Genomic DNA, 136,891 nt, shown 5'->3' with positions numbered 1-136,891 from the left:
CTCTCCTCGCGCCCCTCGGCCCCCGGCCCCTCGCCACGCGCCCCTCACTATATGGTCCCTCACCTCGCGCCCCTCACCAGACGGCCCCTCTCCTCGCGCCCCTCGGCCCCCCGCCACGCGCCCCTCACCACACGGTCCCTCACCACGCGCCCCTCGCCCCACGGCCCTCCCCACGCGCCCCTCTCCTCGTTCCCCTCACCACGCGCCCCACCCCACCCGGCCCCATTCCACGCGCCCCTCTCCATACGTCCCTCCCCGCACGGCCCCTCGCCACGCGGCCCTCACCACACGGTCCCTCGCCACGCGGCCCTCTCCTCGCTCCCCTCACCACGCGCCCCTCTCCTCGCTCCCCTCACCACGCGCCCCTCCCCTCGCTCCCCTCACCACGCGCCCCTCGCCACACGGTCCCTCACCACGCGCCCCTCTCCTCGCTCCCCTCACCACGCGCCCCTCGCCACACGGCCCTCCCCACACGGTCCCTCGCCACGCGCCCCTCCCCTCGTTCCCCTCACCACGCACCCCACCCCACCCGGCCCCATTCCACGCGCCCCTCTCCATACGTCCCTCCCCACACGGCCCCTCGCCACGCGGCCCTCACCACACGGTCCCTCGCCACGCGGCCCTCTCCTCGCTCCCCTCACCATGAGCCCCTCTCCTCGCGCCCCTCCCCACACGGCCCCATTCCCTGCGCCCCTCCCCACACGGCCCCTCTCCTCGCGCCCCCCTCCACGCGCCCCTCGCCACGCGCCCCTCTCCTCGCGCCCCCGTCCACGCGCCCCTCTCCTCGCGCCCCCCTCGCCACGCGGCCCTCTCCTCGAGCCCCCCCCCCACCTGCCCCTCACCACATGGTCCCTCGCCACGTGCCCCTCTCTTCGCGCCCCCGTCCACGCGCCCCTCGGCACACGGTCCCTCGCCACGCGCCCCCCAGCACACGGCCCCTCGGCACACGGTCCCTCGCCACGCGCCCCTCGGCACCCGGCCCCTCGCCACGCGCCCCTCTCTTCGCGCCCCCGTCCACGCGCCCCCGTCCACGCGCCCCTCGCCACGCGCCCCCCTCCTCGCGCCCCCGTCCACGCGCCCCTCGGCACACGGCCCCTCTCCTCGCGCCCCCCTCCATGCGCCCCCCGTCCACGCGCCCCTCCCCACACGGCCCCTCGCCAGGCGCCCCTCTCCTCGCGCCCCTCACCACAAGGTCCCTCGCCACGCGGCCCTCTCCTCGCGCCCCCCTCCACGCGCCCCTCGACATACGTCGCCTCGCCACGCGCCCCTCTCTTCGCGCCCCCGTCCACGCGCCCCTCGCCACGCGCCCCTCTCCTCGTGCCCCCCCTCCACGCGCCCCTCGGCACACGGCCCCTCTCCTCGCGCCCCCGTCCACGCGCCCCTCGCCACACGGTCCCTCGCCACGCGCCCCTCTCCACGCGCCCCCCTCCACGCGCCCCTCGGCACGCGCCCCTCTCCACGCGCCCCCCTCCACGCGCCCCTCGGCACGCGCCCCTCTCCACGCGCCCCCCTCCACGCGCCCCTCGGCACGCGCCCCTCTCCACGCGCCCCTCTCCTCGCGCCCCCCTCCACGCCCCTCACCACACGGCCCTTCGCCACGCGCCCCCGTCCGCGCGCCCCTCGGCACACGGCCCCTCTCCTCGCGCCCCCCGGCACGCGCCCCTCGGCACACGGCCCCTCTCCTCACGCCCCTCTCCTCGCGCCCTTCCCCACGCGCCCCCCTCGAACGGGGACCGGCTGAGGACGAGTGGGGGCCTGAGGAAGACGCCCCCCCTCCAGAGCACCCTTCAGTTGGCCGCGGCCACAGGTGGGCATCCTCCACCACCACCACCCCCGCCCCGAGATCCGGGGTCCCCCCCCCCCGGCCCTTTCTCCATAATAATAATAATAATAATGATGGCATTTGTTAAGCGCTTACTATGTGTTCTAAGCGCTGAGGAGGATGCAGGGTAATCAGGTTGCCCCCCCCCCCCCCCCCCCCCCCGTGGGGCTCACAGTCTTCATCCCCATTTTACAGATGAGGGAAAACTGAGGCCCAGAGAAGTGAAGTGACTTGCCCAAAGTCACACAGCTGAGCGCTTCCTGTGTGCACAGCACTGTACTAAGCGCTTGGGAAGTCCAAGTCGGTCCCCACCCAACGACGGGCTCACCGCCTAGAAGGGGGAGACGGACAACAAAGCAAAACAAGTAGACGGGCCTCAATACCATCAGAATAAACGCAATTATAGCTGTATTCATTCATTCATTTAATCGTATTTATCGAGCGCTTCCTGGGTGCGGAGCACTGTACGAAGCGCTTGGGAAGTACAAGTCGGCAACATGTAGAGACGGTCCCTACCCAACAACGGGCTCCCAGCCTAGAAGGGGGAGACGGACAACTAAACAAAACAAAACAAGTAGACGGGCCTCAGTACCATCAGAATAATTATATGAATTATAGCTATATTCATTCATTCATTCATTCAATCGTATTTTTTGAGCGCTTCCTGGGTGTGGAGCACTGTACTAAGCGCTTGGGAAGTACAGGTTGGCAACATATAGAGACAGTCCCTACCCAACAACTGGCTCACAGCCTAGAAGGGGGAGACGGACAACAAAACAAAACAAGTAGACGGGCCTCAATACCATCAGAATAAATAGAATTATAGCTATATTAATTCATTCATTCAATCGTATTTATCGAGCGCTTCCTGGGTGCGGAGCACTGTACTAAGCGCTTGGAAAATACAAGTCGGCAACATGTAGAGACGGCCCCTACCCAACAACGGGCGCATGGTCTAGAAGGGGGAGACGGACAACAAAACAAAACAAGTAGACGGGCCTCAATACCATCAGAATAAATAGAATTATAGCTATATGCATCATTAATAAAATAGAGTAGTAAGTATGTACAAGTAAATAGAGTAATAAATATGTACAGATATATACAAGTGCTGTGGGGAGGGGAAGGAAGTAGGTTGGGGGGGCGAAGGGGAGAAGAGGAAAAAGGGGGCTCAGTCTGGGAAGACCTCCTGGAGGAGGTGAGCCCTCAGTAGCGCTTTGAAGGGAGGAAGAGAGCCAGTTTGGCGGATTTGCGGAGGGATGTGTGTCTCTTCCCTGAGGAGATCAATCGCTCCGATCCATCGATCGCACCGATCAAAAATTAGTCCCTGGTTTGAAGCTTCCCCACCCCCTGCCTGTGACACAATGTCACATTTCCCCCACCTGTGACACAGTGCCACGTTTTCCTCCCCCAGATGAGCCATCCGGTCCTTTAAAAGAACATTTAAGCTTCACTTGGAAATCATAATAATAATTTTCGGTATTTGTTAAGCGCTTTACTATGTGCCAAGCACTATTCGAAGCACTGGAGCACTTCTAGACTGTGAGCCCGTTGTTGGGTAGGGACCGACTCTTTATGTTGCCAACTTGTACTTCCCAAGCGCTTAGTACAGTGCTCTGCACACAGTAAGCATTCAATATGGTTGAATGAATGAATGGAGAAGATACAAGGTAATCAGGTTGTCCCACATGGGGCTCACAGTCTTAATCCCCATTTTCCAGGTGAGGTAACTGAGGCACAGAGAAATTAAATGACTTGCCCAAAGTCACACAGCTCATAAGTGGCAGAGCAGGGATTAGAACCCATGACCTCTGATTCCCAAACCCACACTCTTTCCACTGAGCCACACTGCTTCTCTGTCTCCCCGGCCCTCCTGAGGTGACAGAGAAAAACAGGTTAAATAAACGATTCACTTTTAGGTGGATTTAGAAATAGGACAGATTGCAATCACTCTCTTTTTCTTTTTTAAATGGCATATTCCACTCCAAGTCGAGTTTTAGGCGGATTAAAATTCAAATGATTTCGGGTCAATATGCATCTCCTTTGGAGGCTAATAGAAACGGGCCCCTCCGAGAGATGTTCCCAGGAGATAAAGTTATTTTTTAACCGAAGAATGAGATTCTATGATAATTTTACTTTATTTTTGGAAATACTTGTTGATAGAGGTTCAGTATTGCTGATAATGGGCTTTGTGGAATTTCTGAAATGCCGGGTACCGGGTTGCTGCTGGTTATTGCTGATCTGGAGAGTTTGATGTTGATTCTTATATTTCACAATTGCCATTAACAATTTAACCTGAATTTTTGTTCAGTTCTCTACCCCAGAAACATTTTGTGGGGATATGTTATTTATGAAGATGGGTGAATCTTTCGAAATACTCGGCTGCTGCTAAACTGCTATTGAAGCGTCACCACTTTGAGAAGTGAAGTGCCCCTACGTTGAAAAAATTCAGTTCAGTGGTATCTAGTAAGCACCTGCTGTGTGCAGAACACTGTAGTAAGTGCTTGGGAGAGGACAGTGCAACAGAGTTGGTAGACATGGTCCCTACCCAGAGGAATTTACAGTTTAGTAGGCGTTTACAGTCTAGCAGGAGCTTGCAGTCTAGTAAATTCATAAAATTTATAATGATTTATTTAATGGTATTTATTAAGTACTTAATATGTTCCAGGCCTTGTACCACACGCTGGGGTAGATATGAGATACTCAGGTTGGATGCAGTCCATGCCCCACCTGGGCCTCACAGTCTTAATCCCCATTTTAGGGATGAGGTAACTGAGGCACAAACAAGTTATAACTTGCCCAAAGTGGTGGAGAAAAAGTGGTGGAGTTGGGATTTGAACCCAGGACCTCTGGCCCCCAGGCTAGTGTTTTTCCCACTAGGGCATACTGCCTTTCAGTACTCTTCAGCACTTTTATTGTTAGTTAAATTCTAGTAGAGATTTCAAGGATCATTTCTCACACCGTAACTTCAGAGGAAGGGAATGGAAGAAATGTTTTTAACTGTAGAGGGAAAAACTAAAAAATAAGAAGGCACAGTAGAGGAACATGAGCATGAGTAAACTTAAATATCAATATATTAAGCAATGTACCCTGTCCAAGTCTGTTCTAAAGTCTAGGTATTTGTGTAGGGAGGAGGAAAGTATGAAAGCACTTTAAGCAATTTGAAAATCAGAACTGTGTTCTAGTCTCAACTCTATCTGTAGCTGGCTTACGTGGGGGAAGTCGGCACATGCATCTTGCAATGTGCCTCATCACTGACTGCCTACCTAATAATAATGATAATGATAGCATTTATTAAGCGCTTACTATGTGCAAAGCACTGTTCTAAGCGCTATGGCGGTTACAAGGTGATCAGATTGTCCCTCGGGGGGCTCACAGTCTTCATCCCCATTTTACAGATGAGGTAACTGAGGCCCAGAGAAGTGAAGTGACTTGCCCAAAGTCACACAGCTGACAAGTGGTGGAGCCGGGATTTGAACCCATGACCTCTGACTCCAAAGCCCGAGCTCTTTCCACTGAGCCACGCTGCTTCTCCCTACCCAGTCATTGTTCTTTGTGTCCCAGTGGGAACAGTGCTTGGCACATTCATTCATTCATTCAGTCGTATTTATTGAGCGCTTACTGTGTGCAGAGCACTGTACTAAGCGCTTGGGAAGTACAAGTTGGCAGCATATAGAGAGGGTCCCTACCCAACAACGGGCTCACAGAAGGGGGGACAGACAACAAAACAAAACATGTGGTCAGGGGTCAAGTCATCAGAATAAATAGAGGTAAAGCTAGATGCACATCATTAACAAAATAATTAGAATAGTAAATATGTACAAGTAAAATAAATAGAGTAATAAATCTGGACAAGCATATATACAGGTGCTGTGGGGAGGAGGTAGGGCTGGGGGAATGGGGAGGAGGAGAGGAAAAAGGGGGCTCAGTCTGGGAAGGCCTCCTGGAGGAGGTGAGCTCTCAGTAGGGCTCTGAAGGGAGGAAGAGAGCTAGCTTGGCGGATATGCAGAGGGAGGGCATTCCAGGCCAGGTGGAGGACGTGGGCCGGGGGTCGATGGCGGGACAGGTGAGAATGAGGTGCAGTAAGGAGGTTAGCAGCAGAGGAGCGGAGGGTGCGGGCTGGGCTGGAGAAGGAGAGAAGGGAGGTGAGGTAGGAGGGGGCGAGGGGATGGACAGCCTTGAAGCCCAGGGGGAGGAGTTTTTGCTTGATGCGTAGGTTGACTGGTAGCCCCTGGAGATTTTTGAGGAGGGGAGTAACATGCCCAGAGCGTTTCTGCACAAAGATGATCCGGGCAGCAGCGTGAAGTATAGACTGAAGTAGGGAGAGACAGGAGGATGGGAGATTGGAGAGGAGGCTGATGCAGTAATCCGGTCGGGATAGGATGAGAGCGCATAGTAAGCGCTTAACAAATACCATCATTATTATTGTTATTATTATGGCTAGCAGGGGCTAGAGAGTGTTAGTGGCAGTGCACTATCAATAAAATCAACTTCTCCTCAAGAGGAGGAGACTCATCATTACCCCATCTGTTCTTACACAGACATAATGGCAAATGTATAAAGCTTAGAGATGTTCAGCACAAAACAATATTCAGAATTTACACCCACAAAACTTCTGGTGTGTTACTGGAACTAGGAGTTGTAGAACCTGGTTCTCGTCTTTATTTTGCCTCACTTGACTCTCCTTTCACCCGTTCCCTTCTCATTTTCAATCGTATTTTAGTCAATCGTATTTATTGAGTGCTTACTGTGTTCAGAGCACTGTACTAAGTGCTTGGGAGAGTGCAGTACAACAGTGCTGTTACATTCCCTGCCCACAACGAGCTCAGTCTAGAGTTTCACCATCTTCCTCCCTCATCCTGCTCTCCTTTCCCCCCTTTCCTCTTCCTCTTTCTCTCTCTCTCTCTTCGCTCTACCTGCCCCTCTGGTTCCTCTCCTTTTGACCCCACCTTTTTCCTCCAACCTCTTACCTCCTTAGGTGACCAGAAATCCATATCATGTGTCCAACACCAAACCCATGGCAAAGCCAATGCTTCCTTCCACTGCCAATTTTTCTCAGTCTCCCCATTACCTTACTGCTAGCACAAGATATCCTACCCTCCTTCCTCCTCCCCCACCCAACTAACCACAAATACTGCCCCTGAGGCAGTGATAAGGCAGCATTAATAGCCTGCAAACTTCTTGAGAACGGGGAAGAGAGACCTCGTTTCTGTTGTATTTTCCTCAGTGGCACATTACAGTTCTTAAGGCTCAGTAGGCACTGTATCAATACCACAGATTGACTGAATTCCCCTTTCCTTCTCCCCTTCTCCATAGCTAGGCCAAACTCAGCTCAAGACTTCTGGAGAGGAATTGAGGAATTCTTCTGCCGAGTATCATCCCAAAGCAGTGCCTTGGTTCACCCTTCAGGAGAGCAGAGTTCATGTGCTCTGTTCATCACAGAAGAGAAAAGCTCCCTTCAGTCTCCGGAAGGTGATGAATGGAAACGACTTTCAAAGCCGAGTAATTTATTTAAGGTATGTTTTATAGACATATTTTAAGATATAGCCTCAAGTGTTTGATCTTTAAAATAGTCTAAGCGTTTGGGGGGGTTACCTCTCTCTCCCACATGCGGTGACTGTTTTGAAATTAGGATTCAATGATCTTGAAAGAACCACCAAATTTACACTGGATCAGAAAGACTTGCTTAAGTAACAGCTGGCCCTTTCACATATCTCATAGTGACCTTTTCTATTTAAATACAATATTTTGTAAACGGAAGCAAAACCAGACCGGTCAGACTGATGTTTGGATGCCTTTTTCCTCTAGTTCTTCTGTTTCATCCTGTGGGTACCACACCTCATCTGGCAGAAAGGAGAACTCAGCAATTAAAAATAGTGTGTTTAGGAAGTCAGTTTGGTTTATGTATCTGAGTACACCTCAGAGTTCCTTTCAGGGATGTGACCGATGTAATAGTGTATCCCAGAAAGTATGTCAGTCAGTTGTCTTTATTGAGCTCTTACAGTGTGGAGAGCACTGTACTAAGCGCTTTGAAGAGTACAGTATAACAATAAACAGACACATTCCCTGCCCATAACGAGTTTTTTAGAGTTTGTCCCCTCAGACTCACTCCGGCTCCTACTGAAGACAAATTGAGCCAATTATTCTTGCTGCAGTCAGCCAAGAGAACAAGTAACCACTATCAAAATCCATATTTCTAAGTAATGACGTCTTAGATGCTCATTTCCAGGGTGTGTAGGGGCCGGGGGCCGGGGGGGGGGGGGGGGGCGGCGAGGGAGGCAACAGCTTGTGCTAATATGACTTCTTTTTATCGAAAGGTGACACTCAGATTCAGAAGAAATGACTGTGTTTAAATTATAACAGTTCAGTTGCAGCAAAATGCTATCGAGTTAAGCTCCTGCATCAGTCCTTAAATCAGGGATATCTTACTGTAGCTGAGATAATGAGACCAATATGGTACTTTTGGTTCTTATCATTTAAAAACTCTGCCAATAAGCTTTTCATTATATTTGATAGTCCTGCTTTTTAGCAGATGACACCGTTTGAAATTAAAGTCAAGTTTGTGAAACACTCTTGACAACTAAAGCAATTTTTTGTCAGACCCCGACAAACGGAGTGCCCTGTAAATGGCTCCCTTGATGTTAACATTGGTCATCTCATCGGACCTCCCGTTTCTGTGACTTTTGGCCAGTCAGTCAAACAATAATAATAATAATTGAGCATCTACTGTGTGCAGAGCCCTCAGCATTTGGGAGAAGGCAAGAGAAGACACAGTCTCTTTCTACAAGGTGAATCTAGCCCTTGGTCTAGATCTAGACTAGCCCCATTTTACATACTGGAAAACCAATGAGGCTCCCCTCCCACCACCACCGCTCCTATACCTGTAAACTCATCACTGTGGGCAGGGAATGAGTTTGCTCATTCCCATGTATTGTACTTTCCCATGCACTTAGAACAGTGCTCTGCACATAGTAAGTGCTCAATAAATACCAATGATTGATTGATGGATTAACCCCCATATCCCCAGATACACTTGTAGCTGAGAAAGAAAAGACTTTTGTAAGTACTTAAAAGAAACATAGAAAATATTCACTCTGGGTCTTTGCTAGAGACTATAAACTCCTTGAAGGCAGGGCAGAGATCAGGTCTGACAATCTGATGAGACACTCCCAAGCCCTTAGTCCAGTTCTCTGCTCACAGTGGGCACTCAATAAATGCTGCTGATTGATTGGATTAGGGAAGACAGCACAGAATGGCTCTTGTTGAGCAGTCTGTGATCCTCTTTCCTGCCTCCCTTTCCTTCAGTGTGCACACACTGAAGATGCACATGTTATATCATTATATCATACTCACCCAAGCACTTAATACAGTGCGCTGCACAGAGTAAGTGCTCAATAAATACTATTGATTGATGCAGAGGTAAGTTTCTTGTGGGCAGTGAACATTTCCACCCAATGTGTTGTATTATGCTTTCCTAAGCGCTTAGTACAGTGCTCTACACACAGTAAACACTCAGTAAATATGATCAATTGATCGGGTCAGATGCACTGAGTTCAGACGTGAAGGTTAAGGGGACTTTGATAAGCACCCAGAGAGAGAGTAAATCCCCACTGGGAAGCAAATGGACTCGGAGTGAATGAACGCAATGAGAAAAATGGCTTTACTACTGATGAAAGAAATGCAGAGGGCCAGCCCAAGAGTTGGAATCAGTGAAAGGTTGCTTAATGTGTTTATTACAGACCTGGGCTCTAGGGTTAACCGTAGGGTGGAAGAACCTGCCAAGGACAAAAGCGATTTAGGTTCGTTAAGACCGAAATACATGATGAGCAGTTCCTGAGGGACCTTAGCCAAATTGAGTTATTGGGCTTCATGATGTCCAAGAAAATTCAGCACAGATCTAAGCAAGGTAAGGGACATTAAAAGGAATAATTTAAATTACTCATGCACACTAATGGGTTTTGAATTAATTGTAACCTCAGGGGGAGAAGATGTAAGAGTCATCCTATGCAGTTTAAATGAAGACATCTGCTGACAGTGCAAGGGGGTTCAGAAATTTAATAAGTTTATCAGGCTACATTAAAAGGAGGCTACAGAGTATGGATACTGAAAAAAATTGAAACAACAATATATGAATTAATAAATGACTCATTCCCGCCCTGGAACACTATGTTCAGGTCTGGTCACTCTGTCTCAAAAATGATAGTCCAGAAATGGGGATGGTCCAAAAAAAATAAAGATTGGAGAAAGCAATAAATACACTGTAATACTAATAATGTACATATTAAGCACTTACTGTGTGCCAAACATTGTTCTAAGTACTGGGGTTAATGCAAGTTAATTAGGTCAGATACAGTCCCTATCTTACATGGGCATCACAGTCTGGTAATACAGTCATCATAATAATTTGTTTTACCGTATATTGTGCACGCGCGCACACACACACGCACGCACACACACACACACACTTTCAGGTCAGTTTTTTTTTTATTTTAGAATATGGGTATTCTATGTAATTAGGTTTCCTAGAGCCCAAACTGGGCATTCTTGCAGAATTCCCTCATTCAAGAAAACTTGCACTGTGGTACTCACCGTGTTCAATGCATGCATGTCAGTCATTTCTTCTGACACCGTTACTAGTATCCAAATAGGTTCAAGCTGTTGGATGATCCTTCCCTGATGACTTAGCAGCATTCTAGCCAAACGCATCGGCAAATCACACAGTCTGACAGTACAGGGTAAGGGTGGTAGTGGTGGTAGTTGCAGTAGCAGCAACAGTTATCGAGGTGGTAGAATTTATTGAGCAAACCCTGGGTGCAGTGCCCTTGGGAAGCACAAAACAAGTGCCGTAGTCCTGCTAACAAGGAGCTTATTCTCTAATGAGACAGATAGAAAAGTATTTACAAAGTAATCAAAATAAATACTTGGAGGTATAGTTGATTAACTGTATGTAGGCAATAATAATTGTGGTATTTGTTAAGCGCTATGTGCCAGGCACTGTACTAAGTAAATGATGAGGATGAGTCTAAGTAGGTATGTAAGTGCTAGCGATGACCGTTGGGTTTATGTGGCTTGAGATGCTGGGACCTAATCTAAACCGTAGGCACCCCTCTAGACTGTAATAATAATAATAATAATGGCATTTATTAAGCGCTTACTATGTGCAAAGCACTGTTCTAAGCGCTGGGGTAGATACAAGGTAATCAAGTTGCCCCACGTGGGGCTCACAGACTTAATGCCCGTTTTCCAGATGAGGTAACTGAGGCACAGAGAAGTTAAGTGACTAGCCCAAAGTCACACAGCTGACAAGTGCAGAGCTGGGATTTGAACCCATGACCTCTGACTCCAAAACCCGGGCTCTTTCCACTGAGCCATGCTGCTGTAAGCTCCTTGTGGGCAGGGAACATGCCTTCTCACTCTGTTATATTGTTATTGGAACTCTCTCAAGTACTTAGTGTAGTGGTCTGTATGCAGTATGTGCTCAATAAATATGATTGATCGAGGGAAGGTATGTTGGAGAGGTGGGCTATCAGGAGAGCTTTGATATGGAGGTGGCTGAGATTTGATGGATTTGCAGACAATGAAGGGGTTCAAACCTGAAAGAACAGTCTGAGCCAAGAAGATGAAGAAGGAGAGTCGAGATTAAGGTACAATTAGAAGGTTGATTTGGGAGAGATGAAGCAAGCAGGTTGGGTGGCAGCACGCGTAAAGAGCAGATGAGTAAGGTGGGATGTGTCAGTATAAAGCCTTGATGCCAATTGTCTTGCTTGTATGCTAGGCTGGCATGTTGGCTTCCCAGGGTTTCACGGCTATTTTGCGCTTTTTAATTTATGTTTCTGTCCGATGGAGCATCTTGACTGTGTCTGTATTACTTACTTTATATTTATCCCAGAGCAGAGCACAGTGCCTAGCACAAAGTAAGCACTTAATAATATTGGAGGACCTGGATTCTAATCAAAGAATGTGCTCTGGCATTCTCTAAGCAGGTTCTAGAATAAAGGGTGCAAATCCAGGTGCAAACACCGTGCCAAACACTGGGAAAAAATGGGTGAGAATTAGACATAGTCCCGACCCCCAAGGGGCCGACAGTCTAAGAATATAAGGAGAGAAAGGGTTGGTGACAGGCACAAAGGGAAAAATAAAACCATAAAGACACTAAACATAAAAGACAGTGAGACATACTATGATAAATAAAATAAGAGTAGTTGGGTGCTGTAGCTAAAGGATACCTTGGATATTCTACTGAAGCCATGGAATCTGGGCCTTCCACCAGAATGAAAGCCCAAAGGGCTGGCTTTAGAACTTCCACAGGACTATTATAATTTGCACTGCAACAATGACGACAACCAATTTATCAGCCTTTAGTGCCCAAACTTGGTATCCTGATTCCTAAATAAACCATCCTTATAGGGGAGAAGCTTTTTCTTATGAAGGGAATGTAAATTATGTCTATGCTTTACTAAGCCTATTTTGTATTTATTACTCTAGCTTCTGAATAATGTTCTTTAGGCTTTAAAAGCCTCCGGTGCCATAAGAAGAAATATATTTTTAAAATGTAATCTCATTTTCTGGGCAGTCAATGTATTCTCTTCTAAGAGCACAGTAAATACGTATCTGAGCTTTCATTCAAAATTAAATATTTAATTTTGTTTTCCTCTATTTTTATAAAACATAAATTTTTCAGTTCTGTTCACAAGGACATCACCAATATTATCTCTCTCTCTCTCTCCAAAATGATATTTGATGAGTATAAAGTATTTTTAGTCTCCTAGGCAATCAATAAAAACAAAGCCAAATGTTTTTAGGGAAAATAGGTTTTAAATCTTACCTCTTGATATCCCAAAATAATTGTTATTTTTAAAAAATGTTTTGAGGGCAATTACAACAGGCCTTTCCTGAGCATTCTGAATAGTGTATTTTTAGTTCCTGGTCTTCAAATCAAATGTATTTGAGATATGCCATCTTGAAATGCAGTTGCAGGTGCCCCCATATTGCACAGCAGGTTGATGGGAGGCCAAAATTGGCTGTGAAGCTGAATCACAATAGTTTCCACCTGAACAGAGCCTCCTTAAGCCCCCTAATATCATTAGAATAGGAACATAAATGAGAAAAGCTCAGGCCTATAACCTTGACATTTATGTGGCTCATGCTGAGATTTGAGTTACAGCACCATAAAGAAAATGGTCCCTTTATACAAAGAATGAAAAAGAGTGCAGAGCCATCTCTGGATAGAGTGAACGGATGCCACATATTCATTTGGTTGCTCATGTTTTTTTGAATTCCGTCCCACCACCCAAAAACCCTAAAGTGGACCCATTATAGGAGCTTCCTTTTTACCTGGAATGGGCAAAGAGAACTCTTCTGCTGCAAGGGAGATGACTGTGGTTTAGTGGATTAGAATCAACATGGCTTAGTGGGCTGGGAGTCAGAGGACCTGGGTTCTAATCCCAGTTCTGTCACTTGTCTGCTGTGTGACTTTGGGCAACTCACTTAACTTCTCTCTGCCTCAATTCCTTAATCTGGAAAGTGGGGATTAAGACTGTGACCAACCCAATTAGTTTGTATTCACCCCAGAGCCTAGTACAGTTCCTGGCACATTAGTAAGCACTTTAAAAATACCACCCCTATTATTATTATTTTTATTGTGGTAGTGGCACGGCAGAAGAGAGGAACAGGAAGAGAAGGTGGTCCAGTTTCCTCTTTCATCTCTTCCTCCTTCTCCTCTTTTCTCTCTTCCTCCTCCTGTTCTTCAGCAACAGCAAATATATCTGCCAGCACCATCACCACCACAGCCAAACTGGCTCTTGTAGGCCACTGAAAGTCATTTGTCTTACCACTGGAAACACAGCCTTTAGCTGTCCCAGAAGCTCCCATCCATAGTCCAGAAAGGCCAGTTCAGATCGAGCTGGGTGATCGTGGTTCGCCGAAGACAGAACTGTGGAGGGCAAGACAGAGAGCTTCATCATACTCAGTTTTGATTGTTTTCTTGCTTATAATCAGCTGGGGCTAAGACAGTAAACACGATGGATTTGGAATTCTTTGCAGGACATTTTCTATCCAGAGCGTATGTCTACAATTACTAAATCAGAGAGATCAATCTCATGATTTTAATAGTAACGACAAAAATAACAATAATTGTGTATCTGTTAAGCACTAACGATGTGCCACGCACCATACTAAGTGCCAGGGTACTTTTTATTGATGAAGAAACTGAGGCACAGAGAAGATAACTGACTTGCTCAAGGTCACACCTTAGACAAGTGGTAGGGCTGGGGTTAGAACCCAAGTCCTCTGACTCCCAGGACCGTGCTTTTTCCACTAAGCAATGCTGCTTCCCCCCTTTTTTAAAAAAATGATATTTGTTCAGCACTTACAATGTGCTAGGCACTATACTAAGCGCTGGGGTAGAGGCAGGACAGTCAGGCTCGACACAGTCCATGTCCCATTGGGCTCACAGTCTTAATCCCTATTTTACAGATGAGGTAACTGAAGCACAGATAAGTTAATTGAGTTGTCAAAGGTCACATAGCAGACAAGTGGCAGAACTCGGATTAGAACCCAGGTCCTTCTAATTCCCAGGACCATGCATTATTCACTAGGCCACGCTATTTTTTCCTTAAGAATTTGACATGATAATGTAATGTAAATTATCTAGGTTTTCTGAATTCTGTAAACTTTTCCTCATTATCTGGAGACTGTGATCACTAAAGAGTCTCTGAAGTCTGAGTCATTTGCTTTCCCATTTACTTGAAAGACTTACTTGATCTATTGTTTCTTCCATGCTCTTCTCCAGACTTTATTTTAGCTATTAAGAACTACACTGCCTTGCAAGTTTTTAAAAAATATATAAGATTGTGAAGAGGCTAATTTCTGATTCCAAATGCACAAAGCTGATTTGTTTCAACAGTTCTCTCTCCCTCTTCAAGGCCATCACATATTACTGTTCCCTTCACAAACCCATTATTTGTAATTGAAAAGAGGAATTTCTCAGAACAGCCAAACTGGGCTTTCAGTTCTTTTCTAAGTGTTTTTTCTGTACTTTTCCTCTTACAAACTCGATTATGAAGGGGACCTAGGTGGGAAACCCAAGTAATGTGCTGCTAACAGAATTATAGTTTGTGGGTAACTCCGTTGTAATACAATTAGTATGTTTTATCAGTGGCTTCGTAAACTTCACCCATCTGTTTTTGAATCATATATTCCTTCATGCAAGAAGAAGTATTAATTGTAAGAGTTAGAGTTAATAATAATAATAATAATAATTATAATAATAATTGTGGTATTTGTTAAGCGCTTACTATGTGCCAAGCACCATTCTAAATGCTGCTGTAGAATCAAGGTAATCAGATTTTCCCATGTGGGGCTCACAGTCTTAATTCCCATTTTGCAGATGAGGTAACTGAGGCAGAGAAGTTAAGCAGCTTGCCCAAGCTCACTCAGCAGACAAGTGGTGGAGCAGGAATTAGAACCCATGACCTCTGACTCCAAAGCCCATGCTCTTTTCATTAAGCCACAGTTAGTTATGCCATTGAGCACTTACAAAGAGCCTAGTGCATTGCGAAGTGATGGAGTAGATACAAGAAAATGGGATTGGACACTGACGCTGTGGATAGAGAATGTGTCTGTTGTTATATTGTACTCTCCCAAACGCTTAATACATTGCTCTGCACACAGTAAGTGTTCTATAAATATATTTGGCTGACTAACTATAAACAGCCCACAGTCTAAGAGGCAGTACAAAGCAGACCATTAATGAGGAGAATAATATGCCAAATGGAGGAAACATGTTGGCAAAGTATAAGAAATAAAAGAAAGTCCAACTAAATTTTAATGTGAAAGATGTTTAGGTAACCATTGTATCTTCCCCTTCTTCAGCTAGGAGGGCCAGGCCCACTTTCCTAGGAATCTCTCTTCACAAAAGGCTTGAGCTGTTCCCTCCAAGCCCTTAGGATCTTTTCGTCTGTCAAGCCCCCCTGAAAACACAGAGATAAAAGCTAGGTTATTAGAGCTTCCTTGGTTCAGTCTTTGGGGTGCAAATCTCAATTTTCCAGACAATAACCCCACTAGATTTTAAGCTCCATGAGGATAGGGATTGCATCTAATCAATTCCTTTGCATTGTACTCTCCCAGGCACTTAGGACAGTTTTCCTCATGCAGTGGGTGTTCAATTAATACCATTGATTGATTGATAGCTAAGAAGAGAGGGAGGTCCCGAAGATTGGTCAGGTGGGGAATCGGGTCATAATAATAATAATAATGGCATGTATTAAGCACTTACTATGTGCAAAGCACTGTTCTAAGCGCTGGGGAGGTTACAAGGTGATCAGGTTGCCCCACGGGGGGTTCACAGTCTTAATTCCCAGTTTACAGATGAGGTAACTGAGGCACAGAGAAGTGAAGTGACTTGCCCAAAGTCACACAGCTGACAAGTGGCGGAGTCAGGATTTGAACCCATGACCTCTGAGTCCAAAGCCCGTGCTCTTTCCACCGAGCCACGCTGCTTCCCGAGCTCCGTAGTCATAGAACTACGAGCGTCACCTCACCACCAGACCAGAAGCCTGCAGCCCACTGGAGAAGCTGCCCAGCCAGCCCCCATCCCATCAGGACTTCTGGTCAGCCCCGCAACTCCAGCCGGGGAAGGGTGAGGAAAAAGGGGCAGCCTGAGTACTTCTCAATTTTGAAAACTCTTAGAAGAAAATCCGACTCCGGGCCCAGATCTTTCTGGGGCCTCTTTGGGCTCTGTCTGCTCAGCTCTAACTTTCCAGCCCTGAGATGGCCTTCTCTTGCTGCTTGTTTGAATTTAAAATCAGTACCACACTCAGGCAGGGATTATGATTGCGAACTCAGTACCAATATGTATGCCAGCTCTAGAGACCTGGGCAAGGACTTGGTGCAGTAAGTAGCAGTCACGCCCGCAGGCATGCGACTGCATTTTCCACGTAATCATGTACTTAATAGAACACCGAGTCTTAATTTTCTTGCACGGGGGAATAAATATCCGTTATTTAAACATCTATTTATATTAACACTTCTCTCTCCATTGCCTAAAAACCTAACAACTCTGGAATTTTAAATGGGGAGGCAGTCTCCAGCCAAAAATCAATAAATGCTCCTGATTGATTGGTAGCCAGGACAAGACATTTCGTCTCAGGGAAACATCCAAACCTTGGCTCTGTTTGAAGACTCCCGTGGTCTCTCCCAACCTCCTTCTCTTGGGTGAAATTGTCCCGATTTCTTGAGACTCCTTCCACCAGAGCAGCATCTTTATGGCACAGAATTGGATATTTCTGTTGAGCTTCTAGATTCGCTTCCAGAAGGAACATCAGGATCCCAGAAAGCACTAGACCTCAACAGACCACATACTCCATGTGCTCAGGCTAGTGACTAGTTCATCTGAGCTGGGCTATAGCCAGCTGATCACTAGGTAGGTCGGGTTTTCCATCAGCCTCAGGCTGATGCTCCACAATCTCTGGTGTCTTTTTCTTGATTTTTTTTGAACATATATTTTATTAAGCACTTACTTGAGGCCAAACAATGTGTTAGGTACAAAGTAATCAGATGGTTCACCATCCCTATCCCACAAGGAGCTCAAAATTTAAGAGGGAAGGACAGACAAGTCACTTGCCTTCCATATTCCAGGTGGGGAAACTAAGGCCCAGGGAGGTTTAATGAAGTCACCAAGGTCACTCACCAGTGGCAGGGCCAGGATTAGAATTTGGGTCTCTTGCTTGATTTCTCTAGAGTTGTATTTCACCAGAGGAAAAGTCAGCCTGTTAACAGAAAGGAAAGAACAATGAAAGTTCCTACATTTCTTGTGACTCCAGGTCCTCTGGAGGAATTCCCCAGTCAATTTCTAATCTCCCAATCTCATATCCCCCTACTGCAACAACAGTAATTCTGTGCTACCGAAGCACTTAAATATTCACAACCTCCCTCCCCACACAGCACTTATCTAGCCATCTTTATATTCTGTTACTTCTTCCTACCTTTAATTTATTTTGACTGTCTTCCCCACGAGATTTTAAGCTCCTTGAGGACAGGAATTGTGACTAATAAATTTATTGCACTTTTTCAGGGACTTAGAACAGTGCTCTACTCAAGAGTAAGCTCTCAGTGAATTTTATCAATCGATCCTCCCTAGAGATGAAGAAGAGCCTAATCCTCAACTTCTTCCTCTCAGGTCGACCTAGGGACTCTGGAGCCAGAGACCCAAAACTAGGAAGGTTATTGATGCACTAATAATAATAATAATAATAATAATAATAATAATAATAATGGCATTTATTAAGCGCTCACTAGGTGCAAAGCACTGTTCTAAGCACTGGGGAGGTTACAAGGCGAATCAGGTTGTCCCACGTGGGGCTCACAGTCTTGATCCCCATTTTACAGATGAGGTAACTGAGGCACAGAGAAGTTAAGTGACTTGCCCAAAGTCACACAGCTGACAATTGGCAGAGCCGGGATTCAAACCCATGACCTCTGACTCCAAAGCCCGGGCTCTTTCCACTGAACCATGCTGCTTCTCTAATGAATTCTGGACACCATTTCATTATTATTATTATTGTTATTATTATGGCATTTGTTAAGTGCTTATTATGTGGCAGGCACTGTAGTAAGCACTGGGTTGGAAATAAGCAAATCAGATTGGACACAGTTCCTGTCCCTGATGGGGAACCCTGTCTCAATCCTCACTTTACAGCTGAGGGAACTGAGGCACAGAGAAGCTAAGTGACTTGTCCAAGGTCACACAGCAGACAAGTGGCGGAGCTGGGATTAGAATCCATGACCTTCTGACTCCCGGGCCTTTGCTCTCTACTACACCATGCTGCTTTGGGTGTCCTATCCATCCTGGGGACAGATCAGCTAAAAACTGGGTAAGTGGCCATCATCCCCAGATCTCCTTTCCTTTGAGTCATTCTCGACATTTTGTTTTCATCTCCGTAGCATTTCACTTTGACATTTCTTAGTGCACAAGACCCTTGAGTCACATTTCTATCTTCTCTGAAGTTCAAGACACCTTCCACACCATTGTAAGTCCCAAATTTAATTACGTTCTATTAGTGTCTGCCCCCTTCTCCTAGATTATCAATGAGGCCATTAAATAAAATTCAATATGGACCCCCTGAAGCAGCCCACTAGATGTTACGATTTATTCTTGTGCATTGCCCTTGGGACTGTTGGCAATGCTTTGTGGTCATGCACAAGCCCATTTGGATGAACTTCAAATCTAGTTTCATGAAACAGTGCGTGAAATGTGTTAGAAAGAATTAGGCCTACAGCATGAACCTGCCTCTAGTTCTACCCCCCTGCAAGCAGCCAGCGCGTTTACTGGGTTCTGCCCTAAGTTTTTTTGCCTGTCTCCTCCATCTGATTGAAAGCTCCAAGAGGGTAAGGATGGTATCTTTTATCTTTCCCAAATACTTTGTACAGCACACAGTAATAGCTCATTAAACTAGATTGATTGATTTCCCGAAGTGACGCTCCTACCCGTGAAGGTGTTAAAATGATTCTTCGTCCCCTTTCCATATAACCTGTCTAATATTACATTTCACTGCCTAATAGTATGTGTCCTTGGTTGAAAATGTCTTCACCCTCCACAGAGTTAATCTGTCACTGTGAAATCTTAACAATTCGGTTGTCAGTAGGAATCCCTAGCACAGGGTGAAGATGCCTAAAGGAATGGAAGAGACAATTATTTCAGTTTCCCGGGGCAGTCAACCCGCATTCTGTAGAGCAGACCGTATTGTTAGCTGTGGCTCAGAATCCCATAGTGCCTGGAGGAGAAGAGGCATGCTCCAGGGGGAGGAAGTTTGAAGATTTGAGCAACGAATACCTAGAATAAAAGGGAGTGAGACCTACTCCTCATCAGGGGTGCTCACATATGTCTGAAATCTCTGCAGGTCTCCTAAGACCTAGCGGAAAACACCCAAAGGATGCAGCTGACAGATTGCATCTGGTTGCCTAGCACTGGCTTGCGTGACCTCATGGATTGCTAGGCAACATGGCATCATGCACTCGGTAACTCAGCAAACACAGACCAGATGCTTTCCCTTTTCTTCCCCGCTACCCCGCCCAGTTTTCTCATCTGTAAGAACTGCAGCCGACGGCTGCACTTGTTTGCGGGAACTGTTCCATTGGTTTGAGTTCCCCAGATGGGAGCGAGTGCTGGGAACAATAGAGAGCTGAGAAATCCAGCCACTGAAAGTTTGACTATTAAAAAAGCTTATGGAAAATGAAAGTGCATTAAATCATAAAGTCTACTTAAACTATATTTTATCATTTTCAGAGTAATTATTATTATTTTTTGGTGAGAGCAAAGTTTTCTTATTAATGGTGGCATCTCCTTTCGGGAGTAATGAATGAGCCTCAGTTCTTTCATCGAGATATTGCACAAATAACAATAATAATAATGATGGCATTTATTAAGTGCTTACTATGTGCAAAGCACTGCTCTAAGCACTGAGGGGATACAAGGTGATCAGGTTGTCCCACGTGGGGCTCACAGTCTTAATCCCCATTTTACAGATGAGGTAACTGAGGCACAGAGAAGTTAAGTGACTTGCCCAAAGTCACAACAGCTGACAGTTGGCAGAGCCAGGATTTGAATCCATGACCTCTGACTCCAAAGCCCATGCTAATTCCACTTAGCCACACTGCTTCTCAAATCTTAACTAAGATGCCAGACTAAAGAAGACAAGGACCATTCAAACAGGTCTAGAACATTTCGTTTAGTGCTTTAAAAATGTAATTAATTTTACAGTCTGCAAGTGAGGGGGTATTAATGTTCAGGTATATTCTGGGTGTCTCAGTCAGCTTGAACTCCATGAATGGATTTTTCATACCTTAATTTCACTACTGTGGCTTAATAAAACTACAGCCATGGAAAATGGCAGTTTAGGGCTGGTCAGGGATATTCCTAGGAATTCCAAACCCTGTGGAAATACTGTACTTCTTGCTGCCCTCCACTTGCTCCACCCCTAGTCTATCTCTGTCACCACCACACTATCATCATCATCATCATCATTAGTATTTATCAAGCACCTACTGTGTGTAAAGCACTGTTCTGAGAGCTTGGGAGAATACAACAAAAATTAGCATACATCATCATCCTTGCCATCAAGGAGCTTCAGTCTGGAGGGAGAGACAGGCACTTAAAAAATTACAGATTGGAGGGAGTAATAAAATAGAGGCATATTAAGTACCCATCATGACTACTAAAATGCTTAGGTAGTGCAGAAGAACCTGAGTGGCATTAGGGGATCTAAGAGGAGTAGGAGTAATAATAAGAGCTGTATTTAATGAGCAACCACTTGGCCTAGTGCACTCCACTAGGCATTTGGGAAGTTCTGAATAATGAAGTGAAAAATTCCTGCCCACAAGAATCTTACACCTGAGAGTAAATAGAATATCATACATATTTAAAACACTATCAAAAATAAATTGAGAGGATGGATATATATATGTATCTGTCTACTCAATAAATGCATAGAAGTATATATGTAAGTAAATATATATGTGGGGGGATGTATATAAATATGTGCTAAAGAGGTTGTAAATAAGTTCATAAAGTGCTAAGGGTTTTCAGAGCCAGACCAAAGTCCCGAGGCGAAGGCTGCTGACTCCACAACACTGGAGAGCCAGTGGAGCAAGAGGATGGGTCCAAAACTCCAATCCAGCAAAAAACAAAACCACCACAAGGAATTTCGTGCTGATAGAATATGCTCAGCACCTGCCCAGGCCTAGTCCTGGCAGAGCCCACTCACTGCTAGGCTGCCAGGCCAGGCCAGACCGGACCAGATAGTTCTCACAATTGGTGATGTATTCTGAGCGCGGAGCTCAGGCCGCAAGGCTAGATTAGACCATCCCTGAGCTGATCGCAGTCCCCACAGCACATCTTCCAAAAAGCCTGTCTCTGAAACCCTGTCCAGCACCCCGACACCCCAAGGGGTGCTACACCCCTCTCAGAATCTCTAGATTGCCAGCTTGACTGCCCATGGGAAACCCACCCAACTCCCTCCAGAAGGTTCAGAGTACCTGTACGTTTACCTCCATTTCCCACCTATCCTGTTTCTCTACAAAGGCAGGAGCTAAATTTCAATTTCAGTGTAAGGGTTTCAAGTCATGCATTTCTGAAGTGGATTTGGAGGGATGATTAATGAAAAAACATAACTGAACCAAAATTTGAAGAAATAATAATAATGATGATATCAGTGATAATAATAATAATAATGGTTAATAATAGCATTAAGGTAATAGGCACAAGGTAATCAGGTCAGACACGGGCCTTTTCCCAGATGGGGCTTTCAGTCTCAGTAGGAGGGGAGAACAGGAATAATAATAAAATGAATATTTGTTAAGCGTTTACTCTGTGTCAAGTACTGTTCTGAGTGCTGGGGTAGATACAGATTAATAAGATCAGACAAAATCCCTGACCCACATAGGGCTCACAGTCTTACATAGGAAGGAGAACAGGTATTAAATCACTACTTTACAGTTGAGGAAACCAAAACACCTAGAAGCTGTGACTTATCCAAGGTCAAACAGCCAGCAAGTGGTGGAGCAGGGATTAGATTCTCCCCCTTTTAGACTGTGAGCCCACTGTTGGGTAGGGACTGTCTCTATATGTTGCCAACTTGTACTTCCCAAGCGCTTAGTACAGTGCTGTGCACACAGTAAGCGCTCAATAAATACGATTGATGATGATTAGAACTCAGGTCCTCTGACTCACAGCCCCGTGCTCCTTCCACTAGGCCACACTGCTTCTAAATTTCCTTTTCCCCATTTTCTAGTTGAGGGATCTGAACACCATAACCCAAGCAGGCATTGCCTCGATGGCTGCTGAGATCATTGCCGCTTCCATTAGCCATTTGTTTCAAGATTTTTGCTAGGTGGGTCTTTGGTCAGAAACTTATATTATTTCAGCTGGCATTCCCTTACTTGCAGAGCCAGAACTAGAATCCAGTTCCTCCATTCTTAGAATTGTACCCTTTACATAGAACCAAAAGCAGGGCTGCATAAATGCATAATTGCTAAAGGGGCTGCTTCTTGGCTTGGCTGACCTGTGCTGGTGGGAATTAATCAAGAAAGGATTCCTGGAGGGAGTGGACTTTCAAGGAGGGCTTTGAAGATGGGGTGAGTTGTGGTCTGGTGGATTTGAAGGAGAAGGCCTTTCCGGTAGAAGGAAGTTGGGAGCAAATGTGTCAAACCCCAGGATGAAACGCACATGTTTGATCAAGTATAGGGTCCTTGAGGGCAGGAATCATTTCTACCCTCTCAATTTTACTCTCTCAAATGCTTAGTATAGTGCTCTCCACACAATAAACTAAGTTTAGGTGAGGGCAAGGATTATGTTAACTCTATTGTACTCTCCCAAGTGCTTAGCTCTGCACATAATAAGTACTCAATAAGCACCACTGATTGACTGATTGATAAGTTCCCACAGGAGAGGCTTCAAAGGGCCTAAGCTCTAGCCATTCTGGTCAATCAGTAGTATTTACTGAGCTTCCACTAGTGCTGAATACTGAACTAAGTGCTTGGGAGGGTAAAAGTTAATAACATGATCTCTTCCCTCAACTTACTATTTTGTTGGGGAGACAGAAGGAATAATGAAAAGGGGATATGCATATATATATATATATATATATATATATATATATATATATATACAACTCATATATATCTATGAGTTAGTACCTAAGAGGCTATGTAATATTTGTGCAGAAGTGCTACATGTAGTTGTGAGTAGACAAGTGTGTAGTTGGCACAGAGGTACTGAAGTGTTAGGGGATATATAATCCAGGAATGATAGTAATAACAATAATAATCATCATAGCACTTGTTAAGTGCTTCCAAGCACTGCATTAAGCATTGGCACAGACACAAGTTAATCAGGCTGCCCATGGTGCTTACAGAAAAAGTAGGAGGGAAAAAGGTTTTGAATCCCCATTTTGCAGATGAGGAAACTGAGGCACAGAGAAGTGAAGTGACTTGCCCAAGGTCCCACAGCAGGCAAGTGGAGGGGCTGGGATTAGACGGTGAGCCCGTTGTTGGGTAGGAACCATCTCTTTATGTTGCCGATTTGCACTTCCCAAGTGCTTAGTGCAGTGCTCTGCACACAGTAAGCGCTCAATAAATGCTATTGAATGAATGAATATGGGCTATTATTTTTCACCTTGTCAGTGTAAAAAGAATGTGTGCTCTTAATCCTCCATTAACTTGCTTTCTGAATTCTTCAGCCTGCATAATGTCTGTCTCAGAGAAGAAAAATAATGCGAGTATCGAGAAATGTCGCTGAATTCCCGGCAGGGGAATTAGTCTCCCACTGTGTCCAAATGGCTGGTTGACTTCAGCAGAGTGACAGTATCAAGTGGAAACAAAACGGGACATTCAGCAGTGCTTGGTGTGTCACTCCCTCGCTTCCCTGGGCCCACCTGGACCCCAAGGACCCAGGAAACCAGAGGGAATCAGTGCTTTAGGGAGCTGGAATTCAAGAATGGAATACTAGTAGAAAAAAAGGAACTGATGAAGCTTCCCCAGAACCAGGCATCTATTTAGGAAAACCTGTCCCTGTGCCACTGCGCTTTAGGTATTAATTCCAGATGACTTTTTTAATGGAATTTGTTAAGTGCTTACTATGTGTCAGGCACTATACTAAGCGCTGGGGTAGATACAAAGTGATCAGATTGGACACAGTCCCTGTCCCACATTGGGCTCACAGTCTTAATCCCCATTTTACAGATGAGGCACAGAGAAGTCAAGTAAGTTGCCCAAGGTCACGCAGCAGACAAGTGGTGGAGCTGAGATTCGAACCCAGGTCCTTCTGACTCCCAAGCCCATGCTCTATCCATTACGTCATGCTGCTTTTCGATAGTGGTGGTGGGGGTGATGATAATGATATTACTACTACTATTCTATTTATTTTGTTAATGATGTGCATCTAGCTTTATTTCTATTTATTCTAATGACTTGACACCTGTCCACATGTATTTTTTTGTTGTCTGTCTCCCCTTTCTAGACTGTGAGCCCGTTGTTGGATAGGGACCGTCTCTGTATGTGGCCAACTTGTACTTCCCAAGTGCTTAGTACAGTGCTGTGCACACAGTAAGCACTCAATAAATGTGATTGAATGAATGAATGAATGAAGTCTTCTAATGAGATCCAGATGAGCCTTGGTCCAGAGACTTCAGAACTGAGAATCTGTCAGGGGAATTGATTCTAGCGCTGGTGGTTTGCTCTATGCTTGCTCACTCTCTCTCATCCCTGCCCAGCATGTTCCTGCTGGGGCCCGGAGTGCAACGGACAAGAAGGCAAGCAGAGGGCAATACACTATGAACTACCCACAAAAGGTTGGTTTTTGGGGGGGTTAATGTCTTAATAAATACCATTATTAATATTATTATTATTAATAATAATAACAAGGACAGCCAAACAGCCCCTAGCCCTCTGCTCAGAAACATTTCTCCCAGAACACACTGGCCTGCATTCATATTGCCCCTGCTAGACTATAAGCTCTTTGAGGGCAGAAGTTTTGTCTGCTAACTCTACTGGACTCTCGTAAGCATTTAGTACAATGCTCAGTCAATTACACGGATTGACTGAAAGAGTCTTCAGGCCAAGTACTGCAGTAGCAGAGTTGCCCTTCAGTTTGAAGACGAAGCTACTGACAGTGAGAATGTATCCATGAGTAAGTTTGCTGAAGAGTGTCCCTCACACTTGCCACTGTATCCATGATGTTACATCTGGTTGGGTTGCTTACTTCGCTGCCGTGAGCGGAGGGTTCTGGGTATTTATTTTCTTAACATCATTTGGGAAAAATATAGCCAGGAACAGAACCTCTCAGCTTTTTAGAGGTTTCCCCCCTTTCTGTGTTGGTGGTTCATGCTCATTGGTCCTGCCTCCTCAAAGTTGGCAACTGCCTTGCTTTCCCCATTGAGGTCCCAAGCAGCAGAGGGATGGATACCCAGTAAGTGCTCAATAAATATGATTGATTGATTGATCGATTGAAAGTAAATAGGTCATAGGTGTGAAGTTCCCAGGGGTGATGGGGACAAACAACCCCACAGCTGTGCAAGCTGGATTCCCAGCCTCACTCATCCCAACTCTATCATGAGACCTGAGCATTTCCAATCTTCAGGAGGAAGAGCACCAAAATGGCAGTGGTCTGGCCTGTCCCCTGCCACTCCTTGATCCACTAAAATCTCTGTCCTCTCCCTGCCAGATTCACCACAAAAAGTTGTCCCTTGGGAAACGGGAGGAGCAGTCTTCAGCCATCGTCACCCAACCCTGGAAATGGCAATTGGATTCACAACCTCAGATCATAACCAAAATACCAGTAAGTGGAACTCTAGTCCCTATTACAACCCGAGTAAATAACACAGGGCATAAAGCCAAATAGAACCAAGAAACAAAAGCCATGCTTCAGAAGTAAATACTACTTACACATTTATAAACTCCCTAATAAGTTGGAGGAGGTGCTGATTTGGGACTGCCTGAGAACAGTAATAATTTATGCACTCACCTTTTTACTAACGTATTTAAATGCACTACGTGTGTGAATCAGAGCAGTACAATGCTGATTTTTTTGGAATCTTTGCTTTTATTTATGAGTTTTTGTTAATATGGTCTAGCTTCTTAAGTAGAGGAGTTTCAAGACAATCCCCACTGGCTAACTTCAGCCTTTGTTTTATGGATAGATGCAACTGTGGTTCAGAAATTTGGGATTCATTAAGCATCTTTGTTGACTCATAATGCTGGAATACATAGCACCTAATCTCAAAACACATAGCATTTTAATTGTTTAGTATTAGTTTATTCATAAGCGCAACCCTCCAAGGTAAGCATTATTCATGTTTTCAAATGAAGAAACATCCTCAGAGGTAATGACTGTGGAAGAAAGGGCTCCAAAATTGCATTTTATTAACTGCCAAAATGTTTCCACCCTTATTTTGCATTAAATCTAAAGGATATGGCTATTATAGTGGGGGGCTTCTTCAGTGACACAGGGGTTGTGTTCTTAAAGACCCGCATATGATAGGAAATTGTAAAAATCTTCGGTTCATTGGTAATGACTGGGGGAGATGGTAGATAATTCAAAGATCTCACCATGACTGAACTGTTTTTGAAACCAAGTTGCATATTACTATTATGTCCACCGTTAGCAGAATGCTTTACAGTCTCTTCGCTCAATTTTTCAATCAACGGTATTCATCGAACAGCTACCTGTGCAGAGCACTGTACTAAGCAGTTGGGAGAGTACAATGAAAAGAGTAGACATGACCCCTCTCTTCAAAGAATATCCATTGCTATTTTACAAGGTTTAATACTGTATTATCGCAGACACATAAAAAAACACAAACGGACTGTAGGATGTATTATATATATTTATTTATATTAATGTCCGCCTCCCCCTTCTAGACTGTAAGCTCGTTATGGACAGGTATCATGTCTGCTTCTTCAGTTGTATTGTACTCTCCCAAATGCTTAGTACAGTGCACTTTACAAGAAAGCATTCAATAAATACAATTGATTGATTGATACAGTGGTCTTTCAGTTCAAAGGCAACCATTTTGAAGGCAAAACTGTCTCTAAATGTTTAAGGGAGGAAAGGTACATGACTACTAGCACAACGTGGGTTAGAGCTGATTTTGCAATAGTGGTGATGGTTTGCCCTGAGCCATCCTTCGTCTTTCTCCCAGCCTCCGCTGTGCCCGGCAGCAAGCATGACAGGGCACCTGGTAGGGAGAATGGGTCATGGAACAGAAGGTCTCAGACCTCAGCAACGGAACTCAAATTGGCTTAGTTAATCAATCAGTGGCATGCATCAACCCTGTACTGTGTGCAGAGCACTGTACTAAGCGCTTGGGAGAGTACGATATAACAGAGATGATACACACATCCCCTGACCACGTTGTCGGGTAGGGATTGTCTCTGTTGCAAAATTGTACTTTCCAAGTGTTTAGTACAGTGCTCTGCACACAGTAAGCGCTTAATAAATAGGACTGAATGAATGAACGAGCTTATGGTCTAGTGAAAGCTTGAGGGATGACTGTCCCATTACTAAGGAAAGGGTGGTGAGAGTTTGGGGATTCAAGGTGAATCTTTCCCTTTAGTTGTGAAATCTGCAGTCCTTCGCACAACCACATAAAATGGTCCAAAAATTTAATATTCTGGAAAATCTTATTAAAAAGCTTCGCCTCTGCAGCTGGCCTAGAAAGGACCTTGAGCAACAAGAGCCAGGAAAGCAGCAAGATTTATCTGAACAATAACGTGAATTTTTTTCCCATTCCTTTGGGTTTCTGGTGCCCTCAAGAGCAGATCGGAGGGGTGAAAGAGAAGGAACGAACTGAAATACCGTAAGAAAAGCCACAAGAAAACTAACCATAAAAATGGTGCAAAAAGTCCAGGGCTGCCTGCTAAGAAAATGAAAATGGATGGGAGAAAGATTTCTACGAAACCAACCAGTGGAAAATGTGTGGGACAATAAAACCTTTTATTAAAGGTAGCATTTCCCAGGCCATTGCTGGTAGCTGGAATCTTCCCACCATGCCCTGGGGTACAGGATGTGAACCAGTTTCACAACCACCTTCATATACGTCTGACCACGAGACTAAAAATATTCATGCTTAATATGTGAGCAAAGATCCTGTAGTTATGAATCATTTGTGTCCCTAAGCCATACTGGAGTTTTGTTGTATTCTCCAAGAGGGTAGTTCAAGTGCTGTGCATACAGTAGGTGGTTGGTGGTTGAATTGGAGTGGCAGAATTGAAAATTACCTGGAGCTGCCTCTCACAAGCAGTTTTTGCTGCGTGGAAGAATTTGTTGGGAGTGTGCGTGGATCTGAGCAGCACTCACCCCTGTGAAGGGTGATATTGATTAAGCACTATCTATGTACCAAGCATTCCTAGATAGTCAAATCAGAACCAGTCCCTGCCCCACCAAAAAAGGGAAAACAGGTCTCTCATTCCATTTAACAGATCAATCCATCAACTGTATTTATTGAGCGCTTACTGCATGCAGAGCACTATACTACACTCTTGGGAAAACTGGCCCAAAGAGGTTGAGTGACGTGTTCCAGTCACACAGCAGGCCAGGGACAGAGCTGGAATTATAGCCCAGCTCTCCCAGATGGCTTTGAGGGCTGTTAATTTTTAGATTTAACCTTGGACTTTCAGCGAAGGGTCATTACCAGCAGGATCTTATAAGGGTACCTACACAAATGAGAGTGTTTTGAATCTCTGTTTCAGGACATCTGGTCCTAAGTACAGAAGCTATCTTCCCTACATGTCACATGCAAGAAAAAACATAAAAGAGGCAGTGTGGTCTAGTGGAAAGAGAAGAAGACCCAGACCTTAATCTCAGTTCTGCCACTGGCGTGCTGGGTGCCCTTAGGCTAGTCACTTCACCTCTCTGGCCCTAATAATATCTGTTTCTTCCTGCCTCAAGGTGATGTTGGGAGGACAGATGAGATCAGTAATTTGTGAGTTACACCTGCTGCCATTGCTTCTGAAGGACGGTGAGCTGTAGAGTGGAGAATCTGCTTCACCATTTTCTGGGCCTTTGGGGGGGCTTCAGAACCCAGAAAACTTACAGGAAAACCTGGGGACTGAGGGCTTGGGAGCACTGGAGGGGAAGGGTGAGGGAGAGGCTTGAGGAGAGGATGCTCTCTATGTCCAAATTTCAAGCTCCTTACAGTCCAGCAAGCTGTCCAAGGGAGACAGTACCCTGCCTCTCATCCCCCTGATGGTCCCATTCCTCTCCCACTGAATCAATCAACAGTATTCACTGAGCACCTGCTCGGTGCAAAGCACTGTTCTAAGCACTTGGGAGAGTACAGTGAAAGCATAAGATCTACATCCACAATTGGAGAGAACAGTATATTGAGGCTTAGGGAATAATAATTATCACATTTATTAAGCCTTTACTTTGTGTTAAATTCATTCATTCAGTCAGTCAATCATATTTATTGAGCACTTACTGTGTGCGAAGCACTGTACTAAGCACTTGGGAAGTACAAATTGGCAACATATAGAGACAGCCCCTACCCAACAACGGGCTCAAATGCTGGGGTCAGCATAAGTTTTTGAGGTCAGACCCAGTCCCTATCCCAAAAGGGGCACACAGATGTGTTTTATCCCCATTTTACTGATGAGAAAACTGAGGACCAGAGACATTAAGTGACTTTGCTTAAGGTCACATGGTAAGGCAGTGGTGAAGCTGGGATTTGAACCTCAGTCTTCTGACCCCTTGCTCATTTCACTAGGCTGTGCGGAATGAATTCAATAATGTTTTCAATACATTCAGTTCTGAATTTTGAGCTATGAAGGCAAAATGACCAGTGGAGAAGATGACACTCCAGCAGATTTTTATGGGAGAAGAATACAGGTATGGGGAAAGGCTGGATAGCTCTTAATATGAACGATTCACAGCCTCTTTATGCTCCTTAGGCTTTTGTTCTTTAAACTCCTGAAGAAGTTCTTTATGAATTGCCGTCATAAAGGATGTAGTGATAGAAAACTAATTTAACAATAGATCCATGAGCTTTTCTGCTCAAAGACGAAGAGCGCGACTGAAAATAAACTCTAAGAAGCCGAAGCTTTAAAGAGACCACGCAAAAGGAATTAAAAAGTTATCAAATATCACTCTTGTTAAAAAATAACGTTCTTTGTTAGTGCACAGGATGTTTAATAAATAACCGTATTGGCTGTGGCATTCACGTCCAGGGCAAATATGTGGATTTAAGCCAAGGCTATGATGGCGTTGTCCACTTCAGCTAAACACATAGTTAAAAATTGCTTAGTTCTGAGAAGAGTTTGAGGGAGACCCCTCTCTCCTTCAGTCCTGCCTGGGCAGCGATTTTGAGTGGGATTACTGTTCCCTGGAATAAATTAACAGCCTACAAAACTGCTAGCTAGGTGCTGTATATATTGCACATTGACAGGACATGCATACTGCTGCTCTTAGGACGCTTAGGTCCTCAGGTCCTTTGCACACACTGCAAGGACTGACTGTAAGGACACTGCCTAGATTCTAAACATTCATGGGCAAATTAGGGTATGGATTTTTCTTTTGTTTCTTCCTCTGTTTTTCCCTCTGGGAGAGGGCAAAACATGGCTGGGGGACTAGTTGCCTGGCAGAGGTGTTTACAGGACCTCTGTATTTATTTATTCACATATCCATCTTTTGATGGTCTTTTTCCTCCTACCTGTAATAATTTTGATTGCAAACCCCTCCAGGGCGGGGATTGTGACTTTTGCCTCAGTCGGTACCCTGCCAAGTGCCGAGTTCAGAACAATCAATGGTATTTATTCCGCCAAGCTAGCTCTCTTCCTCCCTTCAAGGCCCTGCTGAGAGCTCACCTCCTCCAGGAGGCCTTCCCAGACTGAGCCCCTTCCTTCCTCTCCCCCTCGTCCCCCTCTCCACCCCCCCCATCTTACCTCCTTCCTTTCCCCACAGCACGTGTATATATGTTTGTACATATTTATTACCCTATTTATTTACTTATGTATCTTACTTGTACATATCTATTCTATTTATTTTATTTTGTTAGTATGTTTGGTTTTGTTCTCTGTCTCCCCCTTTTAGACTGTGAGCCCACTGTTGGGTAGGGACTGTCTCTATATGTTGCCAATTTGTACTTCCCAAGAGCTTAGTACAGTGCTCTGCACATAGTAAGCGCTCAATAAATACGATTGATGATGATGATGATTTATTGAGCGATTACTGTGTGCAGAGCACTGTACTGATCGCTTGGGAGAGTACACTATAACAGAGTTGGTGGATAGGTTCCCTGCCCACAACAAGCTTACAGTCTAGAGGGCACTGCACACAAAGTGGGCACTCAGTAAATACCACGGATGGATTAAGACTCCAGGGGATGGTTTATTTGAGCACAAACACAGGGTGAAGGAAGAAGTGGGGCTACCAGGAACGGCAGGCATGAATGGACAGCCCAGATGGACCAGATCACAGTGCAGGCTGCAGAGTTGAGGAGGGTGAGGAAGGGACAAGAGGTAGCTCTACAGGCTCCAACAAATCCGGCAAGTGACCGGCAGAGTTTCCTCAATGTGTCCGAAGGGGCCATTTTGGCCACTTGGAGGACAGACAGAACCACCTCGTTGATTTCTGCCAGCCCCATTAGAGTGAAAGCTCCTTGTGGGCGGAGGACATGTCACTTCTTCATTTTGTACTTTCCCGAACACTTAAGTACAATGTATTGCATGTAGCGGGTGCTCAACAAATGCCCTTACTAATAAGAGTGGATCAAATTTCCCAGGGAAACGCAGAAAAAGGTAACTTAGCAACCATCACCTAGCCAAGCTTTTAAATACTAAAAAGAGGAAAAGAAAAAAAGCACTTTTCTCATATTCAGGAAAATCTGTGCGGTGGAGAGAGTCAGAAAATTATTATAATCAATAACCTAATGGCAGCAGCAATAATTTGAGTGTATTATTTGTACATTTTGTGGTTTCAAAGCATTTTGCAATCCCTGGTGAGTAAATCCCCCTATTATCTGGCAGAGCAGGTAAACACCTCAGAAGTCCCCTGCAATCTAGCACAGTCTTTGGTGTGTGGGAGCCTGGGGCAGGAGATGGCGAGCCAGCCGGTAGCCCCACCATATGGAGGTGGGAGAGTCCAGGAATGGAGTCCCAGGCTAGGTCAGTCACAGCCATCATTCCGGTCAGCTCAGTCATCTGGCCATCCTGACTCAACCGCCTGCCTCTTAGGGTCTCCGATCGGCGTTTCTGCTTCCAGTCTGTCTGGATCAATGCCCACCTGAGCCCAGCTGTGGGTCCGGTGGAAAGAGCTTGGTTCTGGGAATCAGGACACTTGGGTCCCAGTCCTAGCTCTGCACATAGGAGAATATCCACCAAAGGCAAAACTTCTGAACGAAGAATCGCCTGGGGCATTCCATAGGGTTGAAAGGCCCAGCAAGAATCCTGAAAATAGGGAGCTCACGTGGGCGACAAAGATTGCAACAACTACTGAGATGCCCGCTTGCCAGTAATGGGTCACCTTCTTCCTGTTCTTGTGGTCACCTTGGCCAACAATGGGCTTTGCTGTCAATCAATCAATCCTATTTATTGAGCACTTACCATGTGCAGAGCACATAACTAAGTGCTTTGGAGAGTACAGTATATCAGAGTTGGTAGAAGTGTTCCCTGCCCACAACAACCTTATACAGGGTAAGGCAGACATTATTATAAATAAATTGCAGATAAGTACATAAGTGCTGAAGGGCTGAGGGAGGGGTGAATAAAGGGTGCAAGTCCAAGTGCAAGGGTGAAGCAGGAGTTGGAGAAGAAGAAATGAGAGCTTTAGTTGGGGAAGGGCTCTTGAAGGAGATGTGTTTTTAACAAGGTTTTGAAGGGGGTGGGGGGAGTGATTGTCAGATGGGAAGAGGGAGGTCATTCCAGGCCAGAGGCAGGATGTGGGCAAGGGTTTGGCAGCGAGATAAACGAGATCAAGGTACAGTGAGGAGGTTGGCATTAGAAGAGGCTTGCTATGAAATCCAATTTTTTTAATACCAGTAATACCAGGACTATGTATTCCTGTCCACATCATCATCATCATCACCATTGTTATCAAACAATAGTGCTTACTCTGGTCCGGAGCCTAAATAAGGTGACTCCTAAGCAGTCAGCTAAACCTATGGCGGGACCTTTTCAGGGAGAAACCTAAAAGAGCACTTCCGCACTTAAGCCTCTCGGTCAGGTTTAAACTTGGTACAATTAACGCAGCTTTATGGGACCAACAGAAAGCCAACGTGCCTCTCCTGTTTGCTGATCCCACCTCAAAGAGGGGTTGCTCCACCGCGATTAACAGGGAGGCCAAGAACACTCGCTCCTAGCAAAGGTTCCTCCAGCAGCATGTCAGCTCTCCCACCCAGGTCATCTCTAAAGTAGCCGTTGCTTCACTCAGCCGCTGGTCATCAGCCACCCCTTTCCAAAGAAATCCTGCCCCAAGTTATTATCATGGGAAGAAGGGACCTGCTGCAGAGCTTGCCATTTGTCTCTAATAGTTTCTGACCCTTCCAGGTGGTGTTGACCACACATAATAACCCCAAGGACAGGAGCAGGGAGGGTCATTCTGTGTTTGGATTCTGTTCTGAGAAACGATGCCCAGATCCTGCAATTAGAGCAATGAGAGCAAGGGGAAGCAAACTCTTAGTAGCTCCTATATGTTACCTATCCCTCTCTTCCTAGCAGGTACTCTGCATACACATAAACCAGAGTACAATTCCGAAGTAAGCGCTTAATGCCATCGTTATTATTTGGATAATTCCAGTGATAGTCTCTGCTCCTCCTTGAAACTCAGCTATGTTGCACTTTGTGAGTCGCAGAAGGGACAGGCTGGTAGTTGATTATATAATTTAATCTCCCAATGTTTATATGCTGGCACAGAATAGAGCTTGTGGCACCTCAAGTGAGAACCTCATGCTAATAAGTCTTTTCCTCTCATTTCTTTTATGTAACATAGCATCCTGCTGTCAGAAAGGTGAGGTAAAGTAAATATTTCTGTTGTGTGCTCTTTATGGAGGAAGCTGATATATTTATTACCCATTTCAGCGGCCTGAGCTTGTGGAAGGAGCATGGGATCAGGAGCCCGGGAACCTGGATTCTAGTCCCAGCTCTGCCACTGGCCTGCTTGGGACCTTGGGCAAGTCGCTGTGCTGCAGTTTCCTCAACTGTAAAATGGGGATAAAGGGCCCTGCTCCCCCTCCCGCTTAGATTGGGGGCCCCATTTGGGACAGGAACTATGTCTGATCTAATTATCCTGTGCTTGGCACAGAGTAAGCACTTTCAATTTGACAGTCTGCAGTTTCATATCTCCTCCTGCCTTCAGAACATCTCTATTTGGATGTCCACACCTCAAACTTAACATGTCCAAAATAGAACTCCTCATCTTGCCACCTGCTCCCTATCTTCTCTATGACTTGCCCATTATTCTAGACAGCACCACTGTCCTCCTTGTCTCGCAAGCACGGAACCTTGGCAATATCCTCGACTCATCTCTCTCATCCCACACATTCGGTCTATCACCAAATCCTGTCACTTCAACCTTCATGACATTGCTAAAATCCACCCTTTCCTCTCCATCCAAGCCGCTACCACATTAACCCAAGCACTTATCCTATCCTTCCTTGATTACTGTCATCAGTCTTCTTGCTGATCTCCCGGCCTCCTGTGTCTTCCCACTCCATTCATACTTCACTCTGCTACCCGGATCATTTTTCTACAAAACCATTCCCTCCAGGTTTCCCCACTCCTCAAGAACCTCCAGTAGTCGCCCATCCATCTCCACATCTAACAGAAATGCCTTACCACTCAATCATCTCCTCTGTTTTGCCACCAACCCCTTAACCAAGTCCTGCCTCTGGCCTGGAACACCCACCCTATTCACATCCAACAGATCATCACTTTCCCCACCTTCAAAGCCTTATTAAAAAGCACATCTCCTCCATGAGACCTTCCCCAGCTAAGCCCTCCTTTCCTCTTCTCCCACTCCCTTCTGCATCACTCTTGCACTTGGATTTTCACCCTTTATTCACTCCTCCTGCAGCCCCACAGCAATTATGTACATATCCTTATTTTTATTTATATTAATCTGTCTCCCCCCTCTAGACTGTAAGTTGGTTGTGAGAAGGGCTTGTTTCTACCAACCCTGTTATATTGTGCTCTCCCAAGTACAGTGCTCTGCACTCAGTAAGTGCTCAATAAATATGATTGATTGATTGGCTAATAAACCAACCTCTTGTTGTTGCTGCTTCTCACAGCTCTGGCAGCAAATGCAATATTCTTCACCTGTCAAGCCATCCAAGTCAAGTCATTGTTTAATTAGCATCTCCTCCTGCTTTGTCCAAATGGCAGGCAAAATGAGATCAAAAGGGGCCCGATCATAATCTGCTTTTGTGACTGCATCATCCGAATGTCCTTCGATATAATTCTTAGGATAATTCATTTTAAAATCCACCATTTTGTTCCTGCTTCCAGGAATAGCTATTGGCTAATTTCTAAAGCAAATCATTTTCCTTGGGGTTCGGAAAAACAGTGTTGTGTGATTAAGAGGCAATTCAGACCCTAAAAATAGTCTTTGCAGCTGATATAAACAAGTCGGGCTTTCCTGCATCTAGGTAAAATCTGTCAGGTTGACCTGTGGTGCCCAACTTGACCTTCACCACTAATTTGAAGGTGGTTGCTGTAACCAACACAGTCAGCATTTCCTAGGAAAACAGGACACTTGTTTACAAGCAGAAAGGAAGTACCCAAATGGGGAAAACAGAACAAGAAAGCAAGAGGCCTGTAACAAGCGCATGAAAATAGACAGCCTCCATTTGAGTTCTCAGGAGGCATCATGACTTAGTGGAAAGAGCATGGGCTTGGGAGTTAGGAGACCTGGATTCCACTACTTGCCTTCTGTGTGACCTTGGGTAAATCACTTATTATTATTGTTATGGTATTTGTTAAGCACTTACTATAGGCACTGTATTAAGTGCTGGGGTAGATACAAGATAATCAGGCTGGATAAAGTCCCTGTACCACATGGGGCTTATGGTCTAAGAAGAAGGGAGAGCAGGGATCCTATCCATAAGCCAATCAATTGTTTATTTATTAAGTGCTTATTGTGTGCAGAGCACTTTACTAAGTGTTTGGGAGAGTTCAATATAACAGAGTGGGTAGATGTGTTCCCTGCCCACAATGAGCTTACAGCGTAGAGGGGGAGACAAACATTAATGTAAATAAATTCCGGATCTGTACATAACTGCTGTGGGGCTGGGGGTTGGGTTGGGGGTGAATAAAGGGAGCAAATGAGGAGTAACTTAGGGGCAAATTAATGACTCTGAGCTTCAGTTAGACTAGAACCCAGGGCCTTCTGACTCCTAGGCTCATGCTCTATCCACTAAGCCATGCTGCTTAATACAGTGCCTGGCACATAGTAAGTGCTTAGCAAATATCATTTAAAAAAAGTCATATGTGTTGTGCCAGCACGCAGTAGAGGGTGATGATATGTTGCAGAAGCATGTGGATTTCACATGATCCTAGACCTCTGAACCCTCTAGTTCCTCTAGTGGAGCCTTGGCGCTTCTCCTCTAGGTCAGCATTTCCCATGTCTGAGTCTCCAAAGTCGACAGCAGGAGCCCTGGTGGAACAAGTCTCAGTACTTAAAGTTTTAAAAAAAGGACACGAAAGCATTTGGTCCCCCAGACATGGGACAGCTCAGCTGAAAACTTAGACCATCTGGTATAAAACCTGCTGACTGGCCTCCCTTCTTGTATTGCATCCTTGGTGACTGATCTCGGCAGGCCCTGACCACAGACAGTTCCCCAAGTGAGGAAACTGCTCATACCCCAGGCTCCCATGCAGAGGGCAAGCTATTTTACTTACAGGAGGTGTCAATCACTAACCTGATGATATCGGGTGATATGATGGTGATGAACTGTAAAATGGGGATTCAATACCTGCTCTACCTCCTGCTTGGACTGTGAACCCCATGTGGGGTAGGGGCTTGTGTCCGTCCTGATTAACTTCTATTTACCCTGGCGCTTAGAACAGCGTTCAGCACATAGTAAGCCTTCCCTGACTAAGCCCTCCTTTCCTCTTCTCCCACTCCCTTCTGCGCCACTCTTACTTGGTCTTTCATTCATCCTTCCTCCCACCCCCACAGAACATATGTATATATCTGTATAGATCTGTTATTTATTTATATTTATGTCTGGCTCCCCCGCTAGACTGTGAGTTTGTTGTGGGCAGGAATGTGTCTTTTTATTGTTCTATTGTACTCTCCCAAGCGCTTAGTGCGGTGCTTTGCACACAGTAAGCACTCAATAAATATGATGAATGAATGAATGAACAATAATAATGATTCCCACTTAGGAAGCTACTTTAACCTAATGAAATCGGGATTAGGAACGGAAGGAAAATAAAATCTTACAAATGCTACGTGAGCACAGATAGTTCAGTAAAGAACTCAGATAATAATAATAATAATAATAATGGCATTTATTAAGCGCTTACTATGTGCAAAACACTGTTCTAAGATCACATGGTAGTGCAGCTGGGTAAAGGTCTTAGGAACAAAACGGGCTCAGGCTGATAGAAAACCTACCACCACACCTCCTCCCGGGGGCTGAACCAGCAATCTAGGACATTGTGAATGCCTAAAACCAATTGTAACATCTGAAATATGGTTCCAAGCTACAGGATTATTTAGTGACACAGCCCAAGTGCCCTCTGAGAAAGGTGAAGGAGAATGTTTCTCCCCCACAAGACCGAGGCAGCTTTGATGATTTACTTCTCTGTCCTGCTTTTCAAGAGGGCCTTTCCCAAGATCACCTCGGGACTCAAGTAATCAAATGAAGCCATTACTCAAATAGAGGTCCCAGCAGCAGCGCGGGCCCTGCCTAGAGTTAGACCAGAGCCTGAGATGGCATCTGACTTTCCCCGGGATTTCAAGATCCGTGCAGTCACAGATCACTCCCGGCCATCACAGACACCCTCCTCAAGCAGCAGCAGGTCGTGGGTCACACCAGAGATGGCGAGGTCCCTCCTCCCCCCACCATAGAGAGATGCTGCTTTTGGCTTAGGAACGGGGACTCACGGGGGTGAAATAATAATAATTATTCCACTTGTTAAGCGCTTACTATGTGCCGAACACTGTTCTAAGCGCTGGGGTAGATACAAGTTGGCTGGACACAGTCAGCGTCCCACAAGAGGGTTCACAATCTTAATCCCCGTTTTACAGATGAGGTAACTGAGGTCCAGAGAAGTGGCCTGACTTGCCCAAGTTCACGCAGCAGACGTGACGGAGTCAGGATTAGAACCCAGGTTCTTCTGACCCACAGGCCCATGGCTCTATCCACTTAGCCACGCTGCTTCTCGTGAAACCGAGATGGGAGGAAAATGAAGTCGGACGTTAGGGGAGATTTCCTCAAGGCCTGCTTCATCTGCTCAGGGAGACAGCTCGATCCTGAGATTCCCAAATTGGGCTCAGAGCAGAGCGTGTCAAGACTAGGCCTTGTCCAGGAAGAGATGGGTGGGTGAGAACCCTTTCCATCAGCCCCGCCACGTGCCCCAGGTGCCAACAGTGGCGATGAGGGCTGACATGATTCCAAACCACAGTATTATCTAGTGACCCAATCCAAGTACCCTCTGAAAAAGGTGAAGGAAAAATTTCTTCCCCGACAGGACCCATGCAGCTGTTTAGGTGACTTAGTCCTCTGTTCTGTCTTTCAAGTGGCCCTTTCCACTCGGCATTCAGTTCTGCCTTCCCTCCGTGCTGTGAGGGGCTGTTTGGCTGATGGCATGAGGCTTTCTGGATATGGTGGCCACTTGCTGGGGGAAGGAGAGAAAGGCTGTGAGCAAGGCCATGGCTGTGGATACGGGGAGTTTTACAGCACAGAAGTTCTGTGAGAACCTCCCACCAGCACCCCGTTTCAGGAGGGCTGGATAGGTCTACTAACTGCTCTGTGAATTGTATTTAGTGGCAATATTTATTGTCCTATCAATTAAGGCAGGCCACCAAGCTGAACATTTTAATGAGCTATTTCCCATTATGCCAAGAGTGGCGCCATGCAAGGATGCAGAGCCGAAGGTTTAACAGAAATGGGCAAGGCTCGGCATCTCTCACCTCATTAATAATTTCCCTGGGTTCTGAAGGCATCCGTTTAACTCCAGAGAGACCAAGGCCAAGCAAAGACCATCCCTGAGCTCGTGAGAGTCCCACTCAAATTACTTCCCTTCTTCCCAGTTCTGTCACAACTGAGTCTCTGAGGATTTTAGTGACTGTTTGCAGCTGTCTCCATTTAAAGACAAGGGAAGCGGCATGGCCTGATGGAAAGAGCACAGGCTCGGAGTCAGAGGATCTGGATTCTAATCCTAATCTGATCTGTACCTTGATGTCAACCGTCTCTCCGCCAACCGCACGGAATACCCTCGCGCTTCATATCCAACAGAAAATTACTCTCCTCACCTTCAAAGCCTTATTGAAGGCACTTCTCCAAGACGCCCTCCCTGACCAATCCTATTTCCTCTTCTCCCACTCCCTTCTGCACCATCCTGATTTGCTCCCTTTCTTCACCCCTCCTTCAGCTCCACAGCACTTATGTACATATCTATAATTTCTTTATATTAATGCCTGTCTCCCACCCTAGACGGTAAGCTCATTTTAGGCAGGGAATGTGTCTATTGTTATATTGTACTCTCCCAAGTGCTTAGTACAGTGTTCTGCACACAGTAAGCGCTCAATAAATATGATTGACTAAACTCACTGTGGGCAAAGGAATGTGTCTACTAAGTCTTATGTTGTACTCTTCCAAGCACTTAGTACAGTGCTCTGCACAGAGCTCTCAATCAATAAATATGATTGATTGATGTGCCGCATTCCTTCTTGCCTCCTCACTCACTGTACCTTATGCCCCAGGGGGAACAAGATAGGCAGACCCACTAGCAATAGCACCAATTCTAGCCTGCTACCTCAATGGGAAGCTCTATACTCCACCATTAACACCAACAAAGTACTTGGGAGTTCAACTGAATAAGAGACATCGGTCCCTACACAGCATGGCATAGTGGAGAGAGTATGGGCTGGGAGTCAGAAGGTCATGGGTTCTAATCCTGACACCACCACTTGTCTGGTGTGTGACCCCAGGCAAGTCACTTCACTTCTCTGGACCTCAGCTCCCTCATCTGTAAAATAGGGATTGAGCCTGTGAGCCCCAAATGGGACAGGACTGCATCCAGCCCGATTTGCGTGTATCCACCCCAGGGCTTAGTATAGTGTCTGGCACATAGTAAGTGCTTAACAAATACCATCTTTATTCTTATCTTCCACAAAATTGAGTCTTCTAGGAAAGAAGATTTAAGTCCCACGTAAATATAAAAACATAGGAAGACTGGAAAAGCCTTTAGTCACCTAGTCACCCAGTCCTGGAAGCAAAAGAAACTCAATCCGTGGAATTTGAGCACCTCCTTAGCATGTGACAGATGAGGCAGAAGCCTCTACTCATAATACTTACTGACAGTGTGCAGAGACAACAGCTCTAATCTAGTCAGAGCTTGGATGGATTCATCCATTCTTCTAAGAGCAAGGCATCTTAGACACGCACCTACATCTTAAGTCAGATATAACTTTATTAAACTTTAGCCACAGGAAAAGTAATAAAGCCAGGAAGCCTAGCTTGGCAGGAGGCAATAGCTGGGCCAGCATTTATGTGACTGTTCAGTAGACGGGGATAAATTGTCCGTTTGCTCCGGGTGACGGGTTATAATCCAAGCTGCAGAAGGCCATTGCACTATCACCTTGCCCAATCAGAGAATATAAGCGACTGACAAAAGAAACAAGACACAGCCTCAACAACCCCTGCTTCTGGTTTCTCCAAAGGAGCTGAAGTTTAAACTTGGTTGTCATTTCACCTACAGGTATCCTCGCTTTGGTCCAGAGAGAGATAAGTCATCAGCAGTTCTTCCAGGAGGAAGACTTCCAGGAGGCTTGGGGCCTAAAATTAATCAAATCAACGAAAAGGTACTAACATAAATACTTACGGTATTTATTAAGCACTTAGGATGCATGTGTCAAACACTGCATTGAGGGTTGGGGTAGATTCAAATATTATAGATCAGATAGTCCCTGTGCCAGGTTGACTTTACTGAGTGCCTCCTTTATGCAGAGAACTGTTCTAAGTTAGGGAGGGAACACTTGAGAAGCAACACGGCCTAGCAGAAGCAGCGTGGCTCAGTGGAAAGAGCACAGGCTTAGGAGTCAGAGGTCATGGGTTCAAATCACCACTCCGCCACTTGTCAGCTGTGTGACTTTGGGCAAGTCACTTCACTTCTCTGGGCCTCAGTTACCTCATCTGTAAAGTGGGGATTAAGACTTTGAGCCCCCCACGGGACAACCTGATTACCTTGTAACCTCCCCCGTGCTTAGAACAGTGCTTTGCACATAGTAAGCACTTAATAAATGCCATTATTATTATTATAACATCGGTCTAGGAGTCAGCAGGACCTGGGTTCTAATGCCGCTCCATCACTTGTCTGCTGTGTGACCTTAAGCAAGCCACTTCACTTCTCTGTGCTTCAGTTACCCTCATCTGTAAAATGGGGATTAAGATTGTGAGCCTCATATGGGACAAGGACTATGTCCAACCTGATTAGCTTGTATCTATCCCAGTGCTTAGTACAATGCTTGGCATGTAGTAAATGTTTAACAAGTACCAGTTAAAACCAAAAACAACAATCCCTACCATCGAAGAGCTGAATACCTAGGAGGGGATGTAGATGTAAAATAATTACAGGCAAAGGGAAGAGGAGAATAGAAAGGTGGATATGTCTACGAATATGTGCTTGAGTAGTTAAGTAAATCTAAGTACAGAAGTGCTGTGGTTATTTATGAAGGCAAAAACATGGAAGTGGTACAGAACTGCTGAGCTGGTCGTTAGGAAGATGATAATCAGGTAACGGTATTTGTTGACCACTTAGTCTGTAAAGAGCTCTGTGCTAAGCCCTTGGGAGAGTACAACACAACAGTCAGTAGACATGTTCCCTGCCCACAAAAGCCACATTCTCTCCCTGCTTGTCTCCGGGCATAACACCTCCTTGGACAGGAAGCAGCACCCAGAGACCAGCAGAACAGGCTAGCAGGAGGGGGAGAGTATGGATTGAACTAGGAAAATGGACCAGTGGAAGAAAGGGAGTAGGTGAGCCAAGGAAAGGAGCAATAGGGGGTGGAGAGTTGAGAACTGGTGGGGCTGTAGATGGGAGACTCGGAGAGTAAGAAGCGGAGCTTGGTGAACCCAGCTTGGTGAAGGTGGCTGAATGGAAAGAGGATATGGGTGGATAAAGTGTTAATAGCCCTGAAGCATCCCATTATAGTTCAGGTGCCATTTTCCCTGTCTGAGATGAAGGGCTGTGTGAATAATCCATAACACCAAAGATTTAAGCTCCCTGTGATCACCCCAACCCCGTTTCCATAACATTGTTCTAAATTTCACAACCACTCATTCATTGTGGTTTCTGTCTACTCTGAAGGCCTGCCCAGCCCTCTCTATCTCCCTCAATGCCCAGTGTGACCTTGTCTCTTGAAAATCACTCCAGCTAGGTACCCAGCTCAAAGGTCAGAAGTGATGTTCTGGGCACAGTCTGGACAGCTCCTACCACATCAACCACAAGCCTGGTTGCCTTCTGGGAAACCCAGTGCTCCCAGGAAATTTGTTCAGGTGGAATTGGGAATGACCCCTTAGACCTACTGCAACAAAGGCCCCCGGGTCCTCGCTGAACTCCCCACACATGGCTGAGGGAAACGAGATTCACGCTTGAGGATACACTGCGTATCCATCCCCCCGATGGACACAAATACGCACACAGCTGGCAAATCACGACAATGATTCAGTGTTGCTATTACCTAGGGGAGAGTAAACTCTCCTTTTGTTTGGCCAAAGTTTCCTGCAGAAATGAATTGAGAATGATGGAAAGTTAGACCCCACTAGGATACATATTTGTGCAATAATAAAGTTTTTATTGCTCTCAACAATTTCACTCTCCCTGTTCACAGGGTGAATCACTGAAAGCCAGTTTCAAAGCCATTCCCTAAGACACTTCTCGTGACTCACCCCTTTATACACACACAAATTAGGGTACCTAATCCTTTGCAAAGCCCCATGAAAGACGGGTAGAAAATAATGACAAGCCCAAACAAAAGGCATAAAGGAAAGAGTGGAGCTGAAAGAATAAAGTTCTATCAAAACATTTTAAGCAAAGCTTTATCAAACCTTTCACAACCAAGGACGTGCTTGTTGTAGCCGGCCGACTTTTGGGGTTCACTCAGCCCCGCGGCCTTGAACATCTGAATTACCCCAGTATCGAGAGGGCTTGGGTGGGGGGGCACTGTATTTGGTCTTAGCCTCTTGAAGACGTTAGAGGACACTTGTTATGTTGTCTACAAGTAGTCCATCAATCAATCAATTATTGAGCACTTTGTGTAGAACGCCGTACTAAGCAGTTGAGAGACTACAGTGGGGTTAGTAGACATGATTCCTGTCCTTATGGAGTTTACAGTCTAGTGGGGGAAATAAATCCAGAATAATTTTGAGACTTTCTGTCCCATCAGGGAAACCAAAGGAAGCAGCAGTCATCCAGCCAATCCATCAGTAATGTTCTATCACTCCTCTTCCGAGGATATGAGTTTGTGCCTTGGGTAGCGCTGGGGTGGACACAAGCGAACTGGGTTGGACACAGTCCCCGTCCCACACGGGGCTCACAGTCTCAATCCCCACTTTACAGATGAGGTAACTGAGGCAGAGAAGTGAAGTGACTTGTCCGAGGTCACACAGCAGAGAAGTGGTGGAGCCGGGATTAGAAGCCAGGTCCTTCTGACTCCCAAGCCTGTGCTCTATCCATTAGGCCACACTGCTTTATTTTGTCTTTTTCACAGTGTCTGCAGGGACCAGGAAGACAGTGGGCCTGAATGAGAGCACTGAAACTGGATTCTGTCCTTGTCCCAGAGCATAAGGAGGCCAGTGTAAAACAGTCCTCCTTCCTATCTGCGCGGGCTCTACTTCCTCATGGGAACCTGGCAATGCAGCAGCCCCTGGGAAGCGAGCAGGAGGCAGAGTAATGTAGACACAGCACTTATTGAATACCTCCTGGGCAGTGTCTCTCTCTTTCCCGAGTCCCCTTCGCTGTCATCATCCTCATCATCAATGGTATTTGGGGGTGCGGAGCACTGTACTAAGTGCTTGGAAGAGTACAGTGCAGAGTTGGGAGACCTGTCCACTCACTGGGCATGCCTTGTTCCCTCTCCTGCCCCCGTCATCGAGTTCCGACTCTCATTCCACGTCAGTACTCGTAACTGATAGAAGCCCACCTCCTCCAGGAAGCAGCCTTTAACTAGGTTCCTCCTTCCCAGATCACACCTGATCTGGGAGAAGCGAGAAGCAGCGTGGCTCAGTGGAAAGAGCACAGGCTTTGGAGTCAGGGGTCAGGGGTTTGAATCCCGGCTCCGCCACGTCTGCTGTGTGACCTTGGGCAAGTCACTTAACTTCTCTGAGCCTCCGTTACCTCATCTGGAAAATGGGGATTAAGAGTGTGAGCCCCATGTGGGACAACCTGATCACTTTGTATCCCCCCAAGCGCTTAGAACAGTGCTTTGCACATAGTAAGCGCTTAACAAATGCCAACATTATTATTATTATTACATCTATCCAAAAGCCAACCAAGCACATGGTTTTGCACCTGCTTAATGACTATACACCTACCCTTAGCACTTAGGCTTGTGACCTAGAATGTTCACTCTTTTTTCTCTTGGTATTGTCATGTGCCAAATATCCTTCTAGCGCTGGGGTAGATACAGGATAATCAGATCGGACACAGTGCTTGTCCCACAGCCTAATGGGGAGGGAGAACGGGCATTTCATCCCCATTTTACCGATGAGAAAACTGAGGCCCAGAAAAATTAAACATCTTGCCGAAGGATACTCAGCAGGCAAGTGACGGAGCCGGGATTATAGAGTCCAGGTCCCCTCACTCCCAACCAGTCTCCGTGCTCTCTCCTCCCACAGACTGAGCAAAAAAAAAACAAAAAACCAGTTGAACGGCTGAAGCAGAGAGGAAAGAGAGGGAAGGTAGCTGAACGAAGATGAGAAAACGGAAAGAGACACACAGAGGGGAAATTCTTTATCTTTGCCTGGAGGCTTGGCAGTTAGAAGGATGGTAATATATTCTGGTCAAGGCAGAACATTTTGAGGGGCAGAAGGGATTGTTGAGGAATGAAGATGTGACTGACTTTAAGGGTCTGTTAGGTGACAGGGGTGTGTGTGGTCAGACTAGAAGAATTCTATAGTGTGATTCAGGAATTTACCCAAAGCCATCACCCTGTTATATTTTATATTCATTCAATCATTTATTGAGCGCTTTGCGCAGAGCACTGTACTAAGTGCTTGGAAAGTACAATTCAACAACAGAGACAATCCCTGCCCACACCAGGCGTACAATCTAGATGATATGTGTATCATCTAGATTATATATATATATAAATAGGGAGAGATATAGACATACTTTGTGTGTGTAAATATCATGAATACACACACACACACACACACACACAGTATTATTCCTCAAGGCTTTGATATTTGGGGGACATGATTTGTGTCTGTCAAGATACCAGGTGACAATTTGGACCTGTTGGAAATAAAAATCCCAAATCACTGGGATTATCATCATGGTCATCTACATACCATTTTACAATTAAGCACTTCTAAATCAGCATTCTGTGGATTCAGATGGAAGCACTGCATTGTTTCCCCCTGGTTTAACTCAACATCAAAATCCAAAGTACCCTGAACAGCTGATCCATGTCCTACTTATAAACTGTTTGTGTGATTACCTGTGATTCACTGTGGAAAGGGACTCAGACTTCAGGGGAGACATGCCTAGATCAAACTAGCTGATAGGCAGGCTGTTTCAATTTCTTTAATATATGCTGCCGTGAAAATATGCCTAAGAATTTCCCCCGAATGCCCTGATGGAGGAAAGGGAGAGACCTCTTAAAAACACAGCTGACAAGATGGAAGAATATATAGAAAGTAGTTTCACCTTTAATACCTAGAACAAGTCTTACAGCCATTTTGGTAATTTACATATACAGTGGAGATCACTGAAAACGTTTCCTGTTGCACTGCAGCAAGAAAATGCACGTTCGTATTAGCTGGATTTGCTACAGGGTGTGCAGCATGTATTCACTGTAGTACATGAATTTCATACTGGAACCTGGTACAGTGAGCTCATTTCATTTTAATGGAATACAGTACATATTTTCAAACTGAACATTATCACTGCAGAAAAAATATGCTAACCAAGGTTAGCAGTGAATGTTTTTATACATACTTATTTTACTCTAGCTATTGTATGCAGATCTCAAAATGTTAGTACATGAAATACTAATTTTACTGAAATGAGACAAGGAAGACAATCCTTGAAGATGAAGGCTTAGAACATCAGGAGAACTCCATATAATCTGCGACACCCATCATTTTCCCAAGGAATAATGAGTATTACACAATATAACCCAAAACGTGAACACTGAAGTTTTGAAACGACAGACAAAACTGCATTATAGAGACAAAAATTTGCATTAAACTTTTTTTTCTATGAAAAGTGATGTAAATCATCAATCCTCCATGAAAGTTAGCTAACTGGGTTCATGCAAATAAATCCTAATAAGTCAGCAAGCAGTTCAAGATCTGGTTTTCTTTCTTTTTTCTTTTTTTTTTTTTATAAAACGGTCTCAAAGATATATTTTTCCATAAACATTTTCAGTGCAATTCAGTCAATGAAGAAAATATAAAGCTAACTTTTATTCTTTATCTAATAGGTTAAAAACTTGCATTTGCACTGCTGAAAGGTAAGTAGCCGACCTATTTGGGAGAGTTGGGCTAACGGAGATGCCACAATTCTTGTTCCTCAACCCAACACAAACCGCCTCTCTGTGCAGTTGTGTCCTCCAAAGCCGGCTGATGGGTGTCAATGCAGAATAACGAGACATTGAGAAAGCTCGTTAAATCCATTTTCTAGCTCCTTTGCTAAATAAGATGGACCGTTTCGTCAGCAAAGAGCAATTTTTTTTTGTAAGAAAACCAACTTTCCTGTGCTATATACATTGGAAAAATGGATAGAAAAAAAGCCATTTTCCAACCAAGTATCCTCTTTATTACAACCTCATCCACTGTAGTATATCCTGGAAGTATAATTTAAGAATATGGGTGGGTTGCATGAAGAGGCTCAAGAAATTCAGTGAGATAAAACTGAATGTTCGAAATTAATTTCTTCCCCTCCTCGTGTCACCTGCAAGAAAACAAAAGGGCAGCACCCGAAATAATGAAATGAGCTTAGTTAAGCATAAAGAAGTAACATATACATTTTGGTTCAAAGACAGTTGGCAAAACTGTATACAGGTACTGCCTTAAGCGATTTGTTTCTGTTTCTTGCAGAACTCATCGAACAACCGAAAAAAAAAAAGCCACTCTAAGTGTAGCCTCTGCAAAAGTGGAATTTTCATTCAAACCTTGTAAGACTGCAAAAATCTATAGCTGAGTCAATAAAAATGTAGCTTGATATACCAAAAAAAGAGGGAAGTTGGCTCACAAAAACTAAGTACAATAAATTCTTGGTGGAAAATTCTCTGTTGAGGCAATCTCTAATATTCTACTGCCAGCTATGAATTTCCAGAAAAGATTACATCCCGTTTTCAGCACAGTTTTTCATAAACATGCAACTCACTATAAAATACAAAACACTTGGCTCTCAAGAACAGCTTTATAAAGACACACTGCATCAATAAAATTTTTCTGATTAACTTTACACTGTATCAAGAACTGTAATTTCACTACTGTTTATATATCGGATTTCATATATCGTAGTAATAATTTGCATTTTTGAACGTAATGTTCAGGAGGGAATATCTACACACATTAACATACTAAGACTATTAAAACCTCATTCAGTTACAGGATTTTATTGATACAGTAGATTAATAAAAACTGAAAGGGGACGATAAATGGGGAAAGGTGTTCAGTACATTATTTAATAGCACACAATTTTAAAATTAAAATATTTTCAACCTTTTGTCCTCTAATTTTCAATGCCACTAGAAAGCCAGAAAATTCTGGCACCAATACTGAGGTGTACAAGTTGAGGACGATTTCACAAGGTGCACCTGCGATAATCGCCCCATCAAATATCTCTGAGCTGTTGAAGCAGAGCAGTCCAGCACCTCTAAAGACAATTGGTGCCCAGGAGTAAATGCTAGATTAGCTACGTAATGAAGAAACCCAGCTTGACTTTCCAACGAATTGTGGCAACAGGAAATGCCACCATTTGCCTGGTTATTTCTTTCACAGTAAAACGCCGAGAAGGGTACAAATACAAACGCTGACAGATCCTGCTAGAGAGATCTATTCTACCACGCTTTTCCAAATCGATAGATCAGTTAACAGTTGGACCCTGTCAGTCTGAAGCCGCAGATAAAAGCTATACAAGCACGTCAGGGGTCGGAAACGTTTTTAAAAAAAAGGGATTATTTACAAGTTTCTTCTTGATTCAGGTCTCTGCAGGCAGCACCTACTATACCTCACAAACCCCCCGGTCATGATACCAAGGTCATTGGCCAAAGCTTGTGCCTGCGGGGCTGGGTAAGGAAGGAAAGGACATCCATCTTGGGATTGGCAACCCCCCTGTTGTGCACAAAAAACCTTCGTTCTGCCTTGCACTTTACACACCAAATCCTTCTTCGCTGCTTTCACCTGGAAGGCTGCTAATTTACACGTTGGCTCACCGCCGTTCCCTTTTAGAGGTCCTTCGACGTACCTGTTCAAAAGAAGAGCTAGATCAGCAGCTGGTTTAACCAAAAGGGAACGCTTGACCACGTAGACAGCTGGATTGAAAACAGGCTCCACTCCTTCCACAAGTCTAAAGCTGTAACCCATCGTCTCCTATTTTTAAAGAAGTCAACCTTTGGCACGTACTTTGTATTTTGAAATTTTACAGCTTCGTTCCCCCCCACACCCCACCACCCTCTTATTGATGCTATTAGCACTTGTAATTGGTTGGGGGAAAACGGACCGTTAAACAAAAGAGTGCAAAATCAACTATAGCTTCCCGCAGGAAATAATGCAAAGTATTTCAGTGAGTTCTCATGGTCCCCCAAATTGACTAAAGCAACGTAAACATACTAAAAACGTTATGAAATGCGCAACACGGCTAGATGATCAAATAATGGTGTAAGCCATTATCAAGAATAAAAGAGCTTTTATTCAATTTCTTGTGGGCCTATTTGCTACTTCTCAAAGGCTTACCTTTTCCATGTTACTAAGCCAAAAATACACTGACAGGTTAGCAAAGGTGATAGCTCTGCGGACCTAAGTCTAAAAATCTGGTTACCCTGAAATGGGCTAATTTAATCCCCATCTTCAGATCAGTCGACATACTTCAGACATCACAGTGGAGAGGACCTAATACCAGTATATTCTCAGGGAAACTCGTTTTTACACTTTTTTTTAGCCTTTCCTCCAAAAGGGGAGATAGGATTATGAGCATGCCCTGAGTCAAGATGGCTCACTATCTTCCCAAAAGAAGGTGCTCAGACTCTCCTGGAAATTCATCCAATCGCTCTCTAAGGCCTATTTAGTTAGCCACTGGGGATCGTCAATTGGGAATAAAATCCTATTCTACCAACCGAGGAAATGTTTACCCCGGAGACAGAAGGAAGTGTAAAACTTGCTTAACTGAAATCTTTTAAAAAATTATTATTTTTAACATATTTGTTAAGGGCTTACTATGCATCAAGCACTGTTCTAAGTGCTGGGGTAGAGACAAGTTCATCAGGTTGGACACAGTCCCTTCTCTCACAGTTCACAGTCTAAGCGGGAGGGAAAAAAGGTATTAAATCTCCAGTTTCCAGATGATGAACTTGAGGCACAGAGAAGTTAAGTGATTTGCCCAAGGCCATACAGACAGACAAGTGGCAGGACCTCTGAATCCCAAGCCCGGGTTCTTTCCACTAGGCTGCTCTGCCTCCATAAATTCCGGCCAAATTGCTTAATCCCTTTAACGCAGTCCTCCAGGAGGTACTTCAACACCTACATTGATTGTAGAAACCTCTTCTTCCTCCATCACTTCTTCCTGGGGAATGTCGTCGTGGATGGGAGAGCTGCTCTGGAACACGTCCATCTCTTCACTGGACTCATTTTCCTTACTCGCTGTTTGTTTGGAGCGCCCGGCCCGCCTTAAATCAAGCACACACAAGCGAAATCAGTGTATTTACTAAGTGCTTACTCTGTGCGGAGCACTGTCCTGAGGGCGTGGGAGAGTACCATACAGCCGAGTTGGTACACCTGTTCCCTGCCCTCCAGGAGCAAACAGTATAGAGGGGGACCCTGACATTAAAGTAACTTACAGATTGGGAGGAAATGGGACGAAGAGGGAGTAAGTATATGAGTTAATGCTTTAATAATCCGGTTTGTGAGAGCTACACGAAGTGCGATGGGTGGGTGCGAATGCTGAATTGGCTGGAAGTGGGGCAGGCTAGAACTCTCATTTTATGGTATCCGAGCATTAAACGAATGACATGGATTTGATGTGTGGTTTGCCCCTCCACACCCCCTAGTTATTACCAAATAGCTAAAGGGCCTCTTCGAAGGATGGTGGGCAACCGTGCTGCTTTCCAAGCATGACGGCAACAGGAGGGGCAGACCCAGAGGCCACAGCTAGGAAAGCTGGGCTAAGGAAAGAGCTCTGCGGCTGACTCTCTCCCTAGCCCTCCAGGAACTGGAAGCTCACTGGCCAGAAACTCCTGTTGGGAAGCAATTTCGTACAATCCACGGTATCTGCAGAGTGCTTACAGTGTGCAGAGCGCCGTACTAAGAGCTTGAGAGGGTACAATATAACAGAGTTGGTAGGTGCGGTCCCTGTTCGCAGGGCGTTTACCGTTTACAAGCAACAACTGAGGGCCTTACTGTGCTTCCATAGACAATACAGCGGGTAATATCCCGTCATTTGTGCCTCGGGTTTTAAAAACATATCTTCTTCATCACGCCCGGCTGCTGAAACAATGACCAAAAAGCCTGGCAGCTCCACTCATCCCAGCAGGGCCCTTGGGGATAAGAGGCCTCCTTAATTGAAGCGGGCACTTGATCTGGGCATTGGAGTAAAAGGGTCTGCCCACACGATAGCACTAGCTTATGTTCTTAAAGGAGGAGTAACTTTGGGGAGTCCATCAATGGCATTTATTGAGCGCTTATTGCGTGCAGAGCGTTAAATTAAGCAACAACGGAATAACGGTACTAATGGGACCCTGAAAGACTGATAGATGTTACTCATTTGATCTCGTAAACAATTCAACTCCTATCCTATCAATACCACCTCTGTTACATTGCCCTCTCCCAAGCCGCTTAATACAGTGGTCTACCCACGGTAAGTGCTTAATATGACTGATGGTTTGATGTGAAATCACTCATCAATTCTTTTCCTACTCAAAACTGTAAGGCTTCCAATGGAAAAAAAAAGCTTTGGAATATGAAAAGACAGAGGAAAAGAACAGCTCCCATTTCTTTGGGGAGTCCATCAATGGCATTTATTGAGCGCTTATTGTGTGCAGAGCGTTAAATTAAGCAACAACAGAATAACGGTACTAATGGGACCCTGAGAGACTGACAGATGTTATTCATTTGACCTCGCAAACAATTCAACTCTTATTCTATCAATACCACCTCTGTTACATTGCCCTCTCCCAAGCCGCTTAATACAGTGGTCTACCCACGGTAAGTGCTTAATATGACTGATGGTTTGATGTGAAATCACTCATCAATTCTTTTCCTACTCAAACCTGTAAGGCTTCCAATGGGGAAAAAAAAAAGCTTTGGAATACGAAAAGACAGAGTAGAAGAACAGCTCCCATTTCTACGTCTTTGCGGCAGCAAAGATCCCCAGCAAAAAAACGGTATTTGAAACCACACGGAAAAGACATATTAAAAGCTGAGTCAGGAACATGAAAACACGTTTGGATTTATATATTCAGAAGCTGAGGAAACAGAAACAAGCTCAGTCATGTGAGAAAGCCTGGGATGAGAGGATTTAACAGTTTTACTATGGTATCCTATAAATAGAATGTTGTTGCGTTTTCAGGATGACAGAACTGGGAATGAAACAGATGATTAAAAGGCCATCTGACTGTCTTCCAGGTCCCTTTGCTTCCCAGATACCTTACTAATCCCTTGAGCCCCATCAGCTCCATGAGAAATTTCACTAAAAGCTTGTGTGCATTGAAAAAGAACAGAGTAGCCTTGCCAGAGGCCCCACATGGGTAATCTAGTAGTGGTAGTAAAAACACCACCACTGCTAATAATGATAATTGTGGTATTTGTTAAGCGTTGACTATGCGCCAATCATACTACTAGGTATGCAATGGGGTAGAATCAAGATAGCAGCAGGGCTCAGTGGAAAGAGCCCGGGCTTTGGAGTCAGAGGTCATGGGTTCCAATTCCGGCTCCACCACTTGTCAGCTGTGTGACTTTGGGCAAGTCACTTCACTTCTCTGTGCCTCAGTTCCCTCGTCTGTAAAATGGGGATTAAGACTGTGAGCCCCCCGTGGGACAACCTGATCACCCTGTAACCTCTCCAGTGCTTAGAACAGTGCTTTGCACATAGTAAGCGCTTAATAAATGCCATTATTATTGTTATTATTATAATCAGGTTGAACACAGTCACATACTCACATAAGGCTGGCAGTCCAAGTAATAATTATTATTATTATTATGGTATTTGTTAAGCACTTACTATGTGCCAAGCTCTGGGGTAGGAGGTAATCAGGTTGGACACAGTCCCTATTTCACATAGGGCTCACAGTCAAACCCCTTGCCCCCCTTTTTAGAGATGAGGAAGCTGAGGCACAGAAAAGTTAAGTGACTTGCCTAAGGCCGCACAGCAGGCAGGTGGCCGAACTGGGATTAGAACCCACATCCTCTGACTTCCACCCCCAAGCTCTCTCCACTAGTTCCCGCTGCTTCTCCACCTGAGAGTATCCATTACCCACTCGTTTAACACCACGTCCACATTTTATTTCAGATAGGATAATGGCACTGATCTCCTAAGCCTGGGATCGAGGAAGTATCCGATTCACTGTGAAGAGAGTTTACACAGTTTCACGTATTCTGACATTCACGACTTACGCTTTTTTCTGTTGCGAGGGTGGTGGCGGTTTCGGTGGTCTGCCACGTCTTTTCTGCGGCGTGGACTGTGCGGATTCAACGGCACTGGATTCGGATGATTCTGTTCTGCTGGTGAGAAGACCCAGATTGGGATGGCATCAAATTTTATTCTAAAATTTATTCTAAATTCTAAAACGCTGGGCAATTAACAGTAAAGGATGCTTGCCTTTGTTGCGTTCTTCTTGGTGTCCTGTACTGCCTGCCTTTTGGCTTCTGTTCCACATTTTCACTTTGCCTTTCTTCTTCATCCTCCTCCTCTGTTGCCACTGCTGCTGCCGCGGGGGGTCCGGATCTTTTCCGATTTCCTCTTTTGGAGGCTTTTACCGCTGGCTCTTCCTTAGGGGGGACCCCACCAACGGCTTTCGGCGGCCGGCCTCTTCGACCCTTCTTTGGCGGGCTGTTCTGCTCATCCTCGTTCTCCAGCAGATCTTCTTTGAGCCTTTTTTCTTCCGGCCACTGGGACTCGTCGGATTCTGACACGGTGGTAGCCCTCTTCCTCCCCCGCTGCACCCCTTTGGGTTTCTGTTCCTGTACCAGCTTCGTCAAGTCGTCCATACCCAGTTTCTCTTCTGAGTCGGTGGTGGATGCTTTCTTCCGGCTTCTGGGCTTCTCTAACTCAGACTGGAAAACAAATTTGGATGACGGATTTAATGAATGATTACTTATGTTCGTGTGTGGGAAAATTTGTAAAGCAAACAGCGGTTCTTGTTAATATGTCTAGAGCCAAAATGAAACGAAAATAAAATATTTAAAGGATACTACAGACTCGATCCTGCATTTACTAAATATAAATCTTACACATTTGTGTATTACCTATCAGGAAATTACCCCATTTTTTCCAGTTTTGAGTCGCTGATCTAATGATGGATGTATCCTAAAACAACATTTTCATCATGACATGTTCCATTTTTGGCTTCTGTTTCTACGTTTCCCAATGATAGATTTTGTAAACGGTGTCTAGATATCATTTAAGCGGGAAATATTAGGATATGAACTTGAGTATTAGTATTCTTCAACACTGCCCGGAGCAGGGCTCTAAACACAGGGCTGTTCAATAAATGGCGACTGATTCGTTCGTTTTATTTCACAATTAACGTAACTCAGCAATTTGCAATGGCTTTTGGTATTTCTGCCAACTAAAATAATTACAGTAAAAGTCAAGGAGGCCAAATGAAATACTTCATAAATAGGATGAAAGAAACCAAGCCTCAGGGTATAAACCAAAATAGAATCAGGGTATTACTTCCAACTCACCTAAGAGAAGTTTCTCTTTTTCCCCCTCAGTTCAGATTAATCATAATACTGTACTCTGAACACCCACAGAGCAATCAGGAGAATTTAGGGACCTTGCCAGCAGATGGAAACACAGAATCTGCCTAAGAATCTGGATGGGGAATTGTGCTCCTTTCAGGATTTTGCACAAATAAACATTTAGCTGGACAGATTTTTAAACTTCCAAAATGAGTACTTTAAAAAAGGTCATCTCTGCTCCTCCTAGGAGTAGAATGTAAACAAATCCCTTTCCATCTGGGAACACTGCTAATCTCCTGAAGTTTATGTTCTGGGTTATCTGGGCCCTCTTCCTCTTCACCTTGAAATGCCGAGAAAAATCTTATATGGAGTTTTTACTGTTTCAAAGGTTTTTACTTTTTCTCACCGTGTTCTCACCACACTCAAATACAATAGGGAGAGACTGGCATTCTCACCCCTATTTTTTGGGTGAGGAGACAGGCCCATAGTGGTTAATAATAAGACACTTGCTCAAGCTCATCCAGTGGGCCGATGGCAAAGCTGGGGCTAGAGCCCAGCTTCCTTGAGTTTCAGGCTGGTGCTCTTTTCACAATAGGTCCGTCTCGGTCGGAGGGTGGGAAGCAACAACTGCACACGGGGATGAATCTGAATCATGAAGACAACTCTAAAAGTGGGTGGACTGCTTAGCAGAAATGACTATAAAGAGAATAATGCTTATACTTCACAAACAGGAGGTTAACTACTTCTTTTAATATTCTTATCAAAGACGTAGCATGACCTCGTGGCCTCTACTGCCCAGTTTCGGGCACTAAAGCCTTATTAAGAGCATGTCTCCTCCAAGAGGCCTTCTCCATCTAAGCCCTCTGCACTAGGATTTCCATCCTTTATACACCCCTCCCTCAGCCCCATAGCACACAGGTTCAACTCCATAATTTCATTCATTTATTTACGGTAATGTCTGTCTCCCCCTCTAGACTGTAAACTTGCTCTGGGCAAAGAATGTGACCACCAACTCTGTTATATAGTTCTCTCTCAAGCACTTAGTACAGTGCTCTGCAAACAGTAAGCACTCAAAAAATAAGATCGATTCACTGATTGGAAAGAGCGTGGGCTTGGGAGTCGAGGCCTTGGGTTCTAATTCCAGTTCTGTCACTTGCCTGCTGTGAGACCTTGGGCAAGTCACTTAACTTTGACCATTTACACATGAGGAAACTGAAGCACAGAGAAGTTGCCCATAGTTATGAAACAGGCACGTGGCAGAGCCAGGATTAGAACCCAGGTCCGCTGATTCCCAGGCCTGCACGCGGCTTCTCTATCAACAGCATCTTTGCAATGGCCTACAACTTCCTGTGTGGTTACTCCCTGACCTGCCTGTTATAAAAAATGATTTGGGTGTGAGAACCTTCCCAACACTTTCCTGGATAACATCCGAGCTAGAGAATTCCTTGAGCTTCTCGAGCCCCAGGGGCACCTACCTCCTACAATCATCAAATGGCCCCGCCAAATCTCTGGACACGTGCATTCCTGCTTCTGGAATGCTGGAAGAGCCTTTCACTGGTTTGGGGATTGCCCACCAAGTGGCTCCTTAAAACTCCATTTTAGCCCCCTACTTTGCATTTGGCACCTGATCTGTCGGTCTCCACGGGGGAGAGAAGCTTTCATTTTTAAAGATGATTTTTTTTTTTATCCCCACCCTCTGATGAATCCCTCAGTCTATCCTTCTCTGAAGAATCTCAAAAGGAGCCTCCAAAATTAAAATGCTTCCCCAAGGCTCATGTCCGGGATTATGCCAGAAGGTGGTCTGCACTGGGGACACTGATGCCCCTTCTAAATAATAATAATGATAATAATAGTATTTGTTAAGCGCTTACTAGGCACTGTACTACCTACTGGGGTGGATACAAGCAAGTTGGGTTGGTCACAGTCCCTGTCCCACATGGGGCTCACTGTCTTAATCCCTATTTTACAGATGAGGGAACTGAAGCGACTTGCCCAAGGTCACAGAGCAGACAAGTGGTAGAGCTGAAATAAGAACCCATGACCTCCTGGCTTCCAGGACTGTGCTCTATCCACTAAACCATGATGTTTCCCTGCTTCTGGGTTGGCAGCAGGACTTCTGGGTCTGTCTGCTGTGTCTACTCCAGTTGGGAATGGGGTTTGTCAGAGAGTCGTTACGCTGACGTGGACACCCTTCGCTACTCCGATCTGCCCGTCTCACCTCCACAAAGGGGCACGGGAATCCTCAGGTGACTCTGCCAACCTGTGATCCTAGCTCCCTTCCTGGAGAGGGGTCGGGGTGTGTGGCCCCTGCAGAGACTCTCTGAGACCCTTCCCAAAAAGCATGCAGAGATATGACATTTTCCTGCTGATTCAGTTGCAGGTCGGCACCTGGTTAAAATCAGAATGCAACCACCCGCTAATCAACAATTCCTTTTTAGATCACCACCTTTCTGATCAAAACTCTGCTAGGGAAAATCCCCTCAAATCAATCTGAGGGTTTTGTTTGTGAAAGCTACAAACCACATGAGTTTAAATTTTACAAAAAAGTAGCCAATGACAAAGTTAGGTTATTACAAAGGCATTCACTCAGGGATTCCAACATCATGACATGCAAACAGTAGTTTCAGTTAGACTTTAAGACACAAAAATAAGCAATGCCACCAAAAAGGTCATCCTTACAACGTCAGAGTCATCTCGCTTATCACTTTTCTTTCCTGGCAAAGGTGAAGACATTGTGAAATCTTCATTTTCACTGTGATCCATTTCACTGCTGTCAAGCCTTTCAAAACAAACATGTAGCATTATTTACCACTTGTGACGCAACAACTTTTTTGACCCACGCACAGCTTCCTTGGGGCGGCCTCGCAGAAACCTCAATCCAAGAGCTCTCTCCCACTTGCCACCCAATTAATCACCCGGCAGAGCAGCCTCCTTCGAACAGAGACCGACTCGAAGAGCTGAAAGGCAAAACTGTAGTTCGTTTTCTAAACCTTATACCCTAAGGTTATTCTTGTAATATTAACACAGTCACAAAGGATTTCTTTATGGAATGTGGGAGGGAAAATGGGAGCGCGGTACAGGTCCACGACCCGCCCCGGTCTACGTCAACTTGGGGTGGGGAAGAAGCCGGGCTGCCTCTCTGGCGTTCTCAATTCCCCAACCACACGAGAGGTTCCTGAGAGCAGGTGGACTGCAGAGAGGGCAAAGGGCTTTGATTTTGGCTCAGGCCCACCTCAGAAACTTGTGGAGCCGCAGGGAGTCAAGGAGCCATTTTGGTACCACCCACCAGCATAGCACAAATAGGCAAACCTCAGACCCTTAGCTGGATCCCGGCTGCCATTCAATCTATGACTACCTGCTTCTGAGCCTACCGTGGCCCGCCAGTCCACACCACAGAACTTGCATGCCACACTGCGCTCAGAACTGGGGCACGCTGGAGTTCACTGGCTGTGCCTGATGCTGGGTTGGAGCCAGGTAGGAGCTGCCATGGGAGGAGGAAGTGGCTCATAGCCACAATTTCAATTCCCTCTCCCCTTCCATGAAAGACAGAGGACTTGGCCCACCGGGCTCTTTTCTGAGCCACCAAGTTGCGTGCCCAGCACTGTTGCCAATAACACCGCCCATCCCGCCTTCCGGCTGTTTTATCAGTCAATGAGGTTCCGGGTGTTGAAGAAGGACAAGGTTTGGGATATTGGATGAGCGAGTTGTCCTCTTGGCGATGCCTCTCTAGCTGCTTTAGGGTTGGTCAGAGGCCAAGTTGGTGACATCTGAGGCCAGGGAAAATATGCCGATGTGGTTCTTCTTGGGCAATGCCAGGACGGCACATTCCCAAGCATCAATTTGAACAAGTCAAAGCCTTGGGGAGTTTACTTCTGTGCAACTTTCTGCTTCTAGCCATTACATGTCTATCATGTGAATCTTTGGGAATTTATAAGATGTCTAGTTATGAGGAATTCATTTTTTCAACAGCTCAGGTTTTTGGTGACAAAGTGTTCAAAGGAAAGTGAAAAGAGTAGTTGAAGAAGACTGAACGATTAACGTGCTACCGACCCAGGACAATAAGATCAATTATCTGACATTAACAAGGAGGCTCAGTTTCTATCCTCTCTTGGAGTGGGTGCAACCTGGGTTTCTTTGGAACTCAGTGACTTTGTATGCAGATGTTAGAGGAGAAGGCCAAATATATATTTAAAAACGTGAAGCATGATGAATTCTAAAGCTTTACGTGAAGTTTATTTTTACTCTTTATTTAGTCTTTTCCCTACCATTAGAAGAAGCCATCAGGGAGCCCAACATTTGAAGCTTCATTAGGAAACTAAAAAATGGTGGCCTTCCACTTACCTCCCTTTGATTCTTCCTGGAGAACTTGGATTTGAACTACTGCTGGCATTGCTTACAGTTTCCATTCGTGAAGATTTGGATTGAGACTGCTTGCCTGCTGATGAAAGAGGCTTATTAACAGCTCCCAGAACATTGGCTGTTTTGGGCTGAAATCAGAAATACATCGCTATTAATTTTAATTTTCTATTCCATTAAAAACATAAGCAAAATCAGAAATACATCACTATTAATTTTAATTTTCTGTTCAATTAAAAACTTAAGCATGTTAAAAAACTATAAGGAACTTGGAGTGAGCTAAGGTCAAAACATCTGCATGCGTATTTATAAAATACATCCCTGCCTGGTATTTTTTTATTAGACTACAAGCCAAATCTTAGACATGACAGATTAAATGCCATATCTGGAAGTAGAATGATCCTTTCCATTAATAAAAAAGAAGTCTTGAAAGTAAAGCCAAAAGGTTTCACTAATGATGGCCAGACTCCAGAATGAGAATAGATGCACTCCTGCTCTAGAATGACCTGAAAGAACTTTATTCTTCACACTGTTATTTCAGAACTATTTCAAAAGAGAAGAATCATACAGTTCCTTTCCCTGTTGGGATGCTTGCTGAAAAATTTTTGCCTTGAAAAGTTGTGGCTGTTAAACATAAATAAATACATGTTCTGCTCTACTGTAAGAGAAGACTATGAAAGCTAAGCTTGGCCAGTAGGACCAGAGTCCCCCAGCCTGAGATGGGCCGGCCCAAAGCCAAACCTGATCCGACAGGCCTGGGCCAGTACTGGGCTACGGACCACCGCACCACTGTTCTGACAGGGTCCATTTATATAAAAATAAATAAATATATATTTATTTATATTTATTTATATATATTTATTTATATATATCAGGGCCATCTTGAACATGCCAGCAGACCCTCAGCCCAGGTTAGAGGCCGCTTTCAGATTGGTCTGGCTGTTGTACAGTTTAGGGCTGTACCAGTCATGCTGCGGTCAACCCTGGAATGGCCCAGAGCTGCCTGGGAGGAGCTGGGACCCAAATGGATTAGGTATTGGGGGCCCTAGATTCCTGATCCATACAAGGCCCTTCAAAACAAGACGGAGTGGAAAGTATTCCCACACAATAACGGGGAATTCTGCTTCTGTTCCCCTCTCCTACTACTGAGCAAACTGGTGATTTCCCTTGTAGTTCTAACAATAACTCTCCTGAACTGGAAATGTCACCTCTCGGACGATGCATTCCCCAGATCACAAACCAGAGAGAGCAGCCAGGAATGAAAGGTCTCTGAGCCCTCACTCCTCTGCTGTACACTAGAACATGATGAGCACCCTCTGAGACGCTCAGAGGGCTTCCTTTTTATCAGCTGATGGTGCTCAAAGAACCTACTAGAGAATTACCCGTTTTTATTTTCTCATACAATTTGACAGCTAAAAAATTCCTGAAGAATTTCTAAAAATCCTTGTAAAAAGCCTCTATCCTCCGAAAAGAATCAGAGATGATCCAAAGTCCTTTTTAATATAAAATCTCCAGCTTCCTTCCCCATCAACACATTCTTGTAAAAGATCCCTTAATGATCTGAGTTACTCCTCTTACTTCTTCTGTTCAGGTGGAGGGTCTTATAAGCAATGAGCTAGCAAAAGGGTGACAGCTAGATGGAGAAAGTAGAAAAGTTAATGAGAATGAATATTCCACACACTTGAATAATCAGCACTGAATAATCAAGACCAATTTTGGAATATCACCTTCTCATTTCATTGGACATAGCACAGGGAGCAAATACATCTAACTCTGAATTACGTCCTTACAGTCAAAAATTGAGAATTTCTATTTTATAAAATTCATTGAAATTACAGGCCCATTATTCAAAAAAAACTAAACAGCAAAACCTTACCTTTCCGGGAGTAAAGAAGGACTTCATTTCTGGAGGCAGGTAATTTTTGGTGTTACTGAAGTTCTATTGCCAAGGAAAAAGCAAGTCAGTGAAAACATTTACGAAGAGATATAACCAACCAGTTAGACACCATTTTCTCTGATTTGAGGTATTATTATTAAACCTAAAAATGAATCCCCTTATAAACTCTTAGGGACACAACATAGGATTCTGATATTTAAACTGCGGAAAGTAATAAATCCAAAACCACAAACCTTGTCAGGCTGGGTAAAGAACCGAGCAGGAAGCACCGGATCTTTGGGGGATTCCAAACTGTATGTCGTACTCTTAGACATAATGATGTTCATTGCCACATCACACACTGTGTACAGTTTCTGCAATGTTGCAAAACAAATATGTAAGTTAGAAACCTAAACTTGGCATTTAAAGAAAAACAAGATTTCCTGACTTGAAAGTATTGTTGTCTGTTGTGTTTGAGTCTATGCAAAGGCATTAGAATTAGCATATTACAAATGAGGAAAATCATCGACTCAAAGAAAAATCTGGAAAGAATTATAATTAGCATGCATATAGGACTATGAAAAAAATGAAGCATACAGTTTGGGGTTTCTTTCTCGGGGAGCAAGAGGGGACAGGCGATGTCCTTAGTCCATCCCCAAAACTAACAGTCTGGGCAGGGTAAAGTTTAACAGTCACTTACTTCATTCATTTTAGCATCATCTGGTCCTTGAGCATCTTTCGTTTGTTTAATGTTTTCCACCATCCTTCTAATAAAGGCATGACTGTTATTTTCATTTTTAGCCATTAAGATTTCCAGGATGAACCAAAGGCATCTAGGGGGAAAAAATAGTTCTTTCATTAGGTAAATGTGCAGTTTGGCAATTCAAAACAATTTTTTAAAATGCAGCATCTTTTTTAAAAAAGAATTGAAGAAATCTTAACACATAGCACTCCCACAAACACGAAGCAGGGGTGGATCTTCTGATTCCAACTCCACTGAGGCATGAATTGGCTTTCTGGATCTACACCTGGGGGTGTGTGTGACCCGATCTCAGATCTTTCTCTTCCTCTGAGCCTAAATGTCTACATAAGCAGGATGCTAAGTGACTTGCCCAAGACAATACAGCAGACAAGTGGCAGAGCTAGGATCAGAACCCAGGTCCTCGGCCTATGCTCTTTTCACTAGGCCTCACTGCTTCACTACATTGCACTGGTGTGCTCCTCCAAACAAAGAGTAAAAAGTTACTTTCTGAAATTATCCTCTTGAGAATTCTCCCGTGAAACTACAAGATCCTTGAAAGCAATGATTGTGCCAACAAAATGTATTGGAGAAGCAGCATGGCCTAGTGGATAGAGCATGGGATTTGCCACTTGCCGGCTGTGTGACCTTGGACAAGTCACTTCACTTGTCAGTTACTTCATCTGTCAAATGGGGATTAAGATGGTGAGCCCCATGTGGGAGACAGGTACTCTGTCCAATGCTATTTGCTTGTCTCGATCTCAGAGCTTAATACAGTGCCTGACACACATACCTAAGTGCTTAACAAATAGAAGCAGCGTGGCTTAGTAGAAGCAGTATGGCTTAGTGGAAAGAGCAAGGGCTTGGGAGTCAGAGGACGTGGGTCCTAATCCTGGCTCCGCCACGTATCTGCTGTGTGACCTTGGGCAAGCCAGTTCACTTCTCTGTGCCTCAGTTACCTCATCTGTTAAATGGGGACTAAGACTGTGGCGCCACAAGTGGGACAACCTGATTACCTTGTATCTACCCTAGTGCTTAGAACAGTGCTTGGCACATAGCACTTAACAAATACCATAAGTATTATTATTAAATGCCACCATTATTATTATTATTATTCTACTCTCCCAAGCACTATGTTCAGTGCTCTGCACACAGTAAACACTCAATAAATGTCACTGATGGTTTGACTGGGAATATAGATTTATGTACAATGTCCAAATGCCCTGCAGTTTAGCCACATCTAAAATTAATTATTTGCACTGCTTCCTGATTAGCTTCCAGTACCCCTTCAGCCATTCTTTCCCACTTTGATCCAGTGGAAAAAGCGAAAGGGCTGCAGTTGGGAGACATAAAAAGTTCAGTCTAGCCTCCACCAATTGTCTGAACCTGGGCAATTCATAGCCCAAGTTCTCATCACTAAAGGAGGGAAATGAATGCACTAATCTGATCAACACTTCAGACCCCTTTATAAAAATAACTGCTACAAATTCTAGATCCTAGGACACAATGCTACATAATGTAATTGGACAACATCAAGCACTGGAAGGCAAGGACGTCAACATTTTAGCCTCTTGGTCCTATATTGACTTTTCGGCCATACCCACACATTGGGTAAATCACATCACCACTGGTATTATCTCCAAATGGGAAGGACAAATACACATAATGCTGTGGTTGCAAACTGAAACTCTAAGTTTCTGGGACATAAAACTTGAAGCGAATGTTGGAACAATCTAGGCAGGAAAAAAAAAATCTTACTCTTTAACATCTTTAAGTTGTTCAATATCCTGGACTTTGACATAATCTGGGTCATGTGCAAGAAGATGGATGGTATAAGGAACAACATATTCTGGCAGAAGTGACAATAATTTTTCTGAAAAGCAAAAGAAAGAACAGAAGTTTTGGATTAGGAAAAAAATGATTTTCCAATTAACATTCCTTGCTTTGCATGGGAATCAAAGTAGCAGCAAGTAGGAGGCCAGTTCAGATGAACACACTGGAAAATCATAAGCATGCAAACATCTTGAATTTTATTTTCCTCGCTCACCCTCACCGTCATGAACAGCCCATGTAAAATATACCAATTTTACATGAACCATTATGTTTGTCAGAACAAGTCCTAATTCAAGATTTGGATAAAAACAGTTTTATTTCTTACTTTATCATCCTAACAGAAACCTCAGACAATTCAAAACCTCTCTCACTACTGAGCTGAACCAAAAGCAAAATGAATATTTGAGCTTTTAGACGTTATTCTTGCTTGCACTTTTACATGGCAAAACATGCATATAGCCAGCCCGCTTTGGCAGTTACAGCTACAGACTAATGGGTAGGAAAGAGCAAAAAGAATGGAATTGTTTGCAAACATAGAAGTGTGAAATTTATATAAAATACAGCTCCACAATCACGATTTCTCAAACACTTGGACTTAGTTAAGTTTCACAGACAAATGCCACCTAAAAAATTTAACGTGAAATATTTGAACAACCAAAAATGCATTAATAAACAAACTCATAGGTGCCCATCAGAACATTTTGAAGCCTTTTGGAACCCAGATCATTTTGAAATTACTTTCTTTGAAGACCAATACACCTCTTATTCTTTGGGTTAGAAAGATGATATTCCTTTCGCTCATGGTTCCTCTTCTTTGTTCAACAATATTGGGCACTACAGGAGGTGCTAGGGGAAGAACAGTCAAAGAACATCTTTCCTGTCCTCAATGAACTAGCAATCTATTCTCCACACATTAAATTCTTTCTGGAGTTCTCAACAAAGAACTTTGTTGCTCTTTGGGTGGGGGTGGTGGGAGAGGATTTAAGAAGGATATGGTTTTCCTTTTCTCCCTTCTTCCAAGCCTACTTATTCCTCTGCCTCTTTGAATTTATGGAACTGGTTTTGTCCAGGGGGAAGTGGAGGGAATAGAGTGGAAAGCGGATAGAAGCCATACACAGCACACGCATCCTACCCGACAGACAAATCCCCTCCACAGAAATTCATTCATTCATTCAATCGTATTTATTGAGTGCTTACTGTGTGCAGAGCACTGTACTAAGCGCTTGGGAAGTCCAAGTTGGCAACATAGAGAGACGGTCCCTACCCAACAGCGGGCTCACAGTCTAGAAGGGGGAGACAGACAACAAAACATATTAACAAAATAAAATAAATAGAATAGTAAATATGTACAAGTAAAATAGAGTAATAAATATGTACAAACATATATACAGGTACTGTGGGGAGGGGAAGGAGCTAAGGCAGGGGCGGATAGGGAGGGGGAGGAGGAGGAGAGGAAGGAGGGGGCTCAGTCTGGGAAGGCTTAATGCCATTAACTGTCTATGTAGGACGTCTGGTATTCCGTAAAATTTTAGTCCATCTCAGCTCTGGTCTAGAGATCTGTCAGAAGTGCTGTATATGGCTCAAGTGGAATTATTTCCCCCTCCCCTCCCCGTTTATGCCATATGTCTGCACATTTTTGCATGCAAAGTTTGTACTAGTAATATTCATTAAGTCCTTACTTTGGACAGAGGACTGTACTAAGCATTGGGAAAGAATGCACAAATGGGAATGAGAAATGGTCCCTGTCTCTTGGAGGGCTCACAATCTAAAAATAAAAAAGGGGAGAGGGGAGTGCTGACAGTTGCCATTTGCACACTGGATACATTTCTAGTCTTTACATGAGTGGCCAAGTTGAAAAGTCCTCCAAGTGTCAACTTGGTCTTCCATATTCAAAATACAGTGGGAAAAGGGAACCTCAAGTTTGAGACCTTTGATGCTAAGATTGTTTTGCAAGAGTGATGCTGATAATCATCCCATTCATTCATTCATTTATTCATTCAATCGTATTTATTGAGCGCTTAATGTGTGCAGAGCAATGTACTAAGCGCTTGGGAAGTACAAGTTGGCAACATCCCAGCAGCAGCAATGCCACTTTCTCTTTGATCTTGGTCTTTCTGAATTCCCTTTATTGAGGATCAAAACAATCCTTTTATTCTGTATTTTTCACAAGTTTTCAAACCAAAGTTTACTCTAGGCCAAGGTGATGGATATAGAAAAAAAAAAGCCTCCGAATCATCTTAGTATAAATTCCCTGTAATCTTAGTAAAACTGGCTCATCAAAATACAAAGACTCTTTTAAACATTTTTTTGTAATTCTTCCCCACCACCCCAGCAACAACAGTTCTCAGTCCTCTATTTCCCTACTTGAGCAGTTCAACTCTGCCCAGGTGGATATAAGCCCAGTATAAAATTCATCAGCCTTTTAGCTGACTTCTTAGCTCACAAAATTGAGCGTTAAATACGCGTTTATTTTTTCTTAAATAAAGGTCACTTCACAGATATCCCTGAGTCGTAAACCTAATCATTTCTAACAAGCCGACTTTCTGTTTCTCGTAGTCTTACCACTAACTGCTGCGTGCTGCTTCAGATATTCCCGTCGCACGTTGATATTTTTCACCAGGCACTGCCTGGCATGTGCTCTTCTTTCTTTGACAGGATCCTTTGCACACAATGCGCATATTGCCATGTATTCCAGTGGGAGCCGTAACCTGGAAAGGCCTTTATGAAGTTTCTGAGCAAACACTTGCCTTACTTGATAACACTCATCCTGTGAAAACAAAATAATCAGGGGCATTTAGCTAGGATTCGACAGCCATGAAAATAATCACTCACCATTCTCTTAGAGAGAAATTATCTGGGCCAACCAAATAAGGGCATTATGCTGTTTCGCAAAGGGTCGGGGGAGGTTTTGTGTGATCTCCCGGGACCCCGTAATATGTAAAGACAGACAGGTGGGCTCCAGCAGAGATCCACAGTTTAGATGAGCCTCTGTTCCTGCCTGGAAATTTCCAAGTCAAACTGATGGCCCCTTGAGCAGCAGGGAAGTTATTATTTCTCACTTTTGTAACCAGAAACCACTCGGTCCTCAGAATGAAAGCAGGCCTATCTTTGAAGCTTAAATCATTTACATTCATTATTATTCACCACGTGTCCCCTTAGATAATGACTAAAGAGCACATGTAATCATCCCCATTATCAGACAGCAACACCAAGCTTTCAAATGAGGGCAAATACGATTCCTTTGTTGCAATTCTAAAACTCTATTCTCTGGGTCTCGCAAATATCATCAGCATCATTGTGGCGGTTGTTAAGCGCTTACTGTGTGTCAAATACTGTTCTAAACACTGGAGTAGACACAAGTTCATCACGTTGGAAACAGTCCTTGTCCCAGTCTAAACTGGAGGGAGAACAGGTATTTAATCCCCATTTCACAGTTGAGGAAACTGGGGCACAGAGAAGCTTCTTAGAGGAAGTTATTTTAGCTACACAGGGACGGGACTAGAAAGAACTGATTTAAAATTATTACTAGCTGATAGGAGCACAACTAGCATATTTAGAAGCACCTAGTACAGTGCTCTGCACATAGTAAGCGCTCAATAAATACGATTGAATGAATATTTAGAAAGCTTTATTCCCTGAGCCGGAATGAACAGTAGCTATTTTATAATAGGGGTCAAACTGTAATGATATTTCACACACTGAATAAAAATAGCATTTTGAAACACCAAAACAAAGTGCATTTTGAATATAACAATAGAATTGTTGGAGGGAAGGGTAATAAGGATAGAAATTGTTATCTGTGGGTCAGTCTCTTGGGCTAGCTCTAGGGACCTTTGGCCAACCTTTGGCCAATGGGCCGGGAAGGAATCAGCTCCAGACACACCAGATTAGGGGGTGCAGAAATGAAGTCTGATTAAGGGAATTACCTGGATAAAAGGAAGAAACCCACACAGAGATGACTGACACTTATTAACAAGTCAAACCTATTTTTCCCATATAGTGGTATTTGAAAAATACGGAAATGAGACAAGTACCTCTGTTTTTAAATTCACTGAAGCTAGTTAAAAATAGGAGACTCAGGTTTTCAATAATTAGTTCTGCTCAAGAATTAAAGGTAAGATTCATCACGATATTAAGTTGGTAATTACTGATGAACTTCTTCCAGTGCTTAGAACAGTGCTTTGCACATAGTAAGCACTTAACAAATACCATCATACCATCATCATTATTATTATCATTATCATTTCAATCCAATGGACTAATTTAAACACAAATCATTTTTCAGGGAGTTGAAAAATTTCACTATTGCCAGGTTTGGTACTAGATAAATTTCAGCATTAGTGATAATTACATTTTTTTAAATGACAGAAAGCTAAAGAGTTTATCATTTCACATTCCATAGACATTTCCCTTACATTGATAGCTAATGCACATAGCTGGTATTGTTCTAATGTGATGATTTCATGGTAGCAGGGTTCTTGTGCCAGTTTTACAATAGCACTACCGGCAGCCAACCTCAGGCGGGACATATCAGGTTTGCTGAAAAATAAGCAAGGAGAGGTGACAGGTTAGTTTATTTTATTTCTTCTCACAGCATTTATTTGTTTCTTTTTTTGTTTTTCAAAGTTGTCCGGAGGAAAAAATATGCTACCGCACCTATGATATTTACATTACTAAATAAGAGAATCTAACCCTCTAAATCTACAACACTCTAGCTCTAATAAGGGATGGAACTAAACCAAAGTTCTGTAAATAGACTTTTGCCCCTCTGACACAAACAGGGTGCAGCCAAGCACAGAACAAGCCCATCTGAAGGTTGGTGGCCATTTGCTCATTTACTAAAATTGAAGGAATTTTATGCTAAAAATTAGCAATCTGGCAAATCTTGATGCTCTCTGGTGGTTATTCAATATGCTGAAAATACCACAATGCCACACAGCCTTCATTCTTGTAGTGCATGTAAATAAAATGATTAATCATTTCTTAACTAGAATCCAGAATTTGCTCCCAAGATTTTGGATTCTTGTTTAGTTTATAATAAAAACAAAGTACATTTTTAGTAAACGGGTTCTCATTGCTATAGTAATCATTTTGACTACTAAGAAAATTTGGTCTTTATCAATAGCCTTCTTTTAGGGTCAAGCATCAGACTGTCAAATTACTCAGAGAACTGATATGTTTCTGGAGCATAAATGAAAAAATACATTGATGCTTCATAACTGGTGGACCAAAGAACACTGATATAAATAGGCAATCTTTTGGATGTGTTCTGGCAACCCAAATTCAACCAAATGGTAGCATGTCTGAGTTTGCTACACGTGCACATTTGAGGCTAAATGCCTTTCTAGTCCTCTGAAGATATGAACCTTGAAGTGCATCCCAGAAATGGCCGATTCAAGATGCCACAGAACAAAACATTTTAATAAATGGTGATCTAGAAAACAGTAATTTCCTCTTTTGTCAAAACCATATCCACTGAAAATTAATTTCCAAGGGCAAATCAATCAATCAATCAATCGTATTTATTGAGCGCTTACTATGTGCAGAGCACTGTACTAAGCGCTTGGGAAGTACAAATTGGCATCACATAGAGACAGTCCCTACCCAACAGTGGGCTCACAGTCTAAATCCTAAATGATTAGATCACATTAGGATATCAAAAGAACTGAGGCAATGTGAAGGAGGGAAATCAAATCCATGTAAGAGGACTGGCACCTCAGTTCAGGAAAGAAACAATCCTGATTTTAATGGAGAGTTGTTTTCTCTTCCTCCAATCTCAAGAGTAGGAACTTAGGATATAAGAAGCCCATCGTATTGCCTTCATACTATTTTGCCCCAGGATAAATCCATCAATCAATAACACTGAGCACTTTTACTGTGTGCAAAGCACTGTATGAAGCGTTTGGAAGAGGCTAAGACAACGGAGTGGGTAGACACTATTCCTGCTCCAGATTAGAGGGATTAGCCAGAATTAATGCAACTGGAAGATGAACCAGCCCCACACCCATCATCTTAGTATTCTTCTTTGTTTTTTTACCAGGCACCCAATATAAATATGAATCCCCTACACATTCTCCAAAGACCCCCTCACCCCAGCCCCTCCTAGCAAATCCTCCACCTCCAGTTGCCCCTCTGTCCCTGTCCCTACAGCATACACAGGTGGAGTCTCTGAGCAACAGCCATGAGAGGAGAGATCCAATTTGGGGCCGGGTACAGAGCAGAGTCTGAGACAAGAAGTGTTTGGGAGGAAACTATTGTCCGCATTACCATCTGCAGTGTGGCTCTGGATCAGTGTCGTGCTTTTTTTTTAATTTTAAGACCAAATTGTCACTTTATCACAGCATGCTGTAAAAGAAGCTAAAAGGGCACAGATCTTACTGGAAATTTTATTTAATCAGCTCTGATGTGAAATTATGTACAACGTGCTATCTTCCAGGAAGGACATTAGAAAACCCAGTTACTCTACATGTACGCCAAATAAACCCAGATAAGGTGCTAGGTGGCTTCAATCAACTAAGGAGTAATGTGTTTAATGCAAAAACCTAATTACTGATTGCATACCTAATTTTTCCCTGTTCAGTTAAGTCACCATCACTGTGCAATATCGTCGTTAACAATCTCAGTGTAGAGGTTCCTGATTTACTGTGATTATTTTTCATTCCTAGTAACCATCGAACCATCATTTTCATAGCTTGGATCTGAAAGAAATGTTGAAAAATGAATCAATGAATTACATCATGCAGAAGATTTTTCAAGCAAACAGGAGTTACCTTACAAAACCAAGATAGGGTTTCTACGGCTTTCTTATAATTACAGAGTAGGTTTTTTAGGAGATAGGAAGTTACACCTTCGAATGTTTAAAGTCAGGGATTTAATCATGTTGGTAACAAGGATGGCTCTCCCTGCAATTTTCCAGGGTTTCACTAAATGCACACAAACTGCAATAAAATAAAATAAAAAGTTTCTCCTCAAAATCCCCAACTAAATCCACTCCACCTTAAAAGACTGAAGGGGCATTTAATGCCCAAGGAAGGGAATATTCTCTAAGGACCTTCTGCTAATTTTTTGAGAGGGCGAGCTGGAGATGGCTTGGCTTCTCTGAGATGGGAAGAGGCGTGATGTGCCAGCCACTCTTGCAAAATTAGCAGTGACTTTGAATCTGGGGCTTCAGGGCCCAAGCTCTCGGTGAACCTGGCTCATTTAGCTAGCGGTAGGCAAATCCCATTCAATAGGAAATCTCTGTCAAATGCTAATCCTAGATTCTGAAGAAAAAAGAATACAGTGAACGATAATATTGTCACTGGGAATTTTACCTCACCATCAAATGCAGTTTTGCTAGTCTGGAAATACCTCATTGTTGGAAAATAAATTAGGAAGTTAACATTTTAATGGTTGGAAAGTGATCCCTAGATTTGAAAGTCTCAGTGTTTTACGTTAGAATTGACTTTTAACTATGTAATTGTAAGCAGTTAATGGAGTAGCACTACAGGGAAAGGAGGAAGACAAGGAGCAAAGATGAGACTACCACAACAGATCAGAGAATGGGAAGTCAACTCATTAAGACAAACCTGGACCAGGGAAATGAGGATGAGCTGGTGAGGAAGGGGAAGGAGTTGGGAGCAGAAGAGTGGAAACAAAAGGGAAAAAGAAAATACAGTAGGGGAGTTAATTCACTGCATATCTATTGTATACAGCACTTGGTAGAGTGCAAAATGATTAAGAGACTCAGTCTCAAATATCCTCCTACCTCCCTCTTCTTTCTTTGGTAACCATTTGCAAGAACGGATGTAATCACACCTAAATATATGCATTAAAAGGAAAGATGATGATGCTAATACTCACTTTGACAAGTGTCTCAGGAGAAACTTCTTCATCAGGAACCCACAGTTTGGTTGTCTTTTTCCCTGGAAGCTGAACCAAAATGATTATTTTAGTTTTTTTTAATGAATATTTTATTATCTGTACATTGTTAGCAATACCACCACAAATTAGTAAACTATAGTGTAACTTTAGGGAAAACAGCTAGGCCTAGTGAAAACAGTCTGGACCTAGGTGTCAGAGAACCTGGGTTTCTTAATCCCTGCTGTGACAATTGTTCAAATCATTCCTTTTTTGTGCCTCAATTCCCTCATCTGCAAAATGGGGATTCAAGATCTGATCTCCCTCCTACTTAAATTCTGAGCCCTGTGTGGGACAGAAACTCTGTCCCACTAGATTATCTTGTATCTACCATAGTACTTAGTACAGTGCTTGGCACTTGGAAAGGACTTAAATACCACAATGATTATTATATTTCATTTCACCTCACTTTCCCTGCTTCTGCAGTCACAACAGGTTTTGATTTTTTTTTTAAATTAGTGACTTTATACTGTATTGACTGGCTACCTTTACATTTGTAATTGTGGTATTTGTTAAGATCTTGCTGTGCCCCAAATATTACACCAAGCACCTGGGTAGATACATTACAATCAGAATAGACACAGTCCCTTTCTATTTGTCAGGAATTCAATACTCAATCCCCAAATTGCAGAGTATGCATTCTGATTCCAACTGGTCTAAATTTCGCTTTTTAATGCAAAATCACCAATCCTCCACCTCCAGCCTATCTCCATCAAATCCAGTTTTTATTTCTTCAAATCAATACCCATATCTTAATACCCCACCCAAGCAATTTGGGGAACATTAGCACTTCAGTACTATAATAGGGTTTGACCCTTGAGTTTATGAACTGAAAATGAATTGTGCTCTTTAAATTAAACCAGTAGATCCAAATCTCCATTACTATGTCTAGGACTCCTAAACGAAGTTGAATGCAGTACTGGGTTCTCGGAGCTGCTGCTACAAATAGGGCAGGAGTGGAGTGGTAATCTGGGGCAAGGTCGACAAACAAATAAATCCCCAAACTATATCCGGAAATAAATAATAATAATAATAATGATGGCATTTGTTAAGCATTTACTATGTGCAAAGCACTGTTCTAAGCGCTGGGGAGGATACAAGGTGATCAGATTGTCCCATGTGGAGCCCACAATCTTAATCCCCATTTTACAGATGAGGTAACTGAGGCACAAAGAGGTTAAGTGACTTGCCCAAAGTCACACAGCTGACAAGTGGCGGAGCCGGGATTTGAACCCATGACCTCTGACTCCAAAGCCTGTGTCTTTTCCACTGAGCCACTAATGCTGCCCTGAAATCAATCAATCGCATTTAGTGAGCGCTTACTGTGTGCAGAGCACTGTACTAAGCACTTGGGAAGTACAAGTTGGCAACATATAGAGACAGTCCCTACCCAACAGTGGGCTCACAGTCTAAAAGGGGGAGACAGAGAACAAAACCAAACATACTAACAAAATAAAATAAATAGAATAGATCTGTACAAGTAAAATAAATAAATAAATAGAGTAATAAATATGTACAAACATATATACAGGTCCTGTGGGGAAGGGAAGGAGGGATGATGGGTGGGGGGGATGGAGAGGGGGACGAGGGGGAATGAAATTAAATTGGAAGTGCAACTATGGGAAGCGCTGGGGTGCTAGGAGATTATGCCATGGTCACAGGCATCCGTCAACACTCTCCCCTCCTCAAGCAACGCCCAGTGGTGGCGGGGAGCTAGAATCACTGCACACCCCTAGAGTGAAGGCCCAGGAATGGATTCAGCACTCCTTCCTAGCCATGCCACCTCCACAGAAGGCAGGATACCCTGAGAGATGTGTGGGACGGTTTGATGTCCCAGCCTAAGGAAAGAAATGGCACTGGGAGATGTTTGGATCAGCTGCGTCTGGATTAGCATCTCTAGGTCTCTGTGCTGCCCCCCAATCCTGAATTATCCCAATCACTATTTCTCTGAACAGGGTTGAGACCCACGTTTTCCAGAGTTACGGGATCTGAGTGTTGCTAATCCAAAACTCGGATTAAAATGAAAAGTTATCACACTTGCTACCTGAGAAAAGGTGTTCTTTTCTTTTTAATTGAATTTTCCTTCAAGTCAAAAACGCCTGCTGGCAAATCTATTTATAAACAAGTATTATATTCATCACTGATATCTCCGTAGCCACATGATCATCATCATCATCAGTCGTATTTATTGAGCGCTTACTATGTGCAGAGCACTGTACTAAGCGCTTGGGAAGCACAAATTGGTAACATATAGAGACAGTCCCTACCCAACAGTGGGCTCACAGTCTAAAAGATGATCCATACTGAAAGGATCCTGAAACAAAAGATTTAGGTAAAACAAATAAACTTACCCTGTCATTCATTAGTAGGTCTTTCACGATAAAAGTAGCTACCAAAGACTTTAAAGGGGCCGCAAATTGATCAGGTGCAAGCATAGCTATGTGACCAATAGAAACCAATGGTGTTATGAGATGTTCAAGGTTGCTTGGATCTAGGCTTTTATGCAGTGGCTGAAACAACAAATGGGTGTCAAGCACTTTTAATCTAAACATTAGGTATGCACAAGAAGTATTTTTCAGGTGTATTAAGCTTGGTATATAAAATATGAAAGTTTTTTTTTCTGTCCAGTGAGGAAATAATAAAGATCCTTTCAGGACAAAAAAGTTTTTGTAGTCTTTTTGGTAACTGCAAAACATGTCATCAACTTTACACTGCACTCAATGCAGTAAGAATTTTCCATTCTTTAAAAAGTCAAGAGACCTGTTTTTACATCTTTCCCTCAACATTATTGACTTCCAATCTTTGCCACACTCAGCTAAGTGGTAGTCCACAAAGCAATCGTAATGGAACCAGGTAGCAATACAATGAGATTAAACACATTTTACTCTGCAGAAAACCTTAACTATAAAAACAGAAATAGGTAAAATCAAAACACTCACAAAATATTTGTATTTTATTTCCAACTGGTATTCAAAACTATTGTCCATTAGCGGAAATTTACCACCAGGTTCTTAAATCTCAATCCTGAGATTTTTTAGGGCATCACATTCTAAATGTTGTGGCTGCTGAAAATCTGAACCATCTAGGATAACTATTTCACTTGTACATGTTGTGCATATTCAGTAAATAGTGCTGAGTGAGAATACTTGATATTTAAACAATCAAGAACTGATATCTCTAAATGTAAACTGCATATTCACTATTATACTATATCTGCAGTTTAATATAATGCCTTGTCAATAATTAGATTAATTACTTTGCCAAAACAGTATTTTCTCTGTTAATTTCATTCACATGTTGAGTCAGTCATACAGGCATCAGGGCATATGCACAACAATTATTTAAAAATGATTTTAATTCTCCAGAATCCAGGTCAGAAAACCTATTGAGGGTTCAGGTTATATAAAGCATACCTAAATTCCTCTTGAAAAAGGCATATTTTGGACCATGAGCCACTAAAAAGGAATGTGAATTATTGTTTTCAATCCAACTGTGAATTCAGAAAGATTTAAATATTTATCAAATCCCGCACTTTCAAATATTTTGTGGGGCTATGTTTAAGTATTCAAGTCTAATTGGAATTACAGCATTATAAGTGCTTACAAATGACATAATTAAACCAAATATTCTTTTTACCTCAAATATCTGTGCAAACTGTGTTTCTTTACTGGAAAATATTGCATGGATACAGTGGATGGCATACTTCGCTTGGCGAGGAGGTCCTTTTTTAGCTTTGTGGTGTAAAACTGGAAGTAAAGCTCTAAAATAAAAATAAGTATCACGATAGACAATTGAGGGAAAATTAATGATGTTGGCTATATTAAGCATACTTTCAAAATAGGGAGGAAAAATATCCCAAAAGACGTTCAGATAAATAAGTCTACAGTTTACAAAAGTCAATATTAAATCATATGATTACTTATATAACCAATTTACTGCTCCACTCCTTCAGAGTGGTCTTTTTGCACTGATTTTGGTACTACAGTAGAACATTAATATTACCAAATGTGTACTTGATTTGGGGATTCTGTTTATGACTTCATCTCTTAGCCTAACCGTAACTTGATTGCTGTTAAATATCAAGAGACATTAATTACAACAGACATGACTGACATACTCCAACTGAAATGATGAAACCTATAATTATACTTGGAGAATTATAATTTGTCCTCCTAGCTGGGTACTGAAAAATTACATCCAAGCAAGGAGATAGACAGGTGGATCCTTGAACCGTCAATTTTGGATCCGTGAACAAACAACCCCAGCAAATCTGCTCCCATTTCCAGTGGAGGGTAGTCAGACTGAGGCTCCCAAGTCATACATGAGGCTCTTAGGGTGTTCTAAGAACACGTGTTCTATTATGACTTTGCCCCCACTCCAGCTTCTTAACACCTCAACCTGGTAATGTATTTCAAGTTAATCAAGCAATGCCGGTCTTCTCATCAAAAAGATAAGGCTCCTGCAACCTTCTTTGATTGGAAGGTGGTTTTCCTGAACAGAAATCATCCAACATAAATTTAAATCCAGTAGTTATGTTCACTCGCAAGAATAACTTGGAAGGGATTCAACTCACGATCGGATGTGCGGGAAGTCCTCTTCAATTTTGCTTCCCGTGTTTTTAAAAATTTGTAAGGCGGCTTCTGCTACTTTTTCATCATCCATTTTTAGGCAAGCAAGGAGCGACTCGAAAGTTTCAGCCGAATGGAATGAAATAGGATGTGTAAATGAAAGAACCTGTAAAAAGATGGGTCATAGGAATTATTTTTCATACCGCTTACCTTTAGTAACCAAGTGATACTATTCTTTTTCAAATAATATATTCAGGACCACGTGCATAGATCCAAAATCTGAGGTACCACATCATCCTACAAGGAACTGACACTCTCCCCTCCAACCTAAACAAAAAAATTGAAAGCTGCTCTACAGTTCGCGTAGAAAGACTAGAAATACAATATGATGAAAAATTGGGTATTTTATGGATGTTTTCAAGGTACACCATATGTAAATATTTCTTTCATCCACAAAAATATTTCCTAATAGATTTTTGCTCCTACACTAAAAATTTCTGATGTGGCCCACCTAAATGCTAACTAGAAGTACACAAACTTTGAACCAAATTATTAACATCACTATCCAAATAGTTAATACTACAAAGAGATTAATAGTCACTATTCTTTGCCTTACCTTAAAAATTAATGACATATTTTGAAGATTTAGGCTCAATAACTTTTTTTGTCCTTGTGATTGTGTAGCTCAGTAAAGTAAGTCCCTAACTCAGATTTAGGTTTACCTATAGGTTTACTGAAACTACACAGTACTCCGCAAGTCTTTCAACATAAAAAATCTGAGTGATTAAAATGAACAGAACTTTATAGTTGCTTAGGTTTTAAGAACTAGGTATTTGTTTTGTGGGAAGATAGTAATTATTACCAGTGGACCAGGGGCTCACTGAGCACATGGTAGGCTAACTGCAGCACAGCAGCTAAACAGTAGTAAGTGCATGGGCCTAGGAATCGGAAGATCTGGGTTCTAATCCTGGCTCCGCCACTTGTCTGCTGTGTGACCTTGGGAACCTCAACTTCTCTGGGCTTCAGTTACCCCATGTGTAATATGGGGGTGAAGACCGTGAGCCCTATGTGGGATAGGTGCTGTGCCCAAACCAATTGTCTTGTATCTACCCCAGCGCTTAGTGCAGTGGCATAATAAGCACATAACAAATACCCCCCAAAATAATTAAATTAAAAAAAAAAGTAGGAACCCACACTGAGCCTGAATCTTATCAAGGTGGACAACGTGGTCAACTCAAACTGATCAAGGAGAAGGTTAACACATACTAGGGTCCATCAACTGTACTCATTGAGTGCTTGTTGTGAAACAATACTGAACTAAGTGCTAGTATCAAAAGGGATCTCTCAAAGATCTCTCAAAGTTCCCGCATACAAGCAACAAAAAGGGGAAGGAATCACTACAATTTACATGATTTGGTGAGGAGTTTCCTTTGAGATTCCTGGAGGGATTTCCTTTGAGAAGAGATTACCCGAGGAGAAATTATTTTATATTCCCACATACTCTCGGCATAAGAAGGGAGGGCCCTGCTTATCACACAGGACTCTTTGATGGATGGGAACTAAGAGGAAGAGTCTGGGAAGTATTTGGGGGTTTCGATTTCTTTGGCTATTTTTCTGCAAAGGTTTGCTTCTATCACATTATGCTGGGATGGTGCACCCTGGCATGTGAGGCCAGTGGGTCGTTTAAATAAAGAGGATCTATCATAAGCCATGACTAATCACTCAACCAACCAATGGTATTTATTGAGAGCACTGTACTAAGTGTCTGGGAGAGTGCAATGTAACAGAGTTGGTAGAGATGTTCCCTGCCCACAACAAACTTACAGTCTAGAGGTGTGTGATCCTGATGTGTTCTCCCTCCCTTCAGGAATGGTTACCTAATGGGACAGTCCTGTTACCTGAGCGGGTCAGTGGTAACAGTAAGAATTTCAAAAACCTGACCATGCATTTTTACGTCTTCAACAATTGAGTCTTCAAATTACAAAAACTGTATTTCCCAGCTGATGCTTCCTGAGCTCCCATAATGTGGTAGGCACAATTAATGGGCATTTTCCTGTTAATGCCAAAAAGACTTACTATAGTCTAGGAATTTATAGTCAATTTACTAAGTGCTTGTCAATCAATCAATCAATCGTATTTATTGAGCGCTTACTGTGTGCAGAGCACTGTACTAAGCGCTTGGGAAGTACAAGTTGGCAACATATAGAGACAGTCCCTACCCAACAGTGGGCTCACAGTCTAAAAGTCAAATACATTTATCAGACCAAAAATGACCTCACTGCCATTTGAAGTTCCTAACTTTACTTAAAATTTGCTTTAAAATACACCATCAATTTCATCAAAATGTTACTCTCTTACCTTAGAAAAGTATATGTAAGCCAGTTGACATTCATAAGGTTTTGCTAGGTTAGGAGTGAGGGTGTGCCCTAGAAATTTTGGGTTGTCTCAGGCAAACCAAAAACTGGAAACTGTAGGTTCACAGAGGAAAGTTAGAAGTAACAAGTAAATATCTCATTAGAATCTAAGGGATTAAGAGGAGCGCCCTTGAAAAGTTTGTTAAGGCTCAACAAAACAGAGCTTGGGATGGTAGGGAAACAACTGATATTGCTTTTCCTATGAGTTGTAATGTGGTGTGTAAGGAATACCAAGAGGATATTTACCTTAAGCAATTCAAGGCCTGCCCTTATGGCCTGGTCAGTAGGAACACCCTCATCCTCATCATCTGCTGTTCCATCTATTGACTTGTTCACTTGCTTAATAAGAGCACTAGAAAGGCAAAGGGAGAGAAAGGGAAGATTTTCATTTCTTAAGCAGTCATCTATTAGAAATACGAAAAATGAAGTTTTAGTGTGAGGTGCAAAATATAATGTATTACCCATACCACCCTGAGCCTAAATATGACAGCTTTATAATAAAAATGATTTTCATACAACTTCCATATATCGCATCTATCCACTCGACTGTATACCCCCAATCACTTGGTACAGCGCTCTGCACCAAGTAAGCACTCGGTAAATACCACTGAGGGACTGTTTGGCCTCACGTGTAGTTCTTAACAACAGTGATCTAGGAATCTGTTCATAAGTAATGAAAAGAAGGGCCAAAACTTTTACCTGTTTCCCATTAGCCTAGAAACTATCATGAATTAAACTGTAAGGACCATAATAGAAATCGTAAGGACCAATCTTGGGTCCTTCATTGTACTGGAGTGTGGTTCAGTGGAAAGAGCATGGGTTTTGGAGTCAGAGGACATGGGTTCAAATCCTAGCTCTGTCACTTGTCAGCTGTGTGACTGTGGGCAAGTCGCTTAACTTCTCTGTGCCTCAGTTAACTCATCTGTAAAATGGGGATTAAGACTGTGAGCCCCACGTGGGACAACCTGATCACCTTGTAACCTCCCCAGCGCTTGGAACAGTGCTTTGCACATAGTAAGCACTTAATAAATGCCATTATTATTATTATTACTGGAGCCTTTTCTGAAAAGTATGCAATGACAGTGGCACATTCTGGCCCATGAAATGTACTGCTACATATTCACACATAGGTATGCCTTATCAAAAGGTTACAGAGTGTGCTTAGAGACATTCCATGAAGCAAAAGCTTCTGTGAGTTGTGCTCTAGGGCTGAGCCAGCCACCAAAGGTTCAGAAGTTGGTCAGGCTGGCCAATTATGTTAGGACCAGTCTAACCCAGCTACAGCTCCCTCTCATCTAAAGGCAAATTAGTTTGCCAAGGAACAAAATTAAGTTTGATTGGAGTAAACTATTTAGTAACAAATCCCAGGTTGATATCGAACCCTCTCAAGGCAAGCACAGCAGCTAACGAATGTGGATTTGTTTGAGTACTTTCCTTTCAGGAAGCTCTAAGAATTTCACATATAGTTCCTTACGCTTCCAAAGACCTAGACAGAAGAGTGGGTATTCAAAGTACAATTTTACAGAATGAGGTCAAGATTCAGAGAGGATCAGTAATTTTTCTATGTGAGTGGCAGAACAGAGACTAGACCACATGTCTTCTAACCAACAAGTTCAAATCTCTTTCTACTACGTCTATTTGATTGGTAAGAAAAAAGAGAATGCAGAGTACTGCCACTCATAAATTGGGAGAACGCTATGGAACAGGTGACCGAGAAGCAATGTTTATAGGTGCATATAATGGCAAAGTGCACACAGTAGGCACTCAAATAAATGCTAGTGATTGACTGACATACCTGATAGACTCAGTATCTATGTGAACTGGAGCTATCCTCTCCAGGAGAAACTTGATCATCTCCAGAAAAGGATTTGTGGGTTGTTTGGGATTACCCAGCTTCTTGGTAATTTCACGCTGAAATATATATTTGAGAGAATTACTATTGCATTTATTTTGAAACAATAAAAAACATGCATTTTAAACTCTCTTACCACACATCCTTCAGCCTGTTTGCAAGAACAAGTTGGGCTAACAAGAGTTTCTAACTGGTTTCTTATTTTCTCATCATCTTCCAAAACTTGTGTGAATTTCTTCATAAAATCCTGAGCTTTACCTGGATCTGGCAAATTTCCTTGATGAAAAGGGGAATTAAAACACAGTAAATATGTTTTAAAATCCAAGCAAATGAACTCAGTTTTATTTCTTATTCTAGAAGTCTGTATTTCCAATGTTCCAGTACCTCCTATGTATAAGAAAGGTTCCGGGGTGGGTGGGTAACCCTTGGAATTATAAACCAGTCTTACTTTTGTACCTGGCAAATTAACAGAATCTATAATCGACTTTTAATCAGTGAACACAATGAACAGGCATCTAATGGGAGAAAGACAATATGGCTTCTACAAGGGGAAATCACACGACTAATTCTGTTGCATTGTACTCTCTCTCCCAAGCACTTTGGTACACTGTCCTGCACAAAGTGAGTGCTCAATAAATACCACTGGTCGACTAATCTGTGAGCATTCTCAGCAAGAGGATGCATAGAGGAAGTTCAGTAGGCAAATTAGGGTCAAATTTTCAAAAGGCCTCTGACAAGTTTTGATTCCACAGATTTATACAAACTGGAGGAAGTGTTCTATTAAGGAGAGAAAACATGCTAAAGTTAGGAAACAAAGGACATGATCAAATCACTCCTTTGATGGAGAAGTACAAACAGTACGGATTCCCAGAGACCGTGCCATTGAAGCGATGCCTGTCGCATAGTACTTTTGTGAGTGTGATATCAAAAGGTAGGATAAAAAACAGAGGCAGACACTGGAAATGTAACAATAGACATTTAGGAGTGCACACTGAGGTAAAGACTCAGGTGTGTACCTGTCTTTTCTGCTAAATCCATATGTGGATAAACGTGCACTGTTGATAGTAATATCTTTGAGTCACAGGATAACTAACTGTATGTGCATATATCCATTTTTTTGAATGAATGTATTTTCTTAAACTGGACTTTGGAAGTGGCGAAGTTTGAGTTAGCAGTCCCAGATATATTACATAACTTCCAACCTCCTTAGGGGACAGATCTAATCTCACAAGGGGCTGAGATTCACATGCTGAAAAGTCATTCTTCCAATACAATCATCTGTTTTAAAAAATCAGGTAAGTTTTCTGTAGCATGGCTCTCCTTATGCAGGAAAATGCCTCTAAATTAATATTTAGGTAGATTACATTAGCTTAAAACCCAGATTTTTTGTTCATTTTAAAATGACCCTCACAGTTACCTAGAGAAATCTGGACATGCCAATTCCAAGGAGAAGATTCTACTTTAGAGCTCTGGAGTACTGCAGGTCTACAGACAGAACTTCATAGACACAAGGAGTAACAAGGGTATATTAGTTCTGCTCCCAGTCAAACTCATGGGGGCATCTGAGGGAAGAGGTATCCATAATTCACTTGCCCATCAGATAATCCCAGGAACAGGATATTTGCCTGGTAGCTGACTCGGCCGCACTGGAGGAACCTGTAAACCACTGGCAATTTGCCACAAACCTTCTTCAACTGCAACCACTGTGGGACAATCTTCTTCAGCCAATCTTTTCCCTTCCTCCCTGGAAGACGTTCCCAGGTCTTCTGCAATAACCAGGCTCAAGATCCCTGGAATCCTCGAGAACAGGGAATGTGTCTCTACCAACTCTATTGTGTTGTACTCTCTCAAGTGCTTAGTGTGGGGCTCTGCACCCATTAAGTGCTCAATAAATATCATTGCTTGATTGATTAGCTGATTGATCACTGGAGGCTCTAACTTTCTGGGAGTGCCCAGAGCCAAGATATCTCCACCCCAGGGCACTTGCTGAGGGTTGTTCAGTTCTCTCTCCCCAACCCTAGTAGGTGGCACCACAGATCTGACATTTAAACAAAACAGAAGTAGAGATGAAAAGGTATATAATTTAGCCAGAAAGACAGATTCGATCTTTCATCATTCTAAAATTTATCTACTAAAGCCTAATCTCTCCTCCCTTCATCATTAACTGGCCCACAGCATGGTATATTTCAGTGACCATAAATCCGAACTCCCTGCTTAGAACTTTAGCATGCCTCTTTTGAATGTTTATATCTAGATGCACCTAGTTACTTTTATTCTCATTACACCCTTTAGCATTTCTATGTAGGATAATGATAGACGTGTCCAGTAGCTCCAGTGGATATTGACTTAAATTGGAATGATCTACTGAAACAAATAAGCACATCTTGTTTAATGTGACCTCTGAAAACGTAGAAAAAAAGGACTATAATTTGAATTAAATATTAACATTAATGTTAATGTTTATGTTAACATTAATTTGCATTAGCTATTGATGCACACTACATATTTTGTAACAAGAATATTCTTAAATTTTCCAACTTTAAATATTACTTACTTGTAATTACCATCACTTTTGAAAATATGGCTTTACCACTGGCATCTGTCTGTAAACCACACAAAATGTAAACATCAGTTCACAGGAAAAACTCAAACACTATTTCCTAAGGCTCTAGACAAGAAAATCGGCTAATGCTTTCGAACTTAATGCTCCCTCTGCTTTCAAAATATAACTACCACTACTGTAATACTACGCAACGTCCTTTGAGAATACTCAACAGTGACACATGATCTCAATATTATTTTTTTCCCTAAAACCACGTCCCAGTTACTGGCACTGTTGTGTTGAACGGAGAAGGGGTGAGGGGTAGAATGGGGTGGTACATGTTGGGTTCCAAAAGGGAGCCATGGGTGCAATGCAGCCCATACCACCTTTGTGTTGCTTCCTGATCTAAGCCACTGCCACCTCTTTTCCAGAATCCCAAGCCACTAGCCTTGGGGTTAGCCCAATGACATGGGGTGGTGGCATGGGACTTTGGGTTGATGTCACAAGTCCCAGAAATGATGGGAGAAATGGCACGGCTCCAGAGGGGGGCTCAGTGCTCTAGACACAACACAAAACCCATGTGTCAAGTTCTAGTGCATGTGCTGGCTGGCGGTTGCCAGTCCTTGCAATATTCCAATTAATTACAAAGTCTTCGATTGGCATTTCTCCCACCATGAAAAATCAGCTACAGCTTTCCCTCACTAATTCAGTCTTTGGAGTTACAAAAACACAAATCAAAACAAAATAAAAAACAAATCAGATGAATCACCCTAGAGCAATCTCTATAATCCTGACCCTGAAGGACCTCTTCTCACCCCCCTTTCTTGTTCCCTCCTTCTTCCTCCCCAGGTTAAAAAATGACATATCATTTCTCCTTTAATCAGCAAGCATTTACTGAAAACTAAAGGATCTCTTTCTGCAACCCCACTGCAATCTAGCAGACTTAGCAGCACTATCTATGCAATGTAGAATATTTATGATCTTCCATGAACATTTCAAAATAAAAATCGACTCAATTGTGTTCCACCCCTTCGCTGTGTTATGCTCTGCCATCCCATAATTCATCACAAATTGCTCATCTTCTCACATCTACTTGGGCAGAAAATAATATTATCTTATTTTTTCTCTAGTAGTGTTACTTTTCCAAAACATTTTCCAATCATTTATCTCATTTTATCTTCACAACATCCCTATTGGTAGGGATAAGCATGGTATTGTAATACCCATTTTACAGTTGGGGCAACTGAGGCACAGGATACATTTGAATCCGAGAGTACTCAAAACCTCACAGAGTTTGACCTGTTGCTGCTTTTAAGGCAGCTGCCTTGATAGAAAGTAAGAGACTCCAAGGGGATTGGAGGGAACATCATGGTTTTGGTGATTGTGGCTTAAGTTTGATTTTCCCGCACTTACGGAAATTAGAATTGTAAAGCCCCAGGTGTGCACATCATCAATAAATAATTATTGGGTGTTCATTGTTTGACAAAGCTAAATAAAATGTGATTAAAAGGACACAGTCCTTACCCACTAGGGGCTTTCTAATCAAATTATGGAGAGTAGACAACATTTTGACCCAGACAAAATGAAGTGACATTTTAAAACGCAGACTGGGAGAGATTACATTGTGCTGAGGAGGCGTGTAGAAGTGGAGGAGTGCTCAGGGTAGGTTTTGGCTTCTCTACTATTTTGAGCTTGAGAACTAAACAAAATGTTCGAGCTGGCTTGACACTGTGGGCTCCAAAGCCCATGCCGCTGCTCATTTCAGTTCTCAGAAAGTTCAAGCCAGAGCAAGGAGGCTATGTAGCCCTCCAAGCCACTTTTGGGCAACTCTCTCAGCCATCCCCACAGATTGAAATACAGGGAGGGGCAGTGTGCTCTGATTCATTTCTGTCTCTCTTTCTCTTCTCTCTCTCTCCCTCCCTTTTCTTCCTTCCCTGCTCACCTCCACTCTGCTCCCAATTCTCTCTCTACCTCCCCCCACCCCTCTCCTCTTCTCCCCGCCACTCTCACCAGGTTTTTCTCCTTCCACAAGCCCCCTTTCCCCTTTCAGTCTACCAACACTCTGACCAAGGTACTTTCTGTACTGCTTTTTAAGCCAGCTTCATCTTCTCCCTCCTCTTCCTCCTGTGACCTGGGTTCTTTTCTGTTATTTTTTATTACCCCATCTAATAATAATAATAATAATGATGGCATTTGTTAAGCGCTTACTATACGCAAAGCACTGTTCTAAGCGCTGGGGGGGATACAATGTGATCAAGTTGTCCCACTTGGGGCTCACAGTCTTAACCCCCATTTTTACAGATGAGGTCACTGAGGCTCAGAGAAGTTAAGTGACTTGCCCAAGGTCACATAGCAGATTTATGGTGGAGCCGGAATTCGAACCCATGACCTCTGACTCCAAAGCCCGGGCTCTTTCCACTGAGCCACGCTGCCCCATCTCTTTATGCTCTCTTCTCCCCTAGATACAGACATGTCCCTTTGCTATGAGGAAACAGGAAGAGTGAAAAACAAAACTCATCTAACCATAGTACATATGCTTGCAACAGATCAGGTACATAGGAAAAGGTCTCCTCTGCTTAAAAGATGAAATCAGAGAAACAGCATGTTCTAACAGAGAAAGCATAGGACACAGAGTCAGGATTCAAATTTGAGCTCCACCACGTGACTGCTGTTTGACCTTGGGCAAGTCACTCAACTTCTCTAGGCCTCAGTTTCCTCATCCGTAAAATGGGGATTAAATACCTGCTCTCCCTTTGTCTGACATTGATATCTGTTAGTAATGAACGACATCTACCCCAGCACTTAGTACAGTGCCTGGAGAAGCAGTGTGGCTTAGTAGATTGAGCAAAGTTAAACACAACAGAGAGAAAACTAAAACTTACCTTGGGTTGTTTGATTAAATCTAATAAATCCTTTACTTGATGTCGAAGCAGATTTTGACATTTCCACATTTCATTCAATGCTCTGAAAAATATCAACGAATATAAACTTCAAGGTAAGGAAAGATTCTCAGAGTATGCCCATTAAAATTAAACTTTTCGACTTGTACATAGCACTCATTACCGAATTATTTTAACAAAACATACCTAGTTTTATCGGAGTAATCTATTCCCACATAATTTTAACTATCTTGAAAACACCTGTCCGGGTGAGACTGACTACTCACTAGTGCCTGGAGGGATACCTTAATCACTTAGTACAGTGTTCTGCACACAGTAAGCGCTCAATAAATACGACTGAATTGAATGAATACCTTACCAATACATTGAAAGCAACGTCAGTCTATCCATTGTCATGTTTCCAGAGCAGACGTAACCGGTTTATTGAAATCAATCCATATTTGTGTGTATATATTTCTAGGAAAGCATAGTATGACTGCACATTTTGACTGCACATGTATTGAACTCTCCTGAGCGCTAATTACAATGTTCTCCACACAGTAAGTGCTCAGTAAATACAACTGATTGATTGATTGCACAACCATCCTTCCAAACTTCTCCTACATTTAATTTATTTTTAAAATACTATGGGAAAGTGACTATTTATTCTTGCTGCACTGATGTTAATTTTGCCCTCCAAGTGGACTCAAAGTAATTTTTACCCTTTTAAAAGTAATTTATTTCATTTACAAAGCTATGGGTTTTAGAATGTCACTGGTTTTTTTTTTTTTTGGCTGTTGATTTCCTAGGTATTTATTTTCTGAGAGGCAAGTAGGAAGGCAAATGATAATGAGGTATGGAAATTCAACAGCAAGCGATCACTCCCTTTAAAACAACTTTTTACATACTGATTCATTGAAAACTGAATCCAACAATTGCTTTCATTTATTTTTCATTTTCTTCTATTTTAGCTTCATAAAAAGACACAATTTCAAGGTCTGGGACTTCTCCCCTTGAGGCAGCTGTCTAGCTGCCCACAAAATAGTGTTTCTAAGGCAAACAGCTGGCTTGAAGGCTGCGTATTTCTTTGGAAAATAAATCCAATACAACGTACACTGAACTGCATTCTGTGATTCCATCAAGCTCTTTAAGGAAAAGTAAATTTTCCCAACAACCCACAGCAAAGCTGATGACCACGGCACTGCCAGGCATGAACAAAATTCCTCATGGACCCACTGGGTCGATGAGTCCCAGCAGGCTACAGGGGTGATGAGGCCGAGCCAGAGGCTGCTTTAAAGTTAACACAGCAGTCTGACTGTGCCGACCAGTGGGACCACAACCAAGGGAAACATATCCTGCTAAAAAGTCAAGGGAGAGGTTTTCGGCAGAGGAATGGCAGGGTTTAAAAAATGAAAAACCAATTTCGCAGACAGGCTGGAAAACATTTAGCGGCCATGTCTCCTGGGCCTCCCAGAAACAAGAAGGGAGGCGGAAGGACCATGCTTGTTCTATTTTCTGACTTCCCACCACAGTACACTGCCATGCACTCTCTGTGTATTAAGCAAATATTAACTGATGAGTTAATGCTGAGTGGAATAGAAATAGAGCAAGATCAGTTGGTAGTTGGACAAATGGCATAATGAGAACTGGGAAAGGGAAAAGAAGAGGGGCGAAGGGGAGGAGGAAAGGAGAACAGGATCAGAGCATGGATAAAAAAAAAACATGCAAACCCTGATCTCAATTCTGTCAGCTCTGTGCTCTCACTCAGACAAAGCAATCAAGCTTCAAATATTTGTGAAGTTATGTAGCACATGGCATTTAGGAGGCGAGGTCACCTTCGCTTCCACAGACTGTTTCTCATCCAAGGCCAACTGCCCCCTAGGCCCAATGCCAAGTTGCCTAGAATGAATTCTCTGTTCCTAGGAAGGAGAGAAGTCGAAAAGCCCTGCCCCTTTCAAACTCGCAAGTCAGAAGCTACTCAGGGGAGAGACCAGAGTATACAGACAGTACTAGCAAAAACATCCCGCCCAATGGGTAGGATGCAGGCTGTGATGCAGAGAGGTGCATGCATGCAAACACCCAGAGAAGCACGTGAAGGCATGTTTACTGGTGGGCACTGAGGCAGGCATTCTTTGTTGGCCACAGTAGGAAAAGAAGATGTGGTCCAACAGCTTCTCTGCTGTCCCAAGATGCCATCTAGAGTGCTGAGTGGAGGAGAAAGCACCAGACTCCAAACCAGAGGAATGGATGGGAGGGAACTGGGGTTTGCATGAAATGGAGGAGGAAACAGAGAGGGAGCAGACGGTTCAATTCTCCACGATTGCCGCCTCTCAAGTAGCCACCGGGGCCGGAACAGACTCGTCTTGTTCCCACAGCTGTGATGGAAGCAGTCTGGAGGGCAGGTCTGAGCCTCAGCCCATTCCCATGGGGCACAGGACTACAGCAAGCAGGGAGTGTTCCAGCTCATCAGCCTTCTAGGTATAAAGCTAATCAGGCTCTTAACAAACGACATCCTGCCACTCATACTTTATAGCAAGCCTGTGGGGGTAGGGAGAGGAGGAAAGTGAGATGGGAGAAAGAGACAGGCTAAGAGAGAGTGTACAACCCTCACAGTACTCTATAGGTCAATTACTAGGAATATTGGATCTTACAAAATTGTTTCTTAATTTACTCACCGAAAAATATACGGTTAGATTTGGATTCTTCATCATTTTGACCAGCATTTGTATAAAATATATATCACACACTTAGAAGAGAACTGGAGTCATCGGTCACCTCTCGGTTAATCTCAGTCTTCCTCTCCCATTTCCCTCACTGCCTGATTTTTAGTCTCTTTCTTTCAATCCCTTACTCTTAACACTGCCACAAGCACCTTCAGAGTAGGCTGGGGTGGAGATGGTAGAAATGCAAAAATGAGCTGCCAGGAAAATCCACAGCTCCCATCTCTCAGAGCTCCAGCGTGGGTTGAAGGGGTTGGTGGGGAACAGACTCAGTTCCACTAGGTAACTTCCTGGAGCTGGAGGAATTGACTCAAAGACAGAAGACATTCAAGGATCTTAAAAGCCCAAGAAATGCTTCATCGGGTCAAACCACAAGAGATGCTTGGAGAAAGTGTGATGGCTCATAACCCTGATGTAGATTTAACAACACTCTCAACTGGTATCCTGGGTTGCAAGGGAGTGGGATGTGCTTGGCTTCAATTTTTGATCTTGGGGTGGGGCCAACCAAATCCCCTTAATCTACCTTGAGTCCCAAATGGGCACATGCTTATCCTTGTTTCCCTTTCAAGTCAGGTAACAACACTTCATTCCCAGCACCAGCCGTGGCCTTGCTCTCTGAGCTGATTCTCTCTCGTGCCTCATCCCTCTCTCCCTAATCCTGTCTTAGGAACAACATAGTTGTAGCATAGTTCCAGTACATTTGGCAATCCCACTAGAATCAGTAGAGAACAAGACAAGGTAATCATCGTGACCTAAAACATACTTCACAGCATTCATGTCCAGTGTAGCGTAAAGATAGTATAAACATTTCATTCGTTCCGTCGTTTCCAGATTGTGAGGAACCATGTATTGAGCAAAAATACGTTCCACAAGCAACCTGCAAGAGGAAATTGAAAAGAAATTTAATCAGTTAAAAAAACCCCAAAATCAAAGATTAGGTTTAAGATTTACACTAAGGACAGATAACAAGTAAGCTCAGTCTTTATATGAATTACCACGACTGTGTCTGGATGTAGGGGACATTAAAAGGGAAACTAACAAACTCTAAGACTGGGATCCTTTGACAAAGCAAGTGAACTTGAAAACTGGAGAAAGCTTGCTTTCCAATTATCCTGCCATTTTCGGTTTCCAGTTTCAGGAAACTACTTTCCTAGACCATGGCTCCTTACTGAGAGTGGGGCACTGAAATCGTCCAACTGGTGAGAGGTGTTCAAGTCTGTCACCGACTCTGCTTCCTGTAGATTTGTCCCCCTCTCCTTCCCCCCCATCTTACCTCCTTCCCTTCCCCACAGCACCTGTATATATGTTTGTACATATTTATTACTCTATTTATTTATTTATTTATTTATTTTACTTGTACATATCTATTCTATTTATTTTATTTCGTTAGTATGTTTGGTTTTGTTCTCTGTCTCCCCCTTTTAGACTGTGAGCCCAATGTTGGGTAGGGACTGTCTCTATATGTTGCCAATTTGTACTTCCCAAGTGCTTAGTACAGTGCTCTGCACATAGTAAGCGCTCAATAAATATGATTGATTGATTGACTGATTTGAGGAAGGGGGCTGCTGCCCCTGTGCAATTGAGAAGGGAGGTGGGATGAGCAGTCCTGGCCCTCAGGGATTTCCGGGATTGTCACCGCTTCCACAGACAATTTCTTCCAATACAACCTCGGTCACCGGCAGCTCAGTGGGAGAGTTGTCGACAGTGGAGGGAACCAGAGGAGGCAGTCTGCCTCAGGCTTCCAAAGCTGAAGCTTTGCCATCTCAGGTTGGAAAGTCAAACTGAGTTCTTCAAAATCGATGCCGCTCAATATCACTTGGGGTCTGGAAAATTGGACCGAGAAGGGCCCCTCTTCCAGGAGCCAACTGTAGACCCAAGTAGCATCTTGGAGGGCTACACAGCGTAACGCCCTCTCGAAGAGAGAGAGCTCTAGATCACCTCTAGACTTAAAGTGGCTCCTTGTATTTCACCCCAACTACTTACTACACAAGAAGTGCTCAATAAATACCACTGATGGCCTGATTCATTCATTCATTCTATCGTATTTATTGAGCACTTACTGTGTGCAGAGCACTGTACTAAGCGCTTGGGAAGTACAAGTCGGCAACAAATAGAGAAGGTCCCTACCCAACAACGGGCTCATAGTCTAGAAGGATTGACTGAAGTATCTTATCTACCTCACCCAGAGTGACTGGTAGGTTTAGTTTATGGATAAGCAGTAATTTAAAAACCTGACCATCAACACCATGGGAAAATTTGTATTTCTACTGCCTGAGTTTCAACAATCATCTTCACAAATTCTGGAACACTTAATTTAGCAAATAAATACATTTTAAAATAAATCAACCATAAAACGTGTTTTTAAATGGGTTTGGTTTAAAACAAAAATAAATGTCTACTATCGATTGCTAGGATCTCACCCCTAGATTTATTCTTTGAACAAAAACATTACAATGGATGTAAATAAAATTTTACATTAATGAGACCAACTGCCCAAACTTACCTGTCATCAATACTGTTTTGGTAATATATATGTAGCAATTTGTCCTTGATCCATGAAATCTGTTTTGCAGCTTCTTTTCCTGCTTCTGACTGTAATGAATATTTTTTGTATATCTGCGCAAGTCCCATCATTGCTTCTTTTCTTACTCTCCACTAAAAAAAATTACATTCTTTTAACTCAAAACCAAAAGACTTGCCATGATATGGAACTGGGGAAAATGATACTCGGAAGAGCTTAATTAATTTTTTAATATTAAGATGGCAACTTCGTGGCCTAGTCGATAGAGCACATGTCTTAGAGTCAGAAGGACCTAGGTTTGAATACTGTCTCTGCCACTTGTCTGCTGTGATCTTGGCTAAGTCACATCACTTCTCTGTGCCTCAGTTACCTTATCTGTAAAATGTAAAATGTAAAAAAATCTAAACAATAATTTCATCGGAAAGACTCTAGTTAGAAAGCAGGCAGACACAGTTTCTACCTTCATGCTACTGAAAAAATCTAAATTTTCTATTGGGACTGGTTTTCTAATCCTAGAGTTGAAAGACCAATTAAATGAGGTTTTTTTGGTCTGCTTCATTTGAACAATATTGAACTGCCTGTCTTCGGGTTTAGCAGCTTTCCCAGCTTTTTAATATAGTCAATGGATCACCCAAATCGATTAGTACCAAGAGTATGTTCCCTGTTTTTTAACATGTTCAATGGATCACCTGAGTCCATTAGTACCAAGAGTAGGTTCGGATAATCCAAATTTTGAATAATTGACCTAGTTTCCTCTCCACGTAGCCAACTGAGACGTCAGGGAGGTTGTGGAGGCTGGGGGATAATGAATAAATAAGGAGCTCTGGATATGGCCACCTTTTCCCCATCGGGAGGGGGAGAAGGGGACCAGTCCAGTGCTATTTCTGCTACTAGCCTGTTGGAGTGAGGGAATGCTTCCGCTAAAATTTGGCTTGTTTGCTGTCTACTACAGGGGTGAGAAAGAAACTAGCTAATTGCAAATTAGTTCTGCCACATGTCTGCTGTGGGACCTTGGGCAAGTCACTTCACTTCTCTGTGCCTCAATTACCTCATCTATAAAATGGGCATTAAGATGGTGAGCCCCACATAAGACATGGAATGTGTCCAACCTGATCAGCTTGTATTTACCCAGTGCTTAGAACAGTGACTGGCATATAGTAAGCATTTAATACCATGAAAAAAATAATAAGAAGCGCTTATTCTCCTGCTCCTTCTCTTGAACTGAAGCTGAGTAGCAGCCACTGCCATGAATCCCACACTTTTCCTTTATCCTCTCTGGTGGGCCAGCATAAAGTGAAAGAGAATTAGGAGAGGCTCTTCCAAATTCAATCTATTATTTCAACAATTCAGGAATTGGCCAGAAGGGACTGGAGAGCCCAAGATAATTAATGGGTGCACCACAGTGTGCTGCGCTTGTTTTGATAAAGTGGACTTGTAACAAATTTGAAAGACATTCTAATTACATCATTTTATCTGAATTTCATAATATTTCTAAAACACCTTAAAGTCAACTGTTTAAAGTCTTAAACACGCTTATATCCATTTCAAATATTTTGCAGTTAAATCAAGTAACCAGTGGTCTTAAACTGCATGTCCTCTTACCCTTTTATCCAGTGTTCGCTCCCTCACAAAATTAAGAAGGTGATCATTGACGAGCAAAAGATCTTTTTTAGCTGCCGTAACTATAGACACAATGACATCATGTCTAATGGCTTCTTCAGGATCATGTGATCTCACCTTAAGATATTCTGAAAGAGAAAAATCACTTTAACTTGAAGTTTTTACAATGTCCAAATCTACAGAACTCCAGTTCTTAAACTCCTGATGCTACATTCTAAAGGAGATGGGACAAGCTAGATCTGCGTCTTAATGGATTCTTTATTTTATTTTTTGCAATTTGGGGGTTGGGATGCCATGAAAAGTGGAAGTTGTTGGGTTCAGAATAAGTGAAAATATTCACTTTTCTATTCATTAATTCAGGAACTCTTGGTTAAGAAGGTGGGATTGATAAAGTGAGTTTTAGAGAAAGGTTCAAGATAAATTGGCCAACACCAAGAAGGAGCTCCAATAAAGGAGCCTCAGCAATGGAAGTGGATAGAAGGACAAAGGAAAAAGAGCCAAGGTTCACAGAAGAAAAAAGGATTGAGATTATGGAGGCAGACAGAGATGAAGTAAAATGAACCAGCATGAGCCAACTGCCAGGATTTTGAAGTCCAGATGTAGAAATTAAATTGTAAAAAGCCACTGGCCAATATACAGGAAAGACATGTTTTGTTGTTTTGCTTTTTTTTAAAGAGGCAGGTGAGTATTCCAGCAGAATAGAACAAGACTGTAAGATCTATGAGGGCAGGGATAATGTTTACTTATTGTATGGAACTTTTCCAAGCACTTAGTACAATGCTCTGCTCACAGCCAGAGCTCAGTAAATACCACTGCCTGGATGAGAGATGTTACTGCAGTTCTCCAAGATTCATGTCTTTCTAAATAATCTGTGAAAGTGTGATGACAGCAGGGTACCACTCTGGAAGCCAGATACCCTTTCAACTCACAGTCTTGTAAAGGTTCAGAAGCTGCCTCCCTTCAGAGCAGGCACCTTAACCAGAAAAAGATGAGGCTCTATCTTCTCCATAGGTTTGGTTAGGGAACAAGGGATACAGGGAGTAGCTGGGGTGTTGTGGGGGAGGGTGAGGGGTGAAAGGGTTGAAAGCCTTCTCCGCTCCCATTTTCTAACGGAGATGGAACACTTGAAAAGACAGGACAAAGACACCACCCTTAAGAGAAGGCAAGTGGGGGCTGGTGTGATCATTTTGCATATCTACAAACCTTCAGAGAACTCAGTTTACTCTAAATCCCAAATATGGAAAAAGAACACTCAAGTTGCTTGCTCTATTAGATGCCATACCTGCTCGCAAGAAGGCCACAGGATTAAGGCTACTAAAATGGGTTCTTAAAGACCAGAACAGGTCTTTCTCCTAAAAGATGAACCCAAAAACACAGTGGTTGGCCAAGGGAAGCAGAGTAGACCATATGGTTAACTGCACATTTCTTCAATAGATATGGTGCTCTGGACCACTTGGGTGGATGCCCACCATCGTTAACAAAAACAAATGAAGTCAGTGGATGATTCAGATAGTGAAAAACTGTTTTCCCGACAGGATGGGTTCACAGTACTATTTTATTTTCAAAATCAGGGAAGCAGCCTGGTCTAGTGCAAAGAGGAGCCAGATGACCTGAGTTCCGAACCACTTGTCTGCTGTGTGGCCTGGGGCAAGTCACTTCACTTTCCTGTGCCTCAGTTATCACACCATCAAATGGGGATTAATACTGTGAGTCCCATGTGGGACAGGGACTCTGTCCAATCGGATTAGCTGGTATTTACCCTAGAGCTCAATACACTATGTAGCACACACTAAGTACTTAAATGCGAAAAAAAAAAAAAGAATCCTCACAGAGGGGAGGTTGCTCATCAGTGTTTTAGCTCATCAAGGTTCCCCAGTTTGAGGCACAGCACCAAAACAAGTGCTCCAGGAAATGAATTCTGGGCCACAACCATGTAAGGACCTCAAATTGAGGCTTAACAGCAGGTGAGAATAACACACCTCTTGTGGGGGAAGTGTTCCTCATTGGCAGGATTAAACCCAGTAGCTGATTATCCCCAAGATAAACGTGAAAACATGGAGGTAACTGTTGGTTGCGTCCTAATGGAGGACCCTCAAAGATCTGCCTGAGTCAAGTGAGAGAAGTACTTCTGATAGAAAGGCATGACACAAATGGATCAATGCTCTGAGCCAGCACCAAAGACGGAATCATCCCTGTTTCTACGGAAAAGCAAGCCTGGGGCAAGTTTGCTGGCTGCCAAGATGATTCTGGACATTCTGCCCAAAATTCCCAATGCCTACACCTCAGCCTACCCAGAAGTAAGGCTACTAAGGCAGCATCCGTGGACACGGATGCTGAATTAAGTCTTCCCTTTGGACTAGCTGATGCCAACCACATTCCCAGGAGAATCGGGCCATAAGACAATGAGAAGAGAAGAGAGTTAAGGTAAAGACTGAAAGTCAGTTGTAGATATTCTGAAGAAAAAAGAGAAAGGCATCAGTATAAAGGCAACACTTTAGCCAGATCTTTAAAAAAAATGGTAGTTTGGATCCACAGTTTAGATGAAGTCCAAAGGAACCATGAAACAGACTGGAATGCTATATATTTTTTTAAATGGCAGCAAAATAGGTGTCTGACATTATAAAAATTATTCATTATGAACACAAATTCTAATATAGAATAGTGACCTTTCAATTTAATTTTGGGGATACTTTTGTTCTGAATTTTCTTCCATCTCATTTCCATTAAAACGATTCATGACCACTCCCAAGCCATATGCATTTTTGGCAAAGATAAATGAAAACATCAGCCAGATGTATTATGTTCCTGCTACTGCTGCATCTGCGATACAAGCACCAGAGTTCTGAATTTTTCATTATGAAAGAAATTGGTTTGAAAATTTTTTGTCTGCAACCTTCGTTTTCCTATGTCACTTCTGGGAGAGTCTCAGCATTCCAGAGCATTTAAGAGCCAAAGCTAGGAACATTTTCAGCTTCAGTAAGAAATTCCCTAGAACCTTTCATGTCTCTCCTTAGAGCTTACATCCTGCCCCATGAAAATCAATTCCTTTTAAGAGATGTGGAAATATAAAAGATGAATTCTAACAGCCCCTTAAATTCATAACTTCATGAAAAATCAGAATGTTTGGAATCCATCAATGGTAATTATTGAGTGCTTATTGTGTGCGAAAGTGCTCGGGAGAGTACAATATAACAGAGTTGGTAGACATGTTCCGTGCCCCCAAGGAGCTTACAGTCTAAAGGAAAGGACCAAAAGGACCTTAGGGTCAGTTAAACCACCCTCCTGTCTCTAATTTAGGGTTTGTGAGACCCTAGGACGAGGGCCAAATTTGCCCCTCCAAAAGAAATAAATAAAAAAACAATCACACACAAACAGTTAGTGGGGTAGTCATCATAACCAACTCTACCAAGTGTGTAGGAGACCCAGCAAAGAACTCACCATTTTGGCTATCTCCTCTACAAAAACATATAATTCATTTTTCACACTAAGAGAAGGTAGCAATGCAACAAAGGAATTTTTAAGCACCAACTTTAAGCAGTGCTTTAATTTTAATTCAAATATTGTAGCTCTCATTTACAATACCTGTTAAATCCTTTGCTAAATCGGGATGGTTCATAAGGCAATGGCTTGCAAATTTTACACATTCCAGCCGAATTGGAACATGGATATCATTGAACCTAAAATGAAAAAAATGGAAATCCTGAATTTAGAGCTGAAGGCGACAAATTACCTGTTCAGGATGACCTTAACACCAAATTCAAACTATTTTATAAACAATGTACATGATCCTGGATTCAACCCTTGGGTGCCTGCCTGTTTTCCCAAAAATGTTGGATTTTTCTGGGATTCAGTTTTCCCATCAGGCAATTTCCAGCCACATTGAAATATTTTAAGGGTTAAAGAAATGACGAGCTCCAAAGAAAAGATGATTATAAACGAAAGTTATCAACTTTAAAACAGTTTCAGTATGCAAAACAATTGGGTGGAAAAACATGTTCTGTGAAGTGATTAAAATTTTCTCACTTATGGTAAAAAGTGTAAACTGCTTCATAATAAAATACAAACCCAAGATAATGTAATTTCAAAGTGCTAATAAATAAAGCATATGCTTCATAAGGTACCTCAAGGGCCCTAATTAGTCAAATAAATTCAGTTTTCTAATCTGCAAAAATGCATAAAGTTTAATTTAATTCCAGATGTCAAATAAAGTATACTGCTCTCTAAATATAAGATCCAGAACTTGAAATAGAATATCTTTTAGCCACTGAAATCTGCAACATAACTGACAATTTGCAATCTTTTCAGTGTTAGAACTGCAGTTAAAGGTATTTTTAATGAACAGCATAATAATTGCATAGTAGAGTTCAGGGTGGTCTTCATTTTAATATTTTGATACCTGCTTCTTTACTACCCAACACTGGCATGCTTAGCAGCTAATCCACTGAAAAGAAGTTAAACTACTTCTACCTTTACATTTCACTATATTTTGTTCAATAAAATATTTTCCATTAGTTATTCCTCCTTCTATTCATAATCAAATGGGAGAAAGTGTAAAATTGAAATTGCTAGGATGACTGCCCGAAAATACTGAATGCATTAGGTTTTCAGGACTTAAAAAAAAAGATTTCTCCTTATGGATCAAGAATTCCATAAAAAATGTTGATGGCGGCTCTGACTTTATCAAACACTTTGCATACAAAGACTAGTGCCCATTTTCAGTTTATAGGTAAGCATCTTGGCACTTGTTTTCATTTTAGTAAGGAAATGTTTCAAAATCAAACAGAAAAAATTACAAACATACTGCATGCATAGCTTAGCATTGCTGAATAATGGAAATACAATAATCAGTACAGACATAATTAGATTTCCAGAACTAGCCATAATATTACCAATGGTGCTAAATGTTCATGTTTTTGGACTTCATATTTGTGGGAAAAAATAAGGCAAAATTTGGTTACCTCAAAAAAAAATGGCCACAAAGATACAGTAAGTAATTAATTTGGAGAGAATGGGAAGTTAAACAATGGTTATCACCTCTCCAGAATCACAATACCAGATGGCAAAATCGTATGTTTTAGAAGGTCATTCAAAAGAAAAAAAATTGTTAAATATTTTATAGCTAGGGTTGAGCCTCTATGCAAAAAGAATGAAAATCCTACATACCTCCCCAAGTAGCACTGCCAAAGCGGTTTGTTTTGAGATGCCAGTTCTGAATCTTTTGCCCCAAACATTTTTGCTAGGAGTTTAACAACCTGCAAGCGTTCTTCATTGTCATTGCTCTGTAAAATGAACAGGTTTTTCAAAAAAACAAAATCTGTGAGGAGTTTTACAGAATGCACATATCAGAAACGCGAAGGTTGTAGTTGCTGGATTCAGCAATCGAAAATTCTGCCCCAGAAGTCTTGAACAGCTGGTATTTTCCATCATCACTGGTGCCTTCTATGGGTAAAGCAAGATAACCTTTAAGGACCATCGGAACCTCAGACAGACAGCAGCATCGAGCAGCAAAAGATAAGAGATAAGATATGTCTAAAATGCTTAGATTAAAAAAAAAAAAAGATGGCTCTGGGCTGGTGAGTCCGGGGAGGTGGCTTCTGGCTGGAGGTGGGCAGGGGGTGGGGTGTGGCTGTGTGTGCGCGCATGCACGCACACGCATGTACTCACTCATACCTAGATACACATACACACATACTATCTGATGAAAGCATGCTGAGTTGTGTGTAGAGATATAATGACCGGATTAGCGGAGAGGTTGAATCAGGAAGCCTCTACAGTAAAGGAACATTTTTTTTAGAAAGACTCTTAAGAAGTACGTATACTCAGTTCCTATGAAGTTCTTCTACGACATGGGGCTTTTGTTCTTGAAGAGTCTGGTGTCATAGGGAAATTGTTTATAAGAACAACCGATTCAAGGCCAATTAAAGGGTTGAAGGTACTTGTCAAGGTAAAGGTCTATGCTTCATTCATTAGCAGATGGCTTTACATCCTTACTACTCATTTTACCGTAGTAAATACTATGAAATGATAAAACCTTGAAGAAATCCAAGGTACTGCTCACAAAGTAAAGTACTGTGAAGTACAGTATGGCTGAGGCAGAGACTGGAAGCAGAGTGGACCAGTGCATAAAACACAGGCCTGGAAACCAGAGGACCTGGGATCTTATCCCACCTCCACCATTTGCCTGTTGTGTGACCACCGGCAGGTCACAACTTCTCTGTGCCTGTTTCCTTAACTGCCAAATCGGGAGTCAAAATCTATTCTCCCTCCTTCCTAGACTATGAGCCCCATGTGGGAGAGGGACTGCATCCAGCATGATTAGCTCGTACCTACCCTAGGACTTAGAACAGTGTCTGACGCATAGTAAGCGCTTAACAAACACCACTAAAAACCAACGAAAAAAGGTCTCGTCCATTAGGATGGTCTGACCATAAAATTCTCTCCTGAGAATTGATAATAATAATAATAGCAATAATAATGATAAGGTACTTATTAAGTGCTTATTATATGCCAAGCACTATGTTAGGAGCTGGAGTAGATTCAATGCGATCAGATTAGGCAATCCCTGTCCTACACGGGACGCACAGTCTGAGGTCCCAAGGTCACACAGCAGATGGAGCCAAGATTAGAACCCAGGTCTCCTGACTCCAAGCCCCATGCGCTTTGCCACTAAGCCATGAGAGGCCCAAATCCTGGGCTTCTTGGGCAGAAAGGTCTGGCAACTTCCCCTGCAGCCTTACCCACAGACAATCAATCAATCAATCGTATTTATTGAGCGCTTACTATGTGCAGAGCACTGTACTAAGCACTTGGGAAGTACAAACTGGCAACATATAGAGACAGTCCCTACCCAACAGTGGGCAATGTCCTCTGAGAAGATGGCCAGACATGGCATCGATGTACAGACTAAACTGAAGGTCTAAGGGACAATTTTTGCACCTGCTATATTTGAACTTACCATTCACTCACTTGTATTCATTGAGTGCTTACTGTGTACCAAGCATTGGACTAAGCACTTTGCAAGGTACAATATAACCAATAAAACAATAACCACAATATAACCACAGACAGACACATTCATGCCCACAATGAGATCACAGTCTAGAGGGGGAGACAGAAGTCCCACCCTGGGGTTTTAAGCATCTTCACAAGCAGAACGGACATAAAAGTAATATTTAAACCAAATCAATCAATCAATCAATCGTATTTATTGAGCGCTTACTGTGTGCAGAGCACTGTACTAAGCGCTTGGGAAGTACAAGTTGGCAACATATAGAGATGGTCCCTACCCAACAGTGGGCTCACAGTCTAAAAGGGGGGAGACAGAGAACAAAACCAAACATACTAACAAAATAAAATAAACAGAATAGATATGTACAAGTAAAATAAATAAATAAATAAATAGAGTAATAAATATGTACAAACATTTGGTGGGGTCAAACCAAAGACCCCACCATCTCCATCAATACTGTCTATTTCATAAATATGTTATTTACTGTTTGTTTCTGTGACAATATGCAATTTGTTTTTGTCAAAGGCAAAAGATAGAATATTTACTCAAATTTCTTGACTAGTACCAGCATGATTTGAGCAGAAGAAGAAATTATGTTGTGTTGCAAGATCATTTCATTGCTACCATATTTAGGCCAAGTTACTGTTTTTGGCATGTTACTGTATTTGATCTATGAGTGCATGTGTGCCAACATCAAATTCCTGCCGTAGCCTCCTCTCTCTCAAACCCTTTGGAATTGGTCCCAGAGTGGCAACTCTGGAAAGTCAAATATTGTTTCCTGTTGCAAAAACAGTAACATAAATGACTTGGTGATAAATTTGACCTATACCTTCACTGGGGCCTGGCAACATTATCACTACTGTGCTAAAAAATCTGGAAGTCAAGTGTTTCCCACATCAATTTACACATTTTTCTTAGTGCTACAATCAGTTTTAGACTTGAACATGAAATGGAAATTCCTATTGAGCATATGGAGAAACCCATAATAATATTCTTACACCAACACCAGCCATTGACCAACTTGTAAATAACTAAATGCACCTGGAGTGAGCCAGGAATAAACTAATGAACTAGAATTGCTTCTGGACATCTGGACCTTCCTCCCCACCCCCAAAACTAAAAATAATCTATAACTGGTCCCCCATCCCTGGCCCCCCCAGCTAAAAATAAACCTAAGGCGTGTACAGCAGCATGGCTTAGTGGAAAGAGCATGTGCTTGGGAGTCAGAGGTCACGGGTTCTAATCCCAGCTTCACCACTTATCAGCTGTGTGACTATGGGCAAGTCACTTAACGTCTCTGTGCCTCAGTAGCCTAATCTGTTAAATGGGGATTAAGACTGTGAGCCCCACGTGGGATAACCTGATTACCTTGTATCTTGTAGTTTTTAGAGGCCCGGTGCAAAGTTCAAGCCAGAAAAAACAGTATCTAAATCCTAATGGATTGAAAGGAGGCAACCAGCCACTCTTAACAACTGACCTTCCTTCCATACTTTGAACTGAGCATCCACTAAGCAGCCTCAGTAATAATAATATTGATAATAATGATGGTATTTGTTAAGCGCTTACTATGTGAAAAGCACTGTTCTAAGCACCGGGGGAATACAAGGTGATCAGGTTGTACCACGTCGGGTTTACAATCTTAATCCCCATTTTACATATGAGGTAACTGAGGCACAGAGAAGTTAAGTGACTTGACCAAAGTCAAACAGCCGATTAGTGTGAGCCCACTGTTTTTAGACTGTGAGCCCACTGTTGGGTAGAGACTGTCTCTATATGTTGCCAATTTGTACTTCCCAAGCGCTTAGTACAGTGCTCTGCACATAGTAAGTGCTCAATACGATTGATGATGATGATTAGTGGCAGAGCCAGGATTAGAACCCATGACCTCTGACTCCAAAGCCTGTGCTCTTTCCACTGAGCCACGCTGCTTCTCAATAGCATACCAGTCTTCAAACTGCCCTTTAGTTTACATGTAACTGCTACTTAGAGATTTACTAGGTACATTATAATTCCCACGCACATTCATTTCTATTTATCCATAATAAATATCTTCTGGAAAATGACTCAGAAAACTCAAGTCTGATCCAAAAGCAGAAAGTCTGTATTTTCAGGTTTACAGAGGTGTCATGAACATTACCGTAAACACTAAAGTCTAACTAAACGAGAGAGTTAACAAATTAGAGGCAACCACAGTCCTTGAAGCAAGATGTGAAAACATTTTAATTAACAAGTATATTTAGTGGGGAGCAGGATTCAGAGATTTTAAAGAGTAAAGTAAATAGCTTCAGATTTTTAAAAGTCTTCCAAATAAGCAATTTGTCAAATAACGGGGGAGAAAAGCAGATGATATTTTTCAATGAATAATAAATTTTAAATGGGGTTATAGGTTTATGATTATTTTCCAAACTCCATCTTTAAATAATAGCTTTTTCTTTAAACTGAATATGTACACCTTGAGCTGAAACTCGAAAGAAAACTATAAACAGGTCAATTACATACCTTTTCATTTGGTACAAAACTTGAAGATCTTTTGTCACCCTCATTATAAAATTTCTTTAATGGTATTTACCTTTAATTTGAATTCAAGTTGGGGTAAAACAGAAAGCAGCAGATGGCTGTCAATATTGTAGAGTTCCAGAATTAAATCGAAGACATGCTCCGACAGATCACTGATAGATGTTTTTCCAAGCATAAGCACCTGATTGAAGAACTTGAAAGAAAAAATATTGCCATGAACAACACAAACATCATGATGTTATGTGCATGTTTTTTAAAAATCTGAACCCGGACTTCTTTATCAAATTCATTACACCCTTAACACTGTCTCGGAGCACTATATAACCAGACGTTTACTGGGATTTTTTCCAACAACTATATCAAAATTAGGAGGTATTCAGAAGGCATGTAGGTTTATTTGCAGTGTCCTCACACTAGTAAGTACCACTTCTTATTCAGGGGAAACCACGGCAGGCTAAATTCCTAGAGGACAGAAGCCACATAATGTGCATACATTACTCAAGACCTAACACATTTTGCACAACACACAGATATGAAATAAAATTAACATTTTGGTAAATTATTCCAATCTGTGTCCTCCTCCTCCATCTAAATTTACTCTCCTTTGGCCATATCATAACCTGCTAGCTCTTCTTTAAGAGGGAGGACGGGGATGGGAGAGGAAATGCTATTTCATTATGTTTTAGGTGTCATTCAACTACACTGAATAGGTTTAAGCAGTTTTCTGGATTTCTCTGCGAAAACAAGGCTTTTAATACCTGCTCTTTCAACAGTAAGTAATGATGGAAGTCTCCTATTGTGCTGTAAAATTTGAAAGATTTACATAAATGACAACATACAAATATATACAGCTTAACTAGGAATGCACATGCAAGTTAATAAATCCTATGAATGGAAACCTCGACATTGCCTAATGATTAACTGTCAAACATCCAATTTTACCTAGCAGTAAAATTCATCAATAATACATGTGCTTTCATTCTGTGAGCCCTGCGCACAGAAAATGTCTGTTATAGTGTTACACTGTGTCCTCCCAAGTGCTTAGTACAGTGCTCTGCACACAGTAAGCGCTCAATAAATATGATTAAGTCTTGGGAAAAACATAAATGGACATTTATTTAGATGATATCTTTGACCAACGGGGGCTCACAAAATAAAAAGGGTGGAAGGGGAAAGGAGGCAGGGGGACAGAATGTAAAATACAGGGAAAAGGGTAGAAAAAAATTAAAACAATAAAATCCGTGAATTATAATGACAATAGTAAAAAATAACAGGTCATGACTGTCTGGAAGGGATAATCCCCACTCCTCATGGATGAAAGCAGGGACAAAGACACCAGAACCTGTCGGAAAGGTAGGCTTTTTCCCAACCCACCTTTCCCATTTATTAGATCAATCAATCGCATTTATTAAGCGCTTACTGTGAGCAGAGCACTGTACTAAGCGCTTAGATGGTAGCAGTGGGGCAGACCCCACCGTCAGTCTGCCCCCCGAGTAATTCAGAGTACCACGGGTGCAGGAGAGCTTTGGTTTGCAGGTGGTATTAAACGTTTATGTACAGTCTAAGTCGATAAAAGATCTTGGGGCTATTCTCAGCACTTCTTCAATGTGGTGAAGAATGTCCTTTGTGCCCGGCTGTGCTTTTCAAGCCCTACTGTGATCTCCCCCTTTTAGACTGTGAGCCCACTGTTGGGTAGGGACTGTCTCTATATGTTGCCAATTTGTACTTCCCAAGCGCTTAGTACAGTGCTCTGCACACAGTAAGCGCTCAATAAATACGATTGATGATGATGATGATATCATGGTCTTCTTAGCCAGTGCCGAAGGACTCCCACTAGGACCATGCCAACAATGGAAAAATGCCACAACCACCTCCCTCTCTATCCTTCTTCTTGAAGATCTTTAGGATCTTGGGACACTGACTCAGTGTTGAACGTGTTGAGGAAAGCTTAGTGCTAAAAGCTAAAGGAGTGTTTTTCCCTGTTTGTAGACCTCAGCAATTATGCCAGCAAATCCCAGGTCCCTCATTTTTTAATGGCTTTAAACGGCAGCAGTGGCTTTCTTAATGGTTGGAAAGAGTACCAACTTCATAGCTCCTCTATTATTTGTAGAAATAATGTATGTATGTATGTATATGTATGTATAATGTATGCATATATGTTTGTACATATTTATTACTCTATTTATTTATTTATTTATTTTACTTGTACATATCTATTCTATTTATTTTATTTTGTTAGTATGTTTGGTTTCGTTCTCTGTCTCCCCCTTTTAGACTGTGAGCCCACTGTTGGGTAGGGACTGTCTCTATATGTTGCCAACTTATACTTCCCAAGCGCTTAGTACACTGCTCTGCACACAGTAAGCGCTCAATAAATACGATTGATGATGATGAAGTAACGCTAAAATGATGCTGCCATTTCCTTGGGATTCTCTTGCCTCTAACTACGGGACAACTGTCTCTGCATCCTCCAGGATTTTGAGGTTATGTGTCTACAAGTCAAAGAGCTTTTTTAGGGTTGTACAGAAGACTGAGGTTGGTGGCCATCTGTGTAGACTTCGCTCTCCTTAGGTTTGGCATCTCACCATTTATTTCCCAGGTTGCTTAACTTGTTTTGCGTGAAGCCTCTTGTTGGACTTCTCAGAGGCTTCGAGGTGCTGGGGGATGCACTGTTTGCTCTGCGGTACGGACTATAACGTCTGAGGGACTTTCCTCAAACCGTTCCTGGCACGGTCGGCTAACTAAGCCCAGAATGTAGATGGCTGCCTGGGAAACAATCATGAATAAAGTCAAGCTGCTGTTTATGGAGATCCATGTTCCAATATAAGTACTGGAATCTATTACATAGCTCCTTGAAGTTGGCTTCAATCTCCAGGAACCTAGTATTCAGTAATCTTAATGGTTTGTAAGCCACTTTTCAACAAATTGATTGTACTCCTGGTAAGATTTTGGAAAACAGAATGATCAGTTGAGTTCTTGGTTCTTTATAGCAGCCTCTGCCTCACAATAACATAATCATTGAGCTAGCATTGCTTAAATTCTGGGTAGTTGCATGATAATTTTCTCATATATGCCTGAGATTAATTATGTTGCCAAATTGTACTTATGTTGCCAAATTGTACTTCCCAAGCGCTCAGTACAGTGCTCTGCACACAGTAAGCGCTCAATAAATACGATTGAATGAATGAATTAATTAACTGCCAATAATATGATTAGTCATCCCCGAAGTAGAGGTGTTTTGTGACCCATTTCCCAACACCAATGATATAAAGTAGAGCCGTACCCTATTCAGTTCACTGTGGGCAGGGAATGTATCTATTATACTGTTTTGTACTCTCCCAAGTGCTTACCACAGTGCTCTGCACACAGTAAGTACTCAATAAATATGACTTACTGATCGATTTGACTTGTTCCATGTACGCAGCCTGGATGATGCAAAAATGGACCGAAATTCTGATGCTAGAATGAATTTCCATTCCTGCTGAAAATCTTTCAAACTCAACAGAATGTAAGCATCTTCCAAAGTCCTGAAGAGGGTCATTCAGTTGTTGCTAGACACTGATAACCATAATCAAGAGGTACACACACACTTAGGCAATTGACTGTGACCTGCTCTGCAAAATCAGACCAGGGTTTAGGATGAGATACCTACATCAGGGCAACCTTGCATACAACTAAACATTCTCATCAGCAACACAGAAATGCAAACGGTCACATCATTCTGCTACCTAAGCAACACACTGTCCAACAGTACAATGATGGAAACACAAAATGAAAAGGCCAACATGTTGTGGGGCTGCCAGACACACTGTAGCAACAAGAAGATACCAAGTTTCACACTAAACTGAAGATCTACAGAACTGCAGATCCATGGCAAAAACTAAATGTGGCTGAATAGTAGTAGGATTCTCAATTAGGCAATGTTTGGTGAGATGAAATGGAAAAAGGTGTGTTTGGGCTGGGGAGGAGGGGGTGAGATGAGAATGAAAACAAGGGAGAAAGAGGAAGATGTTTGGGAACCAGTAAAGCACAGCTAGACAACTGTGGTAACAGACCGGCCTGGCATGCTACAATGAAGAAAGACAAATCATGACAATAAGAGCAAAACCGGTCGGATGCACCGGCCCCACAACAGGGGACAATCACTCTTTTCAGTCCCTGAAGAACCTAGTAAAAGTCATCATAGGGGACATTATCTTCAAGTATGATAGCCCACCAAAATAAAAACTTTGTTATGTGTCGTTTTCAATGAGTGGAAAGTGACAGTTGGTCAAAAAGTCTGAATAGCAAGCAGATTTGCCTGCTCACACAGAGGGTTCAAAGAACAGAACACAGTGAATCCCAGCTACGTTTACTTCAGGTACTATTTGCTGATCAAATTAGGAGATAATCTTCCACCAAAGGTGCTATAATAGGGAGGGGTCTGTTTCCTAATCACATTAAAAGCAAACCCTCCCCTCCCCTGCTCTGCAAAACACCCCCTGAGAAGGACATACAGCCTGAAGCTCAAGAAACCAACATCAGTAATTGGAGGTGACCTCAAGATGCTAGCTAATCAGATTATTGGAGTTTATATAAGCATCCTAGGGGAGAAGACAATTACACTAAGTCCTCTTAGAATGGCCTAGTTGAGTTATTGACCTTGTACCCTAAAGGAGATGACACAAATGCCCACCAGCGCTTCTTCCAGCATTTGCAGAGCGTTCTATCCAGACAGAGGTACACTCCTCAAAGAACATTCCCTAATTCCCTAACAGCATTCCATCCCAAAGAATCCGTCACGGCTTGGAAATACTGGTTAAGTGATCATGATGGAGACCCCCATTAAAAATGATGGGTAAATCTCACCCCTGAGATTTCAGGATGGAGAATCAACGCAAAGGAATTGATTTTAATAATTGCTTGCACTGTCACATTGTCTCATCCCTACCAGTGGTGAAATGAGCTTTCCAGTTGGTACAGTGCCAGAATACTCAGCCTTTTCTCCGTGTGGGTGTGCATCTGTATGAATGAAAGAGAGAGAGAGAGAGAGAGAGAGAGAGAGAGAGAGAGAGAGAGAGAGAGAGAGAGAGAGAGAGAGAGTGTGTGTGTGTGTGTGTGTGTGTGAAAGAGAGAAAATGGTCTATGATTTGGGTAAGCCTATGCCAGAGTTTCACTCTAAAAATTAGTTGACTATTTTAAAGCTACTGAACTATCTTCACCACTAACTTTCACTACATCATAATGTTTACAATAGCGATCATTTAGATACTTCCCAGGAGGAACAAGTAAATACAGTCTAGACATAAAATTGTCATTTTGTTTAAAAAATTAATGGATAATCATAAGGCCACCTCAAATAAATTGCTACGCAGTGCCTCTGGGAAAACGCAAGTTTTTGGATGAGCAAAACCTAACACCTTATCCGTAAGCTAACAGTTTGCTGACGAATGGAAGGAAAAAGTAGAGGAATGGGAAGAGGAAGGTGGCCTCAGGCTGCTTTACTCTTCTCTCACAGTAATGAAGGGAGAGGAGTGAATGTGAAAAGCGCTTCTATCCGTGTAGCGGGAAGTCTGAGATATGGGAATGTCCCTGAGAGAAAACGTGCTCTGGCAAGGCATCTGGAACCTACTGCCTCTAATTTCCTGAAAGCAATATTTTCTTAGCGTTTGGGGAATTTTCAACCTTCTGGGCCAAACAGTGATTTCCTTCTCTAGCTCAAAAACAATGGGTACCTTGCAAGTTTCTTTCTTTCCTCTACATTTTGCATCAACATTAGAGAAGCAGCGTGGCTCAGTGGAAAGAGCATGGGCTTTGGAGTCAGTGGTCATCATCATCATCATCATCAATCGTATTTATTGAGCGCTTACTGTGTGCAGAGCACTGTACTAAGCGCTTGGGAAGTACAAGTTGGCAACATATAGAGACAGTCCCTACCCAATAGTGGGCTCACAGTCTAAAAGGGGGAGACAGAGAATAAAACCAAACATACTAACAAAATAAAATAAATAGAATAGATATGTACAAGCAGAATAAATAAATAAATAAATAAATAAATAAATAAATAAATAAATAAATAGAGTAATAAATATGTACAAACATATATACATATATACAGGTGCTGTGGGGAAGGGAAGGAGGTGAGATGGGGGGATGGAGAGGGGGAGAGGAAGGAAGGGGCTCAGTCTGGGAAGGCCACGGGTTCAAATCCCGGCTCCACCAATTGTCAGCTGTGTGGCTTTGACCAAGTCACTTAACTTCTCTGTGCCTCAGTTACCTCATCTGTAAAATGGGGATTGACCGTGAGCCACCTCCTTGGGACAACCTGATCGCCTTGTAACCCTCCCCAGAGCTTAGAACAGTGCTTTGCACATAGTAAGCACTTAATAAACGCCATTATTATTATTATTATTATTATTATTATTATCAGGAATGACGGAAGAAAATGCAGGGCTTAACATGCGTTTGACGTTTTCTACCAACTGCCAACAGGGGGAGCTCCCTTATTGCACTGTCCCAAATAAAGAGAAATTCCGGTCCTGGGGTGATGGGGATCAAAGTCAAGCCCTGGGAATAAGGTGCATTCTCAGCCCAAAGCCCCAGGAGTACTCAGCTTTCCAGTCCAGAGGACTGCTCCGGCACTGTGGGTCGCTGGGACTAATTTATGGCGGCGCCTCGGCTGTTAAACTTGTGTGGAGTGGCTAGAGGAAGTCCCCAAACTGAAGAGCACTTGGCCTGGCCCAGTGGCCAGGTACAACCAGCCATTACGGAAAACTCTCTTCTTGTGCTTTAATGGGCCATGGAGACGAAGAAGCAAGTCACTCTGAGAACAGAGATATGATGGTGGAAAAAGGGAACACATAACCAACCAAAAAAGATAACCAACTGGCCTGACGGTGTCCTGTCTAAAAACTCCTCAAAATCAAAGCCACCTTTACAAAATCTTTGTGTGCTTGGATTTCTGCACAGTTTTATCACCTGGTACAAAAAAAGCTTGGGAGAAACAAGGCACAGTGCTTTGAAGCATCTTTTTTTTGGTTTTGCTTCTGGAGGATTCATCTTCCATAATTGAACCAGCAGCTCAGGAGGATAACAGGCAATTCTGGAACACACATGTGTTTGGGAGCCATCTGCTATGCCAACGACTTCGAGCGAAGTTCCCTTTAAACTGCACAGGCACACAGTAATCATAAAGGTGCCACATTCCAGACCTGGAGGGTCTGCAAATGCCTCCCTTCAGTGAAGAAGAGCACATTCTGCTTGCCCGGGCCCCTGGACGTAACTCCTCCCTGTACTGTGTCCCACTCTACCAGATTCACTTTTGGGTCTGAGGTTTGGGGGTAGTAGTGGCCAACTGCAGAAGCACTGCAGGGCAAGTGTTTGGTGAGTCCACAACCTATTCCCTTCTCCATTTTTCCTACTTGCCTTCTCCTCCTCCTCCCCTGCCACCCCTCCCTTTCCATAGGCACTGCTTAAATATTTCCAAGAGGTGCACAGATTATCTTATAATGCGCTCAGCATGCACAAAAAATGCAAGGGGCTACTGCTCACCAGCCCAAAACCTACAAAAGAGAAGTGCTGGGGGAAGGATAGCAAGAACAGAGAATGGCTAAAACCTGCACAGACCCAGAAGAATTTGTCTTACAGCCGACTGAAACCGACTCCTTTGGGATAAGAACTCGTCTACAACCGTCACCTTTCAAAGCGCTAGCACATTTTACATAGGAAACCATTATCACAGACTCTATGACAACTTCTTTCCTTCCATCCTTCTTGGTTCAAAGACTCTCTGGATTTGTCAATGTGATGATAAGGTAATGAGCCGGTGTTTCTGAAGCAAAACTGGGAGAAAGGGTCCATATCCTCCCTAGCAATGAAGGTGAATTATCAATTAATTGGATTAGGCAAGAGATAAAGGAACAGTGGAATGGACAACTTTCCCTATAGTTTTATCACACTGGGATTTTAAGGAACTTTGGTGATTCTTAGCCAGAGAATTAGCTGTTTAAGTTGCTACCTCTACTTTCTTTTAAAACGTTGTATTGGCTTAGGAGATACTTGGTATCAGTTCCTATTTCTCAACATGCAAAACTGTGTTTTTCTCATTTTTCGTATATCTAAGTAATTTGAAAAATTTGCAGGTGTGATTAAAGACTAGGGTTAAGGAATTACATGGTTTAACTTGTCCAGTAAATGCTATCCAAAGAATGACTACGATTTTTTAATAAAAACAGTCAATGTTTTCTCAAATCTGGAAAACAAATACAGTTACATTCTTGCAGAACCCCATGATAAAGAAAAGTCATACTAAAATAATCACCACGTCTGAAGCCATGTGAATGCACCTGGGCACGACCATTTCTTCCAACACTGGGTTGTGCTGTACCTAAAGCACGCTTGTGTTGTCGGAAGAATGCTCCCTAATTTGGCCATTGTATTCCAGCCAAAACACAAAGCAAAGGTACATGCCCTGGCAGAACTGAGTTCATACACAATTTTTTTGGTAATAACTACAATACCAAAGCGACATTTTTAATAATTTTTAGCTTACACTTACAGAATGTTGAATTACAGTCAGAACTTACGTTAGTGATGTATGGTTCGATTGCTTGAGCTGTCCTCTTCAGTAAGGCTTTGGCTAGATCGTAAGCCTGTTTGTTTAGATTCTGAAAGACAATAAAATTAAACGTCAGTCTACAAGATTTGTTCTTCTAACGGCAGAAAGTCAGAATGCTAATTTATTAGCTTTAGAAACATAAATCATTTTGAGGAAGTGGCTCAGAAATCCTTCAAATACCAAACTTTATAAACTACAAAATTATCATCACGCCCAAATAAGAATCATCTGGCAGCAATGCAGTGCATATGACAGCATATCAAAGGCAACTGTCGGGGCGGAAGGAGGAAAATAGAAAGGAAGGGACTCAAGGGGCAAGTCAATCTATCAGTGGTATCTGTTGAGTACCTACTGTGTGCAGAGCGCTTGAGAAAGTACAATAAAATAGAGTTGGTAGACAGGGAGGTAGCAAAGGCGGGTTACTGCAAGTTGGGGAAAACTGAGGAAGGCCCAAAATAGGGGGTGTCTCAAGAGCTGGGGAGGTGGAGAATAAACAGGACAGGGGTCTGAAAAAGAGGTCAAAAGGAGCCTAGAAGGAAAGGGAAATAGGGTCAGGAAGCTTGAGACACGGGAGTGCAGTGGGACTTGAAGCTGTGAGGCAGGAAAGATGGGTAAGAGCATTGAAGAGACAGGTCAAGCAGGGAAAATTGGACAGAAAGGGTGTGAACAGGAAGCCAGGGAGAAAAGCCATGATTTTAGGAAATCCGCGACTATAACATTAGCTACTCTTAAATTCTCTTTTAAAGAAATGGTTGCACTGGTAGTGAAAAGGATATTTGTGTTAAGCAGACCATATCTATTTTATTCCTCTAGGAACAAAAGAACAGCAGCTTTATTTCAAAAGCAAATAAAGCTGCATGAAAAATGAGCATGCATGTCATCACACAGCCTGTTAATTAGACTCTATGAACTGGACAGTGGCAAAATAATCACGTAGGGAGAAGTTCAAATTTTTACCAGGAGACACCTCCAGCTTTAGACCCCAACCCCTGCTTCAAACTGCCAACAGAATACATTTCAGTTATGCACCTACGCCAGTCAATGATATGTACTGAATGCCCACTGCAAGTAAAGCAGGGGTAGCTTCCCCTCTTTTTCCTTGCCCCTTTACAATTAGCTCTTCTTTGGAGCTGTTCTAAGGCAGGAGATATGAATTTTGGAGAAGACATGGCCAGGCAGCAGGAGAGATGCACACTGACTCATTCAGGAGTACTTTATTCTGAAGACTGTGTCTTCTTGCCTACGACTTCCACAGAAATCTACAATTTGCTGAGGAAGGCTTTCCAGAAAATTGAAGGTACATTCTCTACACTGTAAAGGACTGCTTATATTAATGTCTGCCTCCCCCTCTAGACTGTAAGTTCATTGTGGGCAAGGGATATAACTGTCTATTGGTATAGTGTACTCGTCTAAGTGCATAGCACAGTACTCTGCATATAGTAAGTGCTCAACAAATATGACTGACTGAGAAGGCGGATGCTCTGAGGATGGAAAGCTTTTAAGAGAAAGCAGGCTTCTGCTCTGGACAAAAAAATGAATAGCCGCTTCAGGGCCATGCACATCCACCCCATTAAATGAATGGAGGGGTCTGGTTCTCCTGGGGAGCCTGATATCCAGTCACGCCATGCCTCAACCATAAATATGACGATGCACAGGAAGACTCACACTTGTGCACACCATCTGACTCATTCAGAAGTACTTTATTCTGAAGACTGTGTCTTCTTGCCTATGACTTCCACAGAAATCTACAATTTGCTGAGGAAGGCTTCCCAGAAAATTGAAGGTATGTTCTCTACACTGTAAGCTTGTTATGGACAAGGATGGTGTCCACTGATTCTATTGTATTGTATTCTCCCAAGCTCTTAGTACACTGCTCTGCACATAGTAAGAGCTCAATAAATACCACTGATTGATATCCAGGTTTCCCTTGTATCCTTAAGGATAAAGGAAACAAAACTGGCCTCATTACACAGTCCCACTTGAATTTTTATGTAATGGAGGTTCAATTATGTTAATGTACAGCACTTATGAAAATATCTTTATATTATACATTATAATTTTTAAATTTATATTAGTATCTGTCACCCCATCTAGACTGTAAGCTCAATTCATTTGATCGTATTTACTAAGCGCTTACTGTGTGTAAAGCACTGTACAATAAGTGCTCGATGTGGGCAGGGAACATGTCTACCAACTCTGTTGAACTGTGCTCTCCCAAGGGGGTAGTAAAGTGCTCGGCACACAGTAAGCACTCGATAAATACTATCGATGCCAATAATGATTAAACAAAAGGCAAGTTAAGAATAACAAAAAAGATCACATGACTGGGTAATGATCTTAAAAAAGAGTGCCGTTTTGAATAGCTCTAAGCCACCAAGTGCTCATTTGAGCCTGCTCACAGCCCATTAAAAGTACCAGGTGGCTAGCCAAGGTTTATTAGGTCAAAGATTATGATTTAATGATTTGAATAAAGCTCCCTGCACTTTGTTTGGCCTTTTTAATCAAGGTGCTTTGAAATCTGGAGGCATTATCTCAGCAAGAGACTATCTAAGTAGCTGAGAAGTAGATATAACAATAAGGCCAGGGCTTTTACCACTCTTTAGAGCTCTGGGGGTTTTCTTCAAAAAAAAAAACAAAGGACTGTTTGTATGATGAACAGAAATAATGAAGTTGTCCAACAAATCACTGAAGCCACAAATTATTTGCAAAAGAAAATGTGTAAATTGTTTAATTGCTGTCAGCAAGTCTTCTGTTGTACAAAATAAATGGAAAATAATTCCTTCACCACAGGCTTAAAATAAAAATTGACAGATATAACGAATAGGGGCTGTTGACAATCTTTCCCTTTCACCTTGCGATATGATCAAATGCCTTCTATTTCAACCAACTGAAAGACAGTTTAATATCCTATTATTGCTACGTCCCAAGCACCTAAATCACATGTCCTCCAAGAGGCCGTCTCTAACTAAACCCTGTTCACTCCTTCCTTCTGTGTCACCTATGCACTTGGATCTATACCCTGTATGAACTTCATATTCAGTCCAACCCAAGCTTCACAATACTTATGCACAGGTGTACACTACTGTACATCGCCTTATAGTCTCCCATTTTCCCCATTTGTAATTCATTTTAATGCCTGTCTCCCCCTCTAGGCTGTAAACTCCTTGTGGGCAGGGATAATGTTGACCGACTTTATTGCATAGTACTCTCCCAAGCGCTTACTACAGCGCTCTGTCTGCAGTAAGCACTCAATAAATGCCACTGGTTGACAGTTAGATACAAACACAAAAATTTCCCACAGGTCTGAGTATCCAATGGTTCCGTGAAAGATGACTATCTTTTTGGCCACCTCCACAAATTCCTGAAAGTACCCAGTGGTCTGTAGTCACCACCAGTAGCATTTTGGCACATCCACTTGGTGCAATGTAATGGAGTCCTGATCGTCCTCAGAACACTGTACTAAGTGTTTGGTAGAGTGCAAATAAGAGAGTTTTGATGGGGTTTTATATGGTATTTGTTAAGCGCTTACTATGAGTCAAGGACTTTTGTTCCAAGTGCTTGAAGAGTACAATACAATTAGTCTGGAGTGGGATACAGTCATTAAAATAAATTACGTTTAAGGGAAATGGGAGAGTTTAAGGATACATACACAAGTAGCGCAGGGCTGAGGGAGTGAATATCAAGCGTTTAAGGGGTACGGATCCCAGGGCACAGGTGACACAAGAGGGAGGGTGAGAAGGAAATGAGGGGAAAGCCTCTTGAAAGAAATATGATTTTAATATGGCTTTGAAGGTGGTGGTCTGTTGGATATGAAGCGGGAGGGAGTTTCAGGCCAGAGGGAGCATGTGGGCAAGGGGTTGGCGGTGAGTTAGAGGAGACTGAAGTAGAGTGAATACGTTGGCGCTGGATGAGTGAAACACGAGGTCTAGGTTGTAGTAAGATAACAGCAAGGTATGGTAGAACGGAGCTCAGTGATGTTTGAGTGCTTTAAAGCTGATGGTGATTCTTTCCAGATTCAAGATCTGCTCTCAACTGTCGGAACAAGCCTCTTTCCACCCAGAAACAGGGGGCTCTCCTCACACCTTCCACAGGTCTCCAAGTCTCTACCACTTTCAATCTTCCCCACTGACATGTCTCTATTTACATCCCCAGGTTCTGAGTAAAAGCTGCTTGGGAGCTGGAAGTGGTTCTTCTTCTGCTGAATCTCCCAAACGCTTAGTACAAGGCACCGCACTTGGCTCTTCAATTTGCCTGTGTGGACACTGAAATTAACTGGCCAATAGCCAATTCCGTCTGTCAGTTTTTCTGCATACTGACTGAGAACTCACAGGGTCCTACGTGGAGCTTTCAAACTGTGGGGCACCACCAGGCTGCAGGCTGTGGGGGGTTTTTATTGTTTTTTTGGCTTTTAATGGTATTTATTAAGCACGTACTATGTGCCAGCACTGTGCTAAGCACTGGAATAGATACAAGCTAATCATTCATTCATTCATTCATTCAATCAATCGTATTTATTGCGTGCTTACTGTGTGCAGAGCACTGTACTAAGAGCTTGGGAAGTACAAGTCGGCAACATATAGAGACGGTCCCTACCCAACAACGGGCTCACAGTCTAGAAGGGGGAGAAAGACAACAAAACAAAACAAGTAGACAGGTGTCAAAGCCATCAGAATAAATAGAATTATAGCTACATACACATCATTAACAAAATAAATAGAATGGTAAATATGTACAAGTAAAATAAAGTAATAAATCTGTACAAATATATACAAGTGCTGTGGGGAGGGGAGGGAGGGAGGGCAGGGGAGATGGGGAGGAGGAGAGGAAAAAGGGGGCTCAGTCTGGGAAGGCCTCCTGGAGGAGGTGAGCTCTCAGTAGGGCTTTGAAGGGAGGAAGAGAACTAGCTTGGCGGATGTGTAGAGGGAGGGCATTCCAGACCAGGGGAAGGACGTGGGCCGGGGGTCGATGGCGGGGCAGGCGAGAACAAGGCCCAGTGAGGAGGTTAGCGGTGGAAGAGGAGTGGAGGGTGTGGGCTGGGCTGTAGAAGGAGAGAAGGAAGGTGAGGTAAGAGGGGGCGAGGTGATGGAGAGCACTGAAGCCGAGAGTGAGGAGTTTTTGCTTGAGTCGTGATCACATTGTTCCATGTGGGGCTCACGGTCTTCATCCCCATTTTACAGATGAGGTAACTGAGGCTCAGAGAAGTTAAGTGACTTGCCCAAGGTCACACAGCAGACACGTGGGGGAGCCGGGATTAGAACCCATGACCTCTGGCTCCCAAGCCCATGCTCTTTCCACTGAGCCATGCTGCTTCTCATCAGGCCGGACACAGTCCCTGCCTGTCCCACATGGGGCTGACCGTCTTAATCCCCATTTTACAGACGAGGGAACTGAAGCTCAGAGAAGTAAAGTGACTTGTCCAAGGTCATATAGCAGACGAGTGGCGGATTAGAACCCAGCTTCTTCAATCTCCCAGGTCCGTGCCCTGTCCACTAAGCTTCTCAATGGCTGGCTGCCATTCTGACCATAAACAGATGCATCTTCTCTCAAAAATGAAGATACTGAGTTCCTACTGTGAATTCCTGTAGTGTTCTTTGATGGGCATATCAGGGCAACATTAGCAGTCTGAACAGCAAATGTATTTTATTTTCCTGGAGAGTATGAAATCCTTAAGGTAATATTCATCCTATTCACGCAAAAGAAACTAAATTATGGGAGCTAAATAAATGCAGGGGATTAATTTAAATTACAATCTGTCCTATGTTTAAGAATTAGAACTATGAATCCACTTATTTGTCCTTGGATAAATACAATGTGAATGATCCAATAATCATTACTACTTACCTTATGGGCAGGCACTAGATTTACTAGCACAGTATCCAAAAGCTCCTGTGAAACTGTATCCCCTTCACAAATAATAGAGCTCATCAGATCCACCATGTGCATATGAACTTTTTGATTATGGCCATTGCTAAAATTAGACAAGATTGTTTTAGTGTGCTATCCCAAAATCAAAGTAAAGTTTTAACAAAATAAATGCATACATCATGACAACGCATTATGTACAAAACCATTAAGTTGAAATGTACTGGAACATAGAGTGTGGATTTTTACAGTTTACCCAATTTAGCTTGATTTTTACCTGCAAAATCATTTAGTTTTAACAAAATAAATGCATACATCATGACAACGCATTATGTACAAAACCATTAAGCTGAAATGTACTGGAACATAGAGCATGGAGTTTTACAGTTTACCCAATTTAGCTTGATTTTTACCTGCAAAATCATTCTTTTAAGTTAAGATTGAACCCCTCAGAAGACCAAAAAAATTTAATTTTAAAATCATTTTTGCATTCAAATGCCAGGGGAAATGAGTCAATTTATGAATCCATCTTTGTTTTGTCACTGTGGACAGAGTGCATTTTTGTACCTCCACTGTTTTCACTCACAGTACTTACTGAACACTTGTGGGCAGAGCACTATATTAAGCACATGGGACAGTACAGAGTAAACATGATCCTTGTCTTCAGGGAGTTTACTATCTAAAAGATTAATTAGTTAAAATAATGAGTATATATTTTGAGCTGCAAAGTATGTATACACACCATATTTTGTTTTCCTATGGTGTTTCCCTTCTCCTCTACTGAAAGATTTGGCAGTTTCCTTGAATAACTAGCAACTGCATATAACTTATGCCATTATTCTTCTTACCTCAAAAACCAAGATTTGGATATGAGCCCGCCTTCTAGACTGTGAGCCCGCTGTTGGGTAGGGACCGTCTCTATATGTTGCCAACTTGTACTTCCCGAGTGCTCAGTACAGTGCTCTGCACACAGTAAGCGCTCAATAAATACGACAATGAATATGAAGGATACATAAATCTGGAGTCTGATACGCTATTTTAAGCAAAGTGGCCTAACGTTTGTTTTAACACTAAGTGGACTGGTAATGATGATATAAATCATTCATTTGGTCCTTTGTGCCATTTGCATCATTTGCAAATGGCTAGAAAAGAATAATAATACAAAAGAAATAATCCCCTGGCAGAGGTTGCCGTTTGTGAATCATAAAGATAAAAAATTTCTTTAATCTTAATTTTTTTGTACTTTGTGAAAATTAACCTTCCCTGAACCAAATTTTTAAAAGGTGATAAACTAATATTTACCACCTATTACATTATCCCTCAATTCATCCCCTAATCTAATACTTGCTTAAAAATTTATTCCTTTTCCAATCCATATTATCAGTAACATTTAATGGCACTATGATCATGTCACCTTAAATATCTTTTGAACAAAGATTCTAACCTCCACTTTTTGCTAATATGAAATGGCTATTTAATTCTAACTGTAATGTAATCAAAACCAGAAGCTTTAAATACAGGGCCTTTGCAAAGTTCCTCCAATTTCAAATACTGCACCTGATCCTCTGACCAAAAGCATGCTAAAGGAAATAGGAATTTTTAAAGGCTAATGAGAGCTAATTAAAGGATACCTGCGTATGGGGGTATTTTATGTGCCACTGCTCCCCTCTAGACTCTAAGTTTGTTGTGGGCAAGGACTGTGTCTGCCAACTCTGTTGTACTCTCCGAAATGCTTAATCCAGTGTTCTGTACACAGTAAGCACTCAGTAACTGCCTGAGTGATTGGAATAAAACAAAGGACAGAGGAAAGGTATGGGGAAGATTAGTGGTAATTCCCTAATTTTGGAAAGCTATGAAGATGCTAAGAATAAAGCATTGGGGGTGACCCATCTCATGGAGAGTTGTTCTGAATGTAGATTCTGGATTTTTGGTACTCCAGGGTGACTACTAACCCCCAGCAGGATAGGAACTTAGAAATCAGATAGAAAGAGGAGCAGCACTTTAGAAGGGAACACATTTGGTACGGAAACTGCACCTCTTATTCAACCCACATATTCAATCTGTCAACAAAGTCAGTTCTACCTGTACAACACGGCTAAAATCCACCCCTTCTCCATCCAAACTGTCTTCCAATCCTGTCAGTTCTACCTGCACAACATGGCTAAAATATGCCCTTTCCTGTCCATCCAAACCGCCACCATGCCGATCCAAGTACTTAGCCTATTCCACCATCAGCCCCGTCGCTGACCTCCTGGCCTTCTGTCTCTCCCCATTCCAGGCCGTACATCACTCTGCTGCCCGGATCATTGTCCTAAAAAAAATTTCAGTCCATATTTCCCCACTCAAGAATCTCCACATCTCCTCAAAGCTTAAGGCACTCAATCATCTTGTCCCCCCCTATCTTACCTTGCTGGCTTCCTATTGCAACACAGCAAACTCACTTGGCTGCTCTAACACCAACCTACTCACTGTACCTTAATCTCATCTATCTCGCCACCAGTCCCTTATCCACATCCTGCCTCTGGCCTGAAACTCCCTCCCTTTTCATATCTGACAGACCATCACTCACCCTACCCTCAAAACCTTATTAAAATCACATCTCCTCCAAGCGGCCTTCCTGACTAAGCCCTCATTTCCCCTACTCCCTCTGTGTCACCTTTGCTCTCAATTTTTACCCTTTAAACATTTGATATTCTCCCCACTCTCAGCATCACAGCATTTTTGCATGCATCCTTAGTTTACTGTAATGTCTATCTCCTCCTCTAGACTGTAAACTCCTTGACGGGAGGGAATATGTCTATCAACTCTGGTATACTGAACTCTCCCAAACACTTAGAATTGCAGGGAGACATGAGTAACCCCTACCCATTAGATTTTCCTTGGCTACTACTTACGCATTTCTTCCCTAGGATCATTCCAAACTCCCAGCTGCTGGCGTACCCAACTAGGTGGAGGATTGGACATCTCCAAGAACAAAACTGTATAGGGTCATAACAATGTTTCTCCTTGGGGCTCTCTTCCCCAGGACCTCTCCAAATTCCCAGCTGCTGCTCTGCCCGGCCAAGTGAGAGATCAGATGACTCCAAGACTTAAAACATTTCTCCTTCAGACTTTATGAACTCTAGCTGCTGACCAAGTAAATGAATGCATGTCTCAAGAGCAACTCTCTGACCAGAATAACATCTCCCTAGGGAAGGGGTTCTGAGGGACCAAATTCCAAACGAGGCCTACCTGTGGGCAGAAAATAGGTCTACCAACTCTGTTGTTCTGTACTCTCTCCAAGTGCTTAGTACAGTGCTCTGCACACAGTAAACGCTCAATCGACACAATTGACTGAGTGACAGAACTATTAGAGCTGGGTTTTCACCTTATCATTCAATGGTGTGAATCTGTCTAAAGGTAAAGGCAAGTAGGAAGTTCAAACTGGGGCAATTCCCACCTTCCCTCTGAGGCAGCGGTGAGAGGGTAGATTGGTAGGAAATAAGTGAAGAAAGGCAAGAACAGATGGACAATTCCAGTCAAGTCTGAGTCTAGGCTCAGTTCCAACTAACTGGGCATTCCACCAAAAAAAAAAAAAAAAAAAAAAAAATCAACAGCTGGGCCCAGGGAAACAAGCTGGGTTGTATCTTTTCTTCTCTGATGGTTTTATGCTGCCTAATAGCAGGGCTGTAACTAATAACACCTCGTCAAACTGCTAATATAGAGCCTAACTCATGATCCACATCCTCTGCTCAATAGTAATCTCTTTTCCATTACTTAACATCAATTACATCTTCCAAAGAACTCAAGCATTTTGGAAACAAACCACAATTCCCCTACTGGAACACAGAAATTGTCAGACCTAATATACCGATAAAAGATACAGAAAGATTAATGCCTTAGTCCAAGCTGTAGAGTGGTAGTGTTGGAGACTGGTAAACAATGGAGTGCTAATTCCTGGCTTAATCTCCCAAAGCTTGTCCATCCTGCTACTATATTACCATTCCTCCAGAATTCCTTTTCTCTGGGATCCCACTACTTTCCAGAAAAGGAAAACCACAGACCCTGACATGATACTTGCTGGGCAACTGACCTTCGCTGTAGGTGTGCAGTGACAACACTCCACAAGGTAATTTCTTATTAATTCTTACAATCTGGTTTTTAGTTTCACTATTTCTCACTGCACCACGGCAGAGTGCTTTTCAGATATTTTCATTCATTCTTATTTATAGAGCGCTCACTGTGTGCAAAGCACTGTACTAAGTGCTTAGGAGAGTACACTATAGTAGCAGATACATTCCCTGCCCACAATGAATTTTCTTTTTGTCCAGAAAAATCATATTAGTAGAATGAACTCACTCTAGTGGAAGGGAGCCCAGGCTGAGAGTCAGGAGATCTAGGTTCTAATCCTGGCTCTACCATTTGCTTGGAACGTGACCTTGGGCATCAATCAATGGAATTTACTAGGAGTTAACTGTTTGAGAAGCACTGTAGTAAGCCCTAAGGAGAGTATAATACAACAGACTTGGTATGCTTGTTTCCTGACCACAAGGACCTTACAGTCTAGAGATGGGCAAGGTACTTAAGTTGTCTGTGCCTGTTGCCTTATCTGTAAGATAAAGCTTAAATGTGCGTTCCCCCCTGCCACCCCGGCCACAAAGTGTGGCAGACATGATTATCTTATAGCTACCTCACCATTTGGCACATAATAAGTGCTGAACAAACACTGTGATGACTATTATTATCAGAACAGTGTTAACCTACAGTAAATGACTCCCATTTCTTCTTTGTTGCCACTATGGTGACATAAGAGCTTAGAACAGTGCTTTGCACATAGTAAGCGCTTAACAAATACCATCATTATTATAAGAGCAAAGGTAAAACAAAGGAAGGAGAAGAACTGTTGTTCTTCTCCAATCAACCATGGTCAGTGGTATTTATTAAGCGCTTACTGTGTGCAGAGCACTGTACTAAGCCCTTGGAACAGTAAATATAGCAGAGTTGATGGACACATCCCCTGCCCACAAGGAGCTTACAGTCTAAACTGTCCTTTTCTTGGTGCTAATGGTATCTAAGTTCGGGGACAAAACTACTACTGGGCAACCCTATGGATTTGGTTTGTGGGAAGCCTGTATTCATTGTAAGAGGGCCTTTCTGCAGTTCTTTGAGAGACAAGATGAGAGGGACCTGCTCTTCAAACTGTGGATGGGCCTTCCCAAATCCTCCTGAGCAGCCTCCCCAATGGTCCCTGAAAATGCATATCTTACTCTTCTTCTGCAGTCCCCTAAAATGCTCTCCACAAAATAGAATGCCATAAGAGTTAAGAATAATTGTGAGTTGAGATATGTGCTCGAGGTTTGGACTCCGATGGTCTTCCTACAAATCCAAGTATGGAAACTATGCTAACAAGAGAAATGGTTGAAATTCTGGATTCAGTTTCAAGCACTTAGTGTGTTCTGCACCCAGTAACTACTCAATAAACTCAACCGATTGACTCGGCTTGGGGCATGCAAATCAGGGGTTTGCCATATCACATCATCATCAATCGTATTTATTGAGCGTTTATTGTGTGCAGAGCACTGTACTAAGCACTTGGGAGGTACAAATTGGCAACACATAGAGACAGTCCCTATCCAACAGTGGGCTAAGCAGCAACCTCATCCTCTACTTTAAAATACAGTCTTTTTTCATTATACATATTGGATAGAATGCTATTTAAGAATTAGGGAACTTTCTTCTCAATTTTTTTAACAGCATTTGTTAAGTCCTTCCTATGGACCATTCATTCATTCATTCAATTGTATTTATTGAGCACTGACTGTGTGCAGAGCACTGTACTAAGCGCTTGGGAAGTACAAATCGGCAACATATAGAGACGGTCCCTACCCAACAACGGGCTCACGGCCTAGAAAGGGGAGACAGACAACAAAACAAGTAGACAGGTGTCAATATCATCAGAATAAATAGAATTATAGCTATATACACATCATTAATAAAATATAGTAAATGAGTACAAATAAAATAGAGTAATAAATACATACAAGTGCGGAGGGGAAGGGTGTAGGGCATAGGGAGGGAGGGGGGCGATGGAGAGGGGAGGAGGAGGAGAAGAAAGCCTCCTGGAGGAGGTGAGCTTTCAGTAGAGCTTTGAAGGGAGGAAGAGAGCTAGTTGGGCCAGACACTGTACTAAGCACTTGGGTAGATACAAACTAATCAGGCTGGATATAGTCCATGGCCCACGTAGAGAAGCAGCGTGGCTCAGTGGAAAGAGCCCGGGCTTTGGAGTCAGAGGTCGTGGGTTCAAATCCCGGCTCTGTCAATAGCCAGCTGTGTGACTCTGGGCAAGCCACTTAACTTCTCTGGGCCTCAGTTACCTCATCTGTAAAATGGGGATTAAGACTGTGAACCCCCCGTGGGACAACCTGATCACCTTGTAACCACCCCAGTGCTTAGAACAGTGCTTTGCACATAGTAAGCGCTTAATAAATGCTATCATTATTATTATTATTACGTAGGGCTCACGTTTTTAATCCCCATTTTGCGGATGAGGTAACTGAGACACAAAGAAGTGACTTGCCCAAGGTCACAGAGCAAACAAGTGGCAGAGCCGAGATTAGAGCTCAAGTCCTTCTGAATCCCAGGCTCATGCTCTAACCACTAGGCCGGCCCGCCTCTCAATGTCCGTATGTCTGGACACAAACCGATGCACAATTACAAGTGGCGGTCGGCCTGTATGAGGATTCAGTCAAGGAGTAAGTGATATAATGTGAGTTTACTGTAACACAAGATTCTTCAGGTACAAAACCTTTGCATTATAGAAAAACTCACCACAGCTTTTTAAAATCCAGGGAGGTTTTCCTAAAATATTTCGTTAAACTAAATTCTAAAGAGAGAAATCTTTTGGAATGAAACAATATCTAGATTAACATTTAAAAAGAAAATATTATATGCATTGATCTTTTGTTATAGAAAATACGGAAATAATAGCTACCCAAGATGGAATATACTTACTTTATTACTGAAAATAGTGTTCTGTAGAGTTGGGTGAAAATCTCATTGCTGTCTTCTAACTCAAAACATATGTTGTAAGACTTGACCCAGGCGATATTCTACAATGGGGATGGAGGGGAATGAAGAACAAAATGCAAGAATAACATAAAAAAGCAAAGTACGAGAATATAAAGAATGAACGGTGTTTTTAAAAATGCTTTGCTCACCTCAAGCAAATAAAAATATCTATTGAATTGGGGGCTTTTGGTATCTTCTAATCCCTTCAACTGCCTTGTTATGAACATAAATATATCCTAAAAATACAAGTGACAAACAATGTTAGATCATTTATGCACCAAAGAAACCATATAACATAACTTCAGGTATTTGCTTCTCATATCTATTCTACCAAGGCAAACACTGTCGGGCATGTATCACAATTTGAGCAAGGAAAACCAATAATAATTATAATGATAATTATTACTATGGTATTTGTAAAGCACTTACTATGTGCCAAGCACTGTTCTAAGCACTGAGATAGATACAAGGTGATCAGGTTGTCCCATGTGGGGCTCACAGTCTTAATCCCCATTTTACAGATGTGGTAACTGAGGCACAGAGAAGTTAAGTGGCTTGCCCAAGGTCACACAGCAGACAAGTGGCGGAGCCAGGATTAGAACCCACGTCCTCTGACTTCCAAGCCCGTGCTCTCTCCACTAAGCCACGCTGCTTCTATTAAAAGGTCCACCTTTAAGTCAGCTAATTCTTTACAATAAAGAGAAATAATATGCAGAGAAAACTGTCATCCTGCAGGGATTATAAAAATGAAGTGTCCATAAAAACTACTAACATTAAAATCTTATCTTTATTTACAACTGACAATTTAACCAGTGCTGCAGAAAACAGAATATGTTGTCCTCATCCAGTAAGAACACATTTAATTATTTCTACACATAAAATGAAAGCAAAGGGAATGTTTTTCCAAAGATAAACAATTATTTGCCTTTATCTGCCATTTTCTCCATTTGGAATCTTACCTTCCACCACCTTACTTCATTCAACTAAAAATTGTCAGATGAATGGAGAAAGGGCATGGGAAAACCACCACAACAGAAATGTGAAGTGAGCAAGATGGAGAAAGGGGAATCCGGAGCACCAAGTGGGGGGGAACAATTAAAATGAATCACCACGGAACCATGGAATGTTGTGGCGAAGGAGGAGGTGGTGGGGTTGGGAATGCTGAGTAGCAGGGAGATCAGGAAAAAGAAGGTATGTCTAGTTCACAGAAATTCCTTACCATTGGCTTGAAAGCACTTCAATCACCTTGCCCCCTCCTATCTTATCTCATCTCACTGATTTCCTATTACAATCCAGCCCGCTGATGTCGATCCCGTAATGCCAACCTACTCAATCTACCTGCCGCGATCCCCTCGCCCACATCCTACCTATGGCCTGGAACCCCCTCCCCCTTCACATGGGACAGACCACCTTATTAAAATCACATCTCCTCCAAGAAAACCCCTACCCCTACTCCATATCCCCCTTCTTCGTCATCCTTGCCCTTGGATTTGTACCCTCTGAACATCTGATATTCACCCACCCTCAGCCCACAGCACTTATGCACACATCCATAATTTATTTTACTGTCTCTCTCCCCCCTCTAGACTACAAACTCCTTGAAGGCAGGGAACGTGCCTACCAACCCTGGTTTACTGTACTCTCCTAAGCACTTATTTATTTATGTTAATGTCGGTCTCTCCCATTCTGGACTTTAAGCTCCAGGGAACATTATTGTTATAACTAGGAAGGGAATGTTACTGTTATATTGCACTCTCCCTAGCACTTAGTTCACTGCCCTGAATACAGTTAAGCACTCAATAAATACGACTGATTGGTTAAGAAAAGAGACAGTCAACGCATGGACAATATTTTACCTATAAAACTTTTAACTACTTTTAAAGAGGCCCATAGCTAAAGTTACACAAAAAGAACAATGGAACTGGTGAACAACTACATTTGGTAGGAATAAAATGCCCCTAATGTCTGGATTTCATATTGAAAAAGGCTAAAAAGGAAGTCAGCTGGAATTAAGTTTCTTCTGCATTTCAAAATACATAATGAAACAAACTGAACCAGGGCTTCATTTGGCACCAGTTGCTTTCTCAACCATGAGCAAATACCTTTTCAAGGAAATAATTTTAAATCAAGAACTAAGAGATGAAGTTCTAAGACTCAGCAGGCAGTCACCTAGGACAGACCACTGCCTCCAAAAGAGATATTCAACAGTTTCTGCCATCATCAGGGAAGACATTACTGCCTCATTAATGTGGAAGCACAGAGTGGGCAGTCTTAGGACACAAAGTACAGAGACATTTATCCTTTTGTTACTATCAAATATTCATTTAAAAACATAAGGGGCTAAAAAAGAAATAAAGTCTGTGACACATTCTCTGAATGCTATTCAGTTGACTGAGACCAAGCAATCAGGTAAAATAGGAAATTTCTAGGACTCTTGGAGCTTTCGTTCTGCTTTTAGTTAAATGAAAAAATTTCACCTACATTTGGTGAGAAGCTTTCTGCACAATACAATGTAACAATACTCGAGACAAAGTCTTATATTTCATAGTACTTGCCTTCAATTTGTCTGGTGAAGTGTATGGTGCTTCAGGAGCATAAATCCTGAAAATATCGGCAAGGCAGCAGGCTACCAATAAGCGTACATCTTTATCTGGATGTTTGAGGAAAAAATCTGAAGCAAGATGCAAAGCAAGATTTAAATACAACTCCTTTTCTTCCTCAGAATCCTGATCCATGTCCATGAAAGTTTTCACCACCATCTACACACAAAAAAATATCAAATCAAATAACAATGCACTCCCCTTGTGAAACTATCTTCATTTTTCTCAAGGAAAGGCTAATTGCTTAGGTCAATACCCACTAGATCTCATTTCCCTTTCAACTTCAGAAACTGTCAATTTGAAAGCATATTAAGATTTTAGCTCAACCGCCAAGATTCTCTAAAAGACTGAGCAGAGACACTTCATTAAGATACTTCTCATCAAATTCACTGGCAATCCAGGTCATTCAAATGAGATGATTCTTTCAGTTGTCATGAAGAGTTCTTGTAATCAATTAGACTTCTGGTATGTACTTAAGGTACCATCATATACCTTCTTCAAAAATATGCTTCAAAAATGCTCATATTTAACCTCTTTTTCTATCCCCTGTTGGAGGGGGGTGGGGGCAGGAAGGCCCAAGCTGAATGTGTGGAACCACTGCGATAAATACGACTGACTATTCTAATTAGGGGGGAATATTCCAATAAGGGAGGAGATGAAAGGATTAGAAATGACGACAATGAGACACAAAATGGCTAGTATAAACGTAAAGGTCACCGCCCCTGATGAGTTTACTTTTTTCCCCCACACATTAGGCAGGCACAGCAGCTAACTCTGCCTTAATGTAACAGTGGGTTTTGGTTACCCAAGCACTAGTATTTTTAGCCAGGTTACTAACCTTTAACCGCCTCACCATCTCCTCTTTAGATATCTTATCAGAGATTTCTTTGACACCGGGAGGATAAGTAATCTTTCCATCATTGGCTCTCGTTTTTGAGTGAGCCATGATTGAAATGCTTTCAACCCTAGAGTAAAACAGAAAACATGAAGGAAATGTTAATGAATTTAACATGCAAAACACTATTATTATTCATAATATAATTTGACGAAGGCAGAATGAGCCGATTAGTAATGTACTTTCATGCAAAATTCAAACCAACACACACAAGATTGTGGTCTAATGAGATATAACGATGTATTGTTTTACAGTGTAAAAGATGTCCCCTCATTACAGGTACTTCTAAAATGAGAGACAAAGTGGCAAGGTTTCCCTTTCTCTTCCCAATATCTGAGTCTTTGGTGACAATACAATAAGGCAAAGTTAAACAGCATGAGATCCCATAATAAATCTTACTAATCAACTGGAAACTTAAAAGGAGAGAACTGCAAGACTCAAGAGTTGTATGACTGTTTGTTCTTTTCTTTCAAATATATATGTATGTATACATTGAAAGAATGAACAATGTATATATATATGCGCACACACACAAATACCATAATAATATATATAAACATGTAATTAAACTTGTGATAAACTTAAATACTCCATGCTTAAATACACCCCTCAGGGGAAACATGAAACAAAAATATATTTAGAAAATGAAAACAAAAACCCTATTTTCCCAAGTGAAACCTAGAGCAGTTTGTCTGCCCATTTTGAAAACCACATTCTTATGTTCTGTCCAGGCAAAGAGTAAAATGACCTTCCATATTTTGCAATTCTTTAAATATAAAATAGGCTTCTGAATATTTACCAACTTAAACTTTTATTTTTCCTTTTCAACCTTAACCAAGAGATACTTGGGTCAAAAAATAAATACATTAAATCTATACTTTTTCCAATAGCATTTAATAGAAAGTTTTACCGTCCCGGGATACTTCAGAGCATGGCTGTTGACAAAACAGAACTAAGATCTAAACTCCAGGGAAACTTCCAGACGGTGTTTGAAGAGTCAAAGGAAGGCCAAGGAATTATTTGTTTATCTTGGTTTTCAACTTTTCACTTCCAAAAATTTAAACAAGACAGTATGATCATACCATATTTTACTCAAAGAATTGCCCTATTTTGCATAGTTTTTAAACCTCAAAACAGGAGAAGAGTTATTCCGTGGGATCATATAACAATAAAGGGAGAGGGAGAAGAAGAGAAAAAGAGGGAAAATGGAAGAGATAGGCCAATAGGGCACTGGGAATCTCTCTTACTTCTAACTGCAATACAACAACAACTTAATGAATTAATGCACCCCCTCCTCTTCCCTCTATAGCCTGGAGTTCACTAGTCTCAGTGAAGCAATTCCCTCCCCACTTGTGAGCCTTATCGGCTACATTTTTAAGATCTAACCCATCTCTTTTTCCAACCCTCCCACAAGGGTGAGCACATTTCAGAGAAACTCCTCATCAGCAGCCGAAAGCTGCCACATTCACATGTTCTGGTTTTTCTCAACCTCCTGCCCATCTTTCACTATTTACAAAAAATATTTTTTTACTTCCTCCTCAAAAATTGGGAAGGAGAGGGGATTACATGTGCCAACATGGTATGTTTTTCCTTCAATTTCCAAGTCTAATTTCAGTATCTGTGACGGTGGCAGTAAAACAAATCTTCAAACAATACAGCATCCTTGCTAAAAACAGGGAGACAACTGTGACACACTAAAATCAAGAAAGGAACAGCGATTTTGAGCCTCAAGAGGATCGTGAGCTATGCGAACAGCAAAAAGAGCACCAGGAACATGCCAGGATGACTGGGCAAAGGGAGTGCTTGAAGCAGAGATGACTCGCTTAAGCCTGTAAGCAATAGAGACATAGCTCTCTGGCATCTCTGCCAAGTAGCTCACTGGAAATGGACCAGAAACACTAACTTGACCTGAATGTGCTCAAGTTCTCAGTCAAAGCAAACAATTCTGACATTCAGCTGCACATGGGTGCCCTATTAGAAATGAAAAACAAACCAACAAACAAAACCACCACCCTTTTGAGACCGCTTTACAATGTGCCACCCCTCTACCTGACTACTCACTCGCTGAATTCTGTGCCCCAGAAGGAAAATAACTGGCAGAGACAGGAGAATGCGAGGGGCACTGCACAGACCAAGCCCACTTTTGGTCTTCAAGTCTTTGTCACCGGACCAAAGCTCATAAATTGTTTCCAATGAGAAATGCCATCATCTGCTAATACCGACATAGTCTTTTTGAGTATGAGCTGTCCGCTGTTGGGTAGGGACCGTCTCTATATGTTGCCAACTTGTACTTCCCAAGCGCTTAGTACAGTGCTCTGCACACAGTAAGCGCTCAATAAATACGACTGAATGAGTATGAGCTCCTTGGAGTCAAAACAGTGATCTCCAATAATCTGCATAAAGTGCATCAAACACAATGGCAGTTAAAATACACCACTTTAGCCCTCAGCATCTAACCGTGAACAGTCCACATATGCACAGCTTCAGGCTGAAAATACAGAAAAGGCTGAGCAGGGAGCAGAGTATGGAAAAAAAAAGGCTAGAGTCCCACGTGTACAAAAAAGCCTAAGCAATGCCACAAGTGCATCAATCTAACAGTCCATCCTGTCCAGTATTGTCTCCTAGGGAGACAACAAGATGCTTAAGAACAGGTAATGATCCATCCACCTTGCCATCCATCCTAATAGTTATGGATGAACCAACTAACAGCTCCAACTTTTCCTTTACCAATCTACTCACTTCTACCGGGCAGCAGCAGCATGGGAGAGAGTCGAGTGCAGAGACTTAAGTTTACTGCGCGGAAGAAAGCAATGGTAAACCATTGCTGTATTTTTTACCAAGAAAACTATGGATCCACTATCAGAACAACTGCAGATGGAGGTAGGGCATTCTGGGGAGAGACGCGTCCATGGAGTCACTATGGGTCAGAAACGACTCGACAGCATAAGACAAGACAAGGATCTCTCATCCATGAATTTACCCAAACTCTTCTTGAACTCGTCATTATTTTCCAGTCTGCACAACTTTCTGTGATCAATTTCAGTCTACCACCTGCTGTGTGAAGGGGTTTCCTTTTATTGTTTTGAACCCATTACATTCAAGCTTTGGTGGGCATCCCCTCATGCCATTATTAGGGGGTTTGGTGAATAACACCATGTTCACCCTGATTTTCAGATTTTTCATTTTTAAACTTCAATCATGTCTCTTCTTGGCTTTGTCTTCCCAAATGGAAGCGACCTAATCCGTTCAGCTGACGCTCATCCAGAAGCCCTTCCATCCTCTCACTTTTTGTTGCTCTCCTCTGAACAAAGTCTCAGCAAAGCTTGATATCCTCAAGCCCAGGCTATTTATAATAATAATGGCATTTATTAAGGACTTACTATGTGCAAAGCACTGTTCTAAGCGCTGGGGAGGTTACAAGGTGATCAGGTTGTCCCACAGGGGGCTCACCCCATCTTAATCCCCATTTTACAGATGAGGTAACTGAGGCACAGAGAAGTTAAGTGAGTTGCCCAAAGTCACTCAGCTGACAATTGGCAGAGCTGGAATTTGAACCCATGACCCCTGCTGACTCCAAAGCCCGTGCTCTTTCCACTGAGCAACGTAGCCCTGCAGCAAAGTCAGTATACACGTATGTAGAGAAGACCCTGTATTTTGCAGACAGGATGTTACTCAGCCTTCCTAAAAACTTTAGGTGGACACTTTCTTTTTCTTTTTTAAAATCTCTTGACTCTTACATCTGGAGCTGAAAGGGTGGAGTGTGAATCTCTCACCCATTGTACAGAGTGCACTGTGTGCATTCTTTCTTTGGACATGCAGGTTGCTGAAAGGTTGGGCAGCCCAGGATGGGGCTGGGAAATAAAAAGAAAACACCTGACCATCTCTCCTGGTCCTGGGAACCCCTTATTTTGCTTTACTCCATGGAAGAGTTCCCATTGGGGTAGAAGTGCAAACAACTGGCCATGAGAGGATTAGCTTAGAGGAGGCAGGGAGCAAAGGAGAAGCCCTGAGAAGGGAAAAGACGGCCCCTGGGTCAGTGCACAGGTACCCTTGAGCAGTTCCATTGGGGCCATTTACTGGCCAAACTCAATATCAAACGGCAAGAGGGTCAAAAACAATGTAATGCTGGAACACCCAGTTTCCTAGTAACAAAGCTACACACCTTAAAACAGCTACGCTAGACAGGACATGTAAACAGAATCAGAGACAGCAGGATGCCCAACAACTGCTTGGACTGTGAACCCCATGAGGGACAGAGACTGTGTCCAACTTGATAAACCCCAGCCCTTAGGACAGTGCTTGACCATTAAAAAAAAAACAAACAAAAAACCACAAACACAACTGCTGCATGGAGGGCTGAAACTGAGAAACCAAAAGCAAACAGGGAAGAGGAAATGTTTTGCACCCCCAGATGGACCAGCATGACACATTGCTATCAAGAAAGGAGCTCTTTTTTTTTCATAAGGCAAGCGAGATAAGGAGGTGAGAGAGAAATCTGCACCAAGTGCTGTAAACATTAACCCTGACAACACAGCAAGGAACGACCATATTGGGGAGTTAAGTGGGAGGGAATGGAAGGTTGAAGTGGAGGGGGGAATAAGTCTGGCCAAGGTGGCAGGGGGCATGAAAAAGCAAGGAATTGGGCAACACGAAGAAAGAGTTTGGGGCAAGCTAGGAAGCCACGCAAAGGTAATGGGGAGGAAAAGAGGGAGAGTTGCGGAAGGAACAAGAGAAGGAAAAGAAACAAAAAAATGATAGGAAAGAGAGAGGAACATTCTGGGAGACATTAGGAGGCAACTGGAGGCTGAAAACTCCAACCTTGGCACCCAGGCACCCTCCTCCCTCCTCAACAGCTTTGTGTTACTTTTAAGATGGGTTTGTGAGTGTCAAGGAAGAGAGCTAGTATTTGTTCACTTTTGGGATTCCAAGAAAGCATTCCTGCTGTCCCACTTGCCATCTTCTAACAGCTCTAGTGTTTCCAACCCTGTTTTTTGTTTTTTAAAATACAGAAAGCTCCAGAACGGGAGGGCAGGGCAAAGAACCAGGGGCACACATGTTTGGGATCTCCTTCATTATCACCCTTCTCCACTTCCTCCATGCTCTGTCAGGCCTTCCACTCTTCCCAAGCTCATCACTGTTTTTGAGAGAAGAAATCTGGCCTCTGAACAATGACGGAAGAGGTGAGTAGTGATGGAACAATCAGGTACCCACCAGGGTACAACAGAGAAAAGGCTACTGAAAGATATTACAGACCACCTGATGTTTCAGTATGTGCTGCTCTCCGGGATTCATGCCCTAGATGCGGAGAAGGGGGAAGGCGTACCTCCTTGTCCTGAATCTAGCTATGAGCTCAAGGAGAGTTTCCCAAGGGCTTGACCCTGGGCTGACAACCAGGACAATCCAACTCCCAGCCATTCCTGCCGGTCACTGTTACAGTAGGGGTTGCCCCCAAGCAGAAATCGACAGAAAGCGGTTCAGCACAGGGCTGGTGCATGCCAAGGTGGAGGTTGCATAAACTACGGGGGCTGGTGGGAGGAAGGGCAAACCTGTCAAATTCATTCTAGGTGCTCAACTGGGGTGTTCCATCCCTTCTCGGCAATACCTTGAGATTAATACCATAAGGCAAATAATCATATACTTCCATATTATCAGAATGACGCCACACTAAAAAACTTAACTAAAAAACTTTCTAGTCTTCTGAGACAGTAAAGGCCTGGTGGAAGAGTCTTTAAAAATTGTCCTGAGAAGTTTGGTAGGGGCCCACTGAACCCATTAACAGTTCAGAATGTAATCAAAAGAAAAGCAGAAACAACAAACTGAGACTTCTTCTTACTTACGGATCATTTAAAAGAGCAATACATTTAACTTATTTAATTAGCACACCAATTCATATTTTCCAAAGGATTCCATTTCACCTACATAAAGAATCCAGTCCCACAGAACATGATTGCCTTTCAATGAGAAGGACATACCCTACGCTGTTGACTAGTAGAGAGTATTTTTGCTCCATGAGAAGGAAAAAAAAAAGAAACCCAGAGGGCTTCAGAAAAACCTGGGGATGTTCTATAACCCAACAGTAAATAAGTGGAAAATTTTTGCAAATATCAAGGTGTAGCAGTAAAACATCACAGTTCAGGATCTGCTATATTAAAGATTAAGCAGCAGAAAACCAAAGATCTTTTATAATATGCTTGGCTCCAACAGCCACCTGAGTCTTCTATCAGAAAACATTTTAGAACCGAAGTAGCCATTCACTAAAGATAAATAACAGATTATGAATAGAAGAGGACTATATAATATACCTACGGAGGTGAACAGCTGGTTCAAAATATTTTGTTACTTAAAAAAATTGCACTTATGTACTAGACTGCTTTTCCTATCTTAAGTCTAGTCAGACCCTTCAGGCCCGAATTATTTTAAGTTTCAGACTTAAAAATATGTGCAGCCTTCATGGGCAGCTCTACAAATGACTTGCATCCTCTACTACATTTGTGTATAATTTAGTCTTGTTCTAACCTAAGACGCTATTGTCTAACTACCCATGACAAAACTGAACTCAAAGGAAAAAAAAAAAGCAATCACTATAACTGGTTTGTTTCCCCGCTCCAAGACAAGTCTTTGGAGGGGATTTAGTGAGGCAAAGCAACCCCAATGATTCTCCTCTTGAAATGATAACGGAATTTAGCTCTATTACGCATAAGCACCCAATGAGGTCCAGGGATGTAAGGGTGTAGTTTCTAGTCAATCAATCAATCAGTGATACTTTTTAAGCACTTCCTACGTGCAGAGTACTGTACTAAACACTTGGGAGAGTACAATACAGCAGAATTAGCAGACATGCCCCGTGACTATAATGAGTTTACAGTCTAATGTAATCCCCGGAGTACTCCCTAGTGCAAAGTTCATGGGGATTTTCGATGCCCTGAGTGATTTTGCTTAGCAGATGTGGTTAGGATCATGCCAAAGATGTTGCTATTCCCAGTTCTCCTTTGGGAAACTACAAAAGGGGCAAATTATTTAACGAGTTACTATGAGAATGTCCAAATGCCCACTGGGGTATTTGACTTAGGCAAGGTCACTAATAAACCTGCATGTACGGTGATTATTGTGTGAGGCCTGCATAATGCTAACCTCTCTTTTTTAGCCACCATGCCAACCCTGCCAGGAGTGGAAGGCAATGAGGGATGAAGGGCAGTGTGTTTAGTAGAAAGAGCACAGGGTTGGGAGTCACAGGGCCTAGGTCCTAATTCTGGCTATGCCCCCTGCCTACTGGGTGACCTTGGTTAAATTACTTAACTACTCTGGGCCTCAGTTTCCTCACCTGTAAAATGGGGATTCAATACCTGTTCTCCTACTTAGACTGTGAGCCCCGGGTGGGACAGGGATCTGATTAACCTGCATCTTCCCCAGAGCTCATGCATACTGACGCAGAGTAAAAACTGAAGAAATGCCACAGTAATAATAATTATTATTAAGATCAGCTGACAGGGCTTACTAACAGCCTCTGGTACCAGGGTCATTCAAAAGAAAGCCAAGGTACTTGGCCCATAGCTGGAAGCCATATAAATGAATAATAGAGATCAGAGCTGAAAGAACAGAGAATATATAAAATGGGTTAAAGAGAGCAAGTCAACTAAGAAAAGGTGAAAGTTGACCCTGATTTTTTTTTCAGACATCTCTGACTGAAAAACGCCAAGAATCCCAAATATCTTTTCCTTTAAGTGGACTGCCTACAAGATTTCATTACTTGGTGTAGGTCATCTCTAACCCCCTGGCATCTGAGCCAGAAAGAGTCAAAAGCTAAACAGAATTGCCTAACCAGTTATGTTTTGCCCAAATACTTCTAGGGACCAAGGCAGAGTAACACTTTTAGTTTGGTGCCACACCAATACTGCCATTTTTTTTCCAGATTTTTTTTTAAAAAACCATCAACTGAATTTATTAAGCACCTACTGTGTTCAGAGCACTGTAACAACAATTTCGGAGTGGACGAAAGAGTTAACAGGCATAATCCCCACCTTCAAGTATCTTACAATTTAGCAGGCAATACCGTCAATCTAAAATAGATTAGAGATAAGAGGTCATTACAGAGTATAAAGATGAAAAACTTAATGCCATGGAGGTGTGAGTATTCAAGTGCTTCGACATCACAGAAATGCTGAAGACCGTGGGAGGTGGGGGGAAGTGTGATGAAATTAGGGAAGGCCTACTGGAGGATATGGAAAGGACTCTGAGCCACATTCTTCCACTTCTTGGAAGCTAAGAATCATTAGTACGCTTCATAATAACCGATGAATCTAGTTGGCAGTGGTTCTGACCCCCAATACCTTTTTCTGGTACATTTATGACAAAATGATCATTTGCTTAAATACTCTTTTTATGACTCATCATAGTCCCTCTCACAAGCTCATAAACATGGCATTATCCTCGACTCATCTCTCTCACATTCAATCTGTCACCAAATCCTGTAGGTTCTACCTTCACATTACCAATAGGTATTTCATTCGCCCATACCATGTTTAGAGTACTGTACCAAGCACTCAGGAGCATACGATACAACAGTGAGCAGACATGCTCCCTAACCACAATGAGCTTAAAGTTTCGAGGGGGAGACAGATATTAATATAATCTATAATGTCTAGAATCTGCTCTTTCCTCTCCAGCCAAACTACCACACTAATCCCTCCCTTGACTACTGCATCAGTCTCCTCACTGACCACCTTGTTTCACTCTCCTCCTGGATCATTTTCCTAAAAAAGAATAATAAATAAATACATTTAGTGCATGTGTTCCCCACTACTTAAAAACCTCCAATGGTTGCCCATCCACCAACCAAAAGTCCTTGTCATTGGCTTTAAAGTAATCAGCTCCCTTCTACCTTACCTTGGGAAGCTGTGTGGCTTAGTGGTACTTGTACATATTTACTATTCTATTTATTTTGCTAATGATGTGCATTTAGCTTTAATTCCGTTTGTTCTGACGACTTGACACCTGTCTACATGTTTTGTTTTGTTGTCTGTCTCCCTCTTCTAGACTGTGAGCCCACTGTTGGGTAGGGACCGTCTCTATATGTTGCCAACTTGTACTTCCCAAGCGCTTAGTACAGTGCTCTGCACACAGTGAGTTCTCAATAAATACTACTGAATGAAGGAATGAAAAGGATCTGTGTTCTAATCCTGGCTCCACCACTTGCCTGCTGTATGATCTTGGGAAAATCACTTCACTTCTCTGTGCCTCAGTTTCCTCATCTGTAAAATGGGAATTAAGAACGTGAGCCCTACATGGGACAGGGACTGTGTCCAACTCGTTTATCTTGTATCTACCTGAGCGCTTAAAACAGTGCCTGATGCATAGTAAGTGCTGAACAAATACCATAATTATTATTATTACCTCGCTGTTCTACTACAACCCAGCCCACACACTTCACTCCTTTAATTCAGTCAATTCATTCAATCGTATTTACTGAGTGCTTACTGTGTGCACAGCACCGTACTAAGCGCTTTAATACCAACCTATTCACTGTATCTCAATCTCACCTATCTCGCCACCACCCCCTTGCCCACAGCCTGCCTCTGGCCTGACACTCCCTCCCACTTCATACCTGACAGACCATCACTCGCTCCATGTTCAAAGTGTTATCAAAAGCATACCTCTTCCAAGAGGCCTTCACCGACTAAGCCCCCATTTCCTCTACTCCCTCTCCCTTCTGCAACACCTATGCACTTGG

At 42.6% G+C, this 136,891-nt stretch overlaps 1 protein-coding gene across 2 annotated transcripts; it reads right to left on the bottom strand.

The window, feature by feature from the left end:
* Positions 1-46,379: 46,379 nt before the first annotated feature.
* PDS5B (PDS5 cohesin associated factor B) lies at positions 46,380-127,234 on the bottom strand. 2 transcript variants are annotated; one of them, XM_038762207.1, is made up of 34 exons: positions 127,108-127,234; positions 126,225-126,428; positions 123,819-123,905; positions 123,613-123,710; positions 116,602-116,728; positions 110,729-110,809; positions 102,217-102,357; positions 97,802-97,917; positions 96,221-96,315; positions 92,621-92,766; positions 91,001-91,152; positions 89,261-89,374; positions 85,781-85,862; positions 82,911-82,959; positions 80,493-80,632; positions 80,300-80,415; positions 78,751-78,856; positions 76,096-76,256; positions 75,159-75,282; positions 73,874-74,032; positions 71,466-71,534; positions 70,185-70,321; positions 68,039-68,162; positions 66,186-66,390; positions 63,549-63,663; positions 61,752-61,884; positions 61,306-61,425; positions 61,052-61,114; positions 59,161-59,306; positions 57,499-57,598; positions 53,735-54,189; positions 53,530-53,637; positions 50,447-50,588; positions 46,380-49,171 (listed from the first exon to the last, which is right to left on the bottom strand). In XM_038762207.1, the coding sequence occupies exons 1-34, from the start codon at positions 127,213-127,215 to the stop codon at positions 49,136-49,138; spliced, it is 4,359 nt and encodes a 1,452-aa protein (XP_038618135.1). In that variant the 5' UTR covers positions 127,216-127,234; the 3' UTR covers positions 46,380-49,135. The 2 variants fall into 2 exon arrangements, with proteins under 2 accessions (XP_038618135.1, XP_038618137.1); XM_038762209.1 differs by having other exon boundaries at positions 53,530-53,634.
* Positions 127,235-136,891: the final 9,657 nt, after the last annotated feature.

This window comes from Tachyglossus aculeatus, chromosome 20 (assembly GCF_015852505.1).
Source record: "Tachyglossus aculeatus isolate mTacAcu1 chromosome 20, mTacAcu1.pri, whole genome shotgun sequence".
Taxonomy (NCBI): Eukaryota; Metazoa; Chordata; class Mammalia; order Monotremata; family Tachyglossidae; genus Tachyglossus; species Tachyglossus aculeatus.
Note: the sequence above shows the minus strand (reverse complement) of the source record. Positions and strands in the feature narration are given on the sequence as shown.

Excerpts from the sequence above, each read along its gene's own strand:
- PDS5B (XM_038762207.1), bottom strand. The coding sequence starts at position 127,215 with ATGGCTCACTCAAAAACGAGAGCCAATGATGGAAAGATTACTTATCCT. Across the intron at positions 80,633-82,910 it reads AAAAGTGATGGTAATTACAA|GAAATTTGCCAGATCCAGGT; the intron begins GTAAGTAATATT and ends CTTTTCATCAAG. Across the intron at positions 54,190-57,498 it reads AGCGAGATGACTCTGACGTT|TCTGAGTTAGAGAAGCCCAG; the intron begins GTAAGGATGACC and ends TTTGTTTTCCAG.